This window comes from Corapipo altera, unplaced genomic scaffold (genome assembly GCF_003945725.1).
Source record: "Corapipo altera isolate COAL_440 unplaced genomic scaffold, ASM394572v1 79, whole genome shotgun sequence".
Classification (NCBI taxonomy): Eukaryota; Metazoa; Chordata; class Aves; order Passeriformes; family Pipridae; genus Corapipo; species Corapipo altera.
In genome coordinates, this window is record NW_020884927.1 from 1,985,611 (window position 1) to 2,125,433 (window position 139,823).

The following is a 139,823-nucleotide window of genomic DNA, read 5'->3' on the forward strand; positions in this document are numbered from 1 at the left end:
TGCTTGGATTTTGGGGGACAGTGGAAGAAATGCTTCCTCCCAGCAGGCTTTTGTGAAGAGCCTGTCCCAGCTGAGCTGACTCAAAACAGCCACCATGCAGCTGGCACTGCCCTCGCAGAAGCTGCAGCATCCCAGCCTGCCCAGGGTGCTCTGTGGCTCCCCAGTTTTGCTCCTAACACAGTCCAGATTTCTTTTCAGAGCCAAAACCAGGAGAGCACTCAGGGTTCTACCTATCCTATTTGAGTGGTCAAAGTTGCTCAAGCCTCTTTTGCTTGCTAGGAAACAGCACTCAGCCTTTGAGCTTGAGTTCTCACAGATTTTCCTTTAAGGAATACCAGCCAAACACCTCCCAGCTCTCTGGAAAGGCCAGCTGCTTCCAACACCAGCTTCCCCAGGGCACCACAGGACACAAGCCGTGGCAAGCTACAAACAGGATCCCTTCCTTCCAGAGCCTGACCATGCTGGTGCATTGAAAGTGGTAGGGGAGACTGTGGAGCCTTTTTTGCCCATCTCAGACTAAAAAGCAGCAGTGGGAGGCCCTTTGAAGGCAAATTCCCTCCGTTATCTTTGGGCTGGTGTGCTGCCAAAGGGGTGTGTTGTGACAACAACCCTCAGTCGGTGTCAGGGTGAGTCAGATGGATTTGCCACTTTCCCAGTGGGAAAGGTGCCTGCTTCACCTTCCCGCTAGCGCTTTGTTTTCACCCAGAGCCGGCACACCAGTCCCTGGGCTGGATTGTAGCTGCAGGCAAGCCTTTAGTTAAGCACATCAGCCCCACCACTGCTCTCCGTGAGTGTGTTGCGGCACGTGGCATCACCTGGCACAGGACACTGTCACCAGGCAGGTGGGGGACAGCCTCTCTGCAGCCTTGCCTTGCATCTGCACCACATGTGAACTTGAGGGCCTCTGGGCACAAGCCCCAGGTCCTTTTTCTCCTGTTGCTTCTCCGCATGCAAGCTTTTTTTTTTTTTCCACCAGCACATTTCTTGTAGTCTTTCCCCACTAACTTTGTATGATCTGCTGGATTCCCTTCAATGGGCAGCACTGCACAGAGGTTTTTAGCAGGCAGCAATCACTGGAGAGGGGGGAAATCAAAGCTGAGAGACAGGAAAAGCCAGTTAGTAACATCTCCCTTGCTAGGAAGAGCCATTTCCCTATTATTTTTTACTAAGGCAGCCTGCTGCTATTAAGCATTTTCCCTTTGAAGTTGAGAACCACTGTAGCGTATTGTACTGTAATCACTGCTTTTACCTTGTGGGCCTGAGACACCGTGTTCAGAGACATAACAGTTCAGCAGCGCCAGACACGATGTTATTGGGACAACTACAGAGAGGCAGACCCACGCATCAGAGAACAGACAAACCCAGCGTGTTTGAGTCACCAGGAGCGGTGCTGCAGGAACAATCCAGCTTTGGTTCCCACTGGAGGAGATTGCATCCTCTCTCTCCATCCCTCCCCTGTTACAGCTGGATTTTTCCCCCTTGCAGCAGCAACAGCAGTCCAAGAATCAATAGGGTACTCAGAGGCACATGCTTAAAACACTGAGCTGAAACAGGGCAGTTGGATTATGACATCCCTCAAGGGAAAAAAAGGGGTCCCCATCTCTAAACACAAAACAAAACAGAGATGTAAGGCTCGTCCTCCTCCCATGCTGGCCCACATTCAGTTTCCTTAGCAAGCAATATTTCAAAGGTATAGCTACTTCCAAATCTATTCACGCTCTCCAAAATGCCTCTTAAAAACGCAGGTGGGACGTGCTGCCCTGCACAGAAAGGCTGATGAGCCGTGGAGCTGGTTTTACTGCTCTTAAATAAGGGGGGGGAAAAAAAGTAATTTTCTTTTCATATTAGGAGAGAAAGCGACCTAGCTCAGGTTAAACAAATAAAGTAAACCCCATAGCGTGAAATAACTCAAATAAAAACGCTAAAGAGCCGTGAGGCTGCCCTGCGCTGCAGTTTGGGTGTAGCAGCCTCCCGGGAAGACCCGCATTGCCCCGGCGGGGCGGCTGCCCCGGCCCCGCAGCTCTCGCCCCACTCGGCTCCCACCTGCCGCTGCCAAGGGCCAGCCCCTCCCGGCACAGCAGCCAGGAGGTCGTTCTGCCGCTGTGAGTCAGCATTTGCTGCAGAATCCCCGCTCCTGCTACCCCCAAAGTTGGGCAGAGAAGGGCACCCCCACGCAAGACCGACACCGTTACGGGAAAAAAAAAAAAAAAAATTAAATAATTGCATCGTCCCTGTGGGGCGGGCAGCCCCCGGGGACGGTGCAGGTGAAGGGGAACGGGGGCAAACGCCGACCACAGCCACAGACGGGAGGATTCTGCAGGGGGATGCCACCTCCCCCCCCGGGCTGAGCCGGGGCCACCCTCGCCCCGCACGGCCCCCAGCGCCCTCCCCGCCTGGACCCCCCCCCTTCCCCGGTGAGGCGGAGGGGCGCAGGATCCCGGCCGGGCAGAAGGGGTAAATCCCGTACCCACCCCGCACCCTCCATCCACGTGTCCGCGGGGCTCCGGCCGCCGCCCGGGCAGAGAGGCCTCGGCGGCCGTGCTCCCTCCGCAGGCTCGCCCTTTCCCGGGCTGCCAGCGAGCCCACGCGGCTCCATTCACACCCGCATCCCCATCCCCACCGCCGGTCCCGCATGCCCGGCCGGCGCGGCGGGGCCGTGGCGAGCGCACGTGGCGGGGCGGCCGCTCGGACCCGCCGCGCTGCCATGTGGCCGCCGCGCCCGGCGCGGGGGGGGCTGCACCGCACCGCGGGGCTCCCCCGGCCCCCCAGGGGCTGCCCCGCCGAGCCCCCGCACCTTGCCGCTGGCCGTGCCGCCGCTGACCCCGATGAGGAAGGGCTCGCCGCCGCTGGGCTGCCCCTGCTCCTCCAGCCGCTGCTCGCTGTCTCCCGCCATCCTCCTCCCCTGCTCGCCGCCGCGCCTCCTCCGCCTTCGCTCGCCGTGCGGGGCTGGATTTATCTGATGAGTCAAGGGCCTTCCTCCCCGCCTGGTTCACATCCCCGGCGCTGCGGCTCCCTGCCAGGTGCCTGCCGCAGCTGCACATGCTCGGGCCCAGCCCGCCGGCGGGCGGCACTGCGGCCGCACGGGCCCGCACCGCGCCGCGCCCTCCCCGCCCGCGGACAAAGGCGGTGCGGCCGCGCCGTGCGCCGGACCCCGCTCGGCCTCCCCACCGGCTCCCTTTGCCTCTCTGACCGCTCGCCATCATCCCAGCGAGTGCTGGGAACCCCCACTGTGTGTCCCCTACGAACCCCCACTGTGTGTCCCCCACTAGCCCCCATTGTGTGTCCCCCACGCTGGCCGAAAAGGCCAAGGGCATCCTGGTTTATATCAGCAATGGTGTTGCCAGCGGGACCAGGGCACTGACCATCCCCCTGTTCTGGGCGCTGCTGAGGCACCTCAAATCCTGGGGTCAGTTTGGGGCCCCTCACGACAAGAAAGACATCCAGGTGCTGGAACGAGTCCAGAGAAGGGCAGCGGAGCTGGAGAAGGGTCTGGAGCACAAGTCTGGTGCTCAGCCTGGAGAAAAGGAAGCTCAGAGGGACCTTATTGCTCTCTACAACTCCCTGAAAGGAGGTTGTGGACAGGTGGGGGGTGGCCTTTTCCCCCAGGTAACAAGCGATAGGACAAGAGGAAATAGCCTCAAATTATTCCAGGGGAGTTTCAGATCAGATATTTGGAAAAATTTCTTCACCCAAAGGTGTAGCTGGGCATTGGAACAAATTGCCCAGGGAAATGGTGGAAGCACCATCCCTGGAAGCATTCAAGAACCGTGCAGATATGTCACTTGGGGACACTATTTAGTGGCAAACACAGTAGTGCTGGGTAAACAGTTGGACTTGATCTTAGAGGCCTTTCCCAAAGTTAATGATTCTGTGATTTTCCCACCCCCTCTGGGCCCTGGTCCTGGGAGCACTTAGAAGTGCTTAATAACAACCCAAAAGCAGGAATAAAAATTATGCTTATGTCTTTGGCAAATGGACCCATCTGGGAAGAGTCATGACTGCTGTGGAGGCCACAATTCAGTCAAAATGCTCTCAACAAAATGGAAAAAGACTCTGCAAAATGTGGGGTGTAATTCCATGCAGACAAGTGCAAAGTACTGTACTTAGGTAGGGATAATGATCTGTGAAAATGCAAGATGGGAACCTGCTGGCTAGCCAGGCCTTTTGCAGATAAAGATCCCGAGTACAGTGGATCAAAGAGCCGATTTGTGGTGCTCCAGTGAAAAAGGCAAACGTCCCACTGGGGCATATAAACGTTGGCAGGTACTGTGTTTTGAGAAAGGTGAGGCCTGATGGAGAGACTGCAGCAGGGTCTCGGGAACACTCCGGGGCCTGGTTTTGCAGGACTGCAGGAACCATCCGTGTTTAGTTTGGGGAAGGTCCCTGCAGGGCTGTAAGGCTGCGGGGACACGATAACCATTTCCAAATACATAAAAGGCTTCCACAAACAGGAAGGGAATACCTTTATCTTCCCCGTGGGGATTAGAACAAAATGTTGCTAGCTCAACACTGTAAGAAGGGCAATTCAGGATAGTCATTCAGGGACATTTTCTAGGTGTGAGAATGGTTAAGTCCTAGAACATGTTGTTTAGGGAGAGTAAGGACTCTAATCCACAGAGGATTTAGAAAAAAAAGCACTAGGCAAGCTCCTGGGTAGAAAATGTTTAATGGAGCTGATCCTGCATCAAGGTGGGAGATGGCCCAAGCAATGCCCCAAGGTTCCTGGCAGCCCTGTTCGTAGGATTTGAACTTTCATTTATGTTTTTAACTTTCTACTTCAACAGAGTGAAACAGGTGTGGAAATGTTTGCCAGAGAGGTCCCACACCCCAGCCCTCAGCATGAAGGATGTGAGAGAGGAGCTCCTAGGATGTTGTTGCCCCTCTCTGCCCACCATTCCTAATTCTTCTGCAACAGTGCCCTGCAGACTGTGGCTTGTGCCATAGGAGCATGGCACTGCATGTGGCTGCTGCCAGGGGAGGAAGTGCTATATGTGGATGAGAACTTCCTGCGGGGATGAATTCCAGTGGATTCCCATGGCCCCAAGCCAGTTTCCAAGCCCTGAACATGGGCACAGCTCCTGAGCACACCACTGGGCCCTGGGAGCTATTCACAGCTCCTCTTCTTACCCCTGCACTGACACAGTACAGTGAGACCTTCAGGTTCTTTGGTCCTCCTTGTGCCTACACTCACTGCTGCCCTGCTTGGGGACAGACCAAACCTCCTACGCTGCAGCTGTTTCAGGCTGTGCTGTCCATCCTGAGAGTCTCTGTAGGATGCCCATTGTGGCATTTCACCTCCAGGTCCCCTTATTGCTTGACCTGTGGTAGGAGCAGACACACCTGCAGGGGGAAGGATAAGTAAATACCCCTTGATGGGCCTTGAAGGGGTACGAGCTAAAGATATCCAAGGCTTATTTAGAACACAAGAAGAACTTGCAATGGCTGGAAGTGAATCTAGTCCAAGTCCCAGTTAGTTTTAGACAGCACCTTCCCTCAAAACTGAGAATTTTACACACTTTTCCTAGCTGCTGGTCATTAACACACAGTGCAAAGCAATTGAATCTTTTGTTCAGTTTAAGTCTGGAGACTTCAGTATATGAAATCTATTGGGACATGCGCCTCTCTAATCTGGTTTCAAGGTTACTTCCATAAATATTACCTCTGCTGTTTCTAGAATGTTTATAGACTGCACTGGCCCTTAACTCATGTGTCCAGAACTGTGTATTGTGCCAATAGTTTTCTCATATCCCAGGCTGTTACATCGAATCTAACTGCATCCAACTCTCCTCTGTCCTTTACAAATTGATCAAAGCACACACTGCTGTTTTAAAAAGGAAATGCCATTGAGAGTAATATGCTATCTGTTGTCTGAAAAAACCCTGCTGATAAGGATCCTGGTGTGATTCAAAATGACAGGATGAACTTACAAAGAGACCTTGTCACCTCTACCTCCAGTTCAAAGCAGTGACACTAGAGAGGAAAGAGGTTCATGCCACTGACTGTCTCCTCCTGGCCTGGCTCTGCCAAAACACCACATTCAGTATCAATAACTGATATTCTGTGAATCATTTCCCACAGCAGTATAAGAGAAAGTATTTCAAAATGCTGCTTTGATTGATGTTATACATCTCACAGCCAGGAAAGCCAGGAAGCTCTGAAGAGAGAGAGAGAAAGGGTGGAGGATGGCATAAAGCATAAAGCATGGAAGTGCATGAGGTGGCACACAGGAGGGCACAAAATAACAGAGAATCACAAAATGGCCTGTGTTGGAAGGGACCTTGAAATTCATCTTGTCCTAGCCCCTGCCATGGGCAGGGAGACTTTCCCCTAGAACAGGTTGCTCCAAGCCCCATCCTGGCCTTGAACATTTCCAGGGATGGGGCAGCCACAGCTTCCTTGGGCAGCATGTTCCAGTACCTCACAGTAAAGAATTTCTTCTATATATCACAAGTCCTGCTATATCATCAGCTGTCAATATCTTCCCACTGCTCACCCTAAACTCTCTGTCTTTAATTTCATCCCTGTCTCCCTGATGGCTCTGAATCCCATTGGACTCGTGTTGCTGATGATCAATTCTCAGTTCTCCCCTGATGTTGCAGAAAGCTCCCCGTGCCCAGAGACAGCACTGGGACTTTCCTTGGGTGCTTATCTGCAGCTTTCAGTGACTGACTCACTGGCAAGCACCTGCACATGTGTGGCTTTCATATTTCCTCATGGGCATGTTACCAGGCTCTGGAGAGGTTGTTTGCTGTCTAACCTCATGCTTTCACTCATTGCTTGCACTGTCTCCTCTGAACTACAGTTTCTCACTCTCCTTCTGAACGGAGTGTTTAATTTAAGGGTGATAGGCTTTTTACCTTCCCTGTTTTTCACTCAGCTCTGCCCATGTAATCCCACAGCGCATCACTGTCACTGATAGCAAACTCCCCCGTTATGTAAGGACAGGCACAAACCTGCCCTTCCCTGCCTGCCCTGTTTCCTTTTCTGTATTTCTGCTTTCTAGGTCTCCTCACCCCATTAGAACCCGTGGATTTGGTCTAGTTCTGCTGCTCCAGGTGTAACCGCTGGAGCCTCAATAAAAGTCAATTAAGTCTCTCTGCCAAATCCTTGCCATTATTGCACTGTCCTCATTAATGTTCTTCTTAGTCTCATCCCATCCATGAATATTTTACACACACAGAGCAATGAGAGATTTAATTCCCTGCTTCCAGCCCTGTGAATCGGGAAATGCTGTACTGCACTGCTGGCTGTACAGGGGACAGCAAAAGCCCCTGGTATAGGGCAGATTAGAATATTCCTAAATATTTGATGACAAAAAATGCCTCCTGGTGGGCTGCCTTAACAGGATATTCATAGAATCATAGAATGGTTTGGGTTGGAAGAGTCATTAAAGATCATCTCGTTCCATGGGCAGGGCCACATTCCACTAGACCAGGTTGCTCCAAGCCCCATCCAACCTGGCCATGAACACTTCCATTCATGCCACTGGCAAATTCACCCAGGGCAGGGTTTTAGAAACCAGGAAGGCTGTTCCAAGCCAAACTCTTTGCCAGGGGTACGCTGAACGAAAGCAAACGCCTTGTGCACCTTCCCCTCCGAGCCGCTCCAGGCACCACATCCCACCAAGGCGCAGGGAGGGCGGTGCTGGCTGCACACACCCGGACTTTATAGTCTCAAACTGCGCCAGGGGAGGTTCTGGTTGGACAGAAAGGGCGATAAGACGTTGGGACGGGCTGCCCAGGGAAGTGGCGGAATCACCGTCCCGGAAGGCGCTTAAGGAAAGACTGGACGCGGGTCTAAGTTGACAAGGTGGTGTTGGGTGGTGGCAGGCTGGGCTCGATGATCTCGGAGGTCTATTCCAACCAAACTGATTCTGTGTTTCTATGACCCCCACACCACCGCGGGCACCACCACGCCCCGGTGTGCGAGCCTTGGGGAGCGCTGTGGCAGAATCACACCCAGACCGCCCCCGCCGCCATCACAGAGGAGCTCCCTCACCCGGCGGGGGGCGCGGCCCGTGACGTGATTGACAGCCGCCTCAGCCAATCGGGCAGCACCATCCCGAGCTTCCCCGCCCCTCACCCTGTCCGGAAAAGCGGACGGTCTCTTCCGGTGGTTGCTAGGCAACGCGGAGGGGCAGCTTCCGGGTGCCGAGTGCACTTCCGGGTTCGCGGCGGCGCTGCCGGGGCGGGGGCACCACCATGAGCACCATGTTCGCTGACACTCTCCTCATCGTCTTCATCTCCGTGTGCACCGCGCTGCTGGCCGAGGGTGAGCCGCGGAGCCCGCGGGGGCGGCTCCCCGAGCGCCGGGAGGGAGCGGCTGGAGGGGGGCGGTTGGAGGCGTTGGGGCTCAGGGACTCGGGGCCGCCTGAACCTCACGGGCACCCTGGAGGATAGCGGTGAATAAACCCCGAACAGCACTGGGCTGTGGTGCAGAGGAGTTGGGTTTGTTCCCTCTCGCAGGAGGGGGGGAGGATGAAGGAGGACACGGTGGTTTTTCACCGTAGCTCTTGTGGGAACGATGTGAAGAAACCGCCTGAACGTGCGACGGTGGTGGCTTAGGCTGCTTGAAAGGACTTCTTGTTTTTAAATGGTTGAAATAGGTGCAGCTGTTTAAGGGTGAGTCGGATAGGTGCCTTTTTGGGGTAGTCACAAGCCAGAGGCCCCTTTCTTGGCACTGAGCTGTATCCCTAAATCCCCTTTATCCCCTCTGCCCCCCAACCTTCATCTCAGAGCTGCAAGACACCACCTTTGTGCATCCCAAGGGAGAGTCCCCAGAGGAATATGGCACTGACCCTCTGGGAGCCCTCCTGGCATTAGGGGTTGCATTGTGTACCCATCCTCTGCCTTTCACAGCATGGAGCTGTGTTGACCTGGGAAGTGTTTACAGGGTTCCCTTCCCTGCAGCTCGTGATTCCAGGGACTCAGCAGCACAGCCCTGCTGTCAAGACTAAACCAAAAAAAAAAAAAGGGCCAAGAGTTTTGTGTGGGGGTTGATATTGAGCTGCTTACAAGCTTCTTGTGGTTCAACTTGTTTTTATCATGTTTAAGTGCAAGAAATTTAGACTGGAGAAACTTTTGAGGTCTCTTCTAGTCTAGTCTAATATCTTAATTTGCCTTTTCAAAATGTGATGCTGCTAATGGACACGTTCTGGTAGGAGCAGGAATTATTCCTCAGGCCTTAATTAGGTGGTGTGAAAAAGCAGAACACAAAGATGTTTATTGCCTTAATCAACCTTTGATTTTTAAGGTGAGCAACAGCTGGTAAATATGAGCATGAGGGAACTGAAGCTGTTCGATTTCTGAAGACATTTATTTTGTATGTAGTTCATATATAAAATTAAGAACTGAACAATTTTTTTTTAGTTTTATATATAGCTTATTTCATAGTTTATTTTACAGTTCTATTTTACGTGAAACATGAGAAGGGGATATGAAGGAAAGGGATGATACCTTCTTGCTGGTGCTTTGTGCTGCCTTGGCTGTGCTGTGACGTGGTTTTGTAGCCATAGTGTTTAATTTTTGCATGTGCATTTGCTCACTTGCATCACTGTTATTGCAGGAGGCCTTTGCTTACCTGGTTACTTGCTGTTTGTTTCAGGTATCACTTGGGTGCTGGTTTACCGGACAGACAAATACAAGAGATTAAAGGCTGAAGTGGAAAAGCAGAGCAAGAAATGTAAGTACCCTTCAGACATCAGAGAACGTGTCCTGCTGCTCCTGCTTTAGCAGGTGTCAGATCTGAGTAATGCCTGTGCTCTGAGAAATTTCTGCAGGGGGTGAGAACTTTCTGCAGCTTGGATTTCATAGCAGCCAAATTCTACAAGTTACATAAATCTGTAGTGAGGGGACTTGTTTCTGTCCTTAATTCTTGTCTTTTGCTGGAGGAAGCTCAGCACAAAGACCTGTTGCCTTGTCTGAATTGCCCTTCCTGTTAATGGAGTAAGAGATTGGTACTGGCATCTCTTTTTCTGAACAGGAGTGGCTAATGTCTGAAATAAATACCTGAAGTGTGTTCAAAGATGCAATTTCTTCCTTTCAGGGGTGCAAAGGTGAATTTGAGGTGTGTTGTGAGAAAGTTCTGGGGTTGAGTAATGAATAACATGAGAGGAAAGCATTATGTGTGAAGATTAAAAGTGATAATTAATGACGGGGGATGAGTAAAGACCAAGTCATCATAGAAGGTCTGAGACATCAGCTGATGTGAAAATAAATTATACTAATGTAAACTGAAAACTAACAGAATTAATTAAGGAAATAAGATCCATGTCCATTCCATAACGAGGACATCAGAGAGACCTGAGAGCGGTTTAGCAAAAGATGAGGGAGGAAGGGGAAAAGGGAGCTGAGGGTGAGCTATCAGAAGATGTGCTTTGGATATTAAGAGGAATGGTAAAGGAGAGGGGCTGATTGTGGAGTGTTTCAATGGACCTGTCTGTGCTGGAAGCCAAGGAGTAGAGCAGAAATTCAAACTCAACTATGTGAACCCTACACAGGTTAGAGCAGTAGGAGACACCACGCGACAACTGGAGCCAAAATAGAGCTGGTTTTACCTTAAAAATATTTCACTGGGGTGTCAGTGCTCCTAATGCACGAGAGAACAATATTATCACTTATTACTTTTACCAGTCCAGCTCATTCCAGCCTTCCCTGAGGCAAAATAAACTGAGGAGTTCAAGTGTAGTCATGTTTGTATTAGGGGCTTTTGTCACCACGGCAGTAGCAGACAAGGATTGCATCTCTGCATGCCTCACTTTAATCCCACTTGTCCTGTGTGTACGATGGAGTTAGCCCCAAAAGAGCAAGTTAGAGAAGTAGTTGAAACCCAGCTGAAAACTTAACGTCCTTGTGTGTTTGTGGTGTTCAATTCCGAGGGCAGTTAGCAGGGCTTAATCTCTGGGGCTTAATGACTGCTGTAAGAGTTTAATGCTGTTTGTTTTTATAGCTCTCCTGATATCTAGGCTATCATCTGTGAAGGGAAAGAAGTGAGGTTCATGCATCTCAATTAGTTTCTGATCTCCTTGTTCGTTTCCCCACCCCCAAGGAAAAAAAAAAGGTAAAGCTAAATAAGGAGTCACTAAAAATTCAGCTTTGCTTTTCTTTTTCCTTCCCCTGCTGTTCTGAGGACAGCCGGCTGACCTGGTGGCTTACAACTTGCTAAGTGGACCACTTGAGCCACACCTTTCAGCTGTTATCTAACACATCTGAAACAGGAAAAAACACATTTGAGATCTTTAAGCTCTCCCATGAGAGTCCTAGTGATCCTTAGCATTTGCAAAAACAAAGGGGCCCGAGTAATGTGCTTAAGGAGACATTGTTACTCCTTAGTTTCATCTCTTCCTGTCCTCCTGGGGAGGAGGCACTGTTGGCTGAGGCTGCTGCAGAGATTGTAGCCAGTGTTCTGGGGGTAGATTTGCAAGGCTGGAGGCCATCCCTGGAATTTCTGCTGTGTTGTCGTGTATGTTCCCGCATCTTTAGCGACTGCTTGACACTCTTTGTTCTGCTGGAACCATAGGGGAATTGGGGCTGTTCCTTTGGGTTGGCATAAGGCTGTCTCGAGTTTAGAGTCAGGGGCCATGGGGTTATGTGGACCAGGGTAGGGGGGGGACTGATCAGGTTTCCCCAGCTGGCAAAAGGAAAGTTATGGAGAGAGCTTTCTGTGACTGCTGGGTGCATTGAGTCATCTGGCACCTCTCTCCAGTATTCCCTAGGGCACAAGCTCCCTGTTTTCCCCCTTGTTTCAGCCTGCCTTTTGGAGATGCAGTTGTTCTTAGGAAAAAGCAGTTGTCTCAGTACATTACTGTGGAAGAGATGATGTTCAGGTAACTTGTCTGGGCCAGAGTGGTTTTCTGAGCAGTTGTGACTGACTCACAGGCATTGAGTAGGGCAGCTCTACAAATCCTTGTGTGGTTTGAAAGTCTGGCTGGTCTTTATTTCCTCTGTGCTTTGAAATCAGGGCTAGAAGGTCTGTGCTGAGCTGGTCCTTCATATGGGAGGACAGTCCTAGTGCTCAGGTACCTGTGACCTAACAATGAACCAAATCTCTGTTGATAAGGTAGATATGGTAGATGCAGTTTACATAGATAGAATAAAAAAAAGGGCTGCTATCTGTTGCTAGATCATGGTCATGCTTTATCATCCTCTCTTCTTGTAGTACTTTTGTTATAGTTCTTGAATTAAAATGTCTCTTACTTCCTGGAGAAACCTTCTTGCTGTCAGCAGAACATTTGCAGACGAGCAGCACATTTACCATGTTACAAGTGCACTGTGCTGGCTCTGTGTGAGCCTTGCTTGCTGCAGTGGTAGTGGGTTGCAGATGCCTGGCGAGTGTCTAATTTGGGGTTTTATACCTTTGAGCTTAGGCTCCTACTTTAAAATATTGCAAATACTTCAGTACTAATTAATTGAAGAATGGAGAGGCTGTGGCTGACTGCTTGGGCAGCGTTTCCCCTGAGAATGCCGGCCTGTGGAGAAGGGATGTGTGAGAACACAGGCTGTCCTGTATTCTGCTTCCCACTGCAGATAATTGTGAGCAGAGCTGGCCACAAAGCTCTTTTCATTGCACTTGCTGAATCAAAAGTACTGTCTAGTACTAATGACAAATCAGCAAGGGTCACTTGAGCCAAAATTGTCCCCAGACCGCTCAGTAATGGGCTCTTGACAGGGTTCTAAATTAACCCTTTAAATATGTTGATGTCTTATCCAGGGTTTTGAATTTTTTAATTATAGTTTTTAATTGATTGGTGTGATCATCCCTGATAGTTGATAACTTACTGATTCTGAGTATGTTCTTAGTCATATCCCTCTGCAGAAATGATGGAATATCTTTTCATTTGGCAGTGGAAAAGAAGAAGGAAACGATAACTGAATCAGCAGGCCGACAGCAGAAGAAGAAGATAGGTAAGACTGGTGCCTCAGAAATGAGGGAAAGCTGAGAAACTTAAGTTGTGATCCTTTCAAAAATATTTACTTATTTGCCTTGCTCTTCCAAGGCAGGAGACATCCAGCCTTCTGATGGCTTTGGTCACATGGGCGGATCACTGAGAGGAGCAGCACCGCTTGCTGAACTCATTGACTTTCTCTCCCATTTTAGCCATGGTTGTTATTAATTTCTCTTGTCAAAGCTCTTTGCAATGCACTGGCAACTTGCAATAGCTGTAGGACTCTGTGATTGTAATTTCTGGATCTTTTTTCTTTTTTCCTCATTTGAACACTTCAGAGCTGAAGGTGTTTGTGTTGACTATAACTGTCCTTAGATTTATTTCAAATTTGATAAACTAGTTTTGCTCAATTTTAGGCAGTGATTTATTTTTCCATTCTTTTTCATTGTCAATAAGCTGAAGTCTTCCTGGGTAAAGGTAACTCTTTAAGTACTGAACTAAGCAAGAACAAGGTAAATAGATGTTTAAGGGACGTGAGCTTTAGGAAGTTCTGTTATCTGCAGGACTTGCAACGTGCAGCAAAGCGCAGTTAAGTTATTACAGAAATTGTGGCAGGAACACTTCTGAGAGCTCCTGGGAGTTGGTTTCCTCATTCCTCTGTGACTCCAGGTAGCTGGATTAGTCATTTGATCTGTACAAAGCTTGGGAATTATAAACACATCTTCAAACAGTTCTTCCTAGGTAGAAAACCTGTTGTCGTTAGATTCCTGAAGGGACAGGAGCCAAACGCTTCCTCTTGTGCGTTTTCAGTTCTTCATCTTGAATAATCCCTGTGTGGGATGGACACTGCCTGGTGGATAAGGCAACTTTGAAAGTGACCCTGTGTAAGGACTACACATAACATTAAAAAGTGTGACAGTGGCTTTTTTTTGCAGGGCACCATCCAAGCTATGTTCCTAGCAGACAATATTGTACTTGTGCTTGGACTAAACTAATAAACAGTAGAATCTGAGGAATTCAGATGCTCCACCAATTTTTTTATACACTGAAATAATCTTGTTTTGCTGATGAAAAACAAAGCACAAAGGGACTAAGATCAGAACTTAGGAAGTGACCACTGATTTTGTTTGCTGTGATGCTTGCTGGCCAGACCTAAGATACTGAGACTGATTTTTTTATTTTTCCAAGTGCTGCATAACTTCAGTGTCTCATTTGTTTTCAGGCAAAGCTGAATTCTTGATGTTTCTGAAAAATTAGGCCCTAAATGTCAAGCTGGACTTCCAGAAAATGACTCACAGCTGTTAACTGCTTTTGAAATCTCTGATTTCAGTAACTCTTGGATGTCAAATCACTCTGCAAGATGTGGCATTGTTGTAACAGCAAATTTACTTGTGCTGGAGTGCCTCTGAATTCTACCATTTTAGTTAACAAAAAATAAATATTGACTGAGGCTTTATAGATAAGTAGCAGCTGTGGTACAGACCTGCCTCAATTACCATCTGTTCTGTGCACAGAATAAGACAGGAGGTGTGTGGATGATATTTCTTGGTTTCATAAGGGGTGAATCATGCATGTGCACAAGGAGGTAGGGTGAAAGTTGCAGGAGAAGGCTTAATTTGGTACTTCCTACTTATGAAACTTCGGTTCACTTTACACTTAAAAATTTCAGTCACATTGTGTCTAAATCACCTTTTGACACTGCTGGAACAGGACACCTTTAACATTGTGGTGTGGCTTTTTGTCATTTCATCTTAAGAAATTAATTTGTTAGCTTAAACTTTGTTACTGCTTTCTGTTTCCATGTGCCCCTGGAAGGAAAGACAGTGACATTATCAGGAATCCACGTGAGTGCTGGATGAACAGTAACACCCAGAGCCTGTTTGTTTGGAATTTGTAGAAATAGGTGAGAGACAGTTCAGGTATATTGGGGGATCACAGCTGTGTTCTTTTCCCTGTGTAACCTTTAGCCCACCTAAAAAGATGGCTAGTTACGTAGCAGAGGGGAAAAAACAAGTATTTGTGCCAAATGTGATTCCTGAAGAACTGGCTTGAGGTTGCTGAAATGTCCCAGAACAAAATTCTCCACCTGGGTCAGGAAGCAGGTGTCTGGAAAGTTCCTGCCAGAGTGGATGATTTGTAGTTAGGAGCGACTGAAAATAGCCAAGAGGATTCTAAGAAATTGGGTAGGGGTGTTGCTGTTGCTTTTCATAACACTTACTGTGAGTGAGTCTCTGTGCTTAGAGAATTGTGGAGCTTCTGTTTCATGGGCCTCTTGTACTGAAACTTGAGTGGGATCCCTGGAAAATCACACTTGACAGTCCTGCATCACTCCCTCTTCATTCACGCTGTTCTTTTGATATTTCTTCATCATCCACATCCTTACTTCAGCTGAGTTTTGCTTCCAAGCCCTGGCTGCCCCTCTGGATCCTCAGTCTGAGAGGAGCACAAGGGATGATGGGGACATGGGACAAGAAAGGTGACAGGTAGTGGGTAATGCTCGAGGCCAGAGCAGTCCTCCAGTGAGGGGCATGGAAAATGTCCTCTCTGATCTCTGAGTATCTTTGAAGTTTGTGGTGACTTAAGAACAGACTACATTTTCAAAGCAGTATTTTAAAGTATTTTCTGCAAAGCACAGTAATACACACATTACTGAATTTCCTGAAGGAAATCTCTTCTATCTTTGGAGAGCCTCCTAGGTGTGACAGGAGTCCAAAATTCATCAGTGAGACAAGCAGGATGTTGGCATTGCTGAGGTGCAGCTCCCAGCTCTTTGTATTGTTTCAAAGTCCTTTCTGACACCTCCAAAATGAAAACTTTACTTACACAACATATTTACAGTGGTGTGTGGCAAATTTAGACCTCTTTCTTTGGGAACTGTGATATAGGGGCACTGTCTCTGTTCTCTGGCAATAGTGTTCATGCTACTGTGTCAGTTGGTTGAGTTAGCAAATCTGACATTCGGTGCATTTCTTTCAGAAGTGCTGAGTGTGTGATTCCAGCCACCTCCTCTCTTTGTACCAGCCTTGCTGCATGTTGCTGTGGTGGAGAAATGGTTGGCTATGTACAGTTTTTCACTTTCTACTGTCTGGCAGAGAGAGCTGGAGTTGATTTTGGAAGTGTTATTTGTTTGCACAGCCAAAAAGGTTAAGTCTTCCTGGAAATGAAAACACTCTGGTTTCTAGGTTGACAGAACTGATTATAACTGTTGTTTTTGTCTTTGCAGAGAGACAAGAAGAGAAGCTGAAGAATAACAACAGGGACTTGTCAATGGTATGAAAATTAAACCCAGTTCCCAACTGCTGGGGATTTCAGTCAGTTTTCCAGCAGAAAGACTTTGTTCAATTGGCAGACATAGCTGCTTTTCTTCCTGAAAGGTCCTTCTGGGTTTTCTCTAATAATTCTCTGCAGATTTTAGTGTGAGCCACAGAGTTCTCCAGCAGTTACTGCCTCATCTCTCATGCCAAACCTTAGCCATTTTCAGTTTTATAAGTCTCCATGATGTTTTCAAAGTAGAATTTGTCTGACTTCTTGTAACTTCAGTCATTGTAATGATCCCCTGACGACTGGTTGTGTAGGCTTAAGGAAAAAAAGAGCCTGTAGAAGGTAACAGGAAAATTCTAGAGCACTTTTTGGTTTTGTCTCCCTGATGCAATTCCTCACATCAGTGGCCTACGCTGTGCCTGCCTTTGCACCCAGCTCTTGACCAAACTTATCTTTGGAAGTTCTTCAATCACTTTTATAATCCCTCTGCCTTCTGGGTCATCATTTTACCCTTTTGATTTCAGTGATCTGTACAAAGCCTGTTCATGAGGGTGTGAGCTCATAATTCTTCAGTGTAGGCCTGTTGTTTTGATTATCTCTGACCTTTCTGCTTGCAGGTTCGAATGAAATCCATGTTTGCCATTGGCTTCTGCTTTACTGCCTTGATGGGAATGTTCAACTCCATGTAAGTATCAACTTCCTGGATTTTTTTCTTAAATTTTTATGGTGAACATATTCTCCACCTTCCCTTTATCACCTCAAATGTTGCAGTGACAGAGTCCAGCCAAGAACCATAACTAATCTGTATGAAATGGATCAATATTTCATATGAAGATGGGGTGGTTTAGTCACCACATGCACGTTCTGCTCAAGAAGGAACACTGAATACTGAAGACAGTCAAGCTCAATAAATTACATTCAGTCTAGACACAGCTCTAATATCCTTTCTGTGTGGGAACATCCTGATTAGGGCAAGTTTGGGAGATGTCAGGCAAGCAGCTTCAGTCTTCAGCTACTTTGGCTTGACTATAATAGTGTGACCACAGAATGCTCTTGCAAGCAAAACTGGGTCAGCTCCCTCGTCCTTAGGAATGAGCTGTAATTGCAGAGTTGTTGCCCTATTTAAGGTGATCAGAGTCCAGATATTGGCAGGTCCAGGCATGGGCTTCAATCTCCCTTTGCTTTAAAAGTGACCTGGGATAGGTCCAGTTTAAAAAAAAAAACCCAAACAACAAAGATAAAAACCCCCAAACTGGTTTACACGGTTATAGAAAGCTTTGTTTCAGATATGCAAATCTGAAAAGACTCGTGCTTGACTTTTAAAACTTGCTTCACTTAAAATGTGAACTGTTGGCTGTTAAATCTGAAGATGACATGGATATGATTAGGATAACCTTTAGGAGGTTGCTTGATATCTGGGCAATATGCTTGTCCTCCAAATAGGAATTTACATCGTTGGGCACCAGAATCTTTGGCCTCCGTGCTGGCAGTCCCTAGGATACAGTCAATTGTTATTTTACTGGAGATCTGTGGGTGGATAAATTGCAAACTTAGGGTAACATAATAACAGAAGTGCCACTGTGTGGATTCTTTATTTATTCAGCTTAGTCAGACTTCAGCATCTAGCATTCTCTGGGTGCTGGGAAGCTGAGCAGAGCAACACGGCGCTGAAGGACTCTAAAATTTGGGTACAGCCTTGAGTCACTGATGTCTCATTTCACTGCAGGCCTGAGCAGGGCTGGAGGTGCATTGTGAGTCACATCCCCAGCAACAAGGTGTCTTAGGGGGGATTTATAGTGCTGCACTGGAGGCCTTCAAGTGCTTGCCGTGCTATTTGGGTGCAATAGAAACACCAAGACCACCCCTGCACTGAAACAAGTGGAAAAACAAAATTAAAAGGCTTTACCCTACTCTGCTCACTTTCCTATAGGGGGAAGAGGCAGCTGTTCTGAGTATGCTGTGCCCAGCTAGTGTTACAGAACCCTAAATTTATTAAGAGTTTAGGAAGGAACTGATTTGGGTTAAATCCTTTGTGTCTCCTCCTTCCATAGATATTAACCTTAAAAAAAGAAAAAAAAAAAAGAAGAAACCAGCAAACTTAAAACCCACCAAGTTTACTTGTCTTGTTCCTCTTTTGAGGATTCCTGCCCACAGAGATCATGCTACTAGACAGAGGCTTTATGTGAACCTTTGGGCATATCTTTTCTTTATCTGCCTCTTTCTTTAGAGGGAGCATGAACAGCAGGAGTATCCAGAGACCTCACTGATTGTTAGAGCTAGAATAACTTTCTTGTTAATAGCTGAGGTTATTGAATTAGAATCTAAAGTTTGACTGCCTGCCCTTTGGGGCTACATAATTAAATCCTTGCTCCTGGTCTCAGTACAAAGTAGCCAGTGGACCTGAATCAAATGGCAGCTTTGGTGGGTGGTACCTGCACTGTCTGAAGCTGACAGTGGTTTGGTGGAGCTGGTTCTCACATACTGCCAGTCTCTTGACACAGTATAAAGAGCAGCTGCTTGTTGCAGGAAGAGTAGCTCAGTTAAGGATTTAGGAGGCTCCTAGACTTCCTCTTCTCCCTACTGCTGGTTCATCCATGGAGGCACTGTGGGTGTGGTACGAAAAGGAGAAAAAAGGGTGGCCGAGGCTTGCAATGGCTGCAGCCACATTTGCTGTTTTTCCTGGTCTTGAGTGAGGTCATGGCTCCAGGGGACAAAAGGAGTAAGGAATTGTGTGCAAGCAGCATTTTGTGCCACCCTTTGGACAAGTATTATGCAAATGCTGCTACTCTGTGGCTGGGCACCTCACTTTTGCCAAGTGCCAGCTCAGCCAAAATGGAAATTACTGGGATGAGCTGTTCTCGTTCTTAGCGTGTCAGTAGTAATGGGGCAGCAGGTTGGACCATGCTGGAAGGAAGCGTCAAGAAGGCTGATTTAAACCCAAAGAGCAGAATGCTGTGCTCCAGACAAGCAGCTGAATGACTGTTGTGGCTTAAAAGGCAGCAAGATGTGTAACAGTGGTGGCCTCCAAGCCACCAGGGATTTTTCCTGGGAGAGAAATTAGCTTCCGTGTGTCTCAATTCTCTCTTGCCAGAAACTTTTTAATGCAATCAATTCTCTGCCTTACTCTAGGAGTTGAGCATTTCAGTAGCTCTTAATAGCTGTGAAAACCTGCTGGAATTAAAAGCAGGTACCTCGGGGTGCTACTGCTGAAGTACTTGTCATTCTCACAGCAGGAATAACGTAGAATTTGAAGCCACTGGGGGATGTTACAGGGAGATAAACATCCGTTCCGAGCTCCTTTGCCAAACTGCCTGTGAGATGTAAACAAAGTTGGCGTGTGTTTGAGCTGTAGCTGTGTGAATGCATCTCCACAGGAAAGAAGGCTCATTTAGAATCTCTTGAAACAAGAAACACCTGTTCAAAAATCAGCACATGCAGAGAAAATAACATCCAAATATGCACATGCTGATGAGGCATCATACACACTCACTTCAAAAGATTGGGTTGACTGTCTGGCTTGGGAGAAATCTTTGCAAACTGGCCAGAATTCACACTCTGCTTGATGCCCTGGAATGTGGACCTGGAGGAATTCCAGGAGCAGGACATGCCGCTTGGAATATGCACTATCATCCTGCCTCTGCACTGCCTTGTCTTCAGAGCTAATGCAGAGAAGACTGTGGGTATTAAATGTGTTCTGTTGATGGCCCTCTTGTGCTGAGGAGCATGGTTGCTCCAGGAAAGAAAAAGGTGTCTTTTGATTTATTCTCTGCTTAAAAAATTCTCTTTTGCTTAAAGCCAAGAGTCTGTCTTGTTGCAGTAACTGCAATACAGCAGGGTGACAGTCATCCATCTTCTGTTGAAGTGCTGACTGGGAACTGATCTGCTAAATTTGACTGTTAAATAAAATGCACCAGAAAACTGCAAAATACCAACCAAGATTTTATGAAACAACAGCTTGTCCAGTCCATCACTTAAATCACTATGAACTTCTTTGACTGTGCCAAAACTGTTATTGAGGGAAGCGTCCTTACCCTGTGGATGGTTGGGTGTGGAGGGCTTGGTGAGAGAGGTGTATTCATTCTCCTTGGTGGAGGGTATGGAGAGGTGGGCTGGAGAAGGCAGCAAGGCTTCTTAGCCTTCCATGTGGTCTCATCTGCTCTGGTGGCCCACTGAAGATGCTCACTTGTTCTTTCCATATCCAAATGCTCTTTTACTGTCCCCAGTTGTGATCCAGTGTTCTCTTTTCCAGATTTGATGGCCGAGTGGTGGCAAAGCTTCCATTTATCCCCCTCTCGTACATCCAAGGTCTCTCCCACCGCAACCTGCTGGGTGAGGATTACACCGACTGCTCCTTCATCTTCCTCTACATTCTCTGCACAATGTCAATCAGACAGGTGAGCACATTGCTGTCTCTCCTATGTGCCTGGAGCAGGGAAAGCACATCTCCATCCATGAAGAGGAATCTACTGCTGCAGTCCAGTATTGCACATATGATCTTTGATGCCTTCATTCCTAGGCCTCATATTCAAAGCAATTCTAGGTTGAGATCGTAAAAACAGTCAATATCCTGGACTGGCCTGGAAGACTTGACTAGAGACTTGCACCAGGAGTCTAGGACAGAGTTGGCAGAAATGGATTCCTGATTTGTATGATAACTTTGTGGATTGCCATACCAAGAGATTGTCTCTCCATCAGAAGCCAATCTGAATCCTACTTTTTAGTAACTATGACTTTTACAGTAATGTGTACATCTTTACAAACAGTAGCAGCTTTAGGGGAAATTTCCTTGGTGACTAGTAGTTCTATAAAGGTTCGTCAGTCCATGAAGTTGCTAAAAAAGTGAGGAAAAAGTTAAACCTGCTCTTTTGGGTTTGTCTCTCCTGTTTTTGCTGGCTGCCTGATCTTTTTCGGTCTTAAGAACTTTACCTTGGATGTCAAGTCTGTCTCAGTGTCAGGGACTTGACACAGACAGAGAGGGTCTGGTATGATAAGCCAAGAGTAGGATCCACACAGCTCTCCAGATTAGCTCAGTAGTCCCATCTTTTGGAAGAGGGTGAGGATATCAGTGAGGATAAGAGAAGTGCCTGTTCAGGAAGGTTCACTGGCAGCTTAAGTGGCAGAATGGCCAATGAGGATAAGAGGACCTTCTCAGTGCAGCCAGAAGTTTACTTTGTTTTCCAGATTTTCCCAGATTAATAGACTCTGGGGGCTGGATGAATGCTGGTGCAACTAGCTGCAAATTACCTGTGCTTCTGTATTTTGTTTGCCTTTTCTCTGATTTTCTTCCTGAATTCTAACTGCTTTTACTTGGGGGGTGGAAGGGGACTTAGAAGGGCTTATAGCAGATCAGCAGAGGGAAGTGATGTGTTATGCCAGATGCTGTCAGAAGTTAGGATGAGCTTCATGGAGCAGCTCCATAGCAGAGACTTCCTTTAGTTACAAAGTGCATGCTAATAAATGGAATTCTCCATAGCCTTTTGTATTGGATGCTTGTGTTGAAATGGATCTGTGTCTGGTCCTATGCAAAATTCTACATAACTGTAGAATAACTTCTGTTGAAATGATCACTTGGAGTTCAGCTGGCCCACCCCTCACTCCAGGCAGGTGCAGCTTCAGAGTACCAAAGGCCAGGGGATTCCTGACTGTTTGCTGCAAGACAAACTTTCACTTCCCAGTGACTTGGGAACTGGAGCAGTGTTTGCTGCTTTGAAAGAAATGAGACATTTTTATTAGCTCTTAAAATCACCTTCCAGAATTCCTGGTATGCTGTGGTCTGATTCTGTTCCTTCAAGCAATCTTGTCTGGTGCTGCTCTGTGCTACTCACCTGTTACATGGGAAGTTTTCTCTTTGCAATGTTGCAAGTTACGTGAAACTAAATAGCACTGCCAGCAAGATTTTTCTGCACCCATCTGGTTGATTGGGGAACTCCTTTGCTGAAAAATCCCCCATTTTTGTCCAAAAATATAATTCCTGTGGTTAGTCCTAGTCCTGGGAATTTCCTGCTGTTTCATATGGTGAAATTGGTGGATGGCATGAACTCAGAAATGCCGAGCTCTTTGCAGTGGTTTGGCCTTTCAAGAGAAGTTCTGGGAAAAAAAATTGCCCCTGTGCTTGAGAGGTCATGCTGGAGGCCCTGTGGAGGAGGGAAGTTAGTTTGTTGCTTTGGAGAAGGGTGTTTGTGCTCCGAAGTGTTAGACTGCAGTCTGCATAGTGCTGCCTTATCTACGTGATCATAGTTAGCATGGATTAACATGGATTCCTGCAGTTCTCCAGCTGTCAGGCACTCTCTTCCTCCTTGGTACGTGGAGGGAAGGGCAGGGACACTCCAGTTTGCTCAAAAGGAGGAACTAAAGCTGTGATTGCTGCTGGCATCCTACTCCTGGCTTTATTGCTATTTGAAAGAACCTGGGTGATAACAGCATTGGGAAGAGAACTTTGAAGTACTGTGAGAGGCCAGGGGAGAGGGCATGAAAGTAATTAAGGGCTTAAAATGGTGCCAAAGACTCGCACTTAGTGCTTTTCAGTGACCTTGGAGGTGAAAGTTTTGTGATCCTTTGTATTTCACTGTGTTCAGAAGGGGAAATCTTGCCATGTTGGCTTCAAAACAGCTGCTAGCCCAAGGGAGGAGAACTGGTGTGGGAGTTGGTGTCTGGCTTGATGCTGCTCACACAAGAGGAGGAGTGGAGATGTACCAGAAGTCAGGGAACAGGTTACAAACAAACTAAGGAGATCATATATCCTTCAGCCTTCCCTGGAGCTGCCTGTGAAGGGATCAATGGTAGGGGAAGAGAGATGTTCCTGTGGAGCTCAGAGGTGTGTGTGAAAAAGCAGTGACCTGATGGGAAATGCAGGGGAGTACGTGAGGGTGGGAGACTTAACTGGACGGCGGTTACATTAGTGGGACAGGCAGGAGCAGCATCAGGCACTCTCTTCATGGGGCCCTCAGGCATGTGGGGGTGATAAACTCTTCAAACACTGACTGGGAAGCTTGCTGCTTGTGACCTGGCCAGCATCTCCCAAAATAGTCACCTCACAGTGAGTAACTTCCTTTGCGCTGTTCCCAGCTCTCCCTGGCACGTAAATCCTGTCTCCTAGTTCCTCCTGCCTTCCTGTTTGGAGAGAGGAGGGTTGCTGGGAGAGGCCTTCCAAGGGTCCTTGAGCTGCTGGGTTTCAGCTGGGAAAGTCTGCTGGGCTGGGTGGGAGGTGTAATGTCAGGGTTACATCCTCTGTCCCTGCTCCTGGTTCTGAGCTCCCAGCCTTCACCTGTGCTGTTTAGGAAGAGGGATATGCTGCTGTTCCTCGGGCGTTTGCTGGTCTTCACTTCCTTTTCACACGCATCTGAACTGTAGATTAGGCTGCTTGTCACCAAAATGTGTTTCCAGTGGGAAGGGGAGCCAGCAATTATCCCTCTTGCCAGGAGTGCACTTTCCCACAGAGCCTGGTCTTTAGGGCAGGGAGCCACTTGCTGCCTTGAGGCCCCTTCTGGGTTTGAAGACAAAAGCAGAAGCAGATCCTCTCCTTCCTGCAGTCATTTGAGGGAAGATCAGAAGAGCTTGGATGGGGAATTTGGATTTTTAGTCTTCCCTCCCTGCTCCTGAAGGTAATGGTTGTGTTTGTGTTGGAAGTAGACTCTGCAGACTTCCTTGTGTAAGTTGTCCCACAGCAGACAGGACAAGGTTTCTGCTGAACCTTGCCCCATCCCTGGTGTTTCCAGCTGTGTAGACTTCAGAATTGCTGCCCAGAAAAACTTGCTTTGGAGCTAGTGCATGATGCTATCTGCCTTCCACAGCATGGAGGGGACTACATGGAAGGATAATGCTGGAGACTGTGGTCTGGATTTCACATACAGACTGTCATCTCCCTTCCTCTTAGAACTGTTCAAGCAGTTGGAGTAAACTTTAGCACCACAGTTCTCTCCCTCCATGGTAAAAGGAACAGGTCGGAGGCAGTGCACACTTCTTCGGTTCCATGGATGCTCTGCTAGGATCTCTGCTCCACGGGTGAGCCAGTAGGAAGATCACACGATACTGGTCCTGCCTGCTGCTGGCTCTGCAGCACCCTCTGGTGTTACTGGATCTGTCCCTCGGCTGCTCCCGTTTCCTCCTTTCTGTCCATTGCTTGACTAAGGAAGTGCCGAGGGGAGCAGCCTCGCAAAGGAGTTAAATGCTCTCGTATATATTCAGTTGCTGAACATCAGCCAGTGGCTGGGTTGTGGACTTTTGGACCTCACGTAATTCCTCTTCAAGTGTTCCCCTCCTTTACTGTCATGCCTCTGTGTGGGCTGAAACCTTCCTTTTCATAGTCTCCACCTGGAATTATTCCGGATTGTTTTATTTTAATGTAGCTACTGTGGAATTAGAAAACTATCTGCCTTTTATTTTCTTTTTTCTTTTTTATTTTGGTTTATTCTCCTTCCTGTCTGACATATCCTGACAGTTATTTTGCAGAGGACACTCAGGTTTGAAGAGAATCCTCCTTCCTCCTTTTGTTGTCTCAATAGCCAGGACTCAGCTGGTGACATGAGGAAGACACAGTTGTTTTCTTCTTTCCCTTGCATAAGATGTCCCTGTTGTGCCAGCACTGCAGGAGTAGCACCATGAGCTGGAGTTCCTTACAGTGAAGCATGAAACCCAAAGATGGCTCTTTGTAGTTGTACTGCTGTGAAATTTAAAAGAAATTTCTCAAAAATCAGGAAAAACATAAAATTTAAATATTCTGCTGTGTTTTTTTTTTTTTTTTAAAAAAAAGCTTATGCCTGGCTCTGCTAATTAATTCTTTCCCTGTTTGTTGTTTTCCACTGAAACACCCTGCTCGGATGCAGATGAGGTCATCTCAATAGTCAGGTTTTGGGGTTTGCTGCATACGTCCTGTTATCGTGCATGTCTCCACCGCCCCATTGTTCTGTCTGCAGCACTAGCATTCATGCTAATTCTGTGCCTAAGCTCCTGACTTGGACTTGGCACACACTGTGGTTGCCGTGCTGCTGACCCAAATTCCGGCTGCATTAGGAGAGGGCCTTCCTCGCCAGCTTGCAGCCCCTCTGGCTCTGAGGGCCGCCATCAACAGCGCTTTCTGGAATTTGGGAAGACCAAGGGCTGTGTGGTGCTGCCCGTGAGCAGCTGTTGGGAACCTGCTCCCGAGTGTGCACTGCAGTTAAATTGCAAAGGTGTATTGTAGGTTGATTTTAAACCAACACGTGCATAAAGACACTGACAAGGCACCTGCCAGCTGACTGTGGGGTGTGAAGCTGCAGGTGGAAAAGAACCCTCAGACAAAATGTAGATTTGGTAATCAAAGGCTTTTTCTGAGGTGGGGAAGAGAGGCCCAGCTCTAAAAGTAGCTGTTGGGGATGGTTGTCTGGCTCTGTGCTAGGCTGGGTTGAACATAGAGGGATAGAGGTCCAACATACAGTAGCCATAAGGCTGTATGGGTGAGAACCTGAATCTGTTGAAACTAGTGGGGAGGTTTTACTTATAGTGCTGGAGAGGGTCCAGCAGAGGCCACAAAGGTGATTTTGGGGTCGGAGCATATCTCTAATGAGGAGAGACTGCAGGAGCTGGGCCTGTTTAGTCTGATTGAAGAGAAAACTGAGAGGGGATCTCATCAACTCACATAAATATCTCAAAGGTGGGTGCCAAGAGGATGGTGCCAGACTCGGTTCACTGGTGCCCAGTGTCAGGATGAGGAGCAGTGGATGTAAACTAAAACACCAGAAATTTCATCTCAACAGGTGGAGGAAGAACTTCTTTACATTGAGGGCAGCAGACCACTGCAGCAGGCTGCCCAGTCTCCCTCTCTAGAGACATTCCAAACCCACCTGGATGCGTCCCTATGTCTCCTGCTCCAGGTGACCCTGCCTTGGCTTGGGGGGTTGGGCTGGATGATCTCCAGAGGTCCCTTCCAAACTAACAGTTCTGTGACCCTGTAAGCAGAGTTGGGATTTCTTCCTCTTTGTCTCCCCATCATGGTCTGACACTATCCTGCTCTTTGTTCTTGTTTCCGCAGAATATCCAGAAGATGCTCGGTCTTGCTCCTTCCCGGGCTGCCACCAAGCAGGCAGGAGGCTTCCTTGGCCCCCCACCTCAGGCAGGGAAGTTCTCCTAAAGCACAGCCTTCATGGAAGGCCTGGCCAGTGCACTAGACTGCCTTTGGGAGGTAACAAGATGGGATTCTGCACCAGGCATCACCTGTCCAAACAAAACCAGGCTATGCAGTATTGAAATCATCATCCATTTGGAGTGTTCCACCAGCAGTTGATTGTTCATCAAACCAGGAAACATCTCTGAGAAGACAACTCGACCTTTTGTTTCTGAGAAATAAACGGCATGGGCATGTTAATTAATGAATGTGTCTTAATTGGGTGATGGAGCGCCGCCCGGGGCCGCGGGTTCGGCTCCATCCCGGCGGGCACGCCCCTGGATGGGGCGGGACCCGCGGCCCTGGCGGGGGAAAAGCGTCGGTGGAGGAGGCGGTGCCTCTCGCCGCGGCGCCTCTCGGGATCCCACCGATGTTTGCACAGACCCGGCTGCCCACCCTCCTCCCCCGGCTCTGCGCACTCGCTCCCAGCCTCGCCATGAGCAGCGCCACCGGCACCGTCACCATCCAGCAGCCCCTCAACTACCGGGCGGGCGCCCGCGTCCAGCCCGCCGACGGCGGCCAGGTGGAGGAGGTGTATGAGCCGGCCACAGGTACCGCCCGCAGCCCGCTGGGGTGGGGGTAACCCGGAGCTCGAGGGGCCGGTGCACGGGAGGGCCTCCGCGGTACCTCTCTGCGAGGCCTGGGTGCCACCTGTGCGGGTGTCTTGCACGCCCTGCTGCTCCAGTGCCACCGTGCTTTGGTGGCCCTTGTGCCTCCAGCGTTTCCCCATCGTCAGTCTTTTAACAGAAGAAGCCAGCTCTCGTTGTCAGTCAGGCAAAAAAATCCAGTGGTGCTTGATCTTGGCAAAACTCCACGATTTAAATATCTCTGAAGTTATTTATTTTTAGTTATCAGTGCCTAGGGTTCAACGGAATCACTTCGAGAGTGTCTAAGGACTCTGAGGAATGTGTAACAGAGTCCTGAAGATGCTGGTAGAAGTGTAACAAATTCCACTGGGAAACAGAGGAATTTTGTAACAGCTGGAGCTAATTAGTAACTAGAACGTGGCTGTGGAGGGTGGCAGCTCTTTTAATTCAGGCCAGCTGAATTACAGCACTTCTTCTATAACAAATTACAAATCAGTGGGAATCATGGGGGAAGTTCTCTACCTGGTGTGGGTGGCTGGACTGAACTATTTGGGTTTTGGTGCAAGGTAAACCATGTTCTGAGCCCCTTTTCTGAGACTTCCATCTTATTTATTCCCTGTTTAAAACGTGCCCAGGTCGTGTGCTATGCAAGCTGCCCTGCTCTGGTGAGAAGGAGGTTGATCTGGCTGTGCAGAGTGCAAAGGCTGCCTTTAAAATATGGAGTCAGATGTCTGGCATGGAGCGATGCAGGGTGATGCTGGAGGCTGCCAGAATTATCCGGGTATGTCGTGGGAGACAGCTGCATCTTTTGGGGAGGAGTGGTTCTGTCTGTGAGCTTCCTTGTGGGTTGTTGTGGCTGTTGGGGCCTTCCAGCAGGCTTCCAGAGCTCCAGAAGAAGCTCAGGAGTTAAAACCCACCTTTGGCCAGAAGAGACAGGAGGCTGCCGTAGGCAGGGCTTTGCTCTTATCACTGAATTCAGCACCTGTTTGTGCAGCTTTGGTCTTATCACTGGATTCAAGGCCAGTGTGTGCCATCTCAGCTTAATTCTGTTGGAAGACACATAAAACTGAAGCCATCCAGTCCACATCTTGCAGGGCTTGTGCTTCTTTAAACAACTCCAAAGATTACCTGCACAAGATTTCAAAGCTAAAATTTCATAACTCTCGTTGTTGAACTTTTGGCTTGTTGGAGGCTGTTGTCACATGACTGGAGTGTGTCTTGGCAGTAAGAGAGAGTAGGAATACTGGCTTTTATCAGATAATACACATAGGAGAGCATACACCTAAGTGAGCTTTATCACAAACTTCTTTGTGAGATAAGGTTCTTGAGCATCAAAGTTAATCTTCATCAAGGCACCGATCTGTGAGAACCCAGACCTTCTTTCCCCAGTGTGTATATGTCACGAGAAAACTGTTTTCCTTCTGCCAAATTCCTGCTCCTGCCAGACAGCAGGATAATATTTCTGTCTGGGAGCTGGTCTGTCCCTAGCTGAGTTACTTTGCCTGTCCTTCACTAAATCCTCTGGTTCCATCCTGGTCTTGCTGTTTGCTCTAATTCCCAATTTAGTTCTGCAAACTCTAATTGTTGTTTGCTACCCAGCTTCTAAGTTCATGTTTGTTCATGTCTTAGATAAACAGGGATGTTAAGCAAGGCTGGACTAGCAGTGAACCCCAGCACCTTTCTCTTTGATGTTCTCCTGTGCTCAGTCACCACTGGGAAATTGATGTATAGCAATTGGGAATGACCCTTTTGGAGACGAAAGTTTCCCATGTCAGAATCTCATTTGGGACTCACGTGCTTGGGAAGTCCTTGTGGAGTTCTACTATGGGCTTCTCTAATGTGCTGTCTCTGTCCTATGCCTCTCACAGGAGCAGAGAGAAGAAATTGCCACCATGGAAACCATCAACAATGGCAAGTCCATCTTTGAAGCCAGAGTGGACATCGACGTATCCTGGCAGTGCCTGGAGTATTACGCAGGGCTGGCAGGATCTCTGGCTGGTGAGGATGTTGCTGGTGTTTGCTCGTTGTTCTCTGTCCCACATTCCCTGATATCTCTGATGGCACAAGGCCACCTTTGCTGCTGATTTCTCTAAGAGATGGACCATTCCATTTTCTGAATATCTTTGAGAGATCTCTGCCTGATGCTGCTGTGGGCACTCACACACCTTCTGTGAGCTTGCTGGGGTAAAACCGTGTGTCTGTTCTCAGGCAAATCCAGGTCTGACCCCTAAAGCTCTGGTAAGAGAGGAAGGGCTTTTGCTCTTTTCTACCTTCTGGCTGTTTCTTTGCAGGTGAACACATCCAGCTTCCTGGGGGATGCTTTGGGTACACTCGGAGAGAACCACTCGGGGTGTGTGTTGGGATTGGAGCCTGGAATTACCCTTTCCAGATTGCCTGTTGGAAGGCTGGCCCAGCCTTGGCTTGCGGTAATGGGGACCTGCCCCCACAAGCATCTCTTCAAACCAACTCATCCTGTGGGGAGGAGTGATTTGGGGGATAAAGTCTAGGATTACCTTGAAGTGTTGAAGGATTAGCAGAACCTTCAGGCTGTTTCTCTGGCAGGAAGGGAAAGGAAATGAAAGCAGGAACATCTCAGATGTCAAGAGCGTGGGAGTGCATCACGAAAAATGCTGATAGCTTGGCTCTGTACCAGAAGAGGAAGGTCTCTGGAAATGTCTGCAGGGCAGGACCAGCAATCCCATCTCCCCCAGCCCTTCCCAGCAGGAAGTGCACCCTTTTGCTAGTTGTCAGTGATCAGCTGAAAGTCTTTCCTCCTCTTTTGGGGGAAACTTCTGGCGTCTGTTGAGACAAAGTCATTGTGTGTGGTGGGGATTTGTTTTGTTTTTTACCTAAAGCATTTGGGATGTTAATTCCATTTTGCCTCTTTCTGGGTTCCCTTAGGCAATGCAATGGTCTTCAAGCCTTCTCCCTTCACCCCCATTTCTGTGGTGAGGTTGGCAGAGATCTTCACAGAGGCCGGGGTGCCCAAGGGGCTCTTCAATGTGGTGCAGGGTGGGGCAGCCACAGGCCAGTTCCTCTGTCATCACCCAGATGTGGCCAAAATCTCCTTCACTGGCAGTGTGCCAACTGGCTCGAAGGTAAAGGCACCTTTGCACTCGAGGACACAGGGGGCCTGTTGTCACTATTTCCTTGAGGTTTTCCAAATGAGGCTTGTAAAAAAGGGGTGCAGGTTGGCATTTTTGGGACTGAGCAAGGAGGTGGCACGTACAGAGTCATGCTGGGGATCCAGTCAGCCTGCTGGTCTTGGGCATTTGATCCTTTCAGAGGAACCCCTTGGTCATCTTCACTTGTTCACCCGTGGTTGCAGTGAAGTCTCTGAGCTGCCTAAGTGGATGTCGATGTGGGGAGGAGGGTATGTAAAACAGCAGCACTGGGAAACTGCGTGAGTGTTTCTGGCAGTAATAGTTCAGCTGCATGCAACCTACTGTTTTTAAGCAAGAGGTTAATATCTGTGAATTTGTCACCCTCAATTTATTATTCAAAACTTAAAAGTCCCTGGAAGGACATCTAGAAATAAATTCTGATTTTGAAAGAGGGGAAACGTCCTTTGAATGCTCCCTACATGTGTGCACGTGTGGGTTGCAGTGACACAGGTGCAGCTGCAGCTGCTGGCAGCTTTTGCTGAACATGAGGATTCCTGCAGATACCTCCCCAGGTTCTGTTGGTTTTATCTTTAAAAGAACAAAACCCAGACTCTCTGAGGCTGTCCTGATTCTGAACTAAGCACATCTAGAAACCCAGCTTACCCTTCGTGCTGCTTCTCTTCTTGGTGAAGGGCCCTGCATGACCTCCCCCTTTGGGTCTCTCTTGGCCTCTCTCCACCAGCCTCCCCTTGGCCAGTGGGTCACTTGTTTCTTCTGTCCTTGTTTCCCTCAGATCATGGAGATGGCAGCTAAAGGGATCAAGCCAGTCACCCTGGAGCTGGGGGGCAAATCCCCCCTTATCATTTTTTCAGACTGTTCCCTGGAGAATGCTGTGAATGGAGCCCTCATGGCCAACTTCCTTACGCAGGGTGAGGTGTGTATCCATGGTGCAGGAATGGCCCTTGCCAGAGAGGCAGGGTGGTTTCACAATTGGGCAGCGGAGCCAGCTCGTGGTTTTCCTGCTGAGGGATGCCCTAGAGCTCCTATCTTGCCACGCATTTCCAGAAGGGATTAGAAGGGCTGCCCTTGCAGAAGCCAGGGCAGGGTGTACCAGCAGAGCGTGCCTTAGCCAGTGCCCTGTCCTTCCCAGACCTGGAGCCTCCCTGACACCCAGTACCCAGCTCAGCACAGCTGCTCCTGTGTCCTGGGCTCTGGTCTAACGCTGCTGGTGTCCTCTGGAGGGGCAGCAGGTTCCAGTCAGGTGTGCTGAGCTACAGCACTATGGGGCTCTGTCCTTCCTAAGTTTGGGATATCCACACATGCTGCAAGTTTTGTGTAATCCTTTGCAAATTTGCTCAACGAGGTCATTTCTGGGAGCTGAGAAGTCAGCTCAAGGTCTCTTCTGCTGGTGACCTGATGCGTTTTTGCCACCTGGTGGCATCAGAACCACTATGTCCAACAAGGACTGTTCAGTGCAGCCTGGGCCGCAGGGTCATATTGTGTTCCTTGTTCCCAGGGACAAGTTAACTCTTGTAGCAGCTGTGGAGGGGCTTTTCTGAGCATCTCTGTAGCAGGATCCAAGCAGGAGAGGACCATGGAGTGCTGTGTTTCGTATTCTGAGCAGCCTGTCCTATATCCCAGGTGTGCTGCAACGGCACGCGGGTGTTCGTGGAGAGGAAGATCCTGGATACCTTCACAAAGGAGGTGGTGAAACGCACCCAGAAAATCAAAATTGGAGACCCACTTCTGGAAGACACACGGATGGGAGCCCTCATCAACCGGCCCCATCTGAATCGTGTCCAGGGCTTTATCAAGCAGGCCAAGGAGCAGGTGAGGTTGTGATGCTGCCTTGACTGCCCTGAAAGCTCTCTCTCTGGTTAGACAAACAGATTGGCAGCTGCTTTCCAGCCCCATGCTTTCCTAGTTAAGCTGGTTTTTTTGTTGATGGGTGTTTTGGGCTACTAGTTACACAAGTCTATGGGACCTGAGGATGCATCCTAGAGTCCTGAGGGAATTGGCTGATGTAGTTGCCATTCACTCTCCATGATACTTGAAAAATCAGGGTGTTCAGGTCCAGAGGAGGGCCACAAAAATTATCAGAAGGCTAGAGGACCTCACCTGTGAGGAAAGGCTGAGAGTTGGGGTTGTTTGGCCTGGAGAAGAGAAGGCTCTGGGAACACCTGATTGCAGTGTTTCAATTCATAAAAAGGGACAAACTTTTTAGTGGGGCCTGTTGTGATAAGACAAGGGCCAGGCAGAGCTGTAGCAACTGGGCAGGGTGCTCCTGGGTATACCTGCCTACCTTCCTCTTGCCTCTTTCTCAGGGGGCTGAGGTGCTGTGTGGTGGGGACCTGTACGTGCCAGATGATCCAAAGCTGAAGAATGGCTACTACATGCGACCCTGTGTGTTAGGTATGATCCCTCCTGCTCACAGTACTGTGGTCTTGTGTGTGGATGTGGCTGAGTTTCTTCTAGAGAAAGCTGTGTTCAGCATAACCTGGCTCTGTGTGTGTCCCCAGTGTGGACAGGCACTTGCATGGGTGTACTGAACACCAAGAGAGGCTCCCAAGAGCTGCATCCTTCTGCTGTCAGAGGGTCTGACAGGAACTGTGCAGTTAGTGGCTTTTGAAATGCAGGATGGGACTTGCTCCTCTGCAGGGAGGCTGTGCAGTGGTGAGCACTGTCTCAAAGGCTGTATGGGTTGCTGAATGCACAGGCTGTGCTGGTAGCTCTTCCTCCTGAGGCACGTGTCCTCTGCTATGCTTCCAGGGAACTGCAAAGATGACATGACCTGTGTGAAGGAAGAGATCTTTGGGCCCGTCATGTCCATCCTGCCATTTGACACGGAGGAGGAGGTTTTGGAGAGAGCCAATGCCACCAAATATGGCCTGGCAGGTGGTGTCTTCACCAGGTATGACTGGGTAGTGTTGCAGGAAGTGTTCTAGGGAGGGGAGGAGAAGGGAAATACTGCAGCAACTTGATGCTGCTCTTGCAGTACCTTGATATGGGCATCTTCTTCCAGAAAAGCTGGAGCAACAGATTGCCAAAAGGGAAATCTGTAAATTATGTATCTCTTAGTTTTTCCTGAAGTACTGGGTGGACCTAGCTGTCCTTTGGACTCCTCCCAGCCTGTGCTGGCATGCTGCCAGCCTTCCTGCATCTCCAGGATGCACCAGGAGCCTGCTGTGCTGCTCTTGGCCACTTGCCCTAATCCGCAGTGCTGGTGTCCTTGTCCTGCCCTCGCAAATCAAACCAAATTTTAGTGTCCTTGGGAATAGGTGCTACATCCTTGGAGCAGGGAAAGACAGAGTAGGGCAGGTCAGGCTCCAAACCCCACCATGACCAGCTGGCCTTTCTCTAATGGGATGTCATCTGTCAGGGAAGGGGGGGATGAATGGGAGCAGATCCAGCTGAATTGCTCTTTTCCTGAAGGGATATCCAGAAGGCTCACAGGGTAGTGGCGGCTCTCAAGGCTGGGATGTGCTTCATCAACAACTACAATGCCAGCCCTGTGGAGCTGCCTTTTGGAGGATACAAGTCATCAGGTGAGCTCTGTCTGACCTTCCCTGGTACATACCTGTTACAGGGGCTGTGAGTGGCACCTGGCACTGCCTGGAGCTGTGTTCTCACTTCTGGCTCTTCCCTGCAGGATTTGGGAGGGAGAATGGACGAGCAGCCATCGAGTACTACTCGCAGCTGAAGACTGTCTGTGTGGAGATGGGTGATGTGGAATCAGTGTTTTAGGGGCTCTGGGTCCTGCTCAGGGGAGCATCAGCCAGCTCCTGCCTGTCAGCCAGGGATGTAGATCGTGTACACAGCAATGAAGTACTCTAAAATTGTCGGTGCCTGGGGGGAACAGGATGACAATGCTGCTGAAGCAGCATTTAGCCACCCTGCTCCTGCAAGGGGGAAGGTACACACAGGGCTCAGTCTGGGGGCTTGCTGTGTCCTGCCTGGTGGACAATGGGAACCTTGGATCAGGAGGCACCAATATGGCTTTTGGCAGCAGCTCTTGCAGCTATGTGATGTTATCAGAAGCTTATCAGTGACCAAGGCCTGGCCCAGGCTGCTTCCTGTGCTGTGTGCCTTGGTTTCCATTGCCTTCCACCCTCAGTCAACTTCAGTTTTGGCTTCTTAACAGGTTGATAATACTCTATGCACATATAAGCTCTTGGACAAATTGATATCCTGGAGCTGTAGGCTGACTACATGAAAGCCTTAGGGTAGGACTGTTTATTCCCTCTAGCTCCCTTGTAACCACAACTTTTGTTTTTTCTATCTGTATCTTACTTACAAGTGGGACAAAATACTCTGGGAAGGGTTGGCTGATGCTGCCTGGGACAGGCATGTCCCTGAGAATCACCTCCACACAAGAATGGTAGCAAGCTCCAGCATAGGATAATGAAAGCTATTTTACTTTCTCCCTGTAAACTTACTGTTCTTTATACACATGATGAAGCAACAACTTTAAATGTTTGCCCATGTCTTTTTTTAACAATCAAATAAATACTAATCTGGAACATCTTAGCACAGAGTAACATAAATTGAGTGGTCCAGAAATTGGGCTGCTGCTGTGTGGGTTAAACAAGTTCCAAGGTGGCTTTTCAGTCACTAAAATCATAAAATCTAGAAAGAACATCTGTGCCTGACAGGCAGATTTCTGTAGTCCTGCAAAACCAGAGTCACTTTAGAATTCTGCAGAGCTTAAAGGAAACACTCTAAAACTTTAGAATGAAAATACAGAATTGAAAATTTCATTTTATTGAATGAGACAAGAAAAAATCTACAGGAAACGAAGTGTTCTAGAAGAAAACAGAACAAAACTCCCTTTAGCTTTTTGGGCAGCCCTGCCCTTGGCAGACCCAGCCCAGGTGCTGGCAGGCTGAATACACTCCTGTGCCCAGTAGCCCAAGGAGTGCCACTGAGCCAATGGCCCCTCTCCTTCGGTTTTTGGGATCTGGAAAAAAGGCAGGTTTTGTCAGCTCAGCAGCCCATCACTGAGAGACTAGCCCATCCTGGAAACTGAAGGGGGAGCAGGAACTAAAGATAAATCCCAAGGCAAAACAGCAGGCACCAGCCCAGGCCATGTACCTGCCCTCATAGCATAGCTATCCCTATTGGATGAGCGTTCTTCCCATCAGCAGGAAGAGTGTGCTGCAGTGTTAGCAGCCTGTGGACCTGCATCCTTTCCTCCACACCCCACTGAAAGCTTTATGCTGCCTCCCTGGTGTAAGCTGGAGCAAAGAGCCTCAAGGTCACTGCAGGAGACTTAAGATTCCACACACCCACTGTGTGCTGCAAGGTAAAGACCTACCTCCCGTGTAGTAGCCGTGGGCATAAAGGATTCTCCCAATGATCCAGGCGATGCCAAGCCCTGTGGCAGCCCGCTGGAGAGAAAGGAAAAGCATTAAAGTTTTGGAGACTTGAGCAAAGTCGTGCAGGCAGCAGGTGCCAAATCTCATTTCACCACTGTCCAGTTGGTGAGCCAGACCAAGGGCCAGGATCTTGGAGGTGTTGCAAACTTCCACCTTGCCTCCTAATCTATAGCTGGCTCCCATTTTCCAGATGTGCCTATGCTGCTTCCTTGCCTCTCCAAAAAGGAGTATTCAGGAAGGACCTGGTTTGTCTTTTGGGGGCAAAGATAAAGGTGTTGGCCTCTTCCACACACCTGCTTCCTCCTGAGTTGTCTATATCTTTCAGTTAAAAATAATCCAGCCTTTTTTGACCTCCTTTGGCAGGGCTTGGAAGAACCAGGCAGGGAGGGGTGGAGGGACCCTTCCCACTTCTGGACTGGAGGCTGTGAATGCTTCCCTTTTGTCCAGCAAGGCACCCTTGGGGGAAGGAAAGGGGTCTAGTAGCTGCACCAGCAGTAATGAGTTTATTAAATACCTGTGATTCCCCTGCACAAGTACATTTTTAGAGGGGGCACTGCTGTGCTGTGGCCAGTAAAGGGGCTAACTGGGCCTCCTGCCAAGTCAGGCAGCAAGAGCAGAGTTTTGTCACACAGACCTGACCACAGTGTCACTTACCGGGTGGTAGATGCCACCGGTGGCTAAAAAGAACAGGAAGGCGGGATAAACTTCCAACCTGAAAATAAAAGTGAGGAGGTGGTGTTTGTGCTCAGGTTGCTTTCAAAGAGGAAACTCCCGAAGGGCAGAAGCTGCAAACATCCCCTCCCAAGGGCTCTTTGGGCCTGTTATGAGTCTCTGTGCTCAATGCTGTGACTGAGGAAAGAAGGAATCTGAGCATGCACAGGCTTTTAGGGGCTTTCCCCAGCCTGTGCACGTCTCCAAAGGCCACCCACCCACTCTTTCAATTTTGTGCCCTAAGCCACAGCTAAACACTACTCAGGAGTTGTGTCTCCAGCACCCCTCTGATGTGCTGTTGCAGCCTCTCCACAGGAGCAGGGTTGACTTTGGCCTCTCCCCAGGGAGACCCGGGCAGGCTCTTCTGGAAACAAGATTCCTTGTGTCTTAAGAACCACCCATGGAGGCAAGTTGCTGAGAACTGGGGAAGAGGAGGCTGCTTCACAGCCCCATCTCACGGTTTAAGGCATAGGAAGGAGCCAGTACAGACTTTCTGCTAACCATTACAGGGCTGTGTGCTGTCCTCAAGTGCTGAGCCTGGAGCATGTGGCAGCTGCACCTCTGTAGCTGTGGGCCCTGCCTGTGTGTCTCTAGGCCTGTGTTCATACGTGTTACTCACGTGTTCTGGTGTGCACGCTGGATGCAGTTGAAGATACGCCCATTCTCAGGGTCTGTGCTGTACATGGTTGGATACTGCCAAAAAAAATAAGCCAGCAGCAAAACATGAGCAGGCACAGTCTGGGCTTGGAGCCTGTTCTCCAGCAGAGGGAGTGTGCCCTGCAGCACCTCTCTCCCCAGGGCTGCCTAGGTGCTTGCTGTGGCAGGTTAGAGCCTGTCTCCTGCCCCATGGCCCACAAAAGCTGTGTTGAAGGTCACTGCCTTCCTCACCACTGGAGCTGCTGCCTGGCTGCAGAGGCTTCCCCAAGCCTCAAATCCAGCCCTCTGTGCACCACATGCACTGGGTACATTTGCTACAATCCTGACTTGATGTAGTAGGAGTGGGATCACCCCAACAGGCACCTGGGGCTGTCCTTGTGCCCATCCCTGCTTGCCACTTCCATGGTGAAAGAGCAAAGGAGCTCGAGGGTTTGTGCTGGAGCCAAGTGACACAGCAGTTCGGCGTGCAATCGCCCTAACTCAAGATAGGACTGGCTGACCCCACCCAACCCACAGCCCTGCCTGGCTTAGAGGCTCCTCAGTGGATGCTAAGGGAAGGTCAGCTTGAAACAGTTCCTGTGACAGGACTCACATGCTCCCCCTGAGTTTGAGAAACTCCCCTGTCACTTTTATTCCACTGACTCCTTTCCCCCCCCCCCAGTGCTGCATCAGCCATATTTGCAGCCATGTGGTTTCTTGCCCACTGGTGTTGCCAAGCTGTCTCAGCTTGGTGCCAAGTGCCTGATGTCCCACATCCTGAGCTCTGTTGTGCTGTCTGGAGAGCCATGACAGCTCCATCCCTTCGGCATCTGTGTGGTGGGGCAGGAAACGTCAGCAAGTCACCCCAAAAGAAGCAAGGTGTCACCTAGCCTGTCTGCAGCACCCCCAGCAGACAGGCTCCGACCTCCCCGTCCCCTCGGCCTGAGCACTCACGTCCACGTTGTACTTCTTGCGGGCCTTGCCCACCTTCACGGCGAGATGCATGACCAGGACAAAGCTGGCAGCCCCGGTCAGCATGACGTACCCATACTCCTTGGAGAGAACAGCCATCCTGGTGCTGTCAGAGAGAGGGAGCAGATTAGTATTTTGGGGTGTGACTGGAGAATTGGCAGCGTGCGGCGCGTGGATGTGCGTGCGTGGAAGAGTTGCTGAGCGTGGATCCAAGACCTCCCAGCACGGGGACTGGCTGAAGGAAGAGAGAAACGGTGAGTGGGGGAATTTTCAGCTCTTGGAGCCAGCTGGGCGTTAAGCAGCACAAAGCAAGAGGTTTCTGCACAGTACCTGTCAAGCAAGCCTTAAAATCACCTAAGCATTGGTGGGAGGTGGTGTCTGGTGGACACTAGTCCAGCCTGTGGCTCTGAGCAGGACAACAGCCATCAGTGTGTCCCATCAGCTCTTACTGTGCTGGTTGTGTCCCATCAGCTCGCACAGTGCTATGCTGCAGGGATACTCTGGAGACAGGGAGAAAAAAATGATTGCTCATGAGCTAGGGGACCACCTTCCAACCCCAGAGCTGGGGGCCACCAAATGAAGGCAGGGAACACACTGGAAACAAAACAAGACAGGTGTTTTCTCATGCAGTGGGAACCAGACCTGTGGAACTCCTCACTAAGGCACAGGGTGAATGCAGGCAGTCCTCATAAATTCAACAGGAAACTGGGCAAGCTCTGGGAACAAGAGGTAATTTGGACATTATGATACAGAGAAATACAAACTAGCTCAGAAACCCCCTGAGCCGAAGGGAGCTGGGCTACATGAATAGTTATTTTGTACCATTAAGGTGAATACTACTAAACCGCACCACAATAGCAATAGTAACCGAACCTCTTGGGTAAAGAGGCACTGGCCAGACGAGCGATGCTCGGCCCCACAGCTCCCAGGAGCCCTCTCAGTCACAAATCAGTGACCAGCCCCAGCAACACACAGCTGCTGGTAGTTACCAATGTCTGCACAAGCACCTCTCCGGCAGGAGATACCAGGGCCTTTGTGGCTTTTGTTAAACAGTTCTGTGCTTCCTCAGGCAGCCTGAGACAGAACCACAGAGCAAGAGGAGCATCTTGCAGCCTCTGCCATGCTGCCCAGCACTGCATGTTCTCCCTATTTCCCGCTCCCATCCTGCCATCAGCCTGCCCTGTTCAACACGGAGCGCTCTGGCTCCCTCCCAGCACAAGAGAGCACAAGGGCCCTTCCCCACAACATCTTGCACAATTCCAGACCTCAGAGGTTCTCTGGGTGACCCAAGAGGGTGCGGCATGACACAGCTCAGCAGAAGACAGAAGAGACTTCCCTTCAGCACCAAGATAATTCCCTCTCCAAACCAAACACCAGTTGGCGCCTGTCTCCAGATGGTGACTGCACGACTGCATGATATAGTGAGGTTTTGGTGTCTCCTGCTCTCTCCCCCCAGCACAATCTGTCAGTGGGGGGAAAACAGGCCACCTCACAGAACCAGTGCAAACAGCCTTCCTATCGCAGCAATGACACTGCCTCTCACAAGGGATCTTCAAGGCCAAGAGAGCTTTATTTCTCATTTGGATGGAGCAAGGTGAAGACAACAGCTGGCTTTGTCCACATGAAGTTTGGTAAAAAATTATCAGTAAGAACATTAAAAGCCTAAGGTAATAAAGAAAAGTCAGCGGCATGCACCTGTAATTGAGGTTAGCACTTGACAGATGACACACTGAAAATAGAACATGTTCCCACCTAGTAGAGCAAGTTGATGGTCACATTTCCCCCTTCAAATTACAAGGTTGTTGGAGAACCAGGCATTTTATCTTCCAGCATTAGATTATAATCTGGGGGTTTATTTTGGGAGCAAAGAGCTCAACAAAGCATTAAGCCAGTTGAGTCATAAAGTTGTTGTACCTTCACTAGTGGTACAAAAGTGTACCTCAAGCCTTTGCTCTATTGATTTGGAGCCATATAGAGCACTCCAAAGTCACCCAGGACTTTCTGCCTCTCCCATGATCGTTTCTGGATTCTGGCGCCCGGAGTGTTTCTGAAACCTTTGTCCCCAGCTGCAAGGGCTTTGCTGACATGCACCGTCATGGGCACAAGACTCGATTTCTACTTTCCATGCAGCAATGTTTCAGGCTGGAGCCACACGGACAAGAGATTCTGGAGCACGACAGGGCACAGAGCGGGAGCAGTAGTGCTCTCAGAGGTGCTTTTACTGCAGAATAAGGGTTCTTCCCAAGTTTACCATAACACTGCAGCTACTGTGAGTCAGCAAAGCGCATTAAGGCTCCTCGAGCAGACCCACGCGCAGATTCTGACAGGATTTCCCGTTTTAATCTCAGGCTTTCCAGGCTTTCTCTCGAGCCAGGAGAACCCTTTGTCGCCCCGTTCGCTCCCAAGGCTGAGCCCTCCCAAGCCAGGCGGGGCCAGGCTCAGCCTAACCCGCCCGTGCAGGGGGGCAGACAGACCCCTGCGCCCTGCTCGTCCCGCAGCCACCTACCCCCGGAACCTCCCTCGCGTGGGAGGATGTCCCCAGCGCTTCTTCCATTTTCCTCACCATCCATCGGGACAACCTGCATAACCGAGACCTGGGAGCATCCCCCCCGTCCCCCCGACCTCGCTTCCGGGGTGCCCGGCCCCGCACTCACCCTGGGCGCGCTGCGGGACAGAGCCGGGGACTGAGCCGGGAACGGAGAGGGAGCGGTAGCGGCAGCGGGAGCGGGGCCGGGCCGCCCGCAGCACCGCCCGCAGGCGGGGCCCGGGGCTCGGCCAGGCACGATCAATCTCACTGCGAGAGAAGAGCGGGACAGGGATCCCCGTGGCTCTGCAGAGGGATTTGCGGTGCCGGTGTCCCCCGGCAGCTCTGCGCGTGTCTCTAGCACACGCAGGCATCGTTATCCCGCAGCGCTGCCTCCCCCCCGCTCCTCTCCCTTTTTTGCCATACCCATTATGGCTTGGACAGATCTCAGATCTCGTTCTGGGTCTACAGTTTAATGGCTCTAAGTTTGGTGATTCGTACGGTGCTTGCTGAAATCTCCCGCTTTTCCCTTTCATTTCACCAGACCCTGCTAGTGCCGGATGGAGCAGCCAGTGTTTCACGCGTGGAGATGCCATGCTTGGTTGTGTAAGCAGGTACTTCCCCTGGCAGTTCCCAGTGCTAGTGATAAGAGGGAGCTTGCTTACATCTCACTTTATTCTGGTCTGTAGATGCAACCCTGGCATTTTGACATGGACACACAAGCCATTTCCAAGAATACTTGGAGAATGTGTAAGTAATATTTTTTACTTAAAAAAAAATAAATCCTATTTTAGGGTTATGTGACACCAAACCAGAGCTGGACTTTCCAGTTCTGTAAATGCACATAATTCAGTGGAGGAGGTACAGGGGGTCCGGCAGACAGAGGGACAGAGGGTTCTTTTGCTGTCACTGGTGTAATGGAGAAGAAAGTAGGAACCACTGGGATCCCGGGTCCCTAAAAGTCCTGGGTTTAACTTCTTTGCCTTTCCACAGCAGAAAGTTCTTGGATTCCCTGGGACTCCAGTAAGCTCTTTAGGATGGTTCCAGTAAGCTCTTCTGGTCTTTCTGGCCAGGAAGAAACTGGTGACATCCCTAACTACAGCACAGTGCCAGGGCCTTTCCCATGTTTCAGTCAAGCCAGTGCCTATGTCCCTACTTTTCTGTGGGCTCAAGGTAAAGTAGGAGTAGAAATGCCTGGCACTGTGCACACCTCTCACTATCCCCTCCAAAATGAACATTTTGCCTGTGTCCTGAGTCCCAGCGGCAGAAGAAAAGTGGAGGTAGTAGCACAGCAAGTGAAAGTGAAGCACAGAGACTTCCTCCTCTTGCAGTGTTATTTTACTTCCCCCAAAAAAAAAAAAAAAAAAAGGCATTTGGAGTGGAACATCGTGAGAAATCAGGCAGGAAGGGCCTGCCTTTGGTTCCCACAATGGGAGTTCAGAAGGGCTGGTCCTAAGTGGCTGTTTCTTCTTCCTCCTCCTCTTCCTCTCCCTTTGAAGCATGGATTTTGTAGATGACAGCACAGATGCCAGCCAGCCAGGCTGTAATGGTGCCAGCAAGGAATATGCAGAAGCCAACGAGGCACAGAAAGACATAGTCTGTCTTGTGTAGCTGGGTCAGGCAGGTGAAGTGAAGCTGTGCCTCCACTGCCTGCATCCTCAGGGCTCGCAGGCCTTCTGGGGTGTAGCAGGTGATGTTGTCAGCATCTGCAGAGGGAGAAACAGAAGCAAGACTCTCCAGCCTGTGTGTAAAGCTTTAGTGAACAAGAGTCCTGCTGGAGAAATAGTGGAGGAGTTTGCTCAATGCCTGAAAAATGTATACACACTTCACACCCCTCTGTCTCAGTGGCTTGGGTGAAATCTGAACAGCCAAACCCATGCCAAATCCATGCTAAACCCATGCCAAACCACAATTCCTGGGTTGCCAGAATGATTTCTGTGGTGTTGCCTCCGTAGGAAGATACTGCCCACTGGATTATGGCACTGCGGCAAACTGCTGTCCCTGCACTGCTCACCTCTGCTGATCAAGCACTTTCATCTTTATGTGAGAGCAATTGTGTGTGTTGGTTTTCTCATTCTCAAACACATTCTGAAGTGATACAGCCCAAATTATGCTGGAATAATGAGGCTGCTGCTCATTTGACAACTAGGGTGGTTTGCAGTTAGGCACAGCCTTGCCTGCTCTGTGAGAGAGGCAGAGGCAACTCATCAATGATTCAGTTCCACTGAAATAACAACTATGCCCTGTCATATTGAATACCTGCAGTGATAAAATAGGTGCTGCCTGTTCCCTCTCAGGTTAGTGAAGGGTGAGTGTGGTGCCTTATGGAAGCTGGATGTGCCCTCAGCCAAGGCCCTCTCCTTCCTTTGCAGGTTTGGAACCCCCCAGACACTGCGCTGGACACAGGCTGGGCACTGCGTGGTGCACTGGATGGAAGAGCCTCAGGAAAAGGGAGCAGTGGAGGGGAATGAGCCACGGGAGACTTATATCCCATGATGTTATATTGTATATGGCTGAGCGACATCACTGCTGTTCACACTGATCTTGCTAATGGTCCTGGGTAAAACTTGAGAGCTCTTATCTCTCTTTTACCCAAATCCATCCAAATTCGGGCAGCTTTGTGTCAGCCCCCAGGCTGCACAGATCCAGCTGAGCCCCAAAAATGCGTGCACAGGTGTTTGTGAAGCATCAGTAGCTTTTTGAAGACCAAGGTGGGGATCTTCTTGCAGCAGATTCCAGGGCTCTGTTCCCATGTCCCTTTGCACTGGATCCATCAGCTCCTGGAACAACCCTCGGTTTAGGGCTGCCTTCCCTGCCCATGTGTTTGTGATACAGGGTGTCCATTCAGTGTGTGCTTTCCAGCAGCCCTCCTGGAGGCACACAGCCTCCTGTGGACTCTCCCACAGCATCTCACCAGGACAGAGCAAAGCTCAGCAGAGCAGGGAAGTGAACCAGCCTCATTGGCTTCCTTGGTTTCTTTGGCTTTCCCGTTTTCCAGAGCACGGGGTAGGGATCTATACTCATACCTTCCAGTCTTTGCTGTCACTGCCTTTCCTGCTCCTACCCTCCCCAGTTGGCTTCAATGAGCTTTAATCTCCTGTTGCAGGGTTCAGTGGGTTATCTCTAATCTCACTGCAAAGAACTGTACTTTATTACACTGTTCCATAACTGCTTGTAACCTGTATGTGGAAAAAAACCACTTTACTGCCTATAGGGAGCTTACTACATCTAATAAAGACATAGAGATGTCTTTAATTTGGTTCTTTCCTAACACCAGCACCCCTGGTTTGTGCAACAGCACAAGATGGAGCCCTCAGATGACATGCAGTGGCACAGCCCCATAAACTGAACTTTGGGCAAAGATAACAGAGGGCCCTCTCCGTTCCACACAGATCTGTGGGAGGAGGGAGGAGAGAGGTTCTGCTCACACAGCCCTCACCTGGAAAATGAATGTTGCTCTCTGTCATCCAGGTGATGAAGTCCAAAAAGGAACAGTTGCAGTGCCACAGGTTGTCACTGAGCCCCAGAAACCTCAGGTTGGGCAGGTCCCGGACGGCGCTGGTGTCCAGGAATGTTAAGCCTGTCCGGCTCACATCCAGGTGCCTCAGCCAGGTGTTGTTGGCAAAAGCATCCTTCTCAATGGCCACAAGGTTGGGATTGTCTGAGATTTTCAGCACCACCAGGCTGAGGAGGTGTGAGAAGGTGCTGAAGGTGACCTGGGTGAGGTTGTTGAAGCTGAGGTCCAGATAAACAAGCTTGGCCACACCAATGAAAGTGAAATCCAGGTCATCCCCCAAGAGGTTCTTGCTGCAGTCCAGGTACACCAAATCAGCTAGGAAGCTCAATTCCACTGCCGGCAGGTACGAGACATTGTTTGCCGCCAGAATCAGCTGCCTGGTGTCCAGAGGGATATCTGCAGGGAACTCCTGGAACTGCTGCCCGGTGCAGTTCACTTCCAGGTACTGACAGCTACACCTGCTTGGGCAGTTGATCCTCTCTGATGCCATTCCCATCCCCAAAAGAAACATGAGGCTCAGGGGCCGTGGTCTACCCGAAGGAGACATGGTTTGAGACATTCCAGGCCGCTCAGCCCTTTGGGGGCTGTGAGCTGCCCTGTGAAAGCTGCGCTACCCTCACAGCCAAGCCGAGGACGTGTCCGGCTGCAAGGCTGTTGGGAAGCACTTTGTGTCCGTGTCTCATCTGACCCCTTGGCAGAGTGCCCAGCTGGAAACTGAGCCTGGTTTTTACATCGGCAAGTGTGGAACAGTGGCTGAAGCGTCTCTGCCAGGTGACACCTCCGTGATGTCAGTGGCTTGCAGAAGCTGCCTGCTTTCGGGGACAGTGCTGTGACCTTGCTGACCTGCCTCCAGCTGAGTGGAGGTGTGGGAAGCTGTGTGTGGGATAAGAGCACTGAAACTGTGTAGGGAGAGCAGCGAACAGTGCAAATTTTGTCAGAAATGGTGTCACACTGCAGTAGGTGCCCACTGGTTACTGATTAGGAAAGAGCCCCATGCAATGCTGCACTGGATTGGCATCATCTTATTGCAGGAGCCAGGAGGTTCTTGTCCCACCTGGAGTGCTATGTCCAGGTCCAGGATCCTCGGCACGAGAAAGATGTGGACCTGCTGGAGTGGGTCCAGAGGGGCCATGAAGATGCCCAGAAGGCTGGAGCAACTCTGGCAAAGGAAGGGGACTGGATGAGAGAGCTGGGGCTGTTCAGCCTGGGGAAGGTTCTGGGGAGACCTCATTGCAGCCCTCCCGTACTTATTACTTAAACCTTATCCAGGGCTTATGGAAACAAGGGAGTTTTTATACAGGCAGATGGTGATAGGACAAGGGGAAATGGTTTTAAACTAAAAGAGGAGAGGTTAAGATTAGATATTAGGAAGAAATTATTCTCTGTGAGGGTGGGGAAGCACAGGTTGCCCAGAGAAACTGTGGCTGCCTCATCCCTGGAAGTGTCCAAGGCCAGAGTGGACGGGGCTTGGAGCAACGCGGTCTAGTGGGAGGTGTCCCTGTCCACGTCAGGGGGGTTGGAACGAGATGATCTTCAGTGTCCCTCCCGACCCCAACCCCGCAGTGATGTCCCCTCGGCCCTCCGCTGTCAGCCGCGTCCGAACGCACCGCGCTGGCCCCGCCCCTCCCCGCCCCTCCCGGCCAACGGCCGCCGCGGGGGCGGGGCCTCCACAACCCACGCCCCGCCCTCCCCGTGACGGCGCGGCCGCGGATAGGGCAGGGCCTCCCCAATCCCCGCCCCTCCGGCGGCGGTGCGGCCGCTGATAGGCCGGCGGGCGGTGCGCGGCGCATTCAAGCGGCGGCGCGGCCGTTGTGTCCGGGCTGTGCCTTCTCCTCCGCCGCCATGGAGACCATGACCTTCCCCCGCTACAGCCCCGACGAAATCATCGACTCCCTCCGCACGTACGTCCTGACGGGCGCCGAGGGCCGAAACCTGGTCAAGAGCGACCTGTTCGGCACCCCCAAGGTGGGTGAGGCGGCGCGGGGCGACTCCGCGTGTGTCCGTCCCCCATCCCCGTGTGTCATAGGGCGCTGCCCCGGCCCGTGTCACCGCTGGGTGGGTGCTCCGGGGTTGGTTTGGAGTCCCGGGGCTCTCCTCGCCTCTCGGGCCTCGCCAGGAAGTGGGGGTGGTGTCATCACAGTACCCGGCCTGTCTTTCCCAGTTCTGTGGGAACTGGGTTAAAATAGCCGCAGTGGTTGGTAAAGTCTCGTAGTTCCAACAGTTTGGCTGATAAATCAGTGCTTTAAACCGACCCCGGCTTCTAAACCCATCCCTGCTTCACCCTCTTTCTTCTGGTGTCGCTCCGACCATTAATGTTGCTGTTAATGAGTGTCCTCGGGGGAAGAAAAGTGGCTTTAAAGTGGAATTGATGCCTCAAGGTGGCTCCCTGTGCTTGTGCCTGTGGAGGGAGGGGTCTGGCCCTAATTACTTAAGAAATGACAGGATGATGGTTTTTAAGAAACAAAATTGATAATGGATTAGAGCTATAAATGAAAAACTATTTGGCTTATAGGTATTTTTTTTTTCTGCTCATTTTAATATTGTGATGAAGGGCACTCTTTGCTACAAGATTATAGTTTCTGTGACTTTTTTTTTTTTTTTTTTTTAGGTTTTTGGTGTCACTTGGTTTGAAAACTGCTCAATGAGCAACAAAGTAATGAAAACTGGGCCTGGCATACATAGTCATGGCTGTACTTGTCTGAGCTACCTGCTGTCCCTTAAAACTGAATCACGAGCAAGTATTGCTTGAACTGCAAAATACTGAAAAGTGAAACTTATTTGTCTTGGTGGCTCAGTGAAATCGGCCTCCCTGTATTAAAGGCTGAACTAGTTTTATGGCCTAGCCTGGGAGCCCTGAATAATCAAACATATGGAATACTGATTCATGTCCTTTCTTCCTGCAGCTTGACGTTTTACACCTGATTTACATGAGAATCCTGCAGAAGGTGTATGCAATCAACATGGAGCACTTCTACGTGGTATGGCTGTGGTGGCAGGGTAATGGAATGTGAAAGGAAAAGAATATTGTCTTTAACAAGTGTTGAAGTTTCTCACTAGCAAACGGCAAGCAGCCTGGTGTTTTGTGTGTTGTAATTGCAGCAATGGGAGCTTAGGAATTCTGCCTCTTTTGCAGAAAACTTGTTTGTGAAGCACCATGGGCATTTGAGTTTGTGTTCAGGGCAGTTTCTTAGACAGGAATGGGATTGCAGTACTGCAGCACAGCCATCGGCATGGCTCGTTAACCAGAGGTAAATGAACCCGGGAGCATCATCTGTGGGCTGTTGCTGAGGCCTTGAGAAGTTGCTTTGGTCATTGCTCTTCATCTGGATAATTAATTTCAGTTCAAGATACCTGTAGGAATAATGGTTTTGTGGCTGTGCTGCCTCTAGGTTTGCTTTTTTTTCTTTTTCCATGGAAAGTGGACTCCCTGCTTCACTACAGAAACTAGTGGGCATGAAGAGGAGCTCACTTACCTCTGTAGCCTGTGAGGACAGGCTTTGGAGAGCCCTCTCCTTTTGTGGTTAGGCTGTGAATTTTGTTATTTGAGATGCTGAGGGTGCCAGAAAGGTCTGTAAAGTCCAGGAAGAACCGGACAAGCTTAAGTAGGGACACCATGTCCAGCCTTGAAAATACATACTGTGTCCTTGGGCAACTGCCTTTGCCCACAGCTGGAGGAGGTTGGACTGATCTAGAAGGAAAGTAAATAATTGCTTTTAATATTTGATCATCTTCATTCTCCATTAACTGAGAGGAAAGTAAGGAGAGGCTGATAAGTCATAGTGAACAAGGTACTTGGTCTTCTGTCTATGTTAGGCAAGAACTGATGCCTGAAAATGAGAATAAATAATGCTGTCTCATGGCATTTTTGGATATGCTCTTCCCTTTCACTTTATGTGCACAAGGTAACTGTTCTTCACAGGGCATGACATTAGCTGGGGTACTGTATTGTGAGATTTAAAATATAAGAAAAATGTGACAGTGTACCACTACTTTCTCATTTTGACTTCCTCATAAAACAGTTGAGTGTGTCAATTTTGACGTGTTTAAAGAAAAAGCTTCTTGCTGGTAGGTGTGTAATGCAGAGGCTGTTGTCCTGCACCAGTTATGAACAAATGAAAGCAGATTTTAGATTGAATTCCAGAGTTTGTAATGTTGCTGCTTTAGTTGTTGTTGTCTTGTATGTTTTTCAGCCAAAAATGACAGTGATTAACCTGATGACACTTTTCAGCCTTTAATATATGTTCCCTGTGGATGGGAAGACGATCCTCAGAGTGTGTAACCTGTTGGAATTATCTTATGCTGTGGAAACCTGTGTAATTTTTGTTATAAGTATTCTCTACTTATGCACTGACTCTCTTTACTCTTTAGATGCCAGTCGACGTTGACATAATGTATCCACAGATATATGATGGCTTTCTACCTGTCTGCAATTTGTATATTCACATGTAAGTAAAAGATGCTGCATCTGTTCAGTTGCCATTTTTTGTAAAAGTCCAAGTTTTTAAAAGCTTTGGGGTTTTATGCCTTTGTGCTGATGGTGATTCCACTGCTTGCTGGCTTTGAGCAAAGTGAAATTTGCAGATGAACAGGGGGCAGCAATATTTGATAGAGCAAAATTCCTGTCTTGTAAAAATGAATGGGTTAAATAATCCAGCCTCACCAAGCTGGAGCACAGATCCATACTTGGAGTGGCTGGAGGGTCATCATTACCTAGAGCAGAGATCTTATGTTCCTGTTGTGTAAATTTGCTGTCTGAAGTCTATTGGAATCATGTGAGTGTTAGACTTTAAGCTTTATTTCAGTTGTAAGGGGAGAATAGACTAATAGTTAGGTGTGGGAGTTCCCTAATTAAGCTGAAAAGTTGTTCTTCAGGCAAGTATTTTGTCAGTTGAAATATGAGATGCTGTAAGAATGCAAACTATTAATGCTGATCAGTGTGTGGAGTCCTGCTGTGTTACTCTCCTGAGCCTTGTGCTTGCAGTGCAAATGCTCTGGGACGAGAGGACAAGATATGTTTTGTAGTAAGTGGCTATGGCACAAAAACTGAGTAATGGTCACCACAGATGAGGTGTGTCTTGTTTTCCTTGCAGGGAGCACTTGCTGCCGGTGTGCCGGATTAATGATTTCCAAATTGCTGATATTTTAAACCCAAGTAAGCAAGTGCATTATAATTCTTGGGTTTCCTGGAGTGGGGGGTGTTGCTTGATATCCAGGTGCTTTTTCTTATTTGGTATAACCAGATAGACATATAGTATGGTCCCTGGGTTCCAGCTCCTCTTCTGACCCTTGTTGTGACCCTTTGACAAGTTGGTTCTACAGACCAGTTCTTATTCCTTTTGTAGGCTGATACAGGTCAATAACTGAGGGCAGTTGTAAATGCTATGAGTCTGTTGCACTGCTGGTCTGGAGAGTGGACTGTGACACTTAAAATAATGTAAGAATAGATGGTAATGAAAATTACTCTGACAACTTTGGAACTCTGTAGGATTTCTTATGCTGATGCCTGTGTAGGATTTTTGCTTCACCCTTTCAAGCACCCAGCTGACTCTGCTACAACACAAACAACTTGGACAAGGTTGTTGTGAAGAACTCTTTCACTTCTGGATCTGTCTTGAATAAAACATATTTTAATAATCTTTCACATTGCTTAGAATAAACCCAAAAAGTCCCTGCAGTTCAAATTGCTGCCTTCAGTTAGTCTGAGAGTTACAGAGAGGTTATCTCTTCGGAGTTGTAGTTCAAGACTGACACTCCTTCTCCCTGCCTTCTGTTTTAATGGGAGGCTGTGTGTTAACAGTCTTTTGCCCAGGTGCCATTATTCATTTGCTGAACTGGACAGAACTGCTAAGAGTTTCCAACTAGCTTGGTGCTAGTTTTTGTGTAGTCTGAAAATCTTTCCAAGGTGAACAGGGGAAGAACTAATTTGAATGCTGTTTTGTAATTTCTACCTCTTCTCTGAATTATATTTTGCCCAAGTTTTCATAAGCAGTTGCAATGCATGTGGAAACCAGCACAGCGATATCTTGCAATTCCTATTTCAGAAACAAAGAGGACTGTTCGCTTCTTGAGTGGCATCCTTAACTTTGTAAACTTCAGAGAATTCCGGCGTCAGGTCTACTTGGAGTTACAACTGAACTATGTAAGGCTGGGTGCTGTGTTACTCCAGATGCCTATTTCAGTATAATTAATGTTAACCTAGAAATGGGAGCATAAAGGTTGTGGTTTAACTTCATGTTTATGTAACATGTTGGAATTTTAAATGTAGCCAAGTAGTACAGGAAGGTACCAGTTACTACTTAAGATATTACTGAAAGGGTTTTTTTTTTTCTCAATTATTTGATAGTTTAGCCTGGTAAGTGAAGGATTGACACTTTGCATTGTTTTGAGAAAAGATGGGTGCAACGGTCAGTGGGCTGAAGCTTGAATTGTAGGTGGCTTCTCTTCTGGATATCTCAGCAGTTCAGAGATGCATTTCATGCGAAATAATGATGAGCAAAGCTAACAGAAGCTCAGAGAGAAGTTATATTCCTCTAAAATAAAAAATATCTGAATATTTAATTTGTAGAAAACAGTTCTGGAGAAACACCAGCAACTGGAGGCTGCGAATCGTGAGGCAGCCATGAAGCTGGAGAAACTGAAGTGAGTATGAGGAGTAAGCACCAGGAGAGGCACTGCTTGACTTGCCTGTTCAGGCTGGATCAATGGGACAATGCCAGTTGTGTGAGGTTCAACAAGGCCAACCAAGTATGGAGTCCTGCTCTTGGGACACAATAACTTTGTTCAATCCTACAGTCTTGGGGAAGAGGGGCTGGAAAGCTGCTGGACAGAAAAGGACCTGAGGGTGCTGATCAACAGCAGATGAACATGAGCCCAGGTGGGCAAGAAGACCAGTACCTGGTACCTGGCTTATGTCAGCAAAAGTGTGGCCAGCAGGACCAGGGCAGTGATTGCTCCCCTGTGCTGGGCACTGGTGACACCACAAATCCTGGGTTTAGTTTTGGACCCCTCACAACAAAGACATTAAAGGGCTGGAGTCTGTCTGGAGAAGGGCAGTGGAGCTGCTGAAGGATCTGGAGCACGGCTGAGGGAGCTGTGGGTGTTTATTCTCTGTGGGCAGAGAATGAAAATGAGTTTGGGAATATATGGCTGGTTTGAGAGAATCCTGTTATTTGTATATTGGGGACTAGGGTGAAACTTTTTGCTGTTACAGTTAGTTTCTAATGATGTCTTTATCTCTTTAGTAGCTGTAGGAAGCCCATTTTTAACTTAATAGATGGGTAAAGTCATCTTCCTTAGTTATTTGACATGTTTGCCACAATCTCTGTTTCAAGCCATTTAGTCCTGCTGCCTGTGTCTTTGCACCATTAAGTTTTGTTTTTGTTTGTGGGTAATAGGATGAAGAGATGGCTAGTTTCCAAGATAGCTTTCAAAACAAAGTGTTTTTTTTCTGACAGCTGCTTTTGGTGTGTGCTACACAGGAGGTTTTCTAGCTAGTATAGGTCTACCTTGATACAAGCTGTTTCTGTGGCAGGTAATATTATTCAAATTTCATAAATGAAAATCACCACAAAAATTGATGGGAGTGTTGTTCTTTGTGCTTTGCTTAACGTGATCTTTGAACTTAGTCCTCTTTTGTGCTTGTACCACTTCTTGCCAAAATAGCCCTTTAGATTATGCTTCAAAGTCTTGCAAGCAAAGGAAAATAAGATGTATTAATTTGAGACCGTCTTGCTCTGTTTACTAAAGTTACTGACTGTAAACTCTCTGGAGAGAGTGATTGTTGCATCTACTGTACTCTGGCTTGACTGTAACGATGCTGAAGCTGTGCAATATCTTTATTTCTCACTTAGCACCGTTCCAGCTGAACATCAAGAAGAGGTCAAGCAGCTGACAGAGAGCATTCGGGACCTGGAGCACCTGCTAAGGCAAGACTATCGCCGCAAACAGGTATCATCTTGTTAGAGATTTCTCTGAAACTCTGCTATGACTTTGAATTGTAGTTGTTCCTCACTTCTGTTGATTTTGTTCCCTTACCTGTAACACAGAGGGTAAAGGAGACTTTTCTGACTTAAAGGTCGTTGCAACACAATGCTGTGTCTGGCCCCTCTTCATTTTGCTTTAAGGAATGTGAAACATTCTTGAAATCAGACTTGGGGAATACAAAACTATATTTGACTCTTTCTTTTGGAAATGACTTGGGAGATACCTGTGTTAGTATTTGGAACTGTGATGTGTATTTTTCCCTTTGTTTTCCATCTGAATTTAGAGAATTGGAACAGGAGGTGAGCCACGGTAAGAAATGAGGCCTAAGAAGGGTTACCCAAGGGAATGCCTGGCAAAAAGAGTGGGGTAGTGGGGTTAATTGCAGGGGTAACTTTTTAGCAAGTTGGAAACTTGCCTCTAAGGTCTCATGTGTAACCTTTTCAGCTTCTTTGGGGGGGGAGGGGGGAAGTAATAATCTGTGGTTAGGGTTTTTTATGTCAAGTCATGTCTCTGCTATTAATATTATTAACCATTATTAACCATATGCTTGACTTCTATATTATTTGGAACCTTAAATTAGATTTTTTTTTTTCCTGAAGAACAGGGCCTCTGTCAAAGAAGGTTGTGGGGGGTATAATAATGCTAGGGTCAGTAGGAATAGAGGTAGTCAGTCCTATCCCTGTTCCTAGTTACCTACTGCTGGCTACACCCCAATGCTCCCAGTGGCATTTGCAACAACATCCTTCCTTCCTGTCTTTGCAGTCTGATAGACTGCAGTTTTGTCTGCTGGTTATGACACTCCAAAGGACCCATAAATGGGATTTCTCCTGTAGACAGGTCTGATAGAAAGGTAAAACAGGTAACAGTTGCAGAGATGCTTATTTAAAGCTTGTTGTTTTTTTAGACAGCTCTGCAAGAAGTGATTTCACAAAAGAAGATGGATATTGCTGAGAGTACCCGAAAACTGGTGAGTACACCTCTGTGTAGGGGCAGGATGTAGCTTCCATCTCAGATCAACTAGTAGATCATCTCTCTTTCTAGGATAAAATTATTCTTGGAGCTAGGTAACTTTCAGGTGGTGATCATTACTTTTCTAAAGAAAATGATTCAGCTTAATTTTTCCCTTCCATGGGAGCTTTACTGCAGTAGCTGGTTTTGTTGTTAACTTTAAATACACATCTCTACAACGTCAAGCTCTCTGTGTTCAGGAAACTGATAAAAGGGCAAGATGCCATGGGCTTACCTTAAGTGCACAAAGTGGGCTAATGAGGCAGCACTGACCTGGTGGAGACAAAACAGGAGGTTTTGAGAGGTTGCACAGGAAACTTTTTGCTCTTCTACCAGGCTAATAGAGCTGGTTCTGAAACCCTCCAGTGACTGCCTTGGTTTCCCTAGGTAAGGTATTCTGAAGGAGAGTTGGTAGTAGTACACCAGGCTGGATGGGGCTCTGAGCACCCTGGTCTGTGGAAGGTGTCCCTGCCTATGGCAGGGGGTTGAAATGAGATGATATTTGAGGTCCCTTCTAACCCAAACCATTCTAGGATTAGCTGGCAGACTTCTTGTGGAGTACTAGTTAACTGCAGTTCTTGTGACTCAGTATTTGCACCCCTGTGAGCAACTTAGGGAAACAAAATGGACTGTTATCTGCTTTGAAATGTTAGTGCTGTGTAGAGGAATTTATTCTTAAAACCTCTTCATGAGGAATGACTACAGAGCAAAGAACCTGTCTAGTTATAAGATCCTGGCAAACAATGCTATACAATTCCTCTTTGTTCACCTAATTGCTAATATTGAAAGTGTGTTTGTCTTGTTAACCAGAATGACCTTAAAGTGGCTATGGCTACTTTGAAAGAAGAACAAGAGCAGCTGAAATCAAAAATTGTGGAGAGTCCAGAGGAACTGAAAAATTACAAAGAACAGATGAAAGAGACTGTTAAGAAACTGAAGAAATCCAAGGTGAGGTCTTCCTCTGTCCACACAAGGAGGTATTCTATTAGAAAAAGCACATGTTTTACTGAACTGTCATCATCTAGAACTGCTTTTTGAATGACATGTAGTAAAACATCAACAGAACAGTTGTTAGTCTGAAATGAAATCATAACTTCAGAGAACTGAAGGTTCAAGATGGAGTTGGTTGTTTATTTTTGATTTTTTATTTGTTTGGTTTTGGTTTTTTTTTTTTTTTTGCTTGTGCTGGTGGCTTCTTCTTTTAAGCAGGATTGCAGTCAGTGCTGCTTTTTCCTCAACGAGTAATTGTTTATTTGTGAGGCTAGATTAAAACTCTTGAATCTGTAATGTACCTGTCTGGCTGTTTGCTCTCAAGAGATGACAATATTTGATAGCTCCCAAATGCCTTTGGATTTAGGATATGTGCTTGGTAATGGTTCTGTTATCATTCACTGTTTTTGGAATTGATGGCTGTCTCCACTAGTATGCTAATCACTGAATTCCCTTCCTAGCTTTTTTTATTTTATTTTAATGTCCAGTCTTTTAATTTTTGTGGTTCATGATTGTTCATACCTCTGTAGGTATCTTTGTTCCAAAGGTGTAAACTTTATTTCTGTAATTCGAGGTATCTGCTCTTCTGATACTTTATGAAACTCTCATTTTACCAGTATAGAATTTCTTCACTGTACTAGTTAGTTTGGTGTAAAACACTGTGATTCCAAATTTATTTTTTTTTTTTACAAACTTAATATCTCATTTCAGTAACTGTTAAATATTACTTCTAGTGTCTGGTAAACAATGAGAGTATGAATATAAAAGTCAATATGCTTTAATTCTATATAAAATAACTCCAAAGCTGTTTATTAATAGTCTTTTCTCTTTAAAGGAAGAAATTACTCAGAAATATGAGAGTTATAGAGACTTAGTTGAGATTCTGCCATCATGCCAACTGGAGGTGCAGTTATACAAAAAGAAGATGGAAAGACAAGGAGCAAATGTGGAGAGACTGGCCAGTGTATTATCAGAGGTTTGTATTATCCAAAATTACATCTGATTAAAGTGAATTTAATGTCTAAGTAAGACAGGTGATCATCAGTAGATGTCTGTACTGTGAAAGTTTCCATCTCTCCTCTTCCCTGGAAAGAAGGAATTTGGAAAACTTGAAAATGTCATTCTTTATAATGTCAGTAAAACATTGCTGCTGCTTTGCTGTGTGGCACTAGCTAATGTACTATGCACTAGCTATTGACCACTTTGAATAGTCAAAGCCTTGGTTGCCATAGAAACCTGACCTAAAATAGTTTGAACTGTCTTGGGGTTGTTGGTAAGAAATGATGGAAGAAGAAGAGTGAAATCAAGTTTCTTCTGCCTCGAGAGTGGAAACTAAGAGCAAAAAAATTGCTACTTCAGGAAGAGTCATGTCTTAAGTGCCCTTATTAATATTACTGAGGCAGACATTCTGTGATGAAGTGTTTGTCACAATACAGTACCTTGCTATTTGCTACTTGGTTTTGGGAGAATGCAATTGTTAGGAGCATTTGAAAAATGCTGTGGAGTCTTTTTGGCTATTTGTATAGCATGTGTTCCAATTACCCTTGGCAAAGAGTTAGCAGAAGTCATAGTAACTTCTGAAAGTAATTTTAAGTAATGGGATCTTGTCCATTTGGATGTATTTATAATCAGATAAAGAACTGGTATTTCACTGGGAGAATGAGTTAGCAGTCATATTTCCAAAAAGGAGCAACCTAGTTCTAATCTTAGTACACTAACAGGGAATGTTATCTTGATTATTTTTCCCTTATTGAATTTATTTCTGTCCTTATGTACTCCAGGTCAGAAATATTGAGGACCGGAGTGACAGTGCTCAGATAGAGCTGAAAAGGGTGAAGACAGATGAAATGTCCCTAAAGAGACTGGTCACTGCAAAACGCGAGGCGCTGGCTACGATTGAGCTAAAGATGCAAAAGAAGCATGAAGATGCTGAGCAGCACAAGTGCACTGTGCTTGAGTAAGGATGAGCTGATGTTTCTGCCTGATGCTGCTTTATGTCTTCTTTATGTGCTGCCAAAGTTCACGTCTGGTACAAACACACAGCTTAGCAGTAAGAAGAAAATGAGCAGTGTGGGACAGCTTTGTATGAAGACCAGTGATGCTTCAGGCAGGGACTTGGGGTCTCAAATCAATAATTGCAATGTGACTTGACAGCAATTCTTTTATTGGAGCACTAATTTAATTTATAATGCTTATTCTTGATTCTTTTATCTTCTTAAAGAGAATGTCACATTGGGATAATTTTCCAACTTATCAGACTTCAACAAAGCCCCATTTGCCTTTCATGAATTTTTCATAATTTCCCTTGCCACTTTTGCTCATTATCAAAGATGTTCGAGACCCATGGGGAAATGGGGCTCTCATCTTGGAGGAGCATTATCCTGACATGATGCTTCTGAAACAAAAGGAAAAGTGTCATTTGATCAAAGCCTCTCAGCCCCTCTTCCTTCCTACCGTATGCTAAAGGCAGGTTGCACGGCCGTGTTTGCAGCACGTCAGTCACTCCTGCAGCAGCAAACTGCAGCCTTGTAAGGTCATGACTTCACTGTGAGATTAGAAGAGCTGAACTGTTACAGAGAATTTATTATATAACAATTCTTTTTTTTTTTTTGTACATGGATAGGAAAGGGAATGTGAAAAATTATTGGCTGAGTAGATTAACTGTGACAGAAGAGAGCTTCTTCCACAGAACTGAGAGAGTCAAGGAAGATTTAGTCATGCTTAAGGTTTGTGTGGTCTGTAGAATGGCAGAAATATTCCCAGGCTGCCTTTGCTCCCTATTTAGTGTGTTGTACCAGCTAAAGGAGATTATTTGGAAGGAAAATAGGTTGGACATTAGGAGGAATTTTTTCACAGAGAGGATGGTTACAAATTGGAATGGTCTGCCCAGAGAGGTGGTGGAGTCAGTGGCCCTGGAGGTACTTAAGGAAAGACTGGATGTGGCACTTGGTGTCTGTCAGAGGTTGGACTTGGTGATCTCAGAGGTCTTTTCCAACCCAACTGATTCTGTGGTTCTGTGATAAAGAACAAAAAATAATATAATCTAATGCTTCTTTATGTCAAAAGTTGCTGCTGATTTCTGGTTTTAATGTGGTAGGTATTTCCATTGAGTGATAAAATTAGATACTTTGATAAGCAAGGGGGGAAGGGAGGTGACCTTAGTTTGAAGATAAGAGTTTTTTTGGTGAGTGAGAGAATGTGTCCTGACTGTTCCCTTGAGGTAGGAAGGTGTAAGTGGGCTCTTGCTAAGTATGAGTTATTTCAGCCATTCTTTACAGAAGGCTGTTACTACAATTCCAGCTGTAATTATTGTACAAATGCTTAGGGCAAACTGGTAGGTGGGTTTTGCACTTGAAGTCAGAGTAGATCCCCTGTTCCCACACTCACCCTTTGCTGATGATGTGGCAACTCACAGCTGGAGCTACTTGGATCTACCTGCGTGCTGGGGAAATATTATTTGGTCCTTGGGACACAGTGGAATGATGGACTGGAAGTTGCAGGTGACAGCTGTATATGTATGGGATTAGAGTTTGGTGGGATGGGATCTAGGGCTAATGAAAATATGTGACATCCAGTTATGCTGAAACATCAAGTGCAGCTGTGTTGCTTTTAACCTGCATCACTCAAAGACAGTGTCCAGCTGCTTGTTGGGTTTGCTCCACTGAGGTCACTTGAGTTGCCTTGATTGACAGCAACTGAGGATCTTCAACATCCTCCTTTAACTCCACTTTGAATTTCCCTTCTTGTACATAAGTTGTTCTAGTTTAAAAATTGGGTTAATTTCCAAGCAAGTAAATTCTACACATTGTTTCTAGAAGCTGCTAGTTTCATGCTCCTAAAATGCAAGCTTTGCTCGTGGTGGGGTTAAATTTAATCTGGAATTAGTCAAATGGCTCAGTACTATCTTTTTTCTCTCACCTTTAGATATTGTAACAAAGTCCAGGAGAAGAGGGGTGCTGTATATGATAAAGTGATGGCCATTCACAAGGAAATCCAACAGACGAGGTACAAAATTGAGGAGATGAAGGAGAATGCTGGCCAAGAAGCAATGAAAGCCAAGGTGAGGTTTCTTTACCCCCTCCCCACAAAGGAATCCTCTTTTTCGTAAAAAATCAAAACTGATTTTTAACTTGAGCTGTGTAGATAAAGGAACAGTTACTGTAGTATGGGCAGTACAATAATCCTCTCAACAGCCTCTCTCAAACACAGGACCATTTGCCATATCACAAATACTTTCTTCCTAGAGTGTTATTAAGATGTCTGTCCAACTCAGCTTTGGAAAGAGGCAGAAATCCTGATGGGTTGAGAGTAAGGGATTACAGCCTGTAGCATCTCATCCTATCTGTTCATTACTGAAGTACTGTCCATGCTGGGAGGGCAGTGGTAGCAGTCACAGTGGCAGAGACCTTGGTGACACAGGTTAACACAGAATGGGGCAAGGAGTGGTGTGAATACTGGGCTAGTGATGTTTGCTTGACCAGTGTTGTAACCACTAGAGTTTCAACAGAATTGCAATAATGAGATTGTGGCTGCTCTTATTTTTCTGATGTGTTGTAACTCCTCTGTGTTTTGTGGGTGCTGCTTCTTAAGCCAGGGACTAGATACCTTTGAAATCACTTGAGTCCACAACATCACTCACTTAACATTTACACTTGATAAGGATTTAACTTTGCTGATGGATTTTTTTTTTTTTTCTTCTTTATCTTCTCTTTCCAGGAAATACACCTAAGTTTGAAGGTTGCATTGGAAAAGTGTCATGAATCTCTCATTAAGACAGCAAAGAGTTTCGAAGCCTCAAGAAAAGAGAGAATTGCTGAACTAAAGACAGGGCTGCTTAGCATTCAGTCTCCTGGAAGTAGTCACTAAGCCTGTCTGCACTTGTGTTCCACTTCCATTATGTTTGTCCTTGTACCTGAACTCAAGAGCTTGTGCTTTGCATGGGGTGGATACTGATTCCAGGCAAAAGCCAGCTTTCTCAAAAACCCATGTCAGAACACGTTTAGCTTTGTAGGCAGATCCTGATGTCATGAGCTCACTAACATGGATAGGAAAACACTCAGTTTCTATTGTTTCAGTCAGTACCTGGTTTTAGTGGTAATATTGCAATTCTTGCTAACCCCAAATTGCTCAAGACTTTGGACAGAATCCTGATTTTTGTAGAAACTGTTCTGTAAGCTTTGCTCTGGGAAGACCTGGTGCCTTGGTCTGGCCTGAAGGTATGGACTGTTCAAGATAAGTCAGTAACAGGTGGTATTCCACTACCATTACTCAATTAAGATGAAATCCTGACAGAGCAGTAGCATCCATGTAGATGCCAAGTTGCTCTCATGACAAATATTGGTAACTGTAAACACACAGGAGTATCATTTTAGTTTACAGTACAGTCTCACTCAATTCCTGAACTTATTTCTGCTCTGTGGGGTATTGAACCCCCATCTGTGTTTATTAAAATGTCTATGTTAGGGTTCTTAATTCTCTTAAAAATTTTAGATTGATATTTTGTACCTTAAGTTGTGATGGCACCCAGTGTGCCACAGTGGTTTTAATTATTTTTAAACATGTTCCTTTTTACAATAGTTGATAAAAGAATATTTAATCCTTTTTCTCTTGTCTCTTCTCTATTCCTCTAACTGACTGGGCATAACATTTCAATTGAAAAACTTTGCTTTGTACATTTTTAGGAATGTGTGCTGCACAGCTTCTTATGATGGAAGGAGGAGGAGGATTCAAACCATCTTTCTAGTTTTAATTCTTCTCCATCTCTTATTAACTAGAGGTGCTTGCACGTCAGTCAGGGACAGCAGGTGATCCTTGCTTCTAAAGCTCTCACTGAGGCATCAAACCCTCCTATGGCTTTGCTCTGAGGTTTTTTTTTTCCTCACACTGTAGCACAGAATTGTTTAGATTGGAAAAACCCTCAAAGATTGGAAAAGTCCAACCATTAACCCAGCACTGCCAACCCCACCACTGAACCATGTCCCCAAGTGCCACAACTACACTTTTAAATACCTCCAGGGATGGGGACCCCACCACTTTCCTGGGTGTGAGACATTTCAGAGGAAGTCAGTGTTAATCTGCAAATTTCAACCTAGTAAAAGCTTCTCACAGTTTTCCCATTTCCATCAAATACAGTCTGTGTGATAGGTGTGTGTATGGCAGCACTTTATGTTTTTAAGTGAGCATACTCTTCATCCCAACAGTTCTGTTGTGTTGTACAGAATTTAGGGAAAGAGTGACTGCTCAGGTGGTTGATTTCTTCCAGCAGCTGAAGATGTTGAGTACATAAAAGGCACAGAAAAATTCTCTTTGGGCTTCATGCTCTACGCCACATGTGGAATAATTACATTCTGGGTATTGTGCTTCAGAAGTGAGTTTTAAATGAATATCACCTCTTGTGCTGTGTATTAAAACATTGTTCTTCTCATGCTCCACTCCTTTGCCGTGGCATGGATTCTAGTGTAACATGGATACTATTTATGGGAAGGTATGGCTTCTCACTGCAGTACTTACCAATGAACTTGATGCCTGTGCAAAATGCTGTGGTAATTTCTTGGTATCTCCAGCCTTATAATACTATGACATTTAAAGACAGATGACTTCATAAAGTTTTCCCTGAGCTTTCTTGTGATATCCCTGCTTCTCATGTCAGTCTAGCCTATATCTCAGCTTGACAAGATGCTGGAAGCCAAGCATTTCTTCTTTTAACTTCTCTGAGAATTTTTGGGGTGTGACTTAACTTTTTTTATTTGGTGATGCTGTAGAGATTCAAAGTGGTATTCTATAGACTTGGTATTCTATAAATATTGCAGTAATATCTCCTTGCTCATAAATACTGTTTGGAGGCTACACTCCACAGCCTGGATATTGCAGGAGCTCTTGGGAAATTCCCAAAAGCTTCCAATAGATACTGCAAGGGATTATTCCAGCCAGCAGATGAAGATTCCTAGGCTGGAGAGATGATGCTTTTGTATCCCAGTGACCAGGAGTTTGCAGCACAAAGAAAAAGCTGGATTCTGGTTCCTGCTCTCATGGGGTTTTGCAACTCTGGCTGTTGGGTAAAATAAAAGGCTGCAATTCATGAAGCAGGAAAACTGTTGATTTCCAGGGACAGATTTTTGTATTTCCAGTAGAGCCTTGTGCCTTCACAGCCACCTGTCTATTTTTACCTAAAGTACTTATAAATAAAACATAAGCAAAGTGTATTTTATCTAGAGATAATTGATTCCTAGGTGTGAGTCTATTGCTGCTTTTCAAAAAACTTCTATCCACCACGAACTATATGGCAGAGTGGGGAATTTAGTGTGGCCTGAAGAGCAGTGAAGGAAGGATGGCTTTGCTAAGGCAATGCAGCTCTCTTTCCCTCAAGAGGGCAGTGTTAGTCAAAATTTTCTTGGGTGGTTTTTTTCTTTTAGTGTTTTTAGTTTTTTTTAGTTTTTCTGTCTAAATTACTGCTTAAATGTGCAGTTTAAATTTTTTTTGCATATGCTTAAGTGTAATACATAATATACGACATAAATTGTAGCATGTTTGCATTGTGCTGCTTGGACTGGCCGCACTTGTTTTGAAATATGTTGAGTTACAAACAGTATTCTGTAAGCAGTTTTTAAAAGAATTTAAACCAACGTTGGTATCTCTGCAAATAGAAAAAGTAGTAGTGGGTAAGATGGGAAGTGTGTGTGAAGCTTAGATTATGGCTTGGCACAGCAAGTGAGCACAAAACTTGAAGAGACTGTGTGATACCTTTTCCCTAGCATGCTTCTGCTTTCCTTGGGAAGGAAGGAATCCTCTTTATCACTCCTCTGTTTTGCCTTTACTCCAGAGCGTGGCTGCAAAGATCTTTAGAGCTCTGTCTCTGAAGCCTGATTTCTGTTAAGCTTTGGATGAGGCGAGCAGGGCTGGGTTAGGTGAGCAAGGTTTGTATTTTCACTTCTGAGACCCTCTTGCAGGGGTATGGGATGAGCTGGAAGAGGAGCTGGTGTACTGGCCACTTGGTGGGGATGTCGGCTCGGAGAGTGGCTGTTGGATTCATGTTCCATTTCTGCCACGCGAAGCCGAAGGAAACTTGCTGAATCTGCGGCTTCAGGGTAACAGCTTTGCAACTCGACACTCATATATTCTAGGACTGGCCAGGACTAGGTAAACTAGAAGTTAAAACTTACTGGCACGTTTCCACCTAAGGATATGACCCTTTTTGCTGCCTGTCCCTGACGGACTTTGCCCTACAGTGCTGCTTTTTGGGTTTGGTCTCACTTGCTACATGGAAGGTAAATGAGTGGAGCTGTTGAAATTTGGAGGTAAACACTCCAGGCAATGCCTTGGGTGAGACAGGTCCTTACAAGTACTAAAACACAATCACTAGAGGTGGATGTTGTTGACTCTGGGAGAAGGGAAGTTGCAGATGTGGGGTTTTTTTCACTGAATAAAGCCTCAGTTTTATTACCATGAGGCTTTTGTCTCTTTTTTCCCCCAAGCAGAAAGAGAACAAGGTGTTTAGGAGCACAGTTTCCTAATGGGTAGCACATCATGCAGTACTTACTGCAAAAAAGAGTTTGGAGGTTGGGACAGTGATATTGTGAAAGGCAATGCACTGAAAAATGTACTTGCAAAGAAAAATTGGCATTAGAGGAAAAAGATGTTGGTTTTGCAAGCTGCAAGTCCAACAGGAGAGGACTGGGCGAGGCCAGTGTTTGTAGAAAATGAGCAAACAAAAGGAGGGAAAACCCAGGTTATATTGAGGTTTCCATAGCAACACAATACTTTTCCTGGAAAACTCAAATGATGAGATCTAATCTATCTGCTATTTAACTCTTGCATGCACAGCCCTCTCCTTTCTCGACTTACCTGTTCTCCTTCACAGCACCCTCTCTAGTGACGAGTGTCCTGTCACTATGCCATAGTGGTCTCCGTGGTGAATGATGTCCCTGGGACACAGTTGTTCCTGTTCTGTTCCCCTGTTCCAAAGCACACACGAAAAGAAAACCTTACAAGGCAGCTTGTGTGTGATGAACTGTGTGTAGGAATGACTTGCCAGGTGTGCTGATCCTGGGGAGCTTCAGTTCCCTGTAGATCCCAGAGAGGATGGGCTAAGCTGGTACTGGGAATTGGTACCTGTCAGGCAGGTACATTGCTGAGGTGTTCCACAGCCTGCAGGGTTTGCTGCATAAGGATGTGTTCTCCATGGAAATGACACAGCTTAGTGCCTGTCTGAGATGTGGAAAACTTTCTGCAACCATTTGGAGAGTTCATCAAAGTAGCCTGTTTTAAATTTGTGCCTGACTTAAATTTGTACTCAGTATTCTGCCAGCTGAAAAGCCTCAGATTTGGGGAATGGGAATCCTTGATGGCAGGGGAGGTTTCTTGTGGAGAAAGGTGGGAGGGTGATAGCTTCTACCTGACAAAAAGGACACCTGAGAGAATTGGTAGCATGGCAAAAATCCATGAGATTACTATTGATCTCAAATACGTAGAAAGGAGCATCTGTTCTTTGTTGAGAGAAGCAGAGAGAGTGGATGTGAGAGAACCCTCCTGGTACAATGGAGAGGGAGTGGATTCTATTCTTCACCACCTGCCCCTAGCAGCACCATCCTTTGCTCCATCCTTGCCTCTGCTGTAGGCCCTGGCAGGCAAAAGGGGCTTGTTCTTGTAGGGATAATGGAAGAGGGAGAATTGCCTTCCTTCGTACCTGAGGTCCCCTGCATGGTAAATTATTACAAAGAGAGGGTGGTAAGGGAAGGCAGGCATCTCAAATGGTGCTGAGTATCTTATCACAGAATCATGGAATGGTTTGGGTTGGAAGGTACCTTAAAGATCATTTTGTTCCCACCTCCTGCCATGGGCAGGGACACCTCCCACTAGATGAGGTTGCTCAGAGCCCTGTCCAACCTGGCCTTCAACATCTCCAGGGATGGAGCGTCCACAGGTTTCTCTGGGCAACCTGTGCCAGGGCCTCACACCCTCACAGGGAAGAATTTTTTCCATACATCCAACCTAAATTTCCCCTCTGTCAGTTTGAATCCATTACTCCTTGTCCTCTCACTACAGTTCCGTGAAATTATGTATGTATATTTAACTGTATCTGGGGTGGAAGAGCTCCAAAGGAGTGAAATTTGGACACCAACTTTCAAGCTGCTCTTTTACCCCTTGCTAACACAGTACAAAAACTGAGGGCATATGAAGATTTGGGGAGACTTCTACTTATTTCTGGGAATCCCCCTCTGCATTTCTGTTGGTTGAAGCTGGAGTGCTGGTCACGTGCTATGGCCTTTGTTTCTGCTGCAGGTGTTAGGGCTGTGGGTGCAGTGCTGGGGTGTGTGGCAGATGTGCAGAGTGGGATATTTTCAGTCCCTTTTGTTAGACCCATTGCTTGAGTGGCCCAAAGTGCAGCAGAGAGAGTCCAAACCTGTGTGATCTCCTGGTTCTGTGCTGCCTGATGGCTTTGGGGGCAGAGCAGAGCCTACAGAGTGTTGTACATTGGATTTCTGTGTGTAGATGGGTGTGTTACAGCCTTGTAAAGGCCCTGTCAGTGGCCAACCCCTGCAGTATTCAGCAGAAACAATATTCTGTTTTAATTGGTGGGCTTCATGGTTTTTTTTTCTCTCTGACTGGTTCTGTTATTAACCTGTTACTGCTTATTGAACCCTGAAGATTTGTGGATAGAAAACAACCATCATTACAATATTTAAAAGAAAAACCAATTTGCAGGTGTTCAAAGAACAGTAATCCAGGTATGTGCCAATAAATAGGAAGCAGTGCTTTAATATCTCTTAACAAACCATCCCCCACCTTTAAACATTTATTATATTTCCTCCTATTTCTCCTGACAGCCACCTGTTCAACTTGTGACCTGTTTGTAAAAATCTGCACACCTTCTATCAGAGGGATACACGCACTTACAAACTTCTGTTCTGTGGGCATTAAGTAAATTATTTCTTTAAGATCATATGGCAGATCTATAATTAATTAAACCCTCCATGATATTAGCGCAAAATAATTTAGCCTTTCTAAAAAGGTAAATGTAATTTGCCGATCTGGTATTTGGAAGAATGCTTTCCCCAAAATCAATTCCTTTAGTTTCCAGAGAATAGAAATGAGAAGCAATCTCATTTTAATTATATCTCTTTATTGCTAACAAAGGAATGATTTATGCAATTAAATTAACTGGCTAGAAAATTATTCTCAGCTGGGCTGTCCTAATTCTTTGCTTTCTGAATTGCAGGCTCTTACACTTCTCTATGTAGATTAATTTTTCTGATATGCAAACAATGCTCCTTGTGTTCATTTTTAACATTTTTTATTCACAGCTCCCCTTTTCTTAGTGTCAATGACATGAGTAATATTTGTGCACTGCTGGGCTCTGATTCAGGCCTTTTTATGTAGAAAGATTGGGAAAAAAATCTTTTCTTTTGAATCTCATTATTGCAGAGCAAGGTTTTGAAGTTTTCTTATCTATTGCTGAGAAACAGCAGCGGGAACATGGAGGGACTGCAAAGATGTCAAAGGATGCAAACTTTTGAAGGAAAATGTATCAGCACTGAGGAGACAGGTGAATTTACAGTTAGTGTTAAGTAAGCATTTTTAATGTATTCCTCTTAAACCTCTGCCTTCTTGCATCCAGGCAAAAAGCTGAATGCAAGGGGAAAAAAAATAAAGCAGATTTATGCTGTACACAGTCATAATAGAGAAAGAATTTTGGGTTTTATTTTTGCCTGGGATTACCTTGCAGTGGCTGGCCAGAACGTTAGCGAGTGATATTTGGGCTGAGGGGAAAATTACCATGTAACAACACATTGTGACCATGTGCCAACACAGCCTGACATCCTCTGAATGGGGCATTGGTGTAATCTGCTGCTTTAAACCAGCAGTGAACATATTGCAGAGCACGTGTTGGCTCTGTCTGAGCTGTCCTGCCCTGTATCAGTGGAGATGTGTCAGCTGGTCAGGGTTTGCTGTGCTGGCACTCTTGAGCTGCTATCAGATGGCTTTAAACTGAAAGAAAGTAGGTTTAGGTTGGATGTTAGGAAGAAATTCTTCACTGTGAGGGTGGTGAGGCACAGATCAAGCTGCCCCATCCCTGGAAGTGTTCAAGGCCAGGTTGGACAGGGCTTGGAGCAACCTGGTCTAGTGGAAGGTGTTCCTGCTCATGGCAAGGGGGTTGGAATGAGATGAGCTTTAATGTCCCTTCCAACCCAAACTATTTTGGATTCTGTGAAACAAAATGAGGGGTTTTTTTTCTGGGTTGGAATCTGGTGATTTGGGTGTGGAAAGGTCTGTGCCATTGGGATTCTGAAGGCTTTTAAAATGCTATAGGAAGGATCAAGCTATGATGATTTGGATAGGACAAGGAAGCACTATGAGAAAGGGAATCTTTCTTCTGGGCTGTGTGGCTGCTGGGTGGGTGAGTGAAGGGTGGTTCGTGCAATGCCTATTGACTTGCAGTTGTTGTTATCCTTGAGGACACCACTGTAAAATCAGCACAAACTGAATTTGCTTAGAAAGTGGGATCACACTTATTGGAAGAACCTTTCTCAAAGAACAGTTGCCCTTGGCTTACTGTCAAAGAATGATTTTTTTGTTTTAAATTTATTATTATTATTTTTGTGTTTTTTTCCCCTAGACCTGCAAACTCTCTGCACTGGGTTCAGTTCTCCTCTGTGAATACCTTGGCTCATACAGAAAGAATCCTTTACAATGCCTGAGGAAGATGCTGTGGGGTGTGAATTTACCAGCAGCCTGTAGAGAAGGCTTTGAGTTCAATACTATCTAGGCTGTAGGAATGGCTAGAAATCAATAAGATGAAATTCATGACAAATGCTACCTTTAGGGAGGAAACATCTGATTAAAAAAATGAGAAACAGCTGCCTAGGCAAGCAGTACTACAGGGAAGGGTTTGGGTTCATAGTGAATCACAGATAAGTGAGTCAGGGATGTGCCTTTAAAAAGAAATCTTCTTCCTGGAAGCATTAATAGGAGTGTCATGAGCAAGTTGTGGGGTCGGAGGAGAGATATGACTACTTCTCTGTTACTTGCTGAAGGCTGGCAGGATGTATCCAGCTTTACAGGCTGCATTTCAAAAGCCAAAAATGGGAAAGAACTGGGAAATCACGATCTGTAGGATAAGTAATGACAAGTCTTACAGAGGGAGAAAATTAAACTTCACTTACAGCAGGGGAAAATTAAGCTGATACCAGAAAACCTTAACCATAATTTTCAATGTTCACCTATCAGCCTGCCAGAAAAAGACCTTGAACCCACTGGATGTGCCCTTTGGTCCCTCAACTCCACCTGCTTTTACTCTTAAGTCCTGTTAAGCTCCTGTTCCCTGCTACCTGTTTCGTTCTACTTTGGTAGCAGATTTCAGGGGCTGGTACTGAAAGCTGCTTCTAGTGATGACAAAAGGAAAGGTTTGACTTCCCAGTGCCAGAAATCCTTTTGGAACAACAATGTGTGTGTAAACATACAAGAAACAGAGCAAGCAAAAAGGTGTGCTTGTAGTGGAAGGCAGTGAAAGATGAAGAAGGAAAATAAAATTAAAAAAAAAAACCCAAACCCAACAACAAACAAAACAAACAACCACAACCATAAAAAAACCCCACAAAACCACAAACAAACAACAACCAAAATAGAAACTGTCTCCTTTCATCCAGTTGATGGTATGTTGGATCAACTCTCTTAGAAAAGGGTATACTGGGACCACTAGAACACTTTAAATGGTGGTCAGTGTAAGTTACAAAACTAGATCAGTCCTTTGCTTTATCCTGTTGAAATCAGGGAGGTGAGGGCTGCAGTACCAGGAAATGGGCAGTTGCAGGTACATCTCCATGGAGCCACTATGGGAGGGGAGAGCTGGAGAAAGCCTTCAAAATTCCAAAATGGTGGGAAATGCAGAAGTTAAGGTCAGTTCTTACAGGCAGAGACACATAATAGTAACCCTGTCCACGACAGTGACAGTTTCAAGGAGCCACTCCAGAAGGAACACTTTTACAATCTGAATTCTGGACTCTCTGTTCCTTAACAAAGGAAATAAGAGTGAGTTCCCTCCACATCCTCTAATAGAATTAATCACCTCTCCATGGACCATTTCCCAAATGTGCCAGGATTTAATTTCACAGCGAGTGATATCCAGATGAAAAGCTGTCTCTGGTAACGTGGGGGAATCGCTCCTTTTGTAAAGATCTCTACTACAGGTGGCCGCTGTTCCCTGTGCCTTTCTTGTTGATTTATCCTACAGAGCTGGCTGCCTGGGAATGCCTTTCCACTCTGGGATAAGGTTTAGTGCTTTATGAAGATACTGTAGATGTGTTCTCAGCAGACACTTTTCTTCCAGATGAGATGCTGTTCAGAGGGTAGTAAAGCAAAACTGGGCGGAATGTGAGAGCCTTGTCCATTTGCCCACAGTTTCCTTAAAATAGGAGAAAATCACTAGAAAGGCCCATTTTGCTACTGCTTCATACTTTTCTCTTTGCTGTTATGTTTTGCCCAGAATTTTGTTTTTGAAATCTAGTATCTTCTACTTTTATTTCTGCTGAGGTTCTCAGGAAGCAGGATCCACTGAGAGATGGAGCTTGGACTTGCTATAATCAGAGTAATATTTGAATAAAACCAATTTTCATGGGGTTTTTGTTTGTATAAAATTAAAAAATCTAATGGATATTTTAATAAGAATTAAGCAAACAGTTAATATTTCATTTTAAGTAACATACTTTTGTTGATAACCGATTCTAGACATCTGAATGCTGAACTCGGAAGTTATTCTGGTTCACTGCACTGAAAGAGAAGCAAGTACTTGGAAAGCTTTATGTTGACCTTGTGTCTTCATTTCTCCTGACTTTTCATTTCTAGTCTTTCCTATTTCCCAGTAAATTACTGAGAGATAGCTCCTAGCTGTATCTTGCGAGCAGCAGAAGAAACGAAGCAGTGTAAAATATAGATAATATATACTGAGCAGTCCTGTATATAATTAGACTGTATAGCTGTGCATGTCTGTATTCTGTCTCCTTGCATTTCAGAGAGAAACACTGTGGAACAACAAGCTCAGGGGTTTTACACCCTGGCCTTTTATAATCTGTTTTGTTATTCTTGTCGAGAACCAGTTTGGAGCTGGATGATCTTAAAGGTCCTCTCCCACCTGAACTGCTTCTATGATGATTTGTGTGGCCATTGTGCCCAAATTGGCAACACCTGCATTGCTTGTGTGAAAGACAAAAGCCAAACAGCTCAGTGAAGGTATTTGTCTCCGAATGCCGTGAGGTTCCTCCAGCACACAGCTTGCCCTGCTGTTTTGGTGTTCCCTATCCGCTGAGATGCTCTGTCCCATCATCCTGGTCCCAGTGTCCATCCCTTAGGGATGCCACTGCTAACAGACCATCAAAAAAAATCACCTGGATTTTGTTCTGCTGATCACCAGGCTCAAATGATTTTATGCCCATCTTATTTGTGCCCACCCTGAATTTTGTTCTTCCCCTTTCTGAGCCAAATGAACTCTTCCTGCAGAAATCTTGGTCTCTAGAGCTATCTTGCCAAAGGCTTGGCCGCTCCGTTGATTCTAAAGGGCTTTAGCAAAATTTTAAATATGCAAATAATAATAATAATTATTGCTGGCAATAACAGAAGCGGCATGAGATTTCTTTATTTTTTTTTAATTTTTTTTTTAGATTTCTCTGTCCTCTTCAGATGCCACTTTAATGCAAATCAAACTTTGCAGATTGTGTTACCTATTGAAAAATAGTTTCAATTAGAAATTCAATTACACTGTCTTGGGGGGGATGGAACTGACAGTTTCTTTGAATTTTGCACGTTATAGAGGGCTCCAAAGTGCCATAAATCTGCTAATTGATTTCTGTACCTGTAATGTTTGATTAGGTGTATTTTATTGTCTTCTCAGTTTTAATTAACCCCAGGCTTGTCAAAATGCTTCCACTGACAAAGGATATATGATGAACTGAGATAAACTCTATTAACAGAGGCTGACTTTTGTCAGTAATTGCTATCATGCCTGAGAGTTATTAGAAATTATCACACACAAAGAAACTGTACTTTTGGTAACAACTTTTATGGGCTGTTATAAATCTGTTGATTGCCCCCTACACAGAGGAGATAAGCAACTGTGAATGACAAGGGGTCCGAAGGAAGATCAATCATTTTCTAGGTGTCTTATAAATATTAAGAGTGACAAAATGGGAAGAGTTATGAAGTCTAAGTGCTGAAAATTGAATGGATGCTAATGCACCTCTACCTATTCCTATTAGGGATTGTGAGGACTGTTGAGACAAGGGCACAACCACCTCGGGATGCTCTTGGTTTTGGTGAAACAGAACATTTTACCTTGGAGCTCTGAAGGCAAACCTGACAAACCATCTCTTAGACAAAACAGGAGAGAAGGGTTAATGTCTTCATTTTTAATAATGCACCCATCTGTAAGGACCTTGTTGATGTAAGGTCTTTAGATAGAGATGTATACAGACCTACACAGGAGTCTGTACATAGATATTTTTGGGTGAACTGCAGCTTCATCTGTTACAGACCTCTGCCCTTGTTTGGACTCTGGCCTTGATATTTGTTTGGAGTTATGTATGAGTGGGGTGTTGATGCAGGTGCAGTCCTGTGGACACAACTGAGATCACACTGAGAGTATCAACAGAGCAGCAATTAAGCCACACAAAGTTGTAAAAAAAAGAGACAAACTTTCTGCGAAGTATCTGTTAAAGTTGATGTAAGTACTTCCTCGAAACACCAATACAAAACAATTATTTATAGTTAAGGTGATGTTTGTAAATTTTTTTTAAAAAAATATATATATATAACTATATCTTGGGTGAGCACATACAATCCTCAGGAACTGCACAGACCTTTTTCACTATTTTCTGCCAACTTCTGTGCAAGATTTTGACACTCCTGGCTACAGCAATTTTGAAGTTGCCTTACAGATCCTCTATCTTACTCAAAATAGTTATTTTAGCTTGATTTTTTTATTATTATTATTCTACAGCTGAGAGGGTATTTTAAACTGACCTTTATTTTCTTAGCTGCTTTTTCAAAGACTTATCACAATGGCTTACAGTACAATTGTGTGAGTGGGCTTGGAGAAAGGAGGACCAGCACAGAGCTTTCCCATGTAGAGCTGTTTTACCTAACAGCATTAGGATATTTAGCTTATTATTAATATTTTCGTGAGCTTTTAAAATATGTCTGGAGCTTGCAAGGTGTGGATTCTCCCTTTTCTGCCCTAGCTTAGCCCAAAACTGAGTTGCCAAAGTGAGAACTATCACTGATTTCTGCAGCCTGACAGAGGATCTTAACGCTGGACTCCTGGCACAGCATAAGAGGGATTTCCTATGGGATTCTCCCCTCTCAGCTGCTGCGAGAGTGGGGAACTCCAGCAGCGCTGAGAGTTGTGATCTGGCTTGATGTTTTGTGGAGTATCAGAAGAGTCCTGGACTTTCCACAGCTTGTGATGTGGGAGTTGTGAGTTGAGACCAGCAGAGGAGGGAGAGCTAAGGATGCCCTGCTTGGAGGAGCTGTGGCAGATCTTTTAGCCTTGGTATATTGGGAATGGTTCTGCAGGCTGGAAAGTTCAAACTGATTTGCTGTATGTGGTATCTGACTGCTGCCCCCGGCCTACAAGGGGCAGCTGGTAAGTTTAGGACCTGCACCCTCCTTCTGGTTTGTCTTGGTTACATAGCTCTGTGCAAGAGATTCCATGCAAGTCTTGTGTGTGTGTGTGTGTGAGTGCACATATATCTATATTCCCTCTTGGGGTATGTTGAAAACAATCCATTTAGAAACCAGGTGTCCTTGTCTCTCTTGGCATCTGGTTAAATATCAGCCAAGTAGGAGAAGGTAAATCCTAGGCTGCTTTAACAACTGCTGGGGCTGTGAAGCCCTGGGCTCCATCTGATGGGATTTGAAGGTCACGGTGGTTGCCCACGTGTGAAAGATGTGTCCTTATTCCCCATAGGTAAAACAGACCAAAATGATCTATCTGAAGGTGTCCCTAAACTGAGCTATGAGCTGAGACATCCGCGCTTCGGGGTGCTGGGAGCAGAGGTCGCTGTTGAACTGGAAATGGAGCCCCTGTACCTCTCCAGGGCCACCTTCTTTCTATTGTGCCCGTCTCCGAACCTGCTCTGTAATACCTCAGGCTGCTTTTCCCCTGCAAAAAAGACTGTGCTCTCAGAAGCACAGCACTAGGGGCTGAAGAGGTGCAGCCGAAGGAGAGTGCAGGACAGGATGGTTGAGCTCTATTTCTCTGCGGTTCACTCTTGCCCTGCACTCCTGCCAACATGTCCTGCAAATAACCTTAATCTGCAGCTCCTCTGTTTCATTCATTCCTGGTCCCCAGCACAGTCTTATCCATAGCAGAATTCCCTTCCTTTAGCCCTGGTGACTGTCTATGAAAGGAGGAAAAACTTGATCTGAGTAGCAGCACTGAAGGGAAACCCATTTTTATGTTTTTGGGTTTTTTACGGGCTAATTGAGCCCCTTTTGGCTGTTCTGGAGGTTAAACTACTGCTGCTACACACAGGTGCATTCCTGCAGTGGGGTATTATCCTCTCCTGGGCAGGGCTCTGGCAGGAGGCACAGAGCTGAACACTGGGCCCAGCTGATTCTGACCTGGCTGTGAGTGTGTCTGCACTGAGTCCATTCCCAGACAAGGAGAGCTGGATGAAAATGCTCAGCTCCTTTTATGATTCTCCATAAAATCCCATAGGTCTCGACTTGCTGCAATTTGCCCAGGTGAATTCACATCTTATGCCAGCATTCCTTAGTGCCTGAAAGCACCTTGGCTTTTAACTTCATTGCTTCTCTCCGGAGAAAAAGCAAATGAGAGCTTCCAGCAGAGATGCCTGTGCCTTTCTTCGGGAGGATGATCAGGAATGCTTGGCAAGGTGGGACATCCATAGCAGCAGCAGCCTGGGAAGTAAGCAAGTTGTGCTTCACATCACTAATTCAGTATTCACAGCAGCCTGAGATCCAGCAGTATGTTCCCAATTGGTTTATTATAGTCAATACTTATTATTTATAGATACGAAAGAGACAAGATCTGAGCCTTTTGATGTTGTAAATCGATATGGATCTGTTCACTCCCTGAAACTACAGTCTATTCTCTGCAGGGCCACAAATCCTTAGATAAAACTTCAGCCTTTTGCCTAGACCTGTAAACTTCTTTAAACTGAATACCTTCATCTTGGGAGAACCAGAGCTTTCATTAGTCCGGCTGTTCCAGTACATCTGGGAATAAGCTATCCAGCATAAGGCACTATTTGCCTAGAAAGGTTAGCATGGTGTGGTTATTTTGGCAAATTCCACACGGATAGCCAGGACAGTCACCTGATATTTGGGTGGACTCCACCCAAAGAGCTGTGCCACCCTTCTCCTGGGAGCAGAACTCTGCATTCACACAGTGGGAGTGCAGGAAACACCGTGGTGTCTGAGTAACTTGCAGCATCGTGTAATGTTACTGCACAAAAGGTCTGAGTTAATGATCCGGTTGATCTACAAGTCAACTGCATGACAAGAGAAATTAATATTCACTGATGAGCCAGACTGAGAGGCCTCGAATTATTTTTTTTTCCTCTCTAATGGTTTTGTGTCAAGTCTGTGGGTGACTTCGTGTACCCGTGCATGGGTCAGGGGATATCTGGGGATAAAGGAACATTTGATAAACTTCCAGATGCTCCTGCAAAATGCGGTGTAAGAAATCTTGTGTGCAACTGTCCAGGTACTGGGCTGCTCTGAAAATGTCTCCTACTACCAGTGATGAGTAGATGGAAAAGGAGATTCCTGATCAAATGTGCCTTTGTTTAGGGGACAAAATAGAAGTAGCTGAGGCCAGATTCTGCTCTCTTTTGCTTCTGAGCAAGCTGAGCTTGCACCATTGTAAAATCACAGTGAGAGAAAAGCTGTTCATTATTAAGGGAAGAAGGTGGCACTTTTCTTTAAATTAACTGATTTGTAGTTAAAAACAGGCTTGCTCAGTGAAAGCTGCTGGCTGTGGCAAGTCCCCTCCCTGCAGCAGGAGGCTTCTGTCTAGCACACTGGTGGCCAGTCAGACTCTGTGTTTAACCCAAAACCCCTAGTGTTAATCACCTGTTAATCACCTACTTGATAAACAGGTGGGTGTTGGCTGGCTGAGAGCAGTTCCTCGACACTTGGAAAACTTTGGACATCTCTGCTTTTAAGGTTTTTCTCCTTCCTCAGGGTGGGCTGAACTGAGTAATGTCCTGTGCTGTGCCTGAGAGGAGAGGTTCCACGAACAGTTCCCCATCAGCCTTGGGCCACGTGGGGGATGAGAACCTCTAGGGATCATAGAATCGTTAAGGTTGGAAAAGGCCCCTAAGATCAAGTCCAGCTGTTAACCCAGCACTGCCGTGGTCACCACTAAACCATTTCCCCTGTCCACATGTTTTTTTAATGATTCCAGAGATGGTGATTCTATCACTTCCCTGGACAGTCTGTTCCAGTACTTGACCACCCTTTAGGTGAAGAAATTTTTCCTAATATCCAATCTAAACCTCCCCTGGTGTGACTTGAGGCTGTTTCCTCTCATCCTGTTGCTTGTTACCCTGGAGAAGAGAGCAACCCCCACCTGGCTGCACCCTCCTGTCAGGTGGCTGTAAGAGAGTGAGAAAGTCCTCCTTGAGCCTCCTTTTCCCCAGGTTGAGCCTTCCCCTCTCCCTCAGCCACTCCTCATCAGACTTGTGCTCCAGACCCTTCCACAGCTCCATTGCCCTTCTCTGAACTCGTTCCAGCACCTCAATGTCCTTCTGTTCATAAGCAGCTCAAAACTCACCCAAGGATTCAAGGTGTGGACTCACCAGTGCCTGGAAGAGGGGGGACAATCAGTGCTCTGGTCCTGCTGGTTACACCATTGCTGATACAGGATGCCTTTGGCCACCTGGAGACACCTGGGCTCATGTTCAGCTGCTGTTGACCAGCACCTCTGGTCCTTTCCAGCCACTCTGCTCCCAGCATGGAGCACTGTAGGGTCTTGTGACTCAAGTGCAAGACCCAGCACCTGGTCCTTGTTGAACCTGAAGGATGCACTCTTCCTCCCTCCTTGTGCTGAGCACGTCTTTTTCTCAGAGAAAACAAGGAGATGAGCTTGTCTGATCTCTTTGTTCTGCTGCTCAGCATTGGCAGGGACTGGATGTAGATAACTTGTCAAAGGGTCAGGAATACTGAGCTCCTGGCTCTGCTTTCTGCTCTCCAAGGCCCAGTAACGTCTGTGACATCCTCAGGCTGTCCCTTGCCTGCAGCTTCCCTTGCAGAGCCAGTATTTAGCAAAACTCCTCTAATAGCCTTTATGCTCTTAACCCAATTTCCTTCAAAACTGCCATATGCTGTGAGCTTTGGGAGGGATTAAGAACATGAGAAGGCTGCTCTTTTAAATCCCATGGAAAGGAGGAAACATGGCATTTTGAATGCCTGCAGGCAAGGAATAGAGGAATCTCATCACTTTGGTTTTGGGGCAGAAAAAACCCGCATGCCCTTACCAAACTGAGCCTGCCTCTCTCAGCAAGCATTTTTGCTAATCAGAGGAAATGTTAGGGAAGTCTCACTTGCTGGGTTTTTTTTTTTTGTCATGTTGGGTGATGCTCTGAGATGCTTCTAAACTTGTGAAGAAACGAGACCATGCAGAGGATTATGAGCTCCAAAGAACCAGATGCTGCAGAGATGGAGTTGAGCCTCCTGCTGAGTAACCACTTCCCTCCATACCAGCAGGAGATCTATCCCAGCTGTTAGGGAGACTTTTGGAGGGTGCTGAGCCAGCCAGGTGCTGTCTTCTGAATCACTGCTGTGCCATGTGATTGGAGTTGGTATTTAATTTGGGAGTCAAAACACCTGGTACTAGGGGTGGTCCTTCAGGCTGGGCAAGGTAAGACAGACTTCATATGATGGGTCAGAGGCAACTTCCTGGCAGCCAGGCTGGTGAGGTGGTGATCCCATAGTTAGGTTTGGAGGGTCTACATGTGATAGACTCCACCTTTACAGGGTTTGTAGGGTTGTGCACCCTCCACCCATGGAGTGGGGTATCTTCCTTGCGGGATGGCTCAGTGCTAATGTGTGCTGGTCCTCAGTCTGGATCAGCATGTGAGGCTCTGGTGGCTGCCAGCTGGAGATAAGTCCTGCCTGGATCAGTAATGGGAGCACTGCCCTGTGGCCAGAATGCCTCCATATGGATGAGAAAGAAGAGTCTGTCTCTATAGCTATGGGTGGACTTCATGCAGTGAAGCTGAAATACCAGAAGGTAGGAATTTCTTATTTTTACATAGAGGGTCTGTGCACAGTGCATAAACAGATTAAAACTGGATGTATTTTTTCACCTGAAACACTTGCTCTTTGTTGTTGTGGTGTTTGTAGCCCTGTGCAGCGGGTGTTGCATCACAGCACTAGGGTGAGGAGGGAAATGGACTCTGTCTCCTCCTTTGGAGGTCTATAATATGAGTTATTCTGCATTTAAAGAGTGCCTGACATCCTTTGTTGCCTCTGTGGTTGAAGGACAAAGTGCAGTGATGGAAACAGTTCTGAGAAGCAAGATCCAGAGGTCAATTAGTGAATGAGCAGGGATAAGAAAATGGAGGTTGAAAAAGAGTCAAAGATATTTACAGCCTGCATGGCCTTCCCTCTCCTGGTGCTTTATTTTTAATGGCTTGCTGCTTTTACCTCTCTTTGTTTAATGAATATATTGCTGAGTTATTGGAAGCGCAAACTGCATCCAAAAGCAGGACACTCAGGGTTTATTATATTCATATAACTCAAAAACAGTCAAATTGATTTTTTTTTTCTCCCCCCTCCTCCTCCACCTCATTTTTAAATCCTGCAGCAGGCTTAGTGGTAGTGACAGGTGTGAGACTGACAGCACTGGAGATGAAAAGCTGTGCTTAGGTAACAACCCCAGCCGTGGGTGGGGACAGCACCCTCTCCTCCTCACCTGGTGCCTTCTTCCCCTCCAGCCACCTCTCCTTGTGGCTTGGGGCAGGTGCAATCCTTGGCTGGCTGTTTTATATTCTGTTCCCTGCTGCTGGAATAGTTGTGGTAAGGGAATGGCTGTGGAAGGGCCTGTCCCTTCCACCCAGTTCCCAGTGTGGCTTCATGCCAGAGTGGTCACCTGCTCCCACAGGGCAGGACGGTGGAGGTAGTCACAGCACAGTGTGAAACCTGCACCTCTGCAAAGCCTGTTGGACCTGGAGCTCCTATGGTGGCTTCAGCCTCCTCTGGGCTGTGGGGAGTGAGTAGCTTGTGGGGAAAAAAAAAAATTGAAATTATTTCTTTGGGTGGTCTTTTCTTTTAAGCATCTCTGAGAGTCTTCAGGTAATCACTCGGCCTGGGTTATATGTTCTGAAGTGGCAGAGAGGATATATTTGGTGTCTTCTGCCCTCTTTAGGGCACTTGTGTAGACTTGTAGCCTGGCTGCCTTCTGCTGGGGGAGCTCCCTTTGCTGGAACAGGGATGGAGATCGCAGCAAAGTGTAGGGCAGTTTTGGAGCCACCACAGCTGCTGGAGCCCAGGACTTTGTCCTGTGGCTACCCCACCTTTCTGATGGGAGTGCAGCACTGGTGGGCTTCAGGGGCACCCCTGCCCTGTCCTCCCAGGAGGGAAGGTGGGCAGAGGAGAAAACAAAGGGATAGGGAGATCTCTGCTCCTGTGTGAAGCAGCAAGAGGTTTCCAGCTCAGCCCTGGTTAATGAGGGCATTTTGATCTACAATTGTTGACTGCAGAAAGAGCCTCCCTGATAAAGGGGGAAGGGATGTCCTGGGGGAGAGGGTCGCTGAATATGCATGGCCCCGGGTCTCTTTGTTTAGCTGATATCTGACTATATTTATTCTTCTAGATTACACATTCTGACTGCGGAACAAAGGGCTGGCAGGAGCTGCTCTCTTGTGCTTAATAATTTGAGTGAATTTACATTTCAATGCAGCCCTGCGCCACTTCCCACCCCCCATGGAAAGAGCAGAATTTCCCTGTTGCGGGGAGGGGGAAAAGAAACTCCCACCTCAGTGGCCAGGCTGGGAGATTTATTGAGATTCCTCTCTGAATTTATTCCTCGCGAATCCTGTACACGTGTGCCCACCCGACTGATGCAGAGATGTTTTCTTCCCTGCCACCCCACTCCACGACTTGCTCAGCGAACTCTGCCTGTCCCACCTCCCTGCTGAGCAGTGTGATTCATCCTCAAGTAATTAACCATCAGCAGTACAGAAAGTACCTGGCTAGGCAGAAGTGTGAAAACACATCTATACCTAACGGGAACCGGACTGTAGATTTCCAGTTTGAGTGACACCCAGGGAGCTGCAAAGTGACAAAAAGGCAGAGTTGCCAAAACTCCCCAAATACGGTCTGGTTTCTATGCAATGTCCTTTCTACTCTACTTTGGGGCCTGAAAGTGCAAAAAACCATTTGCTGAGTCAGTCAGTCACAAGGGGTGTAGAGGTGGCAGTTTTTCACTTGCCTATCTGACCAGGCTTGGATCCCTGCCTGCAGCGAGTGGTTTGACCTGTCTGGCTCATCTCTTGCTTCTCGGGTGAATTTTCCTTTTTCTGCATCCCCAAGCTTATCTTTGAGTATGATTTTGTGTCTCTGCATAGCACACTCATGCAAAAAGGCCCGGGGTTCCTGTGTTAGCTGGCACTCACCCCTTACTGAGCCACAATCCTGCATTTTAATATTAGGAGAGCTGCATACTTTTCTCTGCTTGTCTGGTAATAACTTTGCAGGGACAGGGACTTTATATGCTGACAACCTCAGTGTGCTACACTGCATTTGGGTCTCTTACCACTAGCTGCTCTGCATTAACTCATTGTAAAAAATGTTTAATTATAGGAACAGCTCCTCATTGCTATTTCAGAGGACACCTCTGCTTTTCCTGAGCCCATTAGGAGCTGGGCTGTGAGGCCATGAGCACAGGATTTTGCTGGATGGGATTTATATATTGAGATGTAGGTCAGTTAGTACCTTTTTTCCACTTGCTCTTCTGTGTAGTGCCACAGGGTATCATGTGGTGCAAAATGAGATGGACCTTTGCTGCTCTTGAGGCTGAAGGAGCAACCTTGGACATACCTGAGGCCAACAGCAGCCTCTTCCAGAAGCTCATTCCATCTGAACTGGCTCCTTTGGGCAGCCAGAGGACAGGCACTTGTGTCTCTAATACTTTTCTTGCCATCTTTTCCCTTCTTTCTGAGCTTGTGTGGGATATGTGAATTCTTGAGCTGAGCTGCCAAGGGTCTCTATGTGGGAGGGAAGCCTGCTTCTAGCTAGCTCCAAATGTGTGACCAGTGGCTTTTAACACGTTCAGTTCAGGCCTTCATTGAAACCTGAGCTGCAAAAGAACTTGGAAATGGGTTTTATAGCTGAGTTTCACCACTTTTACACTGGAATGTGTCAAGCTCTCTGTGGATGTGTGTCCCTACCTTGATCAGAGGTGAAGTCTTGGCTCTGCAGAAAGCAAGGCAATGATCCTAATTTAACCAGTAAGAACTTGTGCATGTGATGCTGCTTTTACTGATAACCTTCCTAGGTGTTGGTGTTCTGCAATGCAGAATGCAGGAAAAAATGTTCAAGGAACGTGGTAAGGAACCAGGACCTTGCACTGTGTCCTGCTCCAGCACAACAGTGTGTGTTTCCTGCCCTGTGGAGCTTCAGTGTAAAGGGTGAAACAGTGGGTGGTTGTCAGCAGTTCTGTCTGAAACGCCTGCTGGAGCAGGTAGCTGTGTTTATTTCAATGGCTAGATGTATACATTCATTATTTTTCATTCGTTTTGCATTGTGTACATGCACAAATGTGGAAACATACATATGTATGTTCCATATCGCACACATATACACGGTCTGTAATATACATGAACGCAACGCAGCATTAAATCAGGGGGTTTTGCTTCTCTTAATTACCTAATTATATCGATATTTTCTTTTTTTTTTACATTCTGTACATCTTGGTTTTATCTGAACTTTACAGAAGGTGTAAGCAATACACATCTTGTCACATCCCATTTTCACACTAGCGCTGTTGCTGTATGAACCATTGCTAGAAATAAAACACGACTAGAATAGTCAGCCATCTGTCTGGAAAGCACATGCGGTCCCAGATGGCAGCTTCTCTCCCGCTCGCTGGTAGCAGAGTCCTCTGTCTAAGGAACACAGCAGAAATGTGTAACAGTTCAGTGGGGATATGTAGGACGAGTGGTCCTCCCCCGGGCTGGGGCCGAGGGCCCTCCAGCAATGGAAAGGGAGGGAAACTCTGAGCACGGAGCCCATCCCTGAGGGGGGCAGGTGTTCATCTCCTGCCGAGCAGAGAGATCAGCTCGCTCACAGCAACCTCTCTGAGCTCAGCTCTGTGTGAATGAGGTTCCTCACCCCGTCTGTCTCTGCCTGTGAATATTCCCTTGCAAGGGTGCAGCGGGGAGCAAAGGGAAGAAAGCCCACAGAACCCTGGCAGGGGAAGCTGGAGGGAGGTGAAAACTCATGAGCTGGTCTCTCTGCCACTGCAGGACTGTTTGTAGGAGAAGTGTCCTCATCCCAGGCTACAACTTCCTCACGAGGGGAAGAGGAGGGGCAGGCATTGATCTCTTCATCATCACCAGAGATGACCAGTGACAGGACCCAAAGGAATGGCCTGAAGCTGTGTCAGGGGAGGTTTAGGTTGGATGTAAGAAAAAGGTTCTTCCCCCAGAGGGTGGTTGGGGTGCTTGAATAGGCTCCCTGGGGAATCGTTTACAGCACTAACCCTGACAGAGCTCAAGAAGCATTTGGACAATGCTCTCAGGCACGTGGTGTGAGTCTTAGGGATGGTCCTGTTCAGGGCCAGGAGTTGGACTAGATGATCCTTGTGGGTCCCTTCCCACTCAGCATATTCTGTGACTCTGTCTCCTCTGTAGATCTGGGTACTTGGTTTGCAGGCAGCTTGGCCACCAACAGCTGACACCTTCCAACCTCCAAGGCTCTCAAACTCCCTCACAGAAAGTCTCCCTTAAGCAAGGAGTTGCTCTGTATTGTTCAGAACAAATGCAGTGTGGTGTTGTTGCCTGCCCATATTTGGTGCCTCTTGTGAAATCACAGTGTGGGAATGTCTTTCCTTCCAACAGAGGTGAACAGGCAATGAAGCACCTCCGCTTAAGCAAAGCAAGCACGGTCACTTCTGCTGGACTCAGCCTCCAAGAGTTGCTTTCACTGATCAAAATAAGCAGAAAAAGTCCAAGAATGTGAAAAGCACCAAAGTCTGGGAGTGATTTGGTGGGAATGCAGCTTCCTTATCCATTGAACTTTTTGCTCCTGCATGCAGTTTTTAATCTGGCCTGCGGGAGGGATAAAGGATATCAGAACAGGTTTCTACAGAACTGAGGAACAATGAAGAAATAATCACAAAAGCAATGACAGCACCTGGGAGAGGCACCCAAAGCCATCAGTCTGTTGGCCATGACTTTCACTACTGCTTTTAGAAGAGTTGAACAGTGGTCTTGTAAAACAATTATGAATTTCCTTACGTCTTTATCATTGTGCTTTGCAAAAACATCTTCCTGGGTTCCAGCCTTCTGGAATGTCTTTCAAGCCTGTCTCCATTCCCTGACAAGTCTTTGCACCTTCTACTGACTTTTTAACCTCATGATACCCGTCTTTCCACCAGGAGGCTCATGGATGTGGTATTGTACTGCAGAGGTTGGCACGAATCCTTTTGTACAGGGCAAAGCTGCTGTGGGCTCTGTGGCACCTTCAGGAGACAGCAGAGTTGTGGTTCAGACCAAAATGCTGTGGTGTTCTCCATCTGGATATCAACCAGCTGTGTGCTCTCTGTGCTGAGTGAGGGCTGGCAGGGAGCCCTGTCACCGCCGTGGTGCAGCAACGATGGGGTGTGTAGGAGGTGTGATCAGTGGATTTGCCCTCTAATGCAGTGCTTTCCTTGGTAGGGACTTTGTGGGAGCACCAGGGATGCCCCAACTTGTGTGGCCATGGGAGCTGCTGGTTCCCAGCTATCCCCTTGTATAGAATTGTGGAATGGTTTGGGTTGGAAGGTACCTTAAAGACCAGTTAGTTCCAACCCCTCTGCCATGGGCAGGGACACCTTCCACTATCCCAGGTTGCTCCAAGCCCTGTCCGACCTGGCCTTGGACACTTCCAGGGATGGGGCAGCCACAGCTTCTGTGGGCAACCTGACCGTGCCAGGGCCTTACCACCCTTACAGGGAAGAATTTCTTCCTAATATCCAATTTAACTTTTGCATTCACATGGTCGGGAGGAAAGACAGTGCATTGAGGAAAGGTCCTGCTGAAGCTCTGCAAAGGGTCAGATTATCTTGCAGGCAGGATAAAAACAACTGCTTATTCCTTCCTCTCGGAAATGATTTTGCCTTGGCCCAGCTTTTGCAAAATGGAATTAGAAAGCCTTGCTGAGCATTGGGAGCTGGCGGGAGCCATCACTCAGCCAATTCATCATAATGGGAGCCTGGTATCTAATAAGCAGGTAATAAATGTGCTAAGTGTCCACCTCCAACTTGCCTGTGTGCCTCCCCACCGTGGCAGACCCTGGGCTGCAGCTGCTGATGAGGAGACGTCACCCAGGCTGATGAGCAGATGATGCCAGACCTGCTGGAGCGATGCCTGTCTGGCTTTTCTCTCCCAGCCACAGGCATGGCAGGGGAGAGCACAAGCCCTGCAGGGGAAGCAGGTTAAGGTATGAAAGCTTCATCCCATGTAAATCAGCCCTGGAGGCAGTGGGACTTGTCTTATTTCTGCAAGTCAGGCAGCAGGTTGTGGTAGAGAGTGGGTAGGGTTTCGCTTTGTTGTGGAAAAACTTTGTGTCTTTGGTTGAGGTACTAAAATTGTGATCTTTCTGGTTTTCAGTGCATGAGGTGATGGACAAAGGTCAGCTTGGTGGAGGTGCTTAGGAAGTACAGGAGGATGCTGAGTCGAGAAAACAGGATGATGCTCCCCCCTGCTCTGAGAAAATGGGAGCAGGCTGTGGTACCACAGAATCCTGGAATGGTTTGGGTCGAAAGGGACCTTAATGATCATCTAATTCCCTGCCATGGGCAGGTACAGCTTCCATTAGACCAGGTTGCTCAAACCTCCATCCAACCTGGTCTGGAACACTTACTTCCAGGGATGGGGCATCCATAACTTCTTTGGCAGCCTGTTCCAGTGCCTTACCACCCTCTGGAACGGATGGTACCAGGAGGATTTGGGCCTAGAGTTGAAGTCAGAGAAGCTCTAGGGAAGCCTGTGTCCCAGGGAATTGCCCATCCCACAGCCCCTGCTGTGCCTCAATGACTGGCTGTCCTTGATGGGGGAGGTGGGTGAGGACATGTGATTGTGGAGGAGGTGACAAGTCCAGAGGAACAGATCCTTCCTTGACCTCAGGGAAATGTGGATCCCAAGTGGCAGTCAGTGGGGACACATGGAATTGCAAGGGCCTCTGATGGCATGAGGCAGGAAGGACTGGGCCATTAGAGTGATCTCTTTGGTGGGACTGGAGATAATTCTGCCTGGAAGGGCAAACAAGGACCCGTTTACATCCTCAAATTAAGAAAGACCTGCTGGGACATAATCTCTGGGACCACCACCTGTGATTGACAGCTCCCTGCGCTGTTAGTCTTCTATCTTTGCTGGGGCTCTTCCCAGGGCACCCACCAGCACACAGTGCCCTCCCTGGTCCTTGCTGGTCCTGCCTGTCTGGGCTCTGAGCAGGAGGTCAATCCTGCAGGGACCCGCTCAGCAAAACGGGGAAGCCTGTCCCTATTTGTCATTGAGCGCTGGGGCCTTGGAGGTGAATCAGATGCACTGTATTAATAGATCTAATCATGGCAAGCCTTGGTCGTGCTGGATGTAGCAATCTGTTTCCTGGCTGACAGCGGGCTCGCCGCGAGCAGGAGGGAGAGACGGAGGAAGAAGCATCGCCTGCCCCCGGCTCGGCGGGGCAGGACCTTGGAGGTGGCTGCAGGGAGTTTCTTTTTGTGAAATGGGAGGGTGAAATTCTGGTCTCACACTTGTTGGTGGCAAATCCGACGGAGCAGATCGCAACCAGGCTCGTTTTGGTTTTTGGAGAACTTCCTGTGCTTCCAGGACTGGGGTTTCTCCTTTTCTTGGTGATCCTTAAAGTGCTCTGCTGCTCCTTTTAGCTCTCTGGCATCCCCCAGTTTTGCATTTGTCTTCCTTGCTAGTGCTGTAGTTGATGCCAGTGCTGGCTGGTGTTTCAGACCAGCCTGAGATCAATAGGGGAGCACTTGCAAAGCATCATATTAATTGAGTCTTATGCTAAGAGCCCTTGTGCTATTGATTGTAACAGTAACTTCAGCTGGAATTTGGGAAGCACTTACTTGAAGTCGAAAAAATGAGAAGAAAGCAGAATGCTGGGTGATTGGATTGACTTCATTTCCAGCGGATTACCCTGTAATAATTGTGTATGTCCAGTCTGCTTTCATTACTTGTCCCTCTAATGAAAGTACCAGGAATGCTTTCAGATTTCAATATGCAGGATTACAGGGTTTGCTTGGAGCAAGCACCAGAGTGCACTGACTGGGAGCAATATGAGAGAATTTATCTTAATAACCGGCAGAAGATACCCACTCACCCTGCTGTCTGCCCCATTCACATCCTTTTCTTTGCTTTCCTTCCTCTAAAAAAAGGAAACAAAAATGCCAATTACTGACTGAGAACATGAATTTTTCATTGACCTCCTGTAATTCCCCACAAAGCTGAGGAGCCTGGAAGGTAATGAAATGAGATTTCTTCAAAGAACAAATGAATGAGAGGAGATGACTGTCTGAACCAAAAGTGAGATGAGGGCATTGTCAAGGGCCTGACTTTGGGGTGAGGAAAGGACAGGGATGCTCTGGGGTCAGGAGGGCTAAGAAGGGATGCTGCTTTTCCTTCCAGCCCAGGGGTAGCCCTCTCTGCAGAGAGGTAGCAACTGCTGAGATTATGGGATGGTGTGGGATCCCCTGAGGGGTTGGGGCAACCTTAGTGTTGGAGTGTGCGGGGCTGTTGTGTTCTGGCTTTATTGTTGTTGTTTTTTTTTTTCCTCTTCTTTTCTGACATACAGTCTTCCACTTTTGCTCTTGGTGTGGGTTGAGGTACCCCAAATACACCCAGGCTGAGGGTGCTTTGGCTGTCAAATGTCAAATGCCATGTGTTGCAGAGCTCTTTGCAGATGGTCTCTGCTTGCTCACAGCCCCAAGCTTGGGGTCTTGCCACCTTGCTGGGGCTTTCAAAGACTCTTGTTGCTTTGAAATAACCCAACAAAACCTGCTCTTAAAATAATTTATTATTTTTTTTTAATAAAGGCTCCCCCCATTTTTTTTTGTTTGTTTTTTAAAGATGCTGTCAAATTGCACTTAAGATTCATGGTGGATCTCCTCTGCCTGACTCTATTACCCAATTTAAATACACAACAGCAAGAGGGGTTGAATGCCACTGTGTTAACATGGTGCCAGAGACCTCTGTGAGGTTGTTTGTTAAAAGCAAATTGTACCTGTTAAGGGGCTGGGAAGGGGAGCACAGCTGCTAACTGCTTTACCAAATTGACTCTGACTCATTCGTTTCAAATGAAAATTGAAATGCTTTTGACTTCTTCTTTTTCTTCCCCCTTTTTTTTTTTTTATCCTTCCAGTGGCAAATTTGCTTTACTTAACGCTAAGTGGGGATCATTTCTTGTGATTACTGAAAAATGCATCATAACTTTTGATTACGCTGCTATTAAGGATGCAGAATGGCAATTGCTGCTGCTTGCAGAGAGGGAGAGAGAGGGAACAGTGCTGGAAGAGCTGGTGTAACCCTTTGCTATGCTGAGGGCTGTGGAGAAGGTGCAACTGCAGCTGGTCTGGGGCCAGAGGCTCGTGGGGCAGGACCTGGGGGTCGAATTCGAGTTCAGTGGAAGTGAACACAGACACAGGTGACCTTGGAGGGATGCAGTGAGGGCTGGAGCACCACTGAACTGCCATGGCTTCCCAGAAGTTTGCCTTTTTCAGGGGTTAATGATTCTCTCTTTAAACGAAAACACCTTGGGGAGACTGTTGTTAGGAAGAAGGAAACGTTTTGGGGGATGGAGAGGGAATGTTCCTAGCTGCAGGATAAAGGACACACATCTCGGGGTTGTAGAGACCCTTCAGTGGGATGGATGTTTCTGACAGGGGAATTTGGATTTACATTGGGAGAATGGTGCAGACAGCCTGGGAGATGCAGTAGGAAGAGGGATCATGGAGTGCTCAGGGACACCATGTGCAGTGCTGGGGAAACTGAGGCAGGGAAGACACGGTGGGAGGGTGAATTGCTTTGCACTGCAGTGTGGTTTTCAGCAGCAAAGGTTTGACCTCAGGATAAGTGCCAGTGAAGCTGATGAGCTTACTGGAGGTAATCCCCACTTGGATGGGAAAATACACTGCGGGCCACAGAAGAGAGCCCTTTCCTGGCTTAGGAAAGGTGTAATCAATGTTTTTCCTCCTGCTACTCTGCACGGGGGGCTATAAAGAGAGAATGTGTGGACGTTACAGAGGATTTGGGTGGTTACTCGGCTTGGGAGCTGAGGAGAGGGGGTTTGGCTCTGCACTGTCAGCCCACAGAGGGATTACGGGAATGAGGCAGGGAATTTTTTGTGGTGGGTCAGTTAGATACGTTTCCATTTGCGGCCCCTTTCCAAGGGGTCTTGCTTCACTGTTTTTTCTGCCTCTGTCGTAGCTCTCTCAGGGCACCAGCAGCCCTGTGTGGCGGCTTTAGCCTTGTTTTTCCACTGGGAACTACGTTTCCCAGAGTTCCAACTCTTAAAGGGCTGATGTGCTGTACCGGGCAGTGCTGAGCTGCCTCTCAGGAAACGCAAGAACAAAAAGTGTTGGAGCTGAGGCTGCACTTAATTCAATAGCAAGCACAGAAGAGCAGCCATAGGTGCCATTTGTGATAGGTTTGGAAGATGAGGCTCGCTTAAGAATAAGGGAAGGTTCCATTTCTTCCTCCTGCAGTCCCTGTTGCTCTGGGGAATGCTGTGGGCAGCTGCAAACAGCTGGTTCTGTGTCATGCCTTGAAACAGCAGAGTTGTTAGTGGGAGTGAAAGGATAGGCTGGATTTACAATGCTGTGTTTGTAGGTGAGCTCTGTGAGGTTTTCAGCACGCTCGGGAAGGGCTCTCAGCCTTAGCAACACTTGCCTGTGAGCCTCCTGAAAAGAGGAGCAGCACTTTGGTGGTACTGCCAGGCTGGAAAAGTTAAAGATGGACAGAAATGTGTGGAATGATTGGAAGCAGAGATCAGCCTGTAGAACTACAAAGGGAGAAATGTAACAGCTACCAGTATTGATGAGACAGCCAGTGCCCTCCATGGAGAATTACGATTTCTGCTTCATTTTCTTCCTCTCCTCCACGCACCAAACTGAGCTTGATAGCAAAACAGATGTGACTGGTCCAACCAGTGAAATCAGGTTACAGGAAGGGGCCTTCCTAGCAAACATTGGCAGCTGTGTGGGTTGGATTTCTTGGCTAGAGAGCACTTGAGGGATCATACCTTTACCAGCCTGTCCCCAATTGGAGGAGATCTAAACCAGTACTTGCAGCCCACCAAGTAGGGACTGGCTTTGTCTTGGCAGAACAAGGATCCTTACGGGTTGAGGCTGTGGCTTGGCAAATGCACTGAAGGTCAGCCAGTCTCAGCATTCCTAAAAGTATATACATACAGGCATACATACAAATATGCATATACATATAGATGTATATGCATGTGTATATATATATATAAAATACATATATATATTTTTTTGCTGGCAGCTGAGATAAAAGGGATATAATGAAAATGTAAACGAAAAACTTTACAGCAGGCATGGCCTGACAGAGGGAAGATTGATATCCCGTGATGCTTTGTCTTGATGAGACAATGAAAAATAACCACCACGGCAGCTGTGTCAATATCAGACTTGGTAATGCACCACTAGCTGTGGGTTTTTATTTAATCCGCTTTGCTTTAAGATGATAACGGTTGTTACTTTTCAATGCCTGTCTGTCAGCACCCTGGCATTGCAATATTCCTCCGCAGCTTTGCGAGCGGGTTTCATTTATTTTAAAATACCATTTCACACACTGCTGACTTTTAACAGTGTTCCATGTGAGTTTGGGAGATTGAATAGTGACAGAAACAACACTTTTTATGAGAATACAGAATATTAAAAATGGGGCACAATATACAGATGGCAGTTTTCACTACAGCTTGTTTTTTTCCCCCCAACCTGCTTCTGCTACTCGGCTTCCCACTGAATGCATTTGTAGTAACACCATAAATGTCACTTTCGCTGACTGCCTTTTGGCATTTTATTTAAATGGGAATTCAGCGGTTGCTGCTGCTGCTGCTGCCTCCACTGCATTGAGCTCTTGTTTTGCAGGAGTGCCACTGTGCACACTCCTCTTGCATCCGCTGCATTTTCCATCACTCGGATTCCAGGGGCTGCCAAAAGAGCAGCCCCAGCTGTGTCGGAGTGATGGTGTGTGTGGATCTGTGTGTGCACACCTGTGTATCTCTGGGAAGGTCACTGAGAGCCATCCAAGAGTGGTTCCTACAGGGTGAAATACTTTTCTTTCTGCTTGGCTTCTCTAAGACTCTTATCTTGCCAGCAAAATGCAAAATGGTTTGCTGCTGTGATGGCACCAAGAGGCAGATGATATCTGGAGTTAGTAACTCTTGGTTTTAACTCCTGGGGCTCTTTTGGCTGCTTTCTGCCTAAAAATCTGGCTGCTTGCTTTAGCTCAGCTGCTGTGGTGTTGAGGGAGCTCTCTCCCCTCCAGGTTTCCTGGGGCAAGTAACACTAAAACCTTCCCAAAAGGTGATACAGTCAAATGACACATCCCTCTGTGGGCCTGGCTGCTGCTCCTGTAGCTGTGCAAATCTCAAAAAAAATATCCAGAGCTTGGTGCCTAAAGAACTGTGATGGGTGACAGTCCTTGGCAGTCCTGATCTCTCTCCTGTCACAGGGCTGGAGACAACTGCTGGTCTCCCAGGTGCTTTCCTGGGAGACCATGTAGACTGAAAACCAGCAGGGAAAGGGGTGGGTGAACTGAGGACTTGCTTTGATTTTTTTTTTCCCTCCAAAATATTTGTGTCTCAGAGTGACTGGAGATTACCAGTGATCTTCTGAATCATCCCTCCTTGTTGGGAACAGACAATTATGATGGCTTTTGCCTCATTGTGGCCCCTGAGCGAAGAGAGTGAACTGCTGCTTGTCCCCTGGGTGCTGTGGCTCACCCTGCTGCCTTCAGCTCTGCTCCCTCCCTTTGCTGCACACCAACCTTTTGGGCTGTGGTTCTGTAAACACAGAAGGGTCTACACCCGTTGCCATATTTTTTCCCAATCAACATACAATTCCTTCAGCGCGGGGAGGAAAAACTGGTACAAGACTTCTCCTTGTTTTTCTTACTCCTGTTCCCACTGCCAACATTCCTATTGATAGTCTGTGACATCTCCCTGTCCTCTCTCTCCCACGGCTGTGGGATCAATGGGTTATGCTCCTGCCTTCATCTTCTGATACTACAGGACACCAGAGTGTTTTTGAAGACGTGCAACTGCCTGGTTGCCTGTTCTTTGCATACCTTTGGAAACGTCTGAGCCTCTGCACATCCAGGTTGGAGCAGTTTGACTGAGTTGTAGGGAATGCTTGTGGCAGAACCAGGAATCCTGCACCTTTATGGACGGAAAAAATGTTTTTGTTTGAAAGATGGAAATATTGATTTTTGATTAATCTGGGAAAGGAGGTAATGCAAAATTTTTTTGGGTCTGTATTTGTAATTTTGAGAAGATGGCTGGTTGCAGGGAAGTTTTGCCCAGAGAAGCTGCAGATGCCCCTTCCCTGGAAGTGTTCAAGGCAAGGGTGGATGAAACTCTGAGCAACCTGGTCTAGTGGAAGGTGTCCCTGCCCGTGGCAGGGGAGTTATAATGAGATGATCTTTAATGTCCCTTCCAACCCAAACCATCCTATGATTTCTTTGTTTCCTACCCGTACACCCCATAGAGGTCCTTGACATCACCAAATACTTCATGAAGTTCTTTCAGTGTTTTGGAAAATCATAGATCTGGGATTATTACTTTCATCTCTGTGAAATGCTTTTCTTTTAATCTTTGAGCAGGAGGTTCATTGTACAGAAGTACAAGGCCGTTACATAAAATATAATGACCTGAGACACTATTTTTCCACCCTTCCTGTAATATTTTTGCTGTTACAGATTGTGTTACTGCAGGACTAAGTGCACCTGCATTCCTTGAGCCCTTCTGGGAGGCTGGAAATTTGTCCTTCTCTATTCCGCTGGGACAAGGCTGCTATTTTTGGCTTTGTAGGTTGCAATGGCATCAGACTTGCAAGTGGTGATATTTTAATGTACATAAAACTGTTTTCCAGTGCAGGCTGAATCTTCTCCCCTCTTCATCCCGAGGGAGTGTGTAGCAGAGGGTGGGAGGAGCAGGATGAGCCATTACTGAACAGGTTGACTTTCTAAAGAAAATGTGAGCTGTTTGAAAATGCTCCTACATGTGCAATGTTCCAGGCAATCCTGGGAGATGGATGAGCAGTGAGAGCGCAGGTGAGGCAGGCAGAGGCACAAGAGAAAATGCTGCTTTCTTGTCTCTGTCCCAACAGAAATAATTTCCACATAAATAGCACCTATCTGTTATTTAACACTTAAATCATCAAAGTGTCCATCAGTAAGGGGCTCTTTTGTGCTGGATGCTCAACAGATATAAAAGTGTGCGCATGGGGAAGCATGGAGATGGTTTATGGCTCCTGTTTTAGGGCAAGGAGATGGTGCAGGTGACCTTTTCAGAGCCCTTAAACCCCATTATCTATTCATCATCTATTGCAACGCTTCCCTATTGCACAAAGCTTCTCCTACATTTCACCAGATCTATGGTCTGGTTTCCTAGGGTGAACTTGGGGAAGCTAAACTTTCCTCCTGCTGTCTGTGTAAAAATCACTCAACTACACTTGTGTACGTGTTGGCACTGTGTAAGTCTTTAATAATGTTGTATTTGCATGCTCTATCAAGAAAAAAAGAAATAGTGTGCCTTTAGCCGGATCCTTTTTGACTTCTTGGACACAAGGCAAGATAGATAACAGGGAAAAAAAAAAATCTTCATTATAAGCCTGATGCCAGCTCTGCATGTTTTGGCTCTACTGTAGCATTTCCTAAAAATATTATCTTTTTGTTTGTTTGTTTGTTTCCTGGAGCCACAGTGTTTGCCTAGTGCAAATGGATGCCAGTGTTAATTTAGTGTTTCCCCAGCTCTACCTGGCATGGTGTGCCAGGGAATATTGCTGAGCTCCAGAAAGCCACGTGTAGTGTATGACTTGCTCCTCGCAGCTCCAAAGTGACTCCTTGACAAGCAGTATAGATTAATTAATCTGAGATGAAGAAAGGAGGTCCCTTAACATCCCTCTCCCTCTGAACATTTGTGTGCTGTGGGGCTGGCCAGTGTCACTTCATGTGAAACAAATGGGGCTGTGTACTGGGTAAGGGAATGTTGTTAAAGCTGGGTGAGTTATGGTGACGTGGGAATCACAGGTCACATCTGTGCCTCCACTATGCACCAAAGGAATGTGCCTTTCCAGTGATGGACAGAGTGCCTCATGTGCCCTGGAAACCTGTCTCTTAGCTCCCAGTGGCATTTTTTGAGCACTGTGGAGGCAGGAGGAGCACCAGACAACAGGATTTTCTAGGACAAAGTGGAAGGGATGCTGAGGCATCTCCTGGTTTGAGCTCTCTCCATAAGGTGCAGCTTACCTGTGTGAGGTGCTCATAATGGATTATTGGCATTTTACAGGTGAACACAGTTTTGCCTTTCATGCACAGGCCCCATTTCAACTCTGAGGATGCTCATTCTCCTTGGAGGAGCCATGGCAAGTAGCAGAGAAGTTTCTCCCTTTGCATTATTTCTTCAACAGGAGGAAGATTTTTTAGCACTGAACTATTAGTGCCGGGGTGGTAGGTTGGGATTTCTGAAAGGGAAGCTTATCGTGCCTTTCTGCAGCAATTGCTGGGGTTGTGGGTACAGGAGGACCCTGACAAGCTTTGTTCAGCACTTATGGCCCCTTTCTGACAAACACCATTTCTCGTGCAGTGTTCTGGCTGTTTCTGCTTATCCATTCCAGCCCCTTGGCATATTGACTCCCATGGGTTGTTTTTTCCACAAATATAATCCAAGGCTATCTGGAAGTCCCAAACCACTTAGTGATAGTGGCAGCAGGAGGGACAGCCAGCAAGCTCTGCACAGAAGAATCATACCTTTCACACAGGTATGGAGCTGTACTGATGGACTCTGGCTTTTTGGGATGATCAGAGGGCATTTGAGCTTTCTGTGGTGTTTCTCCAATTGTATTTTTGTTGATAGCATGGTCTGCCATGTGGTCTTGATCTCTACTGTATGGGACTGACACTGAGTCTTATCAGAGTGACAGTAATCCCTGCTTTTTTTTGAAGATGATGATGAAACTGCTGCTGGCTGAGGTGGATGCAGAGTTTTAGGATCTCAGGGCAGTGACTTGGATGTAAGTGACCTCCTCTAAGCTGGGTAGTGGGGTGATGTCTGGGGATTGCAGAAGGGTTTGTGGAAGAATATCCTGTTTGATGACTCAGAGCTACAGGGGCCAGGAGGACAATTCAATGCACTCATGGGAATGGATCTGGGATAGGATGTGATTTTTCCCAGCCCCCAAGCTGGGAGCTGTTCTAGGATTTCTGGGGGGCAGGAGGTGGCAATCTCATTCCAGACCTGGTGCTGCAATTGCTGATTTTACATCTCTCCTTCACTTATACTCCTTGGGCTATGTGGACTGTAGGTGTCAAGCCTTGTACAAGGGTGAGAGAGTTGTGAGGAGAGCCCGGGGTGAATGGTGGGTGGTCAGTGGGCTGGACAGGCAGGATTAACCCAGCTCCTGCAGTTTCCATGCATTGTGTTTGCCAGGTAAAAGCACAGTAGGTAACTGTGCCACAGGTCCCCAACCCTGAAGAGCTGGCAGATCACCTACACTGTGGTCCCTCCACAGCATCTCACCCCTCTCCACACTGACTGTCACCACTGCAGTGTGTGGGCAAAGACAACCAGCAAGGGTTCAGAGCTTTAGCTGGGGTCAGTAGCTTTCTGTGCAGAGCACTGAATACCACGGGGAGTTTCCAGCCTTTCCATCATCTGTTGCAATACCGTGGTTATTATGGATAGCAATATCAGTACCTGGAAGCTCTTTCGTGGCAGTTGCTGTTTCAGAGGCTATTAAGCTCGCAGCTGAACACCTCTTTGTCTAAGCTAGCGCCTAATCTTTCACATGACAATATCTTTACAGCTATACCCATCTGGAGTCTGAGTCAAAATCAGATTCACTTTCACTTAAAACTGCAGATTTGGAGAATTACACTGTGTCAGCAAGGGGAGGGGGAAGAGATTTTTGCTGAGAAGATGAAGGAGATATCTCCTTATCTACAAAAGGATACAAAATGGTGTGCTGGTTTTGGCTGGGATTTAGAGTTAATTTTCTTTACAGTAGCTGTGTTTTGGATGTGTGCTGAGAACAATGTTGATGACCATCGGATGTTTTTGTTACTGCTGAGCAGAGCTGCACAGAGTCAAGACCTTTGCTGCTCCTTGCACTACCCGACTGGGTGAGGAGTCCAGGGATGCACAAGGAATTGGGAGGGGACACAGCTGGGACAGCTGGCCCCAACTGACCCAAGGGATGTTCTATACCACATATATGATGATATAAAGTTGGGGAAAGAAAAAGAGGACCCATTTGGAGTCACGGTGTTTGTCTTCCCAAATAACTGTGTGATGTAGCTCTGCTTTCCTGGGGATGGCTGAACATCTGTCTGTCCATGGGGAGTGATGAATGAATTCCTTGTTTTGCACGTGTGGCTTTTTTTCCTTATTAAACTGTCTTTATCCCAACCCACAAGTTTTCTCACTTTTACCCTTTCAGTTCTCTCTCCCCTATCCCACCAGGGGAGAATGAGTGAGAGCCTCGTGGGGTTGAGTTGCTGGCTGGGGTTAAACCACAACAAATGTCAGCATTAAATCTTTGTCAGGGAATATTAGGAGGGATAATGTCTTTCTATGTAAAAAAGAAAACCAAACAAACCAGAGATAATGGACACTTATGTGAAAGCAAATGATCTATGATTTTTGTGCATGCTGGAATCTGAGTAATGGGCTACTTGCTCAGATGTCTTCTTTTAAGTTCATTAACTTAGTTCCACCCTCCACTTGGTATTTTAATATATATCCTAAAATACTACTTGCATTATATTTCTATCCCCGTGCTTCAAAAACTAGAACAGCTTAGTTCATAGACTTACAGAATGGTTTGGGGTGGAAGAGATCTTAAATATGATCTTGTTCCAACCCCCTGCCATGGGCCAGAACACCTTCTGCTGTCCCAGGTTGCTCCAAGCCCTGTCCAACCCGACCTTGGACACTTCCAGGGATGGGGCATCCACAGCTTCTCTGGGCAACCTGTACCAGGGCCTCACCACCCTCACAGGGAGGAAACCCTTGAGTTATCTCTTGCTTGAGCTCTGAGTATTAATATGATGTGGAGGATGAAATAGAGGTTCACATATTTTCCATGCTGCTCACTGCAGAGCTAGGAAATTACTAACCTGACACCTTCCGTTTGTCTCTGCGTTTTCAGTTGTGTGATGCTCCCTGCCAAACAGGGTGAGTTATGGATGGGAACTGCTGGGGTTTTAATCTTTGGTGCTGTGTGCTGTAGGCAGTTTTCAAAGGGCTCCAATTCTGTATTTCTGAGAGTTTTGCTGTTCAAGTAGGGTTGTGCTGGAGAAATATACCCCCCTTCAGCTGTCCTAAGACTTTTAAGTCTCGTTTTTTTCCCAAATATTCTTTTTCTTCTTTCTTTTTCTGTCTCATGCCCCATGATCTTTCAGTTGCACCCCCTCCCACTCCCTGAAGGAGCCCATTGGAATCCACAGTGATACTCCTGGAAGGAAATGTCTGTGTGCTCCAGGCACAAAACTGTGGGGGTGCATAGCTGGGACAGCACTGGAAGATTGCAAACAGTTCCTGAGTGTGAATAACTCTCTTCCGCTTTGTGGGTTCTTTTTCTAGATTGATTACGTTCAGATTTCACAAAAAGAAATCATATCTTCCCAAATACAGGATTTCATCCTCCCACTTGATCATAGTTCATGAATCCTGTTTTTTCTTATTTTTGTTGTTTATTTAAATTGTATTAATGTGAAAAATTTCTAAACGGTGTAGCGAGTTGTGGTTGTTTTTTTTTTTTTTCCTTCCATGGCTCTATTTGTATTGGAAGACAATTTGTAAAATGTGATGTGAAAATACCATCATATTTTCTAGTTATGTTTCGTCCTTCTGGCTCTGTGGTGACCCTCTGACCAATTAATATCCTCAGTCACTTAGATATCCTCATTATAACCATTAGGTTAAGTGCTGAGGAGAAAATGTATATACTGTACCTTAAATTTCTAATCACAGAAGCAGAGTTTAGATTGGTGCTATCTTTTTTTAATGACCAGCAATTCAGTTTCTTGGATGAGGTAGTTAATTGGTTCTTTATTGTCTACAGCCTCAGCAAAGCTTTTTTCCTTTCGTGTTTGTGAAAACCACTTATCCTCTATTTTTAGTGTTATCTTTTTTTTTTTTTTGAGAGAGAGAGACAAAATAGTAAAGTCTACAAAATGCATGTGATTTTTCAGGGACTTAGAATTAAAAATCACTTTCCTCATGCAACGAAACAAACATCTGTGAATGAATCTGAAAATCCAGCTGAGCTCTGAGTCCAAATTTGAGAAGAGAGGCCACTGGGGGTTACATAGTGGAGTGAAATGTAAGGAAAATTCAACTGGAGACTTTCCATTTGTTGCTGATTTCAAAGACTTCACAGCCACAGAGGTTAGAAGCTCATAATTGTTCTTTAGCACCTTTATTGTGGTTCTCATGTGTTCACTTACCACCAACAGCTGAAGCTGGGAAACCCCCCCTGAAATAACTTAAGAAAAGGAAATAATGAGGATTTAGGAATATTGCATGAGGGACCTGAACTTTTATCTGTTTGAGAGTGCTGGGGAACTGTTGTTTCGCAGATCTGGCCTGAGGTGCCAAGGGAATAAGAGATGTTTGTATACATGGAATAGCTGCAAAACAGGGTGTTTCTTACTAAAATATGAGCTAGAGAGTCACGCTGTGCACTTAGATGTGGGTATGGTGTGTTGGCTGTCCAAGGACAATCTTGTAAGGAAGGGAACCTGCAGTCAGATGAGCTGAACACGACCTGGTGTTCCTGCAAAGCTGGGGAGCTGAAGGGAGGCAGGGACACGCCGGTTAGTGAGTACGATCCCACTTTAATGCCTCAGTGTTGACCTTGGAACTGGACAAACTGATTTTTTGTGGGTAGAGGAGGAGGGTTTCAAGTGTTGAAGTGCCCTTTTGAGTGAGAAGGTGATACTGGGGACATTGGTTCGTTATGGGCTGCGGAGGGCAGGAAATGCCAGGGCTGCACTCTCACCTTTTGGAGTGGAGATTGTTTTCCTTTTTAATCAAATTGAGGCCGTTCAGGTTTCCTTTGAGCTGTGGGTTCCAGCCTTGAGAAACTTATTCCTTGTGGGTCACTAATTTTGGGGAGGAGAGAGGCATGACATCTCTCTCCTGGGAGTTATGATAGAAAGGTCATGTGCAAAACAGAGAGAAATGTATTTGTTTCCTCTGCCAGGTAGTTATTTGGTGTGATCAATCCTGTGCTCATTTAGCACAAGCGTGTTTTGGTGGTGAATCTAGCCCTTGGAAGTCTAGTCCTATATTAAATTTTTGGAAAGAGCCACAGCTGGTTTTGTGTTCCTGCAAACACAAATGCTATGGAGAAAATAGTGAGTTGAGGAAAAAAAAATAAAATTAATCCAAATCCTCGAAGGACTTAATTTACTAAAAATATTAGTATTGGAGCAGCAGATGGAGGGAGTCCTTGTAGTTCAATGAGTTTGTCTCAGAACTTGTTCATAAAGTTGGTTTAGAAGAAGCTTTTTACAATGAGGGTGGTAAAACACTGGCACAGGCTGCCCAGAGGGGTGGTGGATGCCCCATCCCTTGAAACATTCAGGATCAGGCTGCACAGGGCTTTGAACAACCTGGCATAACTGCAAATGTTGTTTCTGTTTGTTGCAGGGAGTTTGACTACATGGCCTTTGCGGGTACCTTCCAACCCAAATTATTCCATGATAATAAAGTGATAATGGAATCAGTGCGAGATGGGGAAAATTGCTGCACGGCGTTGTTTTACAGAGAAACAGTGTGAGATGAGGTGTGTTGTGAAGCATCAGTGTGCTGGGGCAGGTTTTGCAGAAGGCAGTGTGTGAGGGGGGCAGTAGAAACCCTGGAGGGGTCCAAAAGCATTTGCAGAAGGAGCCTGGCTGACTGAGTTGCCTGCAGGAGTGGAATTGCTGCTCCTCCCCGTGTGCTGGGCTGGTACAAATGTGCAGAGGAGCCCGATGTCCTCCTGCACTGCTGGAGAAGGGTCCCTGGAGCTGAAGGCAGGTCTGAGCCTCATAAGGGAGCAGCAATGACATGCAGAGGACCTGCCTTCCAGGCAGACTGCTTCCAGTGTGGTCTCTGTAGGAACTTCTCTTTGCATATGTAAGCCTGGGGTGGAGAAGCTGGTTTGCAGTCATTCTTAGCCCCACGGGGAGCTATGAACACTTATGTTAGCTGTGCTTACAGCACGTTATTCCTTAACTCTGCACTTACACAGCACCACTAAGCACCTGCTAATGCTCTGGAGGATTTTTAACCATGTATTTGATTAAATACAAATTGAGCCAGATATGCAAGGAAAATGTGGCTGTAGCCACACAAAACCTGTGTGCCTTACATGGATTTTTTGTATCCAAACAAGCTCCTGGGGATAACATCACATTTTCTACCTATGATTGTCATTGTTGAAACAGGGTAGGACAAGTGCCTGCTCCAGGCATTAAAATTTTTGTTGTTGCTTTGCGGGGGTTAAATAAAAGCCAAGGATGTGTTTCCTGATCATGGGCAAGTCCCTCTGACTTACAGCCACAAGGGCAAGAGCAGAACCACTTACATTTAGAGAGCAGTTTATAGGAGGAGCACGAGAGCGACGAAACAACTTTGGACTCTGCAAGGTGCTGATGAAATGCCTCCCTTGCACTCTGTCCCACTGGGATCTGCTCCCACAGCTACTGTGTAAGTTGTTTGAAAATCCTGCTGGCTTTGTTGAGGCTTGGGGCCAGGTACGTGCCCAGGCCTGGTGGCCCCAGGCTCATAGGGAAAGGGAGTTGTTTCAGTGGAAATGCCCACATGATGAGTTCACCTTGTCCCTGGGTTCTGCTGAGATGGGAGGTAGTGGTGAGGCTGGACTGGGAATGTTTCCCCTGGGAAGAGGCCACTGAATTGTGTGTGAAGGCCAAGGCAAGAGAAGAGCATCGTTCTAAGTAAATTGTCAGCCGCCTTTCTGTGTGTCCTCCCCTCGCTCCCGCTTTCTCCTCACCGACATATCAGCGATGTTTATTAAGAGATGACAAGTCTATCAGGCCTCATAAGCAGCCTTTCACAAGGAGGAGATCTTATATCCAGAGAGCATCATCAATCTTGTCTCTGCTCTGCTCTTCTGAGCAGCTGATAGCGAACAAGGCTCCATCCTCTTCCCCCCTCCTTCCCACCCCTTCACCAACCCTCTGCAGCACAGCAGGAGCCAGCAAAAGAGAGATTTGATTTGCATAAAGTATTGCTGGTGAAGAGAGGCAAGAAGCAGAGAGAAACACAGTGCTACTCTGAAAAAGCAACCCCCATTCCTGGATTGGGGGTGGTCCAGGCATGCAGGGTAAAGTGCAGCATGACCTGCTGCCCAGGCAGCACAAAGCTGAAGGCTGCTTCATTCTGGGGGGATCAGCACTGAGCAGGGTCAGTGGGTAGGTAGGGGGTAGAAAATCCGCTCCCTAACTGAGACTAATGCTGTGCCAGTGGGGCAAGGTGAGGAGCAACTCTGTGGTCCAGCTGTGTCCTCATGAGTGTCTGTCACTGCTGCCCGAGGAAGGGCCATGCAGGACTTCTTGCCCAGAGAAGCTGTGGCTGCCCCATCCCTGGGAGTGTTCAGGGCGGGTTGGATGGGGCTCTGAGCAGCCTGGTCTAGTGGAAGGTGTCCCTGCCCATGGCAGGGGGTTGGAACAAAATTATCCTTGAGGTCCCTTCCAACACAGGCCGTTCTGTGGCTCTTTAATCTCTGCAGCTCAGTGGTATCTGTTGAGAGCTGTGGCTGTTACCTGTGAGCAGGGGCTGCTGGGAGAGGTATCTCATGCAGAGCAAGTGGATAGAGCACATGTGCTATTCTTTAGCATGCAAGAAGAATGATCAAATCCAGGGAATAATATGCAAGGAGTCAAATCCCATCTCAGAGCAGGAACTTTAGTTTCTATTTTGCAAAATTCATCCTCCCTTATAAGTAACTTTTTTTTTTTTTTGCACGATGTCCACACTTTTGACGCTTATGGTGAGCTGATAGATTGGAAAACCAAGGTTACCTTTTCTCCCTGAACAAAATTAATTTCTAGTTATTCCTTCTGCCTCCATTTTCCACTTCCTCTTTTTTTTTCTAATTTTTAAAATTCCTTTAATCTCTTCTGCTTTTATCTGAAGCCCCTGACTGTCTAGGACTAGATTTTGTGTCCAGATCCAGTCCTGAACAGCAATGATATGTTAAGAAAAGCTGCCCAATACCTCTTTACAGTCTTCTTCCACAGCTCTGCTCATGCTGGCAATGCCTAGATCTCAGGGGAGAAGACATGGATTTACTTTTGGGATCTTGTGTAGCATAGCAGTGAGCTTATTCCACAAAGTTTTTTGTTCCCTGGTGTTTCCAAGAGTTTTGCAGCGATGTTTATGGCAGAGAGAGGGAGCTGAGTGGTCTGTGGGGGAGTGGGTTTTAGCCTGTGGCAGCTCTGAGCTGAGCCTCTGTGTCCTCAGCTCCCTGTCTCCCTTTGCAGTAGACAGCTACAGAATCACCTTTATCAAATATATATATATAATCCCCCACCAAGGATTTAGGCTATCAGGCTTGCAAGTGTGGGACAAATGTTGACACATCATCGTTAAAAATGTTGCTAAACCTTGCATATCTGATGTGCTTTCTTTTTTAAACTAAAAACTGTAGTCAGTACCCCAGATATATATAACCAGGATGCACCTCACCAAGTTTTGCCTAGACAGACAGTTTCTGACTGAAGATGCATCAGAAGAGCTGGCAATTTCAAGGACTTCCCATTAAAACTTTATGACGAGAAATTGAACACAAACCTCACAGAATATTTAAAGCATTAAAACTAACCCGGTGTGAAATTTCCCACCGATCCCTTTAGGAGGACGCGCACTTCCAGAGGAGGTGGCAGGAGTTTATGCTCCGTTTTAAGACTCCTCGAACACAGCCCCAACCAGGATGGCACAGAAGCTGCCTGTGTTAACAGATCCTCATGGGACATGCAGTGGAGAGAAATACGAGGCTTTCTTGGAGGCATTTGGAGTCTGATCTCGCTCCCTTGAGCTCGGTGGGAAATTTGTTAACACGCAAAGTGCCAGCTCGGGTGTGATGGGGACTGGAGGGTGCAGGAGGACTCTGCAGCTTGGGGTTTGTACCTGTGCCGTTGGCCCCAAGCTGCCAAACTAATTTGGCTTGTATTGAAAAAAAAAAATAAATAAAGGCTGAGGTAAAGAGTTGGGAAGAGGAGAGAAGGAGGCAGAAAATGTCTCTCAACTGAGAAAAAGACTTAGAAAGGAAATGATTTACCATGTTAATTATTTAGGCATGAAGGGATGGCAGGAGTTGCACCAAGATCCATTTGACTCAGTCTGGTGTTTGTGGTGGCTCCAGCACTGTGTGTTTTTGTGGAAAATGGAGGAACTTGTAGAGCAGGCAGCTGTGCTGGGGTGACTTAACTCCCATTCTTCTCTGTCTTTCAAAGGTCATTTAATGCGCAAGGGTTTATGTCCCTTCCAAAATTCTGTATCATTCTGATTAGTTGTCATTAAACTTGCTTCCTTTAATGTGCCAATATTACCCTTTGAATGCATACACATTCCCCTCTTGTCCTCTTCCTTGGGAGCAGGGAGGGAACAACCTGGCACAGCTTGGACAGTGCTCTCAGACACATGGTGTGAGTCTTGGGGATGGTCCTGTGCAGGGCTAAGAGATGGACTCAATGATTCGTGTGGGTTCCTTCTAACTCAGCATATTCTGTGATTCTGTGATCTTTCCTCTGCCTGAACTCCCAGGATCCAAGGACAAGCCGTGCCAGCACTGCCAGCCCAGGTTTGCTGGCTGTGCTGGGGAGACAACAACAGATGCTGCAGGTTTTGGTTTTATGAGGTCTATATTTTCCCAAAGGAAACTGCTTGTTAATAGTAGACTCCTTCGAGGCAAAAATACTCGTTCCTGGCTTTGTGGGAAGAGCTGGACCTGCTGTAGCCTTGCAGCATCACTTCACTGAGAGAAGTGGGCTGTGTCCCTCGCTGGTCCCTCTGTTGTAGCTCATCCTGGGCCACCAACCAGGAGGGCAGGTAGCACTGAGGGGAAAATAGGTATTGCAGGTTCTCCATCACCACTGCTACTCTGTTTTGGTGTTAAAGTGGCTTCACATGCTTCATGTCTCTTCCCCTGGAGGAGATGGGCTCAGAGCATTTCTTAAGCCCATGCAGGCTATTAGGGCCAGGCTTTTGCTAGGAAGGGACTGAGGTGACTGGAACAGGTCACCTTTTGCTGCTTGGGTCCATGCTGGCAGTTTCTCTGTCAAACAGGCTCAGAGGCTCAGCCCCCCTTGGGCAGCAATCCATCATGGAGGGGTTTTCCAACCTCCTTGTGCATGCATGGCTGGGAAGATGGGCAGCAGCAGGTTGGGAGAATAGAGCTGGAATTACTTTCCTGTCCCCTAGAATTGACAGGTCAACAAAGGTCACTGCCAGGAGAGGCTATTAGAGATGCATGTGGAGGAGACCTCAGCCAAGCTGTCTTACCCTGTAGACCTTGCTGTGTCTATGCTGCTGCAGTTTGCTTTCCTTGGCAGCTGCATGGCAGGAGGCTGTCCTGAACCATGGAATGGAGCTCTGTGGACCACAGGGAGACTCTGCCTCACATAAGCAATGGCTGAGGAGCATGTGTGACTTCCAGGAGACCCTGGATTTTGTGGAGTGGTAGCTCTCTTGGGACAGAGTGTCTTTTTTTTCTGGGAAGTTCCACTGCTGCAGAAATTGGTTCTGTGGAATCCTACAGTTTTTGTCTTGCTGCCATTAATGAGAAAGGAGTGAGAGTTTGCTCCGTTACTTCCATTAGCTCTAAAACACCCATTGGCTCAGGAGAAAGCCCCTTCCTGCTTAGAAATGCCCCAGGAATGAGAAAGCCAACGTCATGGCTGTTTTTTTGCTCTGTTGCTGAAGTCTGAGCACAGCACTGGGGCTTAAAACACCACCATGGCTGTGGCTGTGCCATGGCCCATGGGCCCCTCAGACATTAAAGAGCTTGTGGGAGCATTCCTCTCTCCTCCCAAACGCTGTGACTCACATCTGACCGCGGAGAGGAGCAGCTGCAGCCTCCAGGAGAGCCCGTAATGAGGCCAGGATCTTCAGCACGGGGCCTGCTTTCTGTCAGCTCTTGGAGGAGACCGTGGGTAATTACCTCTCCTGTCTGTTCTTCTCTGCTGCCGGCTTTGCTTCAGGTTCAAACGCTCGCTGACAGGGAGAAGAGTTTTCAGATACATAATTTAAAATTCTGATGGCATGTTGTCAGGTCAACATGCTGCAACATGGGAAGAGATTTTACATCCTAAGGACTCCAGTGTCATTCTTGGTTACGCTGCTCGTCTGGTGCTTTTTTACCTGTTTGAAGCGTGCATGGTGGGTGGATTGCTGGCTACTTTTTGGTGGGGTTGTAGCTGTGCATGGAGTCCTCTCACCAGACCTCTTGAAGTCTGTGGTTGTCGCCTCAGCCTGGTCTGATGTTGGGGATATTCTGTATTGGGCTGGAAGAGGCAGGAAGAAAGAAGGCGGAGAAGAAAATAGCTCAGGCTAGAGATCACTATAAATTGCTGCAACCCTTCCTTTACCTGATGTTAATAGCTTTACAGTGGTGAAACCTTCTTATAAGGCTCAATCTGATGTTTTATCAGGTTTTTTTGTGTGCACAACCCCAACTTAGATTTAAGTCTGTGCTTTAATTTACCTCTGTCTACAGCCTGTGCTCCCAGTGCTGGATAATGTACCTGTTGTTGGAAGTAACATCAAGTATGAAGGGCGTTACCTGTCATCAGAGAGAAGGATCCTGGTGGTAATGTCTTTACCTGCCTTTGGCAGGGCTGGGGAAGGACCCTTGGCCATGTGAAGTGTGTCTTGCACTCCTTGAGGCAGCTCAATTCCCTGGATGTCTTGCACAGCCTTGCTGGAAAACAAGCCTATTCAAATAGCAGGGCCTGGCCTTGTTATGGATTGAGAGAAATGTTTCTTGCTCTGTGCTGCCAGACCAAGGACATTTTTGTGGGGTGGCTGTGTCTCCTGTCCTTTCTTTTGGTCTGGAAGGGAGCAGTTCCTGGCTGTCCCAGAGTGACTTGAGCTTGGTGAAGGAATGGCACAGACCTTCGGAAGAGAAGGAGGAAGCTCTGGTGTAGACAGATCCAGAAATAGCTGAAACAGATGAATATTTGAAACTGGGAGGGGTAGGGTGGGTTTCTGCTGCACATGAGCCAAGTGCAAGTGGGAGACAGAGAGAGGAAGAGGGCTAAGGAGGATGGCAGCCTTTCCCTACCTGAATGCAAGGGTTCAGCCTCTGCCTTGGAGTTTTACCCTGCCTGGTGCCAGCCTCCTTCCCTGCCTCCGCATGGCAGCATCTGTGTCCAGCTGCCTGTCAGTCACTGGGGGCATCCTGGTGGAAGCTGGTGTGAGCACAGGTACACCAGACATGCTGGCACTGGAGCCAGGGTGGCAAGGCAGGCAGGGCTGCAGGCAAAACTGTACAATCCCAGCAATGCAATCCCTACTCTGTATTGGCTTTGGGGCTGTAGTCAGGCACGGGAGCAGGGTAGTGTCTCTGTTTGGAGTGATGCTGAAACCTGATATGGAGGGGCATGGCAGCTACAAATCAAAGGACTGGGATTGGGGAGGTGGCGTTTGGATTCGTTAGGGAGTTTTTCACTTATTCTCCCTTCTTACTCTGCTCCGGGACTGTTACCCGTTCAGCCAGGAGGTGGCTCTGGAGCACGCTGTGGAGCTGGGCACAGCTCAGCGTGTAGTAGCCAAAGCAACAGGGAGAATCTGCGACCGTCACCAGTTGGCGATGAAAGGCAGATGGCCTTCCTTCGAGCTTCCAGACGGGATGCGTGCGTGTCCTCTGACACACATATGCAGAGGAAGCTTCAGTGCATTTCCAAATGCTCCTGACACTGTGTGCTCTGATGCAATGTTTAGGAAGTGGGGAACATGCTTCTGGTGCTGGTAACATAAGCTTGGCTCAGATTGTCCTTTGGGAGCGGGGACGACTCCAAACGCAGCGTCATACCAGATGCAGGCTGTTCTCAAGAGCTCCAGACCTGTGGAGAAAGTGGTTTTGCAAGGCAGCCGTTCTGAGACGTGCAGAAAAGGAGCTGCCTTTGTGCTTGCCATGGTCCCCAGGGAGGATGTAGGATACGAGAGGCAAAGCAGGAAAAGCCTCAACAGAAGTACTGAGGAGCATCATTGCTATCTAGGAAGATATTGGCTTCCCAGGCTTTGGAGTCTGTGCCAAAATTTATGCCTGGGACATACAGGGCTGCCAAGACTAAATGAGTTGCTCTCTGTCATTCTTGGGCAGCCCTAGGCACCCGGCAAATGGAAAACTCTGGGCCTAAATGCTCCTGTGTGAGGAGAACAAGATCACAGTAGCCCAGGGCTCTCCTCATGACTGAAGCTTTGAGGAGCCCTGGAAGCAGGAATTTCCTGCTCTTCTGTCAGTGCTGTGATATGGCTCCTAGTGGCCTCCTCTTTGCTGAGGATATATAGAGGAATTTGCCCTGGAAATCTAATTTATTCTGCACTTTAATCCTCCCTGGGAACTCAGAGGGGTTGGAAAAACTTTTGACAGCAAAAATTGGAATTCACATTTTGGAGGAGCAAGAGGTATGGTGAATGTCAGGCAGGTCAGGGCTCCTCAAAGGACATTTGAGATGGTTCTAGAGAAGAAACAGAGGTCACCTGGACCATAGCAGAGATGTGTTCACTTCAGTTTTGTGGAAGCTGGGCTCTGTTTGGAAGGTCGGGAGAGCCAGATAGATGTTGTGGGGAGCATGGAAAGGCCAGTGGGAAGCATGGCAGCTTGAGATTGAGGTGTGCTGGCAAAAGCTGAGTTTGAAGGGTTTTGAAGTCTCGCCTTCTGAAACCTGTGGATTCTAGTGACCCGCAAATGTCAAGGCAAATCTTGGTATTTGCTTACACAGGAAGCAGAATCTCCTGACCTTGTGCTTGGTTGAGTGGGAAGAGATGGGAGACTTTAAGGACGTGTCCCTGGCACTCACTTGGCATGGTGGCTGTCCCATCCCCACAGGGTCTGACCAGCCCACGTGTCCCCAGGCGTGGCAGTTCCTGGCTGTCAGAATGCTGTGGTGTGAGATACTCTTGATGCTTTGTGTGTGCTCTGAAGACCTTGTGTCCTCTGACAGTGGTGCAGGGTCAGGACAGTGCCCTGGGGGAGCTGCCTTGGCAGGAGGAACAGTTGCTTGTGCAGATGGGAACAAGTTGTATTCAGCATTCCTGTCAGCTGGTCGTGGGGAGCCCTGTGGTGTGGCACCAGTGTCCTTGTTCCCAGCTGCAATGTTAGGCTGCCACAGTTAGTGGCTGATTTGTGCATGTGCTCTGGTCACAGGAATGGCCAGAAGTCACTGGGGCTGTGTTAGGTGGCTATGTCATCCAGAAAGCACAGTGTGATCCCCTGGGCCAGATGCACGAGTTTACCTGGACTTCAGCAGGCTGAAGAGACAACCTGGATCAAGCAGAGGAGGGCAGAGCATGCTCACTTAAACCATGCTCCTATGGAAATGCAGGAATAAAGAGCTGTTACTGAGGCGAGGGGAGCCTTGCACACTGGTTCAGAGCTTGTCATGCTGCACACAGAGCCCATCCTGCCCAGGACAGGGTCTGACACAGCTTTGTCTCTTTACCTTCACTGGCCCAGCAGTGTTGTTGGCAGCGCTGACCAGACATTTGGTGCCCTTTCCAATGTCTGGGATTATTGGGGATCCTTGCACTAACTTTGTGGGCTTGGAGATAAGTGCAAAATGATTTGCCTGTTGACCTGCAGAAGTCTGTGGTGGGATCAAGGGCTGCAGCTGAATTTCAGCCTCTTCTGCTGATGGCCCATCTGCAACCAGTCCCATTTGACTGGGAGACAGGGCCAGCAAACGGCCCTGCTGTGAGATACTGGTTGTGTGCTCTTCATATCCTATTTACTGAGGCGAAAGCCGAAGGAAGAGTGAGGGCTCTAACAAAGCTTTAGAGTCTCTGCTGGCTATTGACTTGAGCCAGTGCTGTGTAGAGTGGAGAAGGGGGATTATTCAGCACTATTGGTCCTAGTCTTCAGTCTGGGAGAAGGTTTCTGAGGACAGACCCCAAACCAGGCCCTTGTGTGGTAAACAAGCTGGATCTAGAATTATGGCTGATTTGTTTCTCATTGAGGTCTGTAGGGTGAGACCTGCCTCTGTGGTGTGAGATAAGCTGCAGGTATTGAACTGGAAAATCCAAACTTCTTGCCATATTTCAAGATGTGCAGTGAAGCCTGTCTGCTCTCTGCTTGTCTATGGCTTCTTTGGGAGCTAGAGAGAAAGAGGAGAGATTCCCCAGGCTCCATGTGAGGTGCAACTGTAATTCAGTCTGGGTTGCTGGACCTGGAGTCCACTGTGGGCTGTTGGAGGAATACGTGCTCTGCTAGGGTTAAACGTTTACATGAAATCAATAGAAGTTTTATTGCCACCACGTGATTTCATCTGGAACTCTGCCACCTGTAATAGAAGCTGTGTTAGGTCTCCCCCTTCCAACTACAGGACAGATATATTGGTCTAGACAACTGAAAAATAGTGGTATATTGGGAGGCTGCGTTTTCATTATGTAAATGGAGCTCTACAGGAGGATTAATTGATTATTCAGTTACTATGGATCTGTCTTGGATGTCCTGGCAAGATGAGAGAACCTGATGGAAGCTCTCCAGTGATGTTATATGGTAGCACGAAGGAGTCCTTGAGCATCCCCTGCTCCCCTCCAGGCAGTGCACAGCATGGGCATGTTTCTCTCCCTACAAGGGAATTGCTTCCCAAAATGGTGCAGGTGCCTTCATGCCTATGACTGGTGTCTGTGTCCTGGTACAGGCAACAAAGACTTGCAAGGCACAGTCAGAACCAACCTATTTCAGCCTGCACATGCTGCTTGAAGGGAATCACCTGCTGACTGGGTCTTGCAGGTGGCAGCTGGAGACCCTCCAGAGGGCTCATGAGGAAATGTATTGCTGCAAGTGCTGGGAGCTCTGTGAGATAAATCCACTCTTGGAGATTTGCTCCCAGCTGAAAAGCAAGTGCAATGTGTTGTCTTAGCCCCAGCCCAGCAGGTGAACGTACAGAAACAGAGGGGCAATCATTTGGAAAGGTCAGCTGGGGGAAGGAGGGCACCATGATGGTGACAGACACAAAGATGTACCTCATGGGCAACTTGAGAGCTCTAAGTGGACAGTGTGATTCTCCAGGTGAATGTAGCACTATTTAGACATTAAGGTCAGTGTCCACAGCCTGAATATTTTGGAGCGTGGATCAGCTGCTGATAGAAGTGAGTGATCTGTGCTGTTCTGCTCTCATTTCTAGGTTCCATCAGTACACAGGATTTTAAGGCAAAGAAAAGGATAGATTTACTGTGTGCATACTGAGGTCTCCACTGCTGTCTGTGTCCACTGTCCACTGCTGGAGTGTCCAGGTGTGGGGACAGCTCTGGAACAGCTCTGTCATCTCCCTGTGGCCCTGGAGCATTGAGCCTTTTTGTAGGTAAGCAAGCAGGGCTACCACATCTTCATAACTAGATATGTCCCTTCTGGCCAGGCTGACACATTATAGCACAGAGAGTATTTTCTGAATTGGATATACCTGTAGTGCCCTGCACAGAGGTGGGAAATAGATCTGCACAGTCTGTTGGACTCAGGTTGCTGGAGGAAGAAAGGACAGCTGTGGTGAGATGGATGCACTCACTTTCTGCTGTCCTGCTGCGTGGGATATAATTGCTTTATCCTTCTCTGTTCTTCCAAAACCATTTCGATACTGCTGCCCAGATCAAATTTTGTGAAGAACATTTTAAAACAAATCTTAGCCTTTGGCCTGAAATACATCACCTGTGGAAAGTTTTACAAACAATCCTGGCATTTGGAGGCTGGGTGTGGAAAAGCTGTGATATTGGAAAAGTGGAAATTTAGATCCTGTTTCTTATGAGTAAGCGCTGATACTGGAACTGAGGGTGACGTATCCCCAGGTTTGGGTGGGAAAAATCTCTGGTAATTGGAAAGGTTCTAGTGCTGAAAGTATGCAGTGGTTTTAGGAAGAACTGCTTATGCTGATGAAATAGGAAAACATGCTTCTATGTCTGTGCCTGAAAAACAAAGGGGAAAATTAAAATTCAGCTGTTTCACTGAATGTAACACATTCTTCCAGGAAGTTTGCAGAGTGTCTTGCAATCCTGCTGAGAACAGGGCAAGAAACGTTCTGGAACCCAAAGTAAGGACCAAAAGAGATGAAATTTCTCTTTTCCTATGAGAAGGGAACCATGGCCAGCCACTCCCTTTTCATGGGTGACAGAATTGTACTGCACTGCTGCAGTGATAGCTGTGAGGTGCCTTTTTGCATGCACGCCCTGATGTTGTGAAGCTGTTAGACTCGCAGGTCTTTGGGTCGAGGCTTCCACTCAAGTTGGAATTTATCTCATTTATTTCATTTATCCTCACTGATGCTTTGCTCAGTATTGGCTGTGTGGAGGTACCTCAGCTCATGCTCTGTGTTGTTTGCAGCTCTTGTGCAGCACGAGGTGTCTCTGCTCTTTTCCTGAAGTCACCAAGCACCGGAGATTTAAGTGCAGTACAGAACTTTGCAGACACAAGGCTTGTTTGCAAGACAGACATGCATTTCCACATCCTGTCTTATGGATTCCCGAACAAAGATGTTTACAGGAAAAAAAGAAGTGCACTAATGCTATAGTAGGAGGAGGGAAGCATAATGTATTCTTCAAATGTTTGTATGTCAGCAAAATGCCTGCAAACCATTCAATAGATTAATCCTGTAGCTGGCCTAAAAGGAATGGATTTCTAGCCATAACTGAGATTGGGAAAAATTGATTTCCATGTTCTTGTTGACTGAATAAGATAAAAACAACTGCCTTGGCACTCATTACTGGGCCAAGAATTCAGATCTCTGCTGCTGAACTGAAGAGCTGAGTTGAATACTAGAACCAACTCAGCTCAGGAAGTGATGAAAGGGGACTTTCCAGAAACCAAATCTTAAACATTTGCCATTGTGGAAACAGAACTTAGAGGAGAGCATGACTGCTAAAATATCTGGTGGCTTTGCATGGATATATGGCTGAATGCTTTTGTCTTTTAACCAGAACTATAAAGGCACTTTGCTAATCAAAAATGTGAGAATGGGGAGAGGATCTTGATTTAGGTTGGACACTAGGAAAAAGTTTTTCACCCAGGGGTGGTTGGGCACTGGAACAGGCTCCCCAGGGAAGTGCTCACAGCCCTAAGCCTGGCAGAGCTCAAGAAGCGATTGGGCAACCCTCTCAGGCACATGGTGGGATTGTTGGGGTGTCCTGTGCAGGGCCAGGAGTTGGACTTGATGATCCTGATGGGTTCCTTCTAACTCAGTATATTCTATGATTCTAATCTTTCCATATTAGAGTGTGGCTGCTGGAATTTGGTGCCTGCTTTGTCTCCTGGAGGCTGGCTATTATTCTGAGCCCTTGAAAACTATCTTAAACTCTTTGGGATAACCACAGCTTTTGGCACTCAATTGTCTCTCACATCCGGATTCGGAAGAGGGAAATAGTGGTTGGTCTGTGTTACCAGTGAAAGTACAGTTACAGTGAAAGTGTACAGTTGGTCTCTGTTACAGAGAAAGTATGTGCTGTCCAATGGGCTTCTCTGAAGTTGTTTCCTCTAGCTCTGGATGTAAAATTTCATTTCAAAAGGCAGTTCAAAATTAAAAATGTGTTCAGGTTTCAGGGAGAATATTTGCTTGATTTACTGTTAACCAGCTCTTAGCAAGGGGAATAATGAGCTTATGCCATGGCTGGGTTGGGAATGCTCATTGTTTTCCTTGTTTCTGACAAAAGCCAGTAGACAAGATGGGAAAAAATGCTGACTGGGACAGGAGATGACATCTACAGGTGGGACAGCTGTGACACACTCTCTCCAGACCCATCTGTGTTCCCCATGTATGGCGAGTCCCCAGCTGTGCTGGCCTGGTCTTTCCCAAGTTCTTCCAGGCTGGATGAGCTGCATCCTCATGCTGGGGTGCTGTGTGGGAGAGCTGACCTCCAGCTCAGGGAGAGATGGGGGCAGCTGTGGTGCTGGCATGGCTCTGGATCAGCAGGATGCAGCTGGTAGCATCACATGAAGGAATTCCTGCGCTCAGGAGAAGTGCAAAGCCCTGCAGTGCAAGAGATGCCACCTGGGAAATACTTTGCATCTTTTTGTTCACCACAAATGGGCAGTGAACGGGATTTTCTCAGTTAAACCTGGTATCCAGTACATCAATTTTGATTGATCAGTCTCCAAACATGACCAAGGAGTGGGACAATGTGTTCAGCTTGGCCTAATTCTCTTTCCCACTTCTGTATTGTTTTTAGAACAGTTGACACAGTCTATAAAAATCCACCCAACCCTCTCTTCAAATGCTCGAGACTGAGAGAGGAGATCTGTGCTTTGTTGTTACACCATTTCAGGATGCAACATTTCCTTTTCCCTTGGGACTGGTTTCTACTGGAGAACCCTCATGCAGGAAGTAGAGGAGGTAAGCAATACAAACTTAGTCTGAGGTCCTGCAAATGCAAACATCTCCCAGATCCTCAGTCTCTTGTGCTGTGGATTAGGCCCGTGTGAAATGGTAAATCCCCATCCTAAAATTCCTTTGGCAAAGTGGGAATCCTGGCAGGTTTTGACTGACTGCAAACAGATCACTTGATAACTCTCAGTCTTATTGACATAACTCCAAAAAATATGCTGCAAAGTGTAAATAATAAACGTGTAGTATCTGCACTGGAGCAAGTAAACACCGCCTGATGTTGTCTGATATTTCACTGGCAAGGTGTCCTCAGCGATGCTCCAGCAGAATAATTTTCCAAGCGAATGGCTTGCGTGACAGGTGGATGTGCTGAGCTCATGCAGCCGGTTCTGGGGCCGGCACAGCTCCGTGCTGGAGACGGGAGCACACGGATACCACCGCGGGCCCCCTCCCGCCGGCTCCCGGCAGCTCAGCGGGGAGGTGTGAGGAAGTGCCTGGCGAGCTCGCCTTGGGCTTGCTGACACGGGTGTGTTGCTAAAAGCTTTTTTCCTGTGTGGTGTGGATATATCAGCTTCTGAGGCTGGATGACACGCTGATTAATAATTCATGCTGGCAGTATTGACTGTTGGGAGCTAATCTGAGAGCGCGCTCGTACCCTTGCCCTGGGTGAAGAAGCTGTCTTCCCGCTCAGGTGCTGGGGTTATGCAGGAAAGGCAGTCTCCTGATGGCAAGGTGGCTGCTGCTGCGCTGCCAGATCCTTTCCAGGCTGGCAATTATGGCAGCCAAGACTGGTCCTTGTTATCCAAAGCATGCTCCTCTTCTCCTGCTTCTTAGGTGTCACAAAGTGGCTGGAGAACCCAAACTGTTCAAGACCAACTTTTACCATAGTTTGTAATTTGCAGATGGACTCTTGTGACTGCTGTCCCAGAGGTGCTGGGGTTGAAATCCTTCTGTGATGGGATGGTCTCAGGGCTGAATTTTCAGCTGCTGCTCTGACACATCATTGTGTGTAGGCGCAGTCTGTGATCTTCCCTGGGGGGGATTGCAAGGCAGGAAAGAGTACCCAGGCTTACCTTGGCAGGCCAACCTACTGAAAAGCTTAGAGGGGCCTTGGGAACTTGGCTAGCAACCTGACCCTGGGGGAGTAACCCTCACCAAGAGGTGAATGTGACTTCCAGAAACTGGGAAACCACAGTTTGCATAAATGTGAATTCTAAAGGAATGAGTGGCTCTGGATGCTGCTCTGATCCTGGACGGAGGGTGCCACCCTAATGCTATGCTGTGTCTGATTGGCAGAGGTTTGCTTTCCTGACCATGTGGAGACACTGGAAAGTCTTTGAGGTGACCCTAGGGCTGTACAATAACAGTCTGCAATGTCTTTGATTGTGAGTGGCAGACAGAGGATCCCAGTGGTATGTGCCCAGGAATCCTAGGGAAACTTGCTCTCAGCTCCAGCGCTTGCGGAGCCCCACTAAAATCTACCTTTCTTCTCCCCTTGTCCCGGTGCACAGTGTAACATTGCACTGACTTTCCCAAATAAGATGTAAAACTGAGCTGATGGGCTTTTGCAAGCAAAGCTCTGTTAACAAGAGCAGGGATGTTAACCTTGGATCCCTGCCCAAATTGAAATGGATATAATCTCTAAATGGCTCATACCAAAATGAAATCCACTTACAGGGGAATGTGTGTCCCTCTCTCTCCTGCAGTGCTGATGTGTTGAGCACAGAGGGGACAGAAATCAGTGGGTGAGTGAATTTGGTGGTGAATATAATAGGAACCAAATCAGGCCTCTCTGCATGAATGCCCTTCTGTCTTCTAAGAGATTCAACAAAAGCAAGCTGGAATCAAGAAAAAAACAGCAACCCAGACCAGATCCTGGCTGAACTATCTGTTCTGATGGATTTTGGAACAGTCCTGAGCTGTGCTATCTTTCATGGGAATACCTTAGTCTTGGCACTTTCCTTAGGATGCCACAGTCCCTGGGCCAGGGTTGTGCTGTCATCCCACTCTGTGTCATGGACAGTGCTTCAGGCTGGAGCAAGGCTCCAGAGCACTTGGTTCAGAGATGGTGTTTCTCTGTCCACACTGGTCAGGGGTAAAGCAGCTGGGCTCCTGTGGGCTGTAGTTAAAAGGAGCCCTGGGGACTACTCACCCTGAATAAAAGCTGTGCACTAGGAGCCTGCAGAGCAGATATGTGTAGTAAGATGGAATAAGTTGGGTGTCTGCAATAGCAGTGCAAGCACTGGCTGCTGGGCTCAGAGGACTGTGTTCTTGTGCTGCAGCAATGCAGGATCTCTGTGTCTTGGTCATCCAGCAGCACTGGACCAAATTCTGGGAAGACACTTTCAGCTTCACCAAACACGTGCTCTGGCTAATGCAAATGTTGCTTTGGAGATGCTGAGAGGTTTTCCTCCCCCCACCCTCTTAAAAAGAGCATATGTTCTCACTACTAACAAGCAGGTTTGTGAAGAGTCTATTTTTAAGATGATTACAGGGTATCAGTAGCTGTTCCAGTGTCAACTGTCGGTTTTGTTTCCTTGTCGGCAGTAAACTGTTGGCAGGTTTGTGCACCAGAGGTTTACTCCTTCCCAGCTGTAATTGTACGGAACAGAAATTATCACTTGCTCTGTGCATGCCTCTGCTGCTTCATCCCTCTGAGCCTGCTGTTCACAAGCAGCTCCTCCAAGCGCTTTCCACCCAGCAAAGGGCTGTGTTGTGGCATCTCCTGCTGGCCTAAGGTAAGGCCTGGGCAGACCTAAACTGCAGAGATGAGGCTAAATGTGGAATTGTAATACATGTCTACTTGATATTGGGACATCCCACTTTGTTGCCCAGAGAAAAAGCCCAGACCCAGTTCCTCTCCCAGTAAGACAAATGTAGAAACGATTTTTTGGTGGCAGTTTTCCCCATCTGCTGTATAAAATTATACCTACAGCCCCAGCTGAGATCTTCAGGGTGCTGAGCATGGGTGATCTGGTGGCCAGGTCTCCAAGGAGCTGGTGCTCTTCAGGTTGTATGTGTGTCTGGCACATAAGTCAGTCTTTCTATATCTCAGATCCCTGTTTGCCTGGCAGGCAGAACAGCACAGCCAGACTCCACCAGGCTTTTCTCCACATGGCCACTGAGAATCTGAAGTCCTCTGATGCTCTCATGAAAGGGGATGTGCAGTCCTTCTGCTACAGTCAAAGCTGTGTTTGCTAGAGGGCACTGGAGTGTTAACTCACGCCATCCCTTCATCCTGCTCCCACACTGCTCAACCAGAGGTGACTTATGGAGGAGGAAGCAAATAGGATCCTTTATTGAGAATTAAGGAAATGGCATTGTAAGCACTTGCATCCTTTCATTATTATTTTTTTTAAAGAGTCTAAATAAGCCCATGATTTGTGACTGCAGCTCTACACACAGAGGTGACGAGGGAGTGCAGTGGGAAGTGTCAGCTAGTGGGTGGAGGTTAAGGAAGTCCCTTTCCTTATCCTACAGGGCACATCCAGTAGGAAACAACCACTTAAAGTATACTTGTTCCTTTTCCCTTGACAGGGCATTGTGTTGATGCCTGGGTGTGAAGTCTGCTCCCTGCCCTTCAGTGGTGCAAGTCCTTGGCACACCTCTGGGTTCAGACTCAGCCCTCTCCCCCATCCTGAAAGTTTCCAAGTGGCACCGAAACGATGGGAGAGAAACAATTGTTGTGTTTCCCAGGCTGACACCTCCCACTGAGCATCCTTCCCTGCAGGAATGGCAGTCCTCTCGCGTTACTCTGGGGACACACCGCCTTGGTGCTGATGGGACCAGACAGGATCCGTCACTGTGCTGATGTGTCTCCTCCACAAAAAATCCTCAGTGACACCAGTGTCTGAGAAATGAGGAACAAAGAACAAACAAATAAAAATATGTGCTCCGTTTGCTCCCCTCTGGTCATCTGTCATCCAAATTTGCAGTGGGGAGTGTGGAGAAGGGCTTGGATTTGGGGGTTCTGCTGGGAATATGAAACAGGTTATCTTTTTTCACATGAGACCAACAAGCCTTGCAGGCCAGAGTGCTGCTTCTGCTGGCCTGTGGTTGTGGGCTATCTGTCCCTGGTTTTAGCTTGTTTCTGGTGTACAGGCTCCTCTGACTGGTATCATAACCAGTCCCTTGCAGTGGGGAAAAGGGGGAATAGGGCAGGACTTGGTGTGGCTTGTGCTGCAGAAGAGGCATTGGAAGGACATTACCAAGGTTGTATGAGTCTGTCTCCCTGCCTCAAGGTAAGATCAAATCTACCTATGTCATTGCTAGACTAATCTGTTTTTAAAGACCCTTGGGGATACGGGTTGCTCAACATCTTCCAGGACTTTCAACAAGAGTAATGTAACAAGCATAGAAAGAGGGGGGGTGTGTTGTTGGGTTTTTTTGTTGTTTTTTTTTTTTCCTCTTCCTTGCCTCCATTTTTAGCCTGTTGTTTATGTTCTGTGGTGGATGTGGCTGGGAAAACCTTTCCCTTCGTGTTTCTAACAGACTGTTTGAAAGCTGCTCTCTAATCAATGAGGACCAACTGGGATGGCTGTGCTCCTGTGCATTGTGTGTGACAGATGTGTCACCTCTGGGCTCACTCTCTTCAAATGGTCCATTTCTGTCTCAAAACACGGTGGCCAAAAACAGAGCACCAGACTTATGATGAAAATCTACCCTTTAAGGTAGGAAGCTGAGATACTCTTGCTTGAACAAGATGTATGGGGAACCTTGCCCATCTGAGGATGCTGACATTAAACCTTCAAGGCATTGTGGCCTTAGCTCTTCAGAACAGCATGTCTCATTCAACTGGGCAGGGTGATTTCTCCCAGATGTGCTTTTCTGTTTTAAATTGGCTGGCAGAGCTTTTTCCTCTCTTTACATAGACAACTGCTATTTGCCATCTTCAGCAGTGAAGGTGCTTTAAAATTGGGCGGGTTAGTGCTTGTGAAACAGTCTGGGCTGTTCAGTTCCATGGGATTTAAGAGTGACTTATTGTTTGTGTCCTGAAAATTGTTTGCTTTGCCTGGAGGCCATTTCACATTTAAACTTCAATTGTTTGCTTGACTCTCCTTTTGTATAAGTTGTCCAAGCTGAGAGTTGTGTGTTCTATACCAACCTCTTCTTGTCTGTGATAGCAGTATTTTGGGACCTGCCCTGATCACAGTTTTGAGTGGCACCACTGTGAAGTGTGCTGGGGCTGCCTGATTTGGAGAGAACAAAGGAGACATTGGAAAAGACAGTGCATCAAACTGAGGTAAGGAGACTACCAAGAACAGGACAGCCAGCCTAGAAACATACAAATTATGCAAGTATAGCTAGACTAAAACGTCGCAAAATAAAGTCTTTCTGGCCTCGTAGGCTATCCTCAGGCAAATGACTTTCTGTGGACCTCACTGAGTTTTGAAGAACTGGCTGAGCAAAACAAAACACAGCTTCCATTCACTTGAGAAAACAAAACATCCAGTTCTTTAAAAATGCCCCAATCTGAGTAGCTGCAGCCTTGGGAAACAGCCTTAAAAATAAGCAACCTGTAGCTTTGACTAATTACACAATAAGGCAACCACACTTCCTTCCATAGGCAGGTGAAGCAGGCTGGAAATTAAAGGCACCAGTGTGGTGACAGCAGAGCTTGCGATGATACCACTGGGTCTTGTCCCTGGGCAGCTCCAGTTAAGAAGGAAATACATCCTCAGGCTCCAAGTCACCTGCCTGCTACTGGGACTGCTCACTGGTGATGACATTTCAAATATGTTTTAATAACCAGCGGCTGTTAATAAGCATCAGCTACTTCACCAGCTTAGATGCATCTCTTTAAATTTAAACAGGATTAGATAAGGTAGGGAGATTATTAAATACCCAAATGAACATTAAGCAGATATATTGGAGGCTTAACAACTCCGCAGCAGATTGTTAAATTGCTCTAAATATTTCCCTACTAGTCTGGGGGTATTTAATTAAAACAACCCCTCTAGTCCTGTGTAATGTGCCTAGAAGGCTTACAAGCCCTGCACAGGGCAGGACCCTAATTGGCAGTGTTACCATAAAGCTGAACTGTGCTCGAGGACAATTAAAAAAACAACAGCACCCCCCCTCCCCACCCCACCCCACAAACCACCCCAAGCCCCTCTAATTAGTGTGAGAAATGACGACAAAACAACTCCGAGTGTCTCCAGTGACAGGTGCACAAATAACAAGGCTGATGAAAGATTTTGCAATTAAGATTGCGCTATGAAGATTAATGGGATATTTTCATAAACTGATGTAAGATTGCCTATAACCCAGTTGCCTCCACGTAGCTCTGTCTCCTTCTCACCAGCCCTTCTGTATCTCTTATTTCTCAGATTCCCTTTACCCCTATTTTCCATGTTGGTGTGGCTTTTCATCCTCATATTTTTTCCCAGGTTTCTGATGTTTCCTAGTACTTCCCTTCTCTTGGTGTTGTCTAAATCTTGGGTTTCCTCTCTAGTTAAGTTTCCTGGCTGGGGTGGAAACGGGGGTGTCCACATGGGCCATTTCTATGGTGTTACTCCATCATGGGTTGTGTTTGCAGAGCTCGAGGTGGTGGATGACTGGCAGATACTTCCCAAGCTGTTCAGCTCTGGTGCTTCTCACGGTGCTGCTGCATTTCACAGGAGACCAGGGCATGCCAAGTTGCCTTTCTAGCCTGGTTTTCCAAGAGGGTGAGATTTCTACCACTGTGCTCATCAACTGCTTTCCCTTCCCATTTATTTATTTTTGAGAGTTTTTTTTTTCCTTTTTTTTTTGGAGCTGCGTGGTTTGCCTGGCAGCAATGGATCATGATCTAGGAGGGGTTAAGCTCCTGCTAGTCATGTGAAAAGGCATGTCTGGGTAGCAAAGGGAGATTAACACCCTACTGGGGAAGGGCATGTGGTGTATGATGGACCTTTATTAGCACCCTGAGGATCCAGCTGCAGGGCATGTGTCTGGCTCTAGAGCCACGTGTGCCCGTGGCTTTCCGAGGCTCGTGGGTCACATTGCCTCTGCTGCTTCCCACTTCCCAGCATTGCCTCCCTTGAGTGTGCCAGCAATTCTATTAACCCAGAGTAAATGTGATACAACCACTGCTTGATAGGAAACATTAAACTGTTGGAGAAGTAAACTGAGAGCTGGACCAGACACCCCTCCCCATGCATCCTTCAAAGTGGGAGGGAGATTTGTGCCTCACACCCGAACCCCCTCCTTTCCCAGAGACATTGGCCTTTTGCTGCCGTCATTGCTACTCTGTTACTCCTAATTGCCTGTTACTCTTGATATCTCCAAGGCAGACTAGTACACGGGGGAATTTACATTTTTAATCTAGTGAAAGCAAGGATTGGCAACGCAGCCTCCAGTCCTGGTTTTCTTCCTTTCAGCTGCTACCATAATCCAGGTTTGATGTCCAGCTTTTCAGTCTGTCTGCGCCTACTGACTGCCCCTCCTCCCTGCCCTTCATTTTCCTTCCTGACCTTGTCCTCAGCCCTGCCAGTGGCTTTTTGCTGTGATTTTCCTGTGAGACCTCAGAGGGCTTTGTTAGGACAGGGGTTCACAGGCTCTGGGGGCGACACTGGGGACATTAGTCCTGCCTGTCGGGGTTGGGCTCTTTCTTGCTGCTTGCTTTTTTCCCCATTGAAGCATGCCTGTCTAAATGACGTGTTAGAAGAGATGCCTGCCCAAACCTGCAGCCCTGCTCCCCCCAGGGCCCTCTCACCAGCCAGGGCCCCAAGGCTGCCCAGGACACAGGGAGCTAGGGTTATATAATCCCATGTTCAGGGATTTTGGAGTACTTTTACCTGGGCCCCCAAAACCAGTACAACCACTTCCACACTGTCCTGGTTGTTAACTCTGCTGGGCAAGCGTGTAAACAAGACCTCAGGGAGTTGCTGTTTGCCTCCTGATTCAGAGGCTCTCCTCTGTGTTTCCCTCTGCCTCTATCCCTAGCAAAGGCACTGTAAATTCTTGTTTCCCACAGTTTGTGGACAGTCTTTAAATGAGTTAGCACAGGGCCAGCCGCTTGTTTCAGCCACTTCTCTGTGCAGAGGGATGCTGTGCACTCCAAGTTCTGACACCCTTTGTCAAGCATCCATATGAAAGCCTGGTCCAGTAAAAAGGCAGGAGGATTCAGTTTCTTAAGAAAGAGGCACTAATTGGTGGTGACACAGAAATGTAGTTTTTCCTGAGCATGGTATGTGCCTGACAATATTCCTCTCACCAAAGCAAACAAGCAGAAATTAGGGCTTTCTGTCTCTTGTCCATGAGCCTTTTTGACTTGATATCTTGTTGTCTCTCCTCCTTTTAATTGCTCAGCTGTTGTCCTATTAGTGTCAACGCTTGGCGAGCGCAGGGGATACAGCTGAGATGCTCTGGCTGGTGTTATGCGAGGTGTCAGCCTGGATAAATACAGTGGTTCTTTCTGTTCTCACAAATCTCCTTTCCCACTCCCTCCTCACCTTCAAGATGCTGAAAAATGCCAGGAAAACGTTAGTGCAGCCTGTGGGTAGCCTTCCCTCCCAGGTCCCCCTTGGCTTGCTGGTCTTTGCAGCCCCGCTCTGTGTGTTCCCAATGTGACTCTTTGGGGCTTTATGGATTGTTGCTGGATGAACTCCAGAGCTGAGCTTAGGCTGGAAACCAGATATGATGAGCAACAAGGCTGGCTGCAGTGAGATGTCACTCCTTGATTTGGGGTTATCAGGATCCTGTAGGCTTGGAAAACGCCCTGGAAACATTCTTAGCAGAGGTGCTGCCATGGCCCTGTCTCACTGGATGTGCAGATCTGCAGCCTGACCTCCTGGTCTCGTGCTTTAGCCTCATCTCTGTGTGGTGATGCTGAGAGACTGGCAGTGAGCTGTGTGCTTTTTATTCTCTGTGCTGGTGGTTGCACTGATGCTTGGTTCCAGCAAATTAACCTTTTGGGGGAAGTTTCCACCTTGTTAGCTTCTTGTCCTGGCTACTAATAACTCCTGAGAGGTTAATGCTTCCCAGTGATCTGGAGCAGCCAGGTAGCCTGCCTTTTGTTGGTGGGTATGTAGGGCAAGGAGGGGAAGACATTAGAGTCTACTTTATGGGCTGACCTATCCCTGGCTGCTGCAATCTGTTGGGATGTGCCACACACAAGGTTGTCCTTGGAAAGCTCATTTTGCCAGAAGCTGTACAAAAACATTTTCTTTCTTCCTGGAAGAAGCACAGGCGGTGCCAAACCAAGCCTGCCAAGAAGCAAGTCCCATTGCCCCAGTCACCTGTGGCTGTGCTGTGACCTCTGTTGCTGCCTGGGGAGCTCAGAGCAACGTGTGGTTGAGCCTCCCTGCTCTGTAGGGATGTGGAGACCAAATGGATGTGCCCTGACCAAAACTGCCCCTGCAATCACTGTCAAAGAGGTCTCAGCAGAGAATAGAGCCCAATGTGGCAAGAGGAGATGCAGCAGTAGCACCTCTGGGGACTTCTTTGCTTGGTCCCCAGCCTGGATGAGCCCAAGGTCCTGAGGAATAAGAAGGATGCAACTCTGCCTTTAAAGGTGCTTTGAAACAAGCAAGCATGTGGGTGGGAAGGGAATTTGTGTTGCAGGGCAGATTTAATTCCTGGTATTTTATAACCTGAGTGCCTTTTACCGGCGTGGTTTTACTATCCCCTCCCATCCTAATAACTATTTTATAAATATTATTATGAAGAAGTCTTGGTGGTAATGCCAAAGGGAAGCTGGGCTTTGTTTTATCTGAATAGTGCTTGCTTCCAGCTTGGGATAAGGGCTGTAATGCTGCAGAATGAAGCTGAGCTGGAACAAAAGGAAATCTATTCATTAACTTAAATCGTAGTAATTTTAGCATGACCCAAGAGGAGACTGGTGAATCTAACCCTCTATTTTCTCACATCCTTCCTAGCAAGTGCCTTTCTTTCTCACTGAGGTTTGAGAGCTGACTCACTTCTAGACTGGAGTGAAATCTGGGGTGGGTATTTTTTTCTCTCTAAGATTAGAGTCAATGCTGTTACAACAATTACGGTGGAAAAAGAAATGACTGCCATTGTTGATTTTGATGTGTAAAAGCTGAACTTAAGTTGTCCACTTACCAATTTCCTAGTTGTTGCTTTATTTTTTTTTTTATGCTTAATCAGAGGTCTCTGTAGATGCTGCTGCCCACCTGGAGTAGGAATCACAGCTGAGACCTTGATTGCTCAATCCCCTAGGTTGTTAGTGACTCTTTTCTAGGGAGGTACCCCTGCATTTTGTAGGACTTGGAATTTTGTGGTGGGGGTGAGAGGTACTAATGAGTATTCAGGCAGGAGTGAAAGGGTCCTGCTGGTGCCAAGGCAGGTGAGACCAACTCTGGCCACCTGCAGTGTGGCTAGGCTTGCTAAGAGACCTGGACCTTTCCACCATGGGCCACAACCAGAGCTCAAATTTCCTCAGCAAGTTTTTATTGCTGGATGTTGGGGGGGTTTATTTTTTTATTTCAGAAGCAGCTACAGCTGTAAAGATAATCAGACAGAGGAACAAGCCAGAGGAAGAGGAGGGAGTTTTTGGGGGGCAGAGGGCAAGAGAATTGGGGCTGCGGGAGGTCACAGGTATCTCTGCTTTCTCCATCTCAGTTTCCCAGTCTGTAAAACGGGGGCAAAGAGCTTGATAACTTACATAAGAGCTACTGGCATAGAGTATTTTGTAAAGGCTCCCAAAAAGCCTCCTGGATGGCAAAGCACAATGGGAGCACAGACAGCCTCATCACTCAGACAGCAAACTCCTACACGCGAAAACGCGAGCCGGGCGTTTGACGTATTTGCTACCCAAATGCCAGCAGGTGACGAGCAGATGGGGCTGCCGGGCGCTTGTCTGAGGTCTGCCTGAGCAGAAGGTGGAGGGGGAGTGGGGATCTGAGTGCTGGGGCTTTTTTTTTTTTTTTTAATGTGTGTTGTCGAAAGCTGACACGTGGTTCTCACCAAAGATGTAAAAATAGAAGCCGTTGGCTTGCGCGGGGCTGTGGCACGGCACTGCTTTATCTGGGAGTTGGGATGTCATGCTCTCCCGGTTATTTATAGGTGGCAGGCAAACCTTGGGAGAAGGACAAGAGAGAAAAAGTGTGGAAAACATTTCACATGGTGGTTTTAGGCTGTGGCGTTGCCTGCTGGGAATCCTGGATCTTCTTATGATGGTTTCTCTATCGATCCTGCAAGGACCAACACAGGAAGGAGGCTCCATCCTCAGAGGGGCTCTTTTCTCCGATCCATGTGCATGACCTGCCTTGGAGACGATGTGGATTTAAACCCATGGGGGAAGAAACAGGGGGAGTATTGAAGGAGCTGATGAAGAACTGTGCAAAGGACAGAGGCAACGAGCAGCTTGATTGACGTGTTGTGTTTTGGGAGTGGGGATCTGCTGTTCTGGTGGGTGAACCAGCTGAGCAGTGCATGTACCAGAGGGTTATGTCTTGCTGCAGCCTGGAGTCTTCTATCTGAGAGCCCAGTAGTCTAACACTTTGTAACTTCCCATGCTTCTGTTACTCTTGAAATCACAGTTATATGCCCCGATGCAGCTCTGGGGATGAAAGGGAATTGAGTGTTAAAAACCCCAAGACTCACAACCCTGGAAACTGGTTCTCACCACAGATTCTTCTCCTGAGGCTTTGGAGCTCTGCATGTGTCCATGCTTTTGCCCCTCAGCCCCAGCACAGACTTGGAAGCTGGCTGCTGCTGCAGGGGCAGGATGGCCAGGCTGGGCTGTTGGATGGTTTGGAGTGTGGGGACAGACAGACCAGGGTGTGCAGGCTCTGCTTGTGGATCTGTCCATGGGCCTGCTGAGAGGTGAACTGAGAGGTGCAGATGGATGTGGGGATTGGTGACCTCCATGAGCTTGGCTGCTGGCTTGTTGCTTCACCCTGTTCAGCTCCTCTGACACAGGAGAAACAGAGGCAAAAGGGTGAGTCTGAGAGCCCAAACTCCCTCCTACCTGGAAACGTGGAGAAAACCCCATGCGCTTCCCTGGGAAGGTATCCAGGCCTTCCCTGCCCATCTGGGGCTGGGAAAAAAAAAAACCACCAGAATCCCCTTTGGGCTTTCTGGTGGGATTGTCCCCCTCCCTCTCCTTCTCTGTGGCAGCCACTGAGAATGAGATGCCTAGGGGTCCCCAGCACTGGTGCTGATGTGATGGGGAGGGGGCCACCACACCTGATGGTGGCTCGGAATAGGAGGCAAATGATTACAGCTGAAGAGGTCGTACACCACTGTAATCCTGAAAAGAAACATTATGATTCATCATTCCTGATGTAATGTCATCTGTTTAATAAAGCCGTAATTCACTCTGTACTCATTTTTAATGGGGCTATTTAAGTAACAGCGTTGAGTTTTCTCTTTTCCAACTTCCTCCCACTCCCATACTAAGTAGGGTTTGGACTGAGCACTTGGAAAGAGCTATTGGAGCCCAAGACTTTTTTTTTTTTTTTATATTTACAATATCTTTCAGGCCATAGCTGAATGGGGTATTATTTATGTCAAATCACTACTTACCCTGAAATATGTGGAGAAGGAAAGCCAACAGCTGGATATGGTAATGAGTAAATAAACCATGTGTCTCTTTAATGATAGGGACATGAATTTGTGCCGCATGGGGAAACGGCCGGCGATAAGATGTCTTTGACTGGGGCTGACCACAGAGCAAGGGCACCCCAAAATTTATGTGGCTGGAGGGCTCCCTTGGCAGCTCGCTGGGAATAGCGATGGTCTGATGGTGTGGGGTTGGCTTCACTGCCGGTTCTCTGGAGGGGTGTTGTCCACACTCAGGCACAGCAGCATTTGCTGCCTCTGGCTTGGTGGCACAGCATGATTATTCCCACAAAAGACCTAGATTTGGAGGTGGTTTCTGTGGATGCCTTGGAAACCCAGAAGGGTCATTTTGGGATGAAGTGGTGGGAACGGGAGTGACTGTGTCCCCAGTCCAGAGTGAGAAGGTGTAATTGTTCCTGTGGTCTATTTTTTTTCCAGAGTTATTTTCTGTGTGTGGAGAGAAGCATGTCTGGGCATGTACATCTTGAATGCAGGTGTTTGAACGCCTACAGGTGACATCAGTTGTCTGTATCTTTGCTAGGACAGAGTGGCAGGAGTCTTTCTGTCTCTGGGGATGTGCTACAAGGGCAAATCCAGCGAGTGGCTGACTGATACAAACAGTTAAAGGAGATGGGAGATGCTGAAGGGAATTGCCTGAAGACCGCAGAAGGATGAAGACAGTGATGAAGCAGGTACGAAATCTGTGAATTTCTTAATGCATTCAGTCCCCTGCACAAGGGACAAAGAGATGTTTTCATTTTGTGGCAAACAGGGGTTTGTGTGAAGCTGGTGCAGGGTAAAGCTTCTGCTACAACCCTTATCCCACAGCCTGAGTTCCATACACCTGGACATATGTGGAGGTGGTGGGAGCTCTTGTGGCCAAGAATCCCTCTGTTCTCCGTGGAGTAGAGAAACGGGACAGAAGGTCCCTGTCTCAAGGAGCTGATGCACCACTGGGTGAACACTGGTCTGTAGCCAAGCGGGCCCCTTCCTCTAAGAAGTCGTTGTATGCCTGGTTCTCTGTGCCTGTAAGAAAAATAAGAACTGCCAAATTGGATGGATCATTTCTGATATCATAAACTCCTCTTGACAGTGGCCAAGAGCAGATGCTCTGGGAGTGTGTGAGAGCTGGGCACTTAGGGACAGATCCTTCCCACTATATCTACCTGGCTTTTGGCAACCCTTGATGTAGGGACTGCCCTAAATAAAGGAGTCTGTTAATGTCAAAAGAAACTTGACTTTCTGCATGAGAATTGTTTAACCTTTTGAAATTAATGTGCTCACCGTGCCTATGGTTTATTGAAAAACCAAGTAATTCCTGCCCTCTACCATAGTCCTTCTGAAAGAGAACCAGAAAGGTGACTTGTTAGAGCTCCTTCTAAGATGCTTTGATTTGGTGTAAAAGGGCCATTAAAAATATCTTGCACCTTGCCCACCCATAGGTTGCTTAGTTGTCGGTCATGCATAAAGACTGAAAGAGTTTTATTAGAGAAAGTGTCATTTTATCCAGATTTTTTTTTGCATAATTCAAAAAATGGGGCCACTGGTTTTAAGAAGCCACGAATTAAAATAAAAATAACCTCAATACCTGTACAGGTTTTGTGGCTGGCTGCACTTCGTGTTTTTCCCTAGAATTTCTAGCTGGAAACTCCCTGTTGTTTATCTATCTCTTCTGTTATCATAACAGAATCAAGAAAGGAAACAAAGAAGAAAACTTGGAAAAAAACACCAAAACCACAACAAAACCCACACAAGCACCTTAAAATACCCCGTACTCAAAACAGTTTCTACTTTTGTCCCATCCGCTGGTGATTTATCACAGAGGAATTAGACGGATGTGGGAGCCAGCCCTCTGCTCTTTGGAGGAGCCAGGAAAGGCAGAGGGCAGGGGAGATGGGTCCTGTCTGGAGGAAAATGGTGGTTTGTATGTTATGGGGTTGGTCAAGCTTCCTGCAGGTTTCTCCACCTTGTCTTTACAGGCTGAGTCTCCCATGTGACTCCCGCTGAGCTGCATCCTGTTTGGACCATGGGATTTGATGCTACATGGACCTGAAAGGAAGGTCAATGGCTGCTGTGTGAGGACACTTGGACTCCTGCCCAGCCTGAGGAGGTGAGCTGATGTCTGGTGATGAAATGGTTAGCGAGGTATCATGTGCTACAGCTTGGGACATGGCATTTGGGATAAGTCCTGGCTTTAATATCCCATTCTTCTGCTTCCTTATGCTGGTCCTCACCTACAGAATGAGGGTGATGGTTTTCATCTGCTTTTTAAATGGTTTGAGATCTGACATGCTCAATGACTGAGACTTTGGTAGGGGGATTATTGCCAATTTCCCTGTAGACCTTCAAGATGTTTTTTGCTCTTGGTATAACTTGGTGTAGCTTGGCCTGAACACCTGTGCTCACGTCAAATACCACCTAATTCCACCCATGGTGTTAGTCTGGGCTCATTGGAGCAGAGGACTGGCCTTCATTATTCCAGCCCCGTATTGGCAGCTGCTAAGGCTGAATATCTTTTGTGCAGTGAGAGGAAATTGTTTCTACCTGCCTTTTATGTCTGCACTATCACCTGAGGAGTCCATGCTGCAAGCTACCATGGCTGTGCTCACATGGCTTAGAGTGGGAACTGAAACCAGCATATCTCTCCTAAAACAAATACCAAAAATCTCATCTAATGAATGCTGTCGAGAATGTGAAATTTGTGGGTAAATCATAACATGGTCCATGGGGTCAGCAGAGAAGGATAAACCTGCCAGTTACAGATGTTCCATGCAATAAAACGGGCCCGTAAAGAAAAGCCCCTTGTTGCCAGGCAAAGCCACAAGCACAGAATTGAACTATGCCTGGGGCCTCCTGCTTTCCTGGGAAGCATGGAAGGGGTTAAGTCTGGAGCCGAGTGCTCAGCTTGCTCTGTATTATGTCCAGGTGGCATGACGTGTGAACAGACAAAAGATAAAAATCACAGCGGATAAAATCACAGAGGAAATGGCTCTGTCTGAGCCCGGATCACGACGCCTTGCGCTGACCCCACAACCTGAGCTCCATCAGTCAAGTTGTCCTTCCCTTGACTTCTCACCCCATGCTCTGCTGCTGCTGCTACTCCATAAAAGAGGAGGGTGGTGGGAGGAGGGGAGAGTCGGCTCAGCCCGATGACTAAGAGGGTCTGAGGACACAGGTCAAGTTCTTTCTGCTGGAGTCTGGAAGGGAAGGCTGAGTACTCTACCAGACCCTGCTATAAAACCATCTTCCCCATAAAAGGACCGAACAAGTAACTGGGAGGCGAGTGTGGTCCTCGTCTTGCCTTGGCTGGGGACAGGGGTGATGGAGCAGAGCCAGGCTGCCCTGGAGACCTGCACTGCTCGGCAGGGAGAGCAGTAGCAATGTCAGGGCCTGGGGCTTTGCCTGTGAAGCTGTAACGTCTGCGACTCGTCTGTCAGTCTGTCCCTTTCCACCCACCCCGGCAGCTGTGTGAGCTCTGCTGACAGGAGGCGAGGGAAGAGACCAAGCCATTCTGTGTAAGGGTGTTGCTGCTTGGTCACCTTCAAGAAAGAAAGTCTTTGAGGACTTTGATCAACTCTGTGGGCGTCTCTGGGGGGAATGAAACTCCTCAGTCTCCTCCTTCATCTGAGACAGGTGGCATCAGTGACAGAAATAGTGTGCCACTGTCCCAGAGCCAGGCAGCCACAGCTGTGGGGAGAGGTGCTCTCCAAACTTGATCGTTCCTCGCTCTCAAAGGAGCCATGTTCACTGCAAGGGCTGGAGCATGCTGGAATTTGCTCCGTTTGTCTGATCCAAAAGTGCCTAGTTTTGGGGAAGGCCTTCTGGGCATGCTGCACAAGACATCTGTTTTACAGGGTGTTTAGGATGGGGCTCAGCTCAGGCTTCCCAAAACTGGGAAAGGCTGGGAAGTGGTTCCCAATGGTAGCTGGCTGAGTTCCCCTGCCCTAATTAACTTTTGAAGCCCTGGGATTTGAGTGTATTACCAATGACACTGTGCTGGGGAAGTAAGAAGTGGAAGGGAGTTTTTAGGTGATTAGGCTGTAAACTGCTCTGTACATCTGAAAAAAAAAAAAAAAGTGCTTTGTCCTCTCCCGTGCTATAAAGTTGCAGGAAACCACAGCTCTGGTGGCTTCATGTCTCTATGGAAACTTGTATTTTCAGTTCACCTTTACCTAGTTCCCTGTGTGTTTTAGTTTAGTTTAACCCATCCTGGTTTAACTGGAATTTATGCACCAGAATAACCAAGCTGGAGCAGAGCTGGCATGTGCTGAGCTGCAGGTGGGCTCTGTTTGTAGGGATGGATGCAGAGGTATGGGAGACCATTGCTGTCCCTCACTGGGAACAGAGCTGTGGCAGTAATGTACTTGGGCATCAGTAGCTGCAGGTGCTGGGGACCTTCAGTCAAATGGGGAGTGTGATTGAGCTTGGGTTAAACATCTACTGAGTCTGTCACCCAGTCTGTATGAACAGTCTTGGTTGTTAAAGGACCTAATGCTCTGAAGTCAGCATATACCATGCTAACCCATCCCAGGGCTGGGTGCGCCTGCAGTGATGCCTGGGGCTCATGTGGAAGGGAAAGGCTTATAAAGCCCTCTCCTTCCTGGAGCATTGCTCCCCTGAGGCTGTGAGGGCTGTTCTGTCGTTGGCTAGTCAGAAGGATGTATAGTGACAGGGTGGGAACCTCCAGACTGAGACATGACCTGGTAGAAGGAAAATGATGTGTCCATTAAATACTGATTTAGAGCTTAATAGACATCACACCTCTACCTCTCCTTGCTATGAGGAAAGTCAGGGTGTAGTGAGCAGACCCTGTCTGGGAGCAAAGGTGTGTCTTGTCTTGAAAGTATCTCTTGTGGTCTTTGGCACATGCAGAAAGAGCAAGTGGGCTCAGAAAATGTAGAGAAGACTGAAAACTACCTTGTCCTGATCAGAAAGGGGTAAGCCAGGAGCAGGCATTCTGTCAGGGACATGGGAAAGGTCCACGGAAATGGACATGTCTTTTTGGGGGGGAACAAGACCCTTGCCTGTGAGCAAAGCTACCTCCACATGTGGAGGACTGGGTGGCTGCACTTTGAGTTCCTGGCAGGCTCTGTAGATTGTCTCCTGCTTAGTGAGCAGACAGGGAAGCCCATCTGTGTATGTCTCCACTCCCGGAGAGCTGGAGAGCATCACCACTCCTTCTCCCCAGGGGAGGCAGCTCTGTGGCACGACCTCCCACCTGGGGAAACGAGATCAGCAAATGACTCCTAAGTAGCATGTCCATCACTGTCAAATTGACCATGGATGTCAAGCGTGAATCGCCTGTCCCCGCAGCGTGGCCGGAGCCAGCCCCTTAGCTGGCTGAGCTGAGCTGTGCTGACTCCCTGTGATAGCATTTTAATGTGAGGGATGACAGAGGCCTCCAAGTTAATGTCTGCGGAGAGGTGACAGTTTTGAATGTCAGCCAAAGTGGAATCCCTGCCTGGAATTTCGCAGGGAGTGAAGAGGATGGGCGTGAAATTAGCCCAGGCAACTGTGTCTGCTGGCAGCCTCGTGGTGCTGATCCCTGGTGCTCCCAAAAGCAGAACTTTCCCCTTGGACTTCCACGGACCACCTACATGTCTCCAGTGTGGTTCTTCTCAGGAGTTTCTTCAAGGACTGGAGAAGGGATTTGAGCCTGGAGCTCACCATTGCACTCCACTGGGATGTGGAAATGGCAATAGAAATGCTGTGCTGGCGATAGGAGATGGGGAGGAGGTTGGAGCTGAGCTGGTGTCTGCCTGCTGTTATTAAGAATAACCAGCTCATGTATTTAGATGAGGCCTGGCTCTCAGAAGCTTGGCTGGCTGCCTGAACAGCCCCATGAAGTCCCACAAGGAAGGCACTCCTGGTGATTAAAATCTGATGGCAAAGAACATCTGAGTAATTCCTAAACAGCTTATTCACGAGAGGGAGTGAAAGCCTCCTGATGCTCATCATGCAGATGAAGAAATGGCCAGTACAAATCAGCCCATCCCAAAGGAGCAGGTATTCCTGTCCCCCTCCCCAGCCTTGGGCTAGGCTTTGCTGTGCCTCAGTTTCCCTCATCTCCACGGGAGTAAGGGCTGTGTTTCTCTATGGGGAAATGTTGGGGAAAATAAATGGCTCCGAGGTTGCAAAGGGCCTTGAAGACTGCAGGTGGGAGGCATTCCTGAAAGGAGACGAGAGCAATGACAAGATACTGAGCACAGCCAAGAGCTAGGCTGGATTTATTAAACTAAAAACGAGGCAGACATCTGTGGTCAGCTTGATAAATCGTCTCCTCCTCAAAGCTGTGTTTCTGTGTTATTGTTCGCCTGTGATGGGATCTTGACAAACTCTTCCCTGGGCTCAGGGGCTAATTGCTGAGTTCACAAAGTTGCAGACGATCTTCTGGGCTGTCATCTCAACTGGGACTGGCCATTGGGAAACCATTAATGGGTCTATTTGGTAAGGCAATACAGGGTATTCCTTCTAAATTCCTTCTAAATCCTGTAGAACCCAAACTCTTCTATTCACAGGTAACCTTGAAAACAGAGCATATTTCTGTTTGTGTTCCTCATGAGATATTGTCTGTAGTGTGCAAGAGGATTTTCAAAAACCTGCTGTTGGATGACTGGGAAGATCAGGGAGCAAATGCTCTCCCTCTCCTATCTGGAAGCTGCACCTTGCCACAAAAACACAGGGAGTAGGAACAAGTTTGGCTGCCTGTGATCCTGTATGCTTACACTTTGACTTGAATATTTGGGAAGTCACAGATTTGATGCAAGAGTTTTGTGAGAGAAACTGCCTGATTCTCAAAGCAGGATTTTGACTGGGAGCTGTTTAAATCAAAATCTGTCTTGCTATTTGTGTGTAGATAAAGCAGTGCAAGGAGTGACAGCAGCTCTCATACGAATGCAGTTGGCCCATGAGGAAGAGGATTGTGGCTGTAGCTGTGGGAAAATCTCTTCAGAAAATGTCTCCTGGATGTTGGGAGGTCCTGGAGACTACAGGAGTCACTAAACCAATCCCTGTGTTTCTGGGATGGCACCTTAGATTAGGCTGAGATGGTGTTAACAGAAGTAGTGAGTTGTGTCTCCTCTTCTTGCCAGGGTTTCATCTCTGGCTGCCTGCAGGTATGTGGAAGTGGAGATAAAGGATTTGGCCACTTCTTTCTTGAACATAGAGTCACTGCACTGAGAGCTGCAGGGTGGCTCTTGACCAGTTACACAAAAAGCCCCACCAGAACTCCTCACAGATATGTCAATTATCCATTTATATGTAAGAAAAAAATCCCACCAAAAAGCCCACGCACCCAGAAAATGAAATAAACTTCTAAAGGAAAATAAAAAAATGAACAGTGGACCACCTAGTTCCCATCACCCCAGGAGTTCAAGTTAGTTTTGGCTGGTTTTAGCTGATACTAAAATAAAATGGTATTGGTGCTGAGAAAAGTCTGCTCAAAATAAGGAAGGAAAATGTCTAAAGTGAATTTTAAATTCCTTACTCCAAGTTTAATGCTGTTTTTATATGCCTGGGCAATTGACTGGATCTTTGTTTAACTATTTTTCTTGGCAGCACTTTGACCTCTAGGTATCTCCTGGTCTTGACCTTGCTCTTTCCCAGCCAGACAACCTTGAAGGAATGCTGCAATTTGCAGGCTCTTAATCCCAGTACATCAAATGCCAGCCTTGCATCCGCTGCAGCCCTGACCCGTGTTGTCTTATCCACTTCTTGTCTGCACTGCCCTGTGGCTCCAGGCCTCTTTCTCTGACAGCCTTGAAGGACACCCAGTAAGCTGACTCTGCCTGGGAGGATGTGGTGTCTGACCCTCTCCTCTGGACCCAGCACCCAGATGGCTCCTGCTGGCTGTGCTCGGTGGTGGCATGGGAGGGATCTCACAAGGAGGCTCTGGCTCCAGTGCAGCCCACTGAGGTCCTCCAGGATGGAGTCTCTCATCAGCTTGTGGTTTTCCATGGTGTAGAACTTTCCTGCTGTCCCTGTTGTCATGCAGAGTACCAATTTTCCTTCCCACCAGTCCATTTTGCAGCCAATCCGGAGATTGTTAGCTCCTGGAGTGTGGGTGGACGGACTGTGGGAGAAGACCTATGTGGATTAAACTCCCACTTGCTGCCATCCCTGCCTCCTCTACTGAAAGCTGTGACCGAGAGCGTTCCTTCTCCTCAAGCTCGGGCTGTGAGCTAACGCAGAGGAGAGATGTGTGCGGTCGTTTATCCTCCTCATCGACAGATGGGATCCGACAGCTTCTTCCCTTATGCAGTCACAGACTCCACAGCTTGCATCTTTTCCCCTTTTCTGCCAGGAATAACTTTAATGGGGGGCTTTAAAAAATGGTTCATTAATGTTCTGGAAATGTTGGTTTGTGTGTGAATTGCAGGAACTATTTACAGTAACTTCTCAAATGAACCTTGCGAAAGGGGAATAATTTTGCTATGTGCAAATTTCGCAGCCTTTTACTGCTCTGATTTTTTTTTTTTTCCCCCTGACAGCATCTACATTTTAAAGTTATGGCCCAAGGCTTAAGAAACCCAGTGTCTTTTTGGGCCAGGTGAATTATGAATCAGCCTTGAACTCCCTTCCTAGTGCCGAGTATTAATGTGTCCATATTGCAGAGGGTTAGTGACTTAGCCAGTGGGTTGAGCAGAGAGCAAAGAGGGGACTTGAGGTCTCCAAGTGTTTAAGGCAGGGCACTATATTCTTTCCATGCTAGACAGATGGGAGACAGTGAGGCCCATGGACCTTGGAGAAATTAATGGGGCCCTCTGAGAAAAACATCCTGCTTAGAAATGAAATGTTATAGCTGCACCACTGTGTGCTTTGTGTGGCTGCCTTTATTTTTATTGGCCTCTCATCTGTTTAAGTTGCCAACCCCTGCCATCATCCCAGCTTCCTGTGCTGGGAGAAGGCTTGGTGGTTGAACCCTTTCCACGAAGCATGGGGGTGTTCACCAGTTGTGCTGCCTGCATCTCATTTTAATGGGGGTCATTAACCAATTATCAGCTTAACTGGAGATAGTTGCTGAAAATTTAATTAAAACTGATTATGTGAGGTGTGATTTTCCTTGGATGGGAGCTTTGGCATGCAGTAAGGTGGAATACAGCTTGCTCAGGAGCAGACCAGAGGCTCTGTGGGCAGGCAGGTGAGGATGTGTGACTGAAATGGTGGATAGCTGACGACAGTGGCAAACAGCCCTCAGTTTGCAGGGCCTCTTGCTATGGCTGGTGTTTTCCATGGAATTAGGGTGGGACTGACAGCTGCAAGCTCTGACGTGCTTCTGGTTGGTATCTGACCCGGTGACCCCACGTGAGAACTGTGGATCCCCACATGAGATGTGCAGCCAGGGGGGCTGTGGCTGATTTGGTCTTGGCCACGTCTCTGCGGGGTTTATTGTCTTGGGTGAGAGAAGCCAAGTCTGCTTTTCCCTGCAACTTGATGGACCTGGACTTCTGATAGCCAAGTGAGGAGTCAGGATGCTGCAAGGCTGTGTTTGGCTGAATGGGGCCATGTATTTTGTTTAAAGGTTTTGTTAACAGATTTAATGCTTCTGAGAGATGCTTTGAAGGCAGTCCTGTGCTGGCAGCTCTCTTTGATGCTCAAATCCAAACATGTCTCTCTTTCCCCAGCAGAAGGAGGGCTGCTCCATGGGCACAAGCACCTGTGACCACAGGTTTTGTTTGCCTCTGTTCTTATAGAAAGTAAAGTACTCTGCTGGTAACTCTCAGTTTATCCTGCTAAGTGCTTTTGCCTCCTAAAGAGACGTATAACAATGTAACAGATGTCTGATATTATTTTCTTTTAAGCCTTTCTTAAATATTTTGGTTTGGTCAGTTTTGTTGATATTTCCTGACTCACATGAGTTACCTGCAGATCCTGGGTTTCTGGACAAAGATGTGTTGGATAATGTTGCAACCCCTCTTCTCCCCAATATCCTGAGGCTCTTTCCTACCTCTCAAACCAGCACTGCTGGCTTCAGGTTTTGACTTGCATTATGTGTTGTTCTGTCTACATCAGCCCCTCTGCTAAAGCCAAATCATGTCTTGTTGAACTTGGCTTCTTGGCAAGTCTGAATCCTGCAAATATGTCCAGGTTCAGAAGAAAAACAACTGTTTGAGCATTTAGAATTGAATTGAAAGCAAAAAGGAAACACAGAATTTCATTTTGGATAATTAATAGATTTTTTTAATAGAGTAGCATTGATACTTTTGTTGATATTTAGTATTAAATGCTGTTGCTGAAATGCTTCTTTTGAAATATAATTTTAATTGAATTTTCAGCAAAATGCATTTCAAGATGAGGAAAACTGAACTGCTGGACTCAGAAATATTGCAGCTAGACATCTTGATTTTGCAGAATTAAAACATTTCAGTGTGAAGGGCCTTCAAAGTGAAGGAGTCCAGAGTGATTCGAGAAGTGTTTTGATGTTACTCAATCTGCATTTTTCTCTGGTTACATACACAGTACGTATGTGTGGTAATGGTAATTTTTTACCTGCTTTCACAGTAAATGAGTAGGTAGCACAGTCCCTTGGTGAAAAACCTTAGAATTTAAATAGACAAGCTGGCAGGTTATTTAATCTCTGGATACTTTTGCCTGCCAGCAAAAGAGTAGTTTTTCACTTGCCCAGCTCAGTCTTTGTCCAAGCCAAGAACTGAAGCTGGGTCTTCGAGTCCTTGTCCCATGTCCCACAACAAGATCCCTGTCTTTTCTCTTTGTTTGCGTTTTGTGATTAATCACTCAAGTCTCCTGATATTATTTCTGTTCTGCTCCCTGACTGTATGATTTGAAACTTTATAAACAGGCCGTAGCAAATGCATGTGACACACAAAAATATGGGTATTCATCAAAGCAGCACAGCTGCTCCTGAAACAATGGTGCTAAGGAAGCCCATTCATACTAATTACAGCAGCACAAAGAATTGTGTTGCTAAATTTGCTGGCAGGTCCAAAAAATGTTTTGGCTTGACCTGAAACAGTCTCTTTTGGGGAAGAAGTTTTTGGCAAGTTGAAACGTTTTAGTTTCACTCTAGAAGCAGTGTTTTGTTTTAAAGTGAAGGTTTAGCTTTAAGTAGAAATGAAGAGTTACAAGATGGAACATTGTTTTGAAGTTCAAGTGGAGGGAGTTTTTTTATTATTTTTTAAAGAGAGTCTTTCTCTTACCCCTAAGTTTGATAAAAAGGAATAAGTGGGTGACCTGTTTTAATAGGGCTGGAAGGGTGTTTTTGGCAACCTCTTCTTCCCAGTATGAACTTTCCAGGCTTTTGAAGGATTGTCTGACCTTTCTGCAAGCACCAGGAAAAACACCCTACCTGGGGTCTGAAGCTTGAGATCCAGGGTGATCTGTCACTGCTCCGCTTTGTCCCCAGCTTGATATGCTGAGCAGGTAACCCTTGTGAAGCCCAGAAGCCTCTCGTGTGGTGCTGCTTGCTGGGGGGGGGAGAGAACAGGGGCTATTCTTCTCCTAAAATCTTGCTGAGCCCCAATGGAACGAAGCATATTTACACTCCACACGCCGATATTTCTGTGTACTCCTCTGGTGGCATTCCAACGGCACAATAATATTTTCCTTTCTGCAAATAGCACACCGACTTAGTAAGATCCCTGAATGTTTCGAAAGCCTGGAAATGCCTAATTAAGGTATCCAGCCAATTCCCCCTTTTGCCTTGTAATTATTGTCAGTTGATTATCACCCCAGATGACTTCCACCGCCCGCTCAAGCTTAACTTTGCCCCTCAAAACCTGTCAAAACAGAGACGTGTATCCACATTGCAAATTGCTATTACGACAGAGGGAACAAACTTCTTTTCTCGTTCAGACGAATCGATTTTCAACGTAATTTCACAATCATGCAGCAGGTAGAATGATTTACTGCTGCACAGATTTATTTACTGCACAGTCTCTGCCTGCCTTTCTCTTCAAAACCTTACCTGCATGAACCTCCATGTTTATCATTGGCCTTGGGTACCTAAAACAACCCTAAAGAGCTGTTGCTATTCATGACATCAGTACCCTATCAGTAAAGACCGTTCCCAAAGCTGCTTAGGAACTGGGGCAGTAAAAGGGTAGCAGCCTCACTCCAGACACCTCAATTAAGGTGGAAAAGCAAAATGTTTCCAGCCCACAGCAACTCTGCTGGCTTCACCAGGGGCTCCTTTGTTTGTGCAATATGGTGCACACTGTAGTCCACGTGAGTTGATGGGAAAACTGCACTTCATGTTGTTTCAGTCCCTGGTTTTATTAAGCAGCCATTTGGATGACATATGGAAATTAATGTTATATTTAGGCATGTTCCTCTGTGTCCATGAAGACAGTTACAAAACTATTTTTAACTCTAATACTTGTACTAATCCTCCTAAAACCCACCAAGGGGCACTAACTCTTCTGCAGCAGCAGAGGAAAACTCAGTCTAGTCTTTAGGGGCGTATTTCTGGATAGGAAGATGTTTGCCAAAACAACCCGTTCAGTTCACTCTGGTTCTGCTTTTATCTCAAGTTGCTCTGCCCCCCTTGCCAGCATCCTGCTGATTCCTTTGGCTTGCCATACCCACAACCTTGCTTGCAGCAAGTCCCAGGACTTGGCAAGTGCCTTGGGCTGCTCATGGCTCTGGCACACACCAGTAGTTGTGTTGCCGATCTGTTCCAAAACACATCTGTGTGGGGCTGTCCCTGTGGCGGCCCTGTCAAAATCTGGGTTGCTGCTGCTCCTGCATGTTACTCCAGGTGTTGATTCCCAGCTCCTGGGCTTGCACAAAGGTCTCCTGAGCACATCAGCTAACCAGCAGCACCTCTTTTCTCTTTAAGGAAAGACTTTCTTCCAGGCCTTTATGGGACAGAGAAGCCATAAAGATTGGGTTAACAGCTGACAGTGTGGATGGGCCATCCAAGTTGCCAATGGAGATGCAAAAGCACCACTGAAAGCTCTGAGATTGATTTCTTTGGGAGCTTTTGCAGAGAGGCCAGAGGCAGTGTGCCAAGATCTCCCAGGATGGCTCCTGTCTGGGATATTGCAGCAGATTCCTGTTCATGAAACCCTTGTTCCAACCTGCTGGAGTATTTTGTGTTCTGTGGGATGTCTGCAGAAGGATCCGTACCATGCTTCAGGCATGGCCTCCCCCAAGGGCCAGCATGTCACTGTAATGTAACGTCTCAGCTTGATCCAGCTGGTGGGTGGGTAGGGAAGGAGCGCTCTGCTCCCTTTGCAGCTCCGTTCAGCAAGTCTTTCTGCTGGGATGCCAGCCCTGCTCAGGCTCAGATAATCCAGGACCTCTATTTTTGTCATTTTGTCTGTTCTTTATTTTTTTTTCAATTTTTTCCTTACCACCTTCTGCTGCCCCACATCTCCAGGCCTCCCTTGGGAAGCTGCTCTACCTGTGATGAGATGCAGAATGGTGGTTGTTTGCTCAAAGCAGCCTCTGCCCCCCTCACTGAGCTGCAGCCCAGCCCTGAGACACAGGGATCTGTGCCCCTGGAGGCCTGGAGGGGAGCGTGCCCTGCCAGTCAGACCAATTTCTCCAGGACAAAGGAGCCAGATTGCCTGATCTCCTGGGTGAGGGTGCTTCCTGGGCGGCGTGCCCTCAGGGATGTGTGTGCCTCCTCCCACGGCTGTGCTGAGGGCAGCTCCGCTGGCCAGCCTGCGAGAGCCAGGATGATTACCTTGCACTCCTGCACTGCAGTGTAGTGATGATGGCAATTTATCAGGCTGTTCCCTGGTGGACTGGATTTGACCTGGATGCTAGAGTCTCAGTGCTTCCAAACAGCTCCCCTCACGTGGTGCCCACTCCGGCTTTCCTGGAAGGCAGGCTGATCTGGCGGGAACTGCCTGACACATCGCCATCAATGCATAATAACCTTCAGCTAGGAAAAAAAAAAGGAAAAAAAAAAAAGAAACAAAAAAACCAACCTTCTGCCCATGATCCCGTAGTAACCCTAGAAATATGGGCATTAATGTCCAGAGAGCCTTCTCCTCTGGATGAGGGGGGAGTTAATGGGTTTGGATTATTTGTGGTTATCTGGATTTCAGATTGACACCATAAATATTCAAACTCTGAACCTGGCTGGATGCAGCCGCTGCTGACTTTTGTATGACCTAGCTGGAAACTTTAAATCAGCTGTCGACTTGACTTTCAAGGGAGTGAAATGCTCCAAATCCACTAGATAGCATCTCCTTGGTGTTTTATTACCTCTTGAGAACCTCACTTTGGTAGGGACCCAACTACAGCCTCCTTTCAGAAAGCAAAGCTTTGTTAGCCTTGCAAAGTCGTTAAACCTGCCATGTGGGAATAAGGGTGTCCTACCTTGTGGCAACACACAGGGCTTATTATATAGAACCTACATGATTAATATACAAGTGAAATGAGTCCAGATGCAAGCCTAGCATTGTGTTATTAATAGGCTAACATAGATCTTTATCAATGTTGCTCTCTGTTTGCTAGATCAGGCTGGATGCTGTGCTTTTGGTGGGGGTTTTTGGTGGGTTTCTTTTTAGGCATTTTTTTGTCTTTTGAGGTTGAGATACAGGTCTTCACTGCAGGCACTTAATAGATTTTGCTCCCAGTGTACAGTGTGCTGTCACTCTGGGCTGGTCTGTAAAATGCTGAGCAAGTGGTGAGCAGCTGTGAGGATGGGCCAGCAGCGGCACCATCAAAGGGCACTCTCTTGCCCAGTGACTGAGCAGAGCAGCTCTCCTACACCAGATACATCACAGCAAGCTGTGTGTTGAGGGCCACTGTCAGCTTAATGAATGTCACAGGGGCCACAGTGCCAATAAATGTTACGACCTTTGCTGGAGAAAGAGACCCAAACACCATTTTGGTAACTGTGTGGTGGTAGGAGCAGCAGTGATGTGTCTGACTGCTCAACATCTGCAGCCTCCTCGGGAGAGCTGGTCAGTGCATCCAGAGACAATGCTCTGTAAAGTCACAGAGGTGTACAAGTTGGGGCCAGATGATTTGCTGGACTAGTTCTGTTGAGAGGGGACCTACAATGCGGCTGGAATCAAGACTTCCAGCTCTCTGTAGCTCCATGAGAGATACTGGAGAGCTCTTTGCCTCTTCTTCCCTCAGTCAACTTGGCCAGCCTTTCCAAGGATATTGTTGAATTCATTTGCTGAGCTCTGAGGCTGTTCTGGTTTCACAGAAGTGTGGGGCACTCAAATACCAACAGTCACGTGGTATGAAGGGCTCCCAGGTCCACACAAAGTGGCCCAGGGTAGGAGATGGTTTTGAAAATGCAGAGGCTGGTAAGTCCAGGCTGACAGCTTTCAGACTAATTGGTTTGATGGCCTAGTCCTCTAATGTGATGTTTTATTATGTCCAACAGATTTCTGTTCCAAATTCCCTGAGGAGCTTTCCAAAATATCTGTTCAATGAATAGCTTTTCCCTGCAGCTAAGTGAGAGGTGCTGGCAATAGAGAGATTTTGGCAAACAAGCCCCACAAAGACATGGAAAGACTCTTAGTCTGACCCCACAGATTATCTCGTCCCTCCTGCACTTATCTGGCTGGTACTGGAAGTGAATCACAGGCAAATGGGTGGGTCTTCTAGTGGCCAGGACTGCCTGCTCTAGGTGGTCATTTCTTCCCCACCTCTGTTGGGAAGGTGCTTCTTCCTGTTCCTGATGCTTTGAGATCTCTCTCTGCAGAAGTCCCCAGAGACATGTGCTGTCCTGGAGACCGAGCACAGGGATTTGGAGGTCCCAGCACGGCCATAGCTGTCCTCTCATGTCTTCAGCTCACATGGTGTCTTATCCCCCAGCCTGCAGGAAGTGGGCTCTTGTAGGGATACCTTCTTCTAAGCTCACTCTTGATTATGAAGATGTCTTGGCTCTCTGATACAGATTCACGTGCCCTGTGCTTTTAATATCATGTATGAGTTGCTCTCTGCCGACTAAGATTAATTGAATATGTAAAACAATAGGTGCTAGGAATTAATACAGGGCTTTGTAATACAAGATGACTTTTATTCTAGTTTGAATACTTCACACAGCAGCTATAAGTGCATTAGTTTTATTGATCTATATTCATAGAATTATTTAAATGTACCCTCTGGTGCTGAGTGTCAGGGATTTTCCAATGCTTGCCACTATGCATTTTTCATTAGAGGCTAGCGAAGGCAGATCCAAACTTTGACTGCCCAGGCAAGATTAATTTCATCTTGACAGCCACAGCCAAACACAAGCAGAGTGTTTTGAGAGCTGACCACTAAGCATGGTCTCACACCACGTACCCCGGAGCGGTTTCCTGGACTCCCTCCTTCAGGCTCTCCTGCATCGTCAGCCTTTCACTGCTGCCAGGGTACACTGGCTACCAAACACCCTGGCCCCACCAAGGCTTTTCTTCTGGGTTTTGTTTTAAAGAATGAAAATGGATGTGTTCCTATATATAGCTGAAACTCTTATATTAAACCTCTGTCTGTGCAGTGAATACTAAGCCTGGCCTGATCTTTCAAGGTCAGATGTTTGGCAGGTGCCAACGGTCTGTAGCTGGTAGAACATTTCTTCCATCCAAAAGTGACTGGATTGTCTTGCATTTCATCAGGGTTTTTTTTTTTTTTTCCACTTCTATCTAAAAGTGCTCAGTTAATTTTCTTACCCTTCCCTAGTGGGAAATTAAAAAGAA

The 139,823-nt window shown here is 47.1% G+C and overlaps 6 protein-coding genes across 9 annotated transcripts in view; 3 read left to right on the forward strand and 3 right to left on the reverse strand.

Annotated features, from left to right (window-relative positions):
- UCK2 (uridine-cytidine kinase 2) overlaps nt 1-3,046 on the reverse strand; it is a 19,817-nt gene extending 16,771 nt beyond the window's left edge. The window contains exon 1 of the mRNA XM_027658531.1: nt 2,795-3,046. Within this exon, the coding sequence (XP_027514332.1) occupies nt 2,795-2,893 (99 nt within the window). The 5' untranslated portion in view covers nt 2,894-3,046. The remainder of the gene's footprint in view (nt 1-2,794) is intronic.
- Nucleotides 3,047-8,110: 5,064 nt separating this feature from the next.
- Nucleotides 8,111-26,487, forward strand: TMCO1 (transmembrane and coiled-coil domains 1). Of its 2 annotated transcripts, XM_027658385.1 has the most exons (7): nt 8,114-8,271; nt 9,604-9,681; nt 12,843-12,902; nt 16,107-16,153; nt 16,762-16,829; nt 20,394-20,538; nt 26,151-26,487. In XM_027658385.1, the coding sequence occupies exons 1-7, from the start codon at nt 8,202-8,204 to the stop codon at nt 26,247-26,249; spliced, it is 567 nt and encodes a 188-aa protein (XP_027514186.1). In that variant the 5' UTR covers nt 8,114-8,201; the 3' UTR covers nt 26,250-26,487. The 2 variants fall into 2 exon arrangements, with proteins under 2 accessions (XP_027514187.1, XP_027514186.1); XM_027658386.1 differs by lacking the exon at nt 20,394-20,538 and having other exon boundaries at nt 8,111-8,271.
- Nucleotides 26,488-26,617: 130 nt separating this feature from the next.
- ALDH9A1 (aldehyde dehydrogenase 9 family member A1) lies at nt 26,618-34,500 on the forward strand. Its single transcript, XM_027658382.1, has 11 exons — nt 26,618-26,833; nt 27,505-27,650; nt 28,738-28,867; nt 29,161-29,295; nt 29,771-29,967; nt 30,767-30,907; nt 31,615-31,803; nt 32,298-32,385; nt 32,743-32,884; nt 33,406-33,518; nt 33,623-34,500. Exons 1-11 carry the CDS (start codon nt 26,653-26,655, stop codon nt 33,715-33,717), a joined length of 1,557 nt encoding a protein of 518 aa, XP_027514183.1. The 5' UTR covers nt 26,618-26,652; the 3' UTR covers nt 33,718-34,500.
- A 205-nt stretch (nt 34,501-34,705) lies between these two features.
- MGST3 (microsomal glutathione S-transferase 3) lies at nt 34,706-40,399 on the reverse strand. The gene is made up of 6 exons (XM_027658387.1): nt 40,322-40,399; nt 37,650-37,773; nt 36,679-36,752; nt 36,003-36,060; nt 35,288-35,360; nt 34,706-34,930 (listed from the first exon to the last, which is right to left on the reverse strand). The coding sequence occupies exons 2-6, from the start codon at nt 37,764-37,766 to the stop codon at nt 34,803-34,805; spliced, it is 450 nt and encodes a 149-aa protein (XP_027514188.1). The 5' UTR covers nt 37,767-37,773; nt 40,322-40,399; the 3' UTR covers nt 34,706-34,802.
- On the reverse strand, nt 40,392-45,048 carry LRRC52 (leucine rich repeat containing 52). The gene is made up of 2 exons (XM_027658384.1): nt 43,631-45,048; nt 40,392-41,897 (listed from the first exon to the last, which is right to left on the reverse strand). Exons 1-2 carry the CDS (start codon nt 44,265-44,267, stop codon nt 41,644-41,646), a joined length of 891 nt encoding a protein of 296 aa, XP_027514185.1. The 5' UTR covers nt 44,268-45,048; the 3' UTR covers nt 40,392-41,643.
- A 460-nt stretch (nt 45,049-45,508) lies between these two features.
- NUF2 (NDC80 kinetochore complex component NUF2) lies at nt 45,509-59,290 on the forward strand. 3 transcript variants are annotated; one of them, XM_027658578.1, is made up of 13 exons: nt 45,509-45,673; nt 46,612-46,686; nt 48,077-48,153; nt 48,799-48,860; nt 49,750-49,847; nt 50,274-50,347; nt 51,559-51,655; nt 52,596-52,658; nt 53,510-53,647; nt 54,525-54,665; nt 55,471-55,646; nt 57,614-57,749; nt 58,406-59,290. In XM_027658578.1, the coding sequence occupies exons 1-13, from the start codon at nt 45,551-45,553 to the stop codon at nt 58,553-58,555; spliced, it is 1,410 nt and encodes a 469-aa protein (XP_027514379.1). In that variant the 5' UTR covers nt 45,509-45,550; the 3' UTR covers nt 58,556-59,290. The 3 variants fall into 3 exon arrangements, with proteins under 3 accessions (XP_027514379.1, XP_027514382.1, XP_027514381.1); XM_027658580.1 differs by having other exon boundaries at nt 45,563-45,673; nt 46,612-46,705; XM_027658581.1 differs by lacking the exon at nt 48,799-48,860 and having other exon boundaries at nt 48,077-48,099; nt 49,805-49,847.
- The last annotated feature ends 80,533 nt before the right edge of the window (nt 59,291-139,823 follow it).

Excerpts from the sequence above, each read along its gene's own strand:
- TMCO1 (XM_027658385.1), top strand. The coding sequence starts at position 8,202 with ATGAGCACCATGTTCGCTGACACTCTCCTCATCGTCTTCATCTCCGTG. Across the intron at positions 8,272-9,603 it reads CACCGCGCTGCTGGCCGAGG|GTATCACTTGGGTGCTGGTT; the intron begins GTGAGCCGCGGA and ends TGTTTGTTTCAG. Across the intron at positions 16,830-20,393 it reads ATGGGAATGTTCAACTCCAT|ATTTGATGGCCGAGTGGTGG; the intron begins GTAAGTATCAAC and ends TCTCTTTTCCAG.
- ALDH9A1 (XM_027658382.1), top strand. The coding sequence starts at position 26,653 with ATGTTTGCACAGACCCGGCTGCCCACCCTCCTCCCCCGGCTCTGCGCA. Across the intron at positions 27,651-28,737 it reads AGGCTGCCAGAATTATCCGG|GAGCAGAGAGAAGAAATTGC; the intron begins GTATGTCGTGGG and ends TGCCTCTCACAG. Across the intron at positions 32,885-33,405 it reads GCAGGTGGTGTCTTCACCAG|GGATATCCAGAAGGCTCACA; the intron begins GTATGACTGGGT and ends CTTTTCCTGAAG.
- MGST3 (XM_027658387.1), bottom strand. The coding sequence starts at position 37,766 with ATGGCTGTTCTCTCCAAGGAGTATGGGTACGTCATGCTGACCGGGGCT. Across the intron at positions 36,753-37,649 it reads GCAAGAAGTACAACGTGGAC|TATCCAACCATGTACAGCAC; the intron begins GTGAGTGCTCAG and ends TTTTTTTGGCAG. Across the intron at positions 34,931-35,287 it reads CCACGGCTACTACACGGGAG|ATCCCAAAAACCGAAGGAGA; the intron begins GTAGGTCTTTAC and ends CCTTTTTTCCAG.
- LRRC52 (XM_027658384.1), bottom strand. The coding sequence starts at position 44,267 with ATGTCTCAAACCATGTCTCCTTCGGGTAGACCACGGCCCCTGAGCCTC. Across the intron at positions 41,898-43,630 it reads GAGCAACATTCATTTTCCAG|ATGCTGACAACATCACCTGC; the intron begins GTGAGGGCTGTG and ends CTCCCTCTGCAG.
- NUF2 (XM_027658578.1), top strand. The coding sequence starts at position 45,551 with ATGGAGACCATGACCTTCCCCCGCTACAGCCCCGACGAAATCATCGAC. Across the intron at positions 49,848-50,273 it reads TGGAGTTACAACTGAACTAT|AAAACAGTTCTGGAGAAACA; the intron begins GTAAGGCTGGGT and ends TTTAATTTGTAG. Across the intron at positions 52,659-53,509 it reads CTGAGAGTACCCGAAAACTG|AATGACCTTAAAGTGGCTAT; the intron begins GTGAGTACACCT and ends CTTGTTAACCAG.